Here is a 144179-nt window from a genome sequence, read left to right as displayed (position 1 = left end):
AAACGTATTACCCACGCACTAAAACTAATGCAATGACGTGGCTTCGTGGACATGCAGTGCATTATTTGTTTCAAGACGGCACTAAGGACACTTTAGACTTTTGGAACTATTTGCAGGAACGGCATTGCAAGATCCTCCGTAACCCAAAGTATCGACAATATTTTTCCAATTTTTTGTGGAGTGCGTTCCACGACCCTCCACGTAGCTGGAACATCACCGGTAAGAGAAGCTAAAATTACAATACGATAATAGAACACTACACGGTACAACGTGGGATCTACTTTCATCATTACGAGAAGTCATACCTGGATGATACAGCAGATGGAGAGTTTCGTTGTGAACCCTCACACTCTGTAGCAGTATTTGTCCCATTTCCTCTTTTTGTCCCCAGTGCGAAAAGGTCTTCGCAGTTTTAGTTTTCCCATACGGTGCAAGATGTAGCACTGGTTAATGGTGGTATGGATTCCACCCTTCAGTTTTGTTTCATGGTTTCCTTCGCCCCGCACTTTGCTCTCTTTCTTTACGCCCTTTTCTACAACTATTAGTATGGTTTTAATTACGTGCGTCCCCAACTCGACGCAACGAGTGCACTTACTAGTTTTCTGTTCCTTACTGTTAAAAGAAATAAAAATAAGAAAAAATTAAAATAAATTAAAAATAAATAAATGAATAAATTAAAAAAGTCACAATAATACATCAACTGTATCCTTTGTACCACATCACATCCCCAGGATGTGAGGGAGGAGACACCGTGGACAGGCCTCGGGTCGCGACCCCTGCCCACCTTGCCTCCGCCAGCCCCCTACCTCATCCATTATAAATAAAAAATTTAAAAAAAGGCGCGCAGTCCGGAACCGTGCGACTGCTACGGTCGTTAAAAAAAAAAAAAGGGTAGAGTCTTTGATTCATAATCAAAACGTCTTCGGTCCCGGGTTCGATCCCCGCCACCGCCTAAATTTTTATAAATAATCAGCATTGCGGCCGAAGACTTCCGGCATAAGAAGTCAGCGTCATTCTGCCAAAGGCCTTGTCAAAGAGGGCGGAGGAGCGGATAGAGTTTCAGGGCACTCTCTTGTCCTAGGGGTGGGAAATTGCCCCTAAAGACGGAAGAATCAGCAATGATCAACGACATGAGGATGCAGAAGGCAATGGAAACCACTGCATTAATGACACGTAACGTGTATCCACAGGACATGTGATCTGTAGTTGAAGAAGTGTCATGATGATCTCTCCATTGGCAAAAGATTCCGGAATAGTCCCCCATTCGGATCTCCGGGAGGGGACTGCAAAGGGGGAGGTTACCATGAAAAACAGATTGAATAATCAACGAAAGGATAATGTTCTACGAGTCGGGGCGTGGAATGTCAGAAGCTTGAACGTGGTAGGGAAACTATAAAATCTGAAAAATGAACAGCTAGAGAAAGTGTATGAGGACCTTGAAAGGGTAATGCAGTATGTAAAGGGGGACGAAAATCTAATAGTCATGGGCGACTGGAATGCAGTTGGAGGGGAAGGAGTAGAAGAAAAGGTTACAGGAGAATATGGGCTTGGGACAAGGAATGAAAGAGGAGAAAGACTAATTGAGTTCTGTAACAAGTTTCAGCTAGTAATAGCGAATACTCAGTTCAAGAATCACAAGAGGATGAGGTATACTTGGAAAAGGCCGGGAGATACGGGAAGATTCAATTACATTACATCATGGTCAGACAGAGATTCCGAAATCAGATACTGGATTGTAAGGCGTACCCAGGAGCAGATATAGACTCAGATCACAATATAGTAGTGATGAAGAGTAGGCTGAAGTTCAAGACATTAGTCAGGAAGAATCAATACGCAAAGAAGTGGGATACGGAAGTTATAAGGAATGACGAGATACGTTTGAATTTCTCTAGCGCTATAGATACAGCAATAAGGAATAGTGCAGTAGGCAATTCTGACGTTACGGCTAATAATGGAAGCAAGGCTAAAGCAGAATCAAGACACGTTCATAGGATTTGTCGACCTGGAAAAAGTGTTAGACAAATTAAATGGTGCAAGCTGTTCAAGATTCTGAAAAAAGTATGGGTAAGCTGTAGGGAGAGACGGGTCATATACAATATGTACAACAACCAAGAGGGAATAATAAGAGTGGACGATCAAGAACGAAGTGCTCGTATTAAGAAGGGAGTAAGAAAAGGCTGTAACCTTTTGCCCCTACTCTTCAATCTGTACATCGAGGAAGCAATGATGGAAATAAAAGAAAGGTTCAGGAGTGGAATTAAAATACAAGCTGAAAGGATATCAATGATACGAATCGCTGATGGCATTGCTATCCTGAGTGAAAGTGAAGAAGAATTAAATGATCTGCTGAACGGAATGAACAGTCTAATGAGCACACAGTATGGTTTGAGAGTAAATCGGAGAAAGACGAAGGTAATGAGAAGTAGTAGAAATGAGAACAGCGAGAAACTTAACATCAGAATCGATGGTCACGAAGTCAATGAAGTTAAGGAATTCTGCTACCTAGGCAGTAAAATAACCAATGACGGACGGAGCAAGGAGGACATCAAAAGCAGACTCGCTATGGCAAAAAAGGTATTTCTGGGCAAGAGAAGTCTACTCATATCAAATACCGGCCTTAATTTGAGGAAGAAATTTCTGAGGATGTACGTCTGGAGTACAGCATTGTATGGTAGTGAAACATGGACTGTGGGAAAACCGGAACGGAAGAGAATCGAAGCATTTGAGATGTGGTGCCATAGACGAATGTTGAAAATTAGGTGGACTGATAAGGTAGGGAATGAGGAGGTTCTACACAGAATCGGAGAGAAAAGGAATATGTCGAAAACACTGATAAGGAGAAGGGATAGGGTGATAGGACATCTGCTAAGACATGAGGGAATGACTTCCATGGTACTAGAGGGAGCTGTAGAGGGCAAAAACTGTAGAGGAAAACAGAGATTGGAATACGTCAAGCAAATAATTGAGGACGTAGGTTGCAAGTGCTACTCCGTGATGAAGAGGTTAGCACAGGGGAGGAAAAAAAAAAAGACAGCATCATCCACAAGCAATCTAACAGGTATGTTATGATTATCTCCTAATTTGATAATATAGTTTAGGAACAGCACACGTCCTAAATCACATTCTTGGATAGCCTCAGACCTCCCTTCTGTTTTACTCAATGACTTTCCATCGACTACCAATAACTACTATCTTTCTCACAGGAAGAAGCATATGTTATCCAAAGTCTCCACTAGACCTCCCCTGTTTGCCTATTCTATCTTCAGCAGCTTTCCCCATTTATTCTCTTCTACCCTTTAATCATCTGTGGTATTTTCATCATCTGTTGTATTCCCATTCCCTAATACTCCCTTTGAAACACTCAAAAGTTACTGATGGTTTTAGTTTATCCAAGTCTCATCTCTTTAACGTCCTACCTTTTTCGTACTTCTTGTCTTAACCTACAGTTCATAACAAATAAATTGAACTTTTAAATTTGGTTTAGAAATCGCTATCTTAGTACTACATAACCTACATGAACCCATCCAGTGACTGCAAGTCCCTTCCACGCATGCAGCGTTCTTACACGATTCCTTATCCAAGTATTAGCAATGACGAATCTATACTCCAAGGGGCAGTTGACTCTTCAGTCTCTTCTTGGTGTGCGGAGCTAGTTGGCACTTAAGCTTGTACTATTGTGGTGAGTGTTGGCTTCATGTCTATTCTGGTTACTGTAATGAGTTCAAGATTAGCTCATAGTAGCTTACCCCCAATCATATTTTCTTGCCTATTGTTAGATCTACATCTACATCTACATGTACATCTACATGACTACTCTGCAATTCACATTTAAGTGCTTGGCAGAGGGTTCATCGAACCACAATCATACTATCTCTCTACTATTCCACTCCCGAACAGCGTGCGGGAAAAACGAACACCTAAACCTTTCTGTTCGAGCTCTGATTTCTCTTATTTTATTTTGATGATCATTCCTACCTATGTAGGTTGGGCTCAACAAAATATTTTCGCATTCGGAAGAGAAAGTTGGTGACTGAAATTTCGTAAAAAGGTCTCGCCGCGACGAAAAACGTCTATGCTGTAATGACTTCCATCCCAACTCGTGTACCATATCTGCCACACTCTCTCCCCTATAACGCGATAATACAAAACGAGCTGCCCTATTTTGCACCCTTTCGATGTCCTCCGTCAATCCCACCTGGTAAGGATCCCACACCGCGCAGCAATATTCTAACAGAGGACGAACGATTGCAGTGTAAGCTGTCTCTTTAGTGGACTTGTTGCATCTTCTAAGTGTCCTGCCAATGAAACGCAACCTTTGGCTCGCCTTCCCGACAATATTATCTATGTGGTCCTTCCAACTGAAGTTGTTCGTAATTTTAACACCCAGGTACTTAGTTGAATTGACAGCCTTGAGAATTGTACTATTTATCGAGTAATCGAATTCCAACGGATTTCTTTTGGAACTCATGTGGATCATCTCACACTTTTCGTTATTTAGCGTCAACTGCCACTTGACACACCATACAGTAATCTTTTCTAAATCGCTTTGCAGCTGATACTGGTCTTCGGATGACCTTACTAGACGGTAAATTACAGCATCTTCTGCGAACAGTCTAAGAGAACTGCTCAGATTGTCACCCAGGTCATTTATATAGATCAGGAACAGTAGAGGTCACAGGACGCTTCCCTGAGGAACACCTGATATCACTTCAGTTTTACTCGATGATTTACCGTCTATTACTACGAACTGCGACCTTCCTGACAGGAAATCACGAATCCAGTCGCACAACTGAGACGATACCCCATAGCTCCGCAGCTTGATTAGAAGTCGCTTGTGAGGAACGGTGTCAAAAGCTTTCCGGAAATCTAGAAATACGGAATCAACTTGAGATCCCCTGTCGATAGCGGCAATTACTTCGTGCGAATAAAGAGCTAGCTACGTTGCACAAGAGCGATGTTTTCTGAAACCATGCTGATTACGTGTCAATAGATCGTTCCCTTCGAGGTGATTCATAATGTTTGAATACAGTATATGCTCCAAGACCCTACTGCAAACCGACGTCAATGATATAGGCCTGTAGTTAAATGGATTACTCCTACTACCCTTCTTGAACACTGGTGCGACCTGCGCAATTTTCCAATCTGTAGGTACAGATCTATCGGTGAGCGAGCGGTTGTATATGAGTGCTAAGTAGGGAGCTATAGTATCAGCGTAATCTGAAAGGAACCTAATCGGTATACAATCTGGACCTGAAGACTTGCCCGTATCAAGCGATTTGAGTTGCTTCGCAACCCCTAAGGTATCTACTTCTAAGAAACTCATGCTAGCAGATGTTCGTGTTTCAAATTCTGGAATATTCCATTCGTCTTCCCCGGTGAAGGAATTTCCGAAAACTGCGTTCAATAACTCCGCTTTAGCGGCACAGTCGTCGATAACAGTACTATCGGCACTGCGCAGCGAAGGTATTGACTGCGTCTTGCCGCTTGTGTACTTTATATACGACCAGAATTTCTTCGGATTTTCTACCAAATTTCGAGACAAGGTTTCGTTGTGGAACCTATTAAAGGCATCTCGCATCGAAGTACGTGCCAAATTTCGCGCGTCTGTAAATTTTAGCCCATCTTCGGGATTTCGCGTTCTTCTGAACTTCGCATGCTTTTTACGTTGCCTCTGCAACAGCGTTCGGACTTTTTTGTGTACCACGGGGGTCCGTTCCATCTCTTACCAATTTATGAGGTATGAATATCTCAATTGCTGTTGCTACTATATCTTTGAATTTGAGCCACATCTCGTCTACATTCGCATAGTCAGTTCGGAAGGAATGGAAATTGTCTTTTAGGAAGGCTTCTAGTGGCACTTTATCCGCTTTTTTAAATAAAATTATTTTGCGTTTGTTTCTGATGGATTTGGAAGAAATGGTATTGAGCCTAGCTACAATGACCTTGTGATCACTAATCCCTGTATCAGTCATGATGCTCTCTATCAGCTCTGGATTGTTTGTGGCCAAGAGGTCAAGTGTGTTTTCGCAACCATTTACAATTCGCGTGGGTTCGTGGACTAACTGCTCGAAATAATTTTCGGAGAATGCATTTAGGACAATCTCGGAAGACGTTTTCTGCCTACCACCGGTTTTGAACAAGTATTTTTGCCAACATACCGAGGGTAGGTTGAAGGAACAGTCGGAATTTTAGTTGTAAATTGTTGTAGTTGCGCTGGAAAAGTCCCTGAGCTTCAAGCGCTAATAGAAAGCACAGAAGCTGATATCGTTATAGGTACAGAAAGCTGGCTAAAGCCTGAAATAAGTTCTGCAGAAATTTTTACGAAGTCTCAGACGGTGTTCAGGAAAGATAGATTAGGTAGAATTGGTGGTGGAGTGTTTGTGTCTGTCAGTAGTGGTTTATCTTGTAGTGAAGTCGAAGTAGATACTCCGTGCGAATTGGTGTGGGTGGAGGTTATACTTAACAGCCGAATTTAGTTAATAATCGGCTCCTTCTAGCGACCCCCAGACTCCGATGATACAGTTGCGGAACAGTTCAGAGAAAGTTTGAGTCTCGTAACAAATAAATACCCCACTCATACGGTTATAGTTGGTGGGGACTTCAACCTACCCTCGGTATGTTGGCAAAAATACTTGTTCAAAACCGGTGGTAGGCAGAAAATATCTTCAGAGATTGTCCTAAATGCTTTCTCCGAAAATTATTTCGAGCAGTTAGTCCACGAACCCACGCGAATTGTAAATGGTTGCGAAAACACACTTGACCGCTTGGCCACAAACAATCCAGAGCTGATAGAGAGCATCATGACTGATACAGGGATTAGTAATCACAAGGTCATTGTAGCTAGGCTCAATACCATTTCTTCCAAATCCATCAGAAACAAACGCAAAATAATTTTATTTAAAAAAGCGGATAAAGTGCCACTAGAAGCCTTCCTAAAAGACAATCTCCATTCCTTCCGAACTGACTATGCGAATGTAGACGAGAAGTGGCTCAAATTCAAAGATATAGTAGCAACAGCAATTGAGATATTCATACCTCATAAATTGGTAAGAGATGGAACGGATCCCCCGTGGTACACAAAAAAGTCCGAACGCTGTTGCAGAGGCAACGGAAAAAGCATGCGAAGTTCAGAAGAACGCGAAATCCTGAAGATGGGCTAAAATTTACAGACGCGCGAAATTTGGCACGTACTTCGATGCGAGATGCCTTTAATAGGTTCCACAACGAAACCTTGTCTCGAAATTTGGTAGAAAATCCGAAGAAATTCTGGTCGTATGTAAAGTACACAAGCGGCAAGACGCAGTCAATACCTTCGCTGCGCAGTGCCGATAGTACTGTTATCGACGACTGTGCCGCTAAAGCGGAGTTATTGAACGCAGTTTTCCGAAATTCCTTCACCAGGGAAGACGAACGGAATATTCCAGAATTTGAAACACGAACATCTGCTGGCATGAGTTTCTTAGAAGTAGATACCTTAGGGGTTGCGAAGCAACTCAAATCGCTTGATACGGGCAAGTCTTCAGGTCCAGATTGTATACCGATTAGGTTCCTTTCAGATTACGCTGATACTATAGCTCCCTACTTAGCACTCATATACAACCGCTCGCTCACCGATAGATCTGTACCTACAGATTGGAAAATTGCGCAGGTCGCACCAGTGTTCAAGAAGGGTAGTAGGAGTAATCCATTTAACTACAGGCCTATATCATTGACGTCGGTTTGCAGTAGGGTTTTGGAGCATATACTGTATTCAAACATTATGAATTACCTCGAAGGGAACGATCTATTGACACGTAATCAGCATGGTTTCAGAAAACATCGCTCTTGTGCAATGCAGCTAGCACTATATTCGCACGAAGTAATGGCCGCTATCGACAGGGGGTCTCAAGTTGATTCCGTATTTCTAGATTTCCGGAAAGCTTTTGACACCGTTCCTCACAAGCGACTTCTAATCAAGCTGCGGAGCTATGGGGTATCGTCTCAGTTGTGCGACTGGATTCGTGATTTCCTGTCAGGAAGGTCGCAGTTCGTAGTAATAGACGGTAAATCATCGAGTAAAACTGAAGTGATATCAGGTGTTCCCCAGGGAAGCGTCCTGGGACCTCTACTGTTCCTGATCTATATAAATGACCTGGGTGACAATCTGAGCAGTTCTCTTAGACTGTTCGCAGAAGATGCTGTAATTTACCGTCTAGTAAGGTCATCCGAAGACCAGTATCAGCTGCAAAGCGATTTAGAAAAGATTGCTGTATGGTGTGTCAGGTGGCAGTTGACGCTAAATAACGAAAAGTGTGAGATGATCCACATGAGTTCCAAAAGAAATCCGTTGGAATTCGATTACTCGATAAATAGTACAATTCTCAAGGCTGTCAATTCAACTAAGTACCTGGGTGTTAAAATTACTAACAACTTCAGTTGGAAGGACCACATAGATAATATTGTCGGGAAGGCGAGCCAAAGGTTGCGTTTCATTGGCAGGACACTTAGAAGATGCAACAAGTCCACTAAAGAGACAGCTTACACTACACTCGTTCGTCCTCTGTTAGAATATTGCTGCGCGGTGTGGGATCCTTACTAGGTGGGATTGACGGAGGACATCGAGAGGGTGCAAAGAAGGGCAGCTCGTTTTGTATTATCGCGTTATAGGGGAGAGAGTGTGGCAGATATGATACTCGAGTTGGGATGGAAGTCATTACAGCATAGACGTTTTTCGTCGCGGCGAGACCTTTTTACGAAATTTCAGTCACCAACTTTCTCTTCCGAATGCGAAAATATTTTGTTGAGCCCAACCTACATAGGTAGGAATGATCATCAAAATAAAATAAGAGAAATCAGAGCTCGAACAGAAAGGTTTAGGTGTTCGTTTTTCCCGCTCGCTGTTCGGGAGTGGAATAGTAGAGAGATAGTATGATTGTCGTTCGATGAACCCTCTGCCAAGCACTTAAATGTGAATTGCAGAGTAGTCATGTAGATGTAGATGTAGAAGTCCCCACCAACTATAACCGTATGAGTGGGGTATTTATTTGTTACGAGACTCAAACTTTCTCTGAACTGTTCCGCAACTGTATCATCGGAGTCTGGGGGTCGGTAGAAGGGCCAATCATTAACTTAATTCGGCTGTTAAGTATAACCTTCACCCACACCAATTCGCACGGAGTATCTACTTCGACTTCACTACAAGATAAACCACTGCTGACAGACACAAACACTCCACCACCAATTCTGCCTAATCTATCTTTCCTGAACACCGTCTGAGACTCAGTAAAAATTTCTGCAGAACTTATTTCAGGCTTTAGCCAGCTTTCTGTACCTATAACGATATCAGCTTCTGTGCTTTCTATTAGCGCTTGAAGCTCAGGGACTTTCCCAGCGCAACTACAACAATTTACAACTATAATTCCGACTGTTCCTTGATCCAAGCACGTCCTGTAATTGCCAAGCACCCTTTGACATTGCAGCCCATCCCGCACTTTCCCGAGGCCTTCTAACCTAAAAAACCGCCCAGTCCACGCCACACAGCCTCCGCTACCCGGGTAGCCGCCAGCTGAGTGTAGTGAACTCCTGACCTATTCAGCGGAACCCGAAACCCCATCACCCTATGGCGCAAGTCAAGGAATCTGCAGCCAATACGGTCGCAAAACCGTCTGAGCCTCTGATTCAGACACTCCACCCGGCTCTGCACCAAAGGTCCGCAGTCGGTTCTGTCAACGATGCTGCAGATGGTGAGCTCTGCCTTCATCTCGTAAGCAAGACCGGCAGCCTTCACCAAATCAGATAGCCGCTGGAATCCAGAGAGAATTTCCTCAGATCCAAAGCGACACACGTCATTAGTGCCGACATGTGCCACCACCTGCAGCTGGCTGCACCCTGTGCTCTTCATGGCATCCGGAAGGACCCTTTCCACATCAGGAATGACTCCTCCCGGAATGCACACGGAGTGCACACTGGATTTCTTCCCCTCCTTAGCCGCCGTATCCCTAAGGGGCCCCATTACGCGCCTAACATTGGAGCTCCCAACTACCAGTAAGCCCACCCTCTGCGATTGCCCGGACCTTGAAGGCTGAGAATGATCCTCTGAAACAGGGCAGGCAGCTGCATCTGGCTCAGCCAGAGACAGTGCCTGAAACCGGTTTGTCAGACGCACCGGGGAGGCTTTCTGATCAGCCTCCGGGGACGCCTTTCATTGCCTGCCACGCCTTGGAACGACCTCCCAATCAACCACAGGCGAGGGCTCAGCGCCACTGCGGGCAGCAACCGGGGCAACCACAGCGGCAGATCGATCTGGGGACAGACGGGACGAGGTTGACATCCCCGTGATACCCGAGTCCGGCTCCCCACAGTGGTGCCCATTGGCAACAGCCTCAAGCTGCGCGACCGAAGTCAGCGCCGATTGCAGCTGTGAGTGAAGGGATGCCAAGTCAGCCCTCATCCGAACACAGCAATCACAGTCCCTGTCCATTCTAATCGATGTTTAACAACAGTTACCGAAACACGAGTCCGTGCCTAGATAACGCAAGCGGAACACGCAAAGAATGTATCAACTAACCTGTACAAATGCCTAACGACTGCGCTACAATCTGCTGAATTTACGATTACAGTAACTAAAACTCGAAATTGCACCTCCTATACGAAACTCACACGCAATTTAAATAAGAATCTACGAAGTAAACACTAAAGCGCGATGCTACAACTGTCAAATACTATAATACGCCCGAAATATATGAATTAAACAATGCAAATACCCAAAAACACGCAAAGAAATTAATTAAACTATCTAACAAATAAGTAAGCTAGGGTTATACGACTTGCTGCTGCAGCTGCTTATCCAACGGCGGCAGGGAGCACAATGACTGTGACCAACCGACACTGGCTGTTCAAAACAAAAACAGAAGACAGACGACTACGCGAATTTACACTATTCAGGTACTAAGGCGCGATGCTACAACCCTCAAATTCTATAATACGCCCGAAATATATGAATTAAACAATGCAAGTACCCAAAAACACGCAAAGAAATTAATTAAACTATCTAACAAATAAGTAAGCTAGGGTTATAAGACTTGCTGCTGCAGCTGCTTATCCTACGGCGGCAGGGAGCACAATGACTGTGACCAACCGACAATGGCTGTAAAAAAAAAAAAAAAAAAAAAAAAAAAAAAAAAAAAAAAAAAAAAAAAAAAAAGTAATTTTCGATATTTTTAGTCTCAACACATCCATTGGCCTCTTTTTGGATGTTGTCTGCAGTACCGCAGAGCACGGTCATGTGTGTCGAGTTACAAAATCGGGCCATTCATTCATTCAGATGTCCCTGCAACTGATGAAAGGGCCCGTCCAGACGTACCAAAGAGATATACTGATTATTATTTCTTCGAGTCCGTAATTGTTACAAATTGTCAAATTATCCCTCATATAATTTGATGACTGGTAAGGACAAATAGCAGAATGAATAAGCTCTTCAGCAGACAGAGAGTGACAATTTTAAGAATGGTAACAGAAATAAACTACAAAATGGTGTCTTGATGATGGAAAGGAGTTGAGCACTAGGAAATAACAATCTCTTCTGATCGTGTAAAAGAAGTTGCTGACAGCTTGTCTTGCTCAATATGTAATTCAAGGGGAGAAAGTTTAAGTCTGAAGGACCTCAGAGTTAAATAGTCTCCAGACACACGCATAATTATGAGCCGAGATACCAGCGTTCGGGAGAACCACAGCGTCTATAAGAAAACTCTCTGTGTAGCCAGGACTACTGGCAGCTCTACGTCGCTCAGGAAGGCATCGATCCAAGGTAGGCTAGCTAGCTGCTATGTCCAAGGTCAGCGTTTGAACTGCAGAAAGACAGGGTCACTCTCAATGAAGACCAGCTGCTGCGATTAGCGTATATAAGCCCCAACGTGGAAACCTTGAGCTTATCATGCTAGAAAACTTCAGAAGCCAAAAGACACAGTTTACGTAGGTGGCTTCGATTGTCATAGAACAAACTGGGTTACAACTAAACTGATGGAAGTGGCCAGTTGCTAGAAGAATTGGTGGAACTAAGTAATATATGACATCTACTGCAATATGAGCAAAACTGGAGAACGAGACTACATGACTGACGACAGATTTGTCAGAAGCAACATCCAATATAGCTGTGCTAAAAATGTATATCATGCTCATGCAGAAACTCAATGTAGGACCACAGCAGTTCAGGTCTTTACGATAGTAAAAACCGTTAACCTATGCTATCCAAGAAGATTCAGCTTTAAAAAAGGCCAGAATGGCCGATTTCGTCATGTAATTAGACAAGACAGTTAATGGAACAAAAACCGTACATGAAAGCTACACACCTTTACTAGAAATTCTCCATAAAGTGTCAAAAAAGTACATTCCAAGAGGCTACATACATAACTTCGTATCAGGATTACCTGATGGTACCAAAAACATATTAGTAAAGTATGAAGAATTCTTGTCAAATGACGAGACAACAGGTTGTGGCGAAATTGTTATGACTACACTAAGTGAAACAGTGGAAAATAAAGGTTCGAAACCTTGGAGAAAATGGACATGACATAAGTGCGAAATAGCATAGAATGTGATCAGGAAGCTCATTGTCGACAGAAAATAAAATAAAGAAGTAGGCTGAAAACATCTAATCAAACTTCGCACCAACTACTGCTGAATGGCACGTCGAACAAAAATGTGAGAAAATGGAATTGCAATCTGATATCCACACAGACATCCACTTCACCTCTTCTTCCACATGAGAGTACATTGTCAATTAAGAATATCTACATCTACATGGATACTCTGCAAATCACATTTAAGTGCCTGGCAGAGATTTCACCGAACCACCTTCACAATTCTCCATTATTCCAACTTCGTAAAGTGCGCGGAAGGAACGAAGACTTATATATTTCCCTACGAACTCTGATTCCCCATGTTTTATCATGATGATCGTTTCTCCCTATGTAGGTTGGTGTCAACAAAATAGTTTCGCATTCGGAGGAGAAAGTTGCTGAGAGGAATTTCTTGAGAAGATTCCGCCGCAACGAAAAACTCCTTTGTCTTAATGATGTCCACCCCAAGTCCTTATAATTTCAATGACACCCTCTCCACTATTTCGTGATAATAGAAAACGTGCTGTCCTTTGAACTTTTTCGATGTACTCCTTCAATCCTATCTGGTAAGAATTCCACACCGCACAGCAGAATTCTAAAAGCGGACGGACAAGCGTAGTGTAGGCAGTCTCCTTAGTAGATCTGCTACATTTTTTAAGTGTCCTGCCAATTCATTTGGGCTATGTGACAGTAGACAGTTCCTTCGTGGTAATTCATAATGTATGAACACAACATACGTTCAAAACTGCTGCAGGACATCAACCTTAATAATACGGGCCGGCAAATTAGTGAGATACTTCTAATACCATTCTTGAATACTGATGCACGCTGTGCAACTTTCCAGTCTTTGGGCTCGGATATTTCGTCGAGGAAGCAGTTGTATATGATGGTTAAGTATGGAGCATCAGTATATTCTGAAACGAACCTAATTGGTATAAATTTAGGACAAGAAGACTTGCTTTTATTAAGTGATTTAAGTTGCTTCACTACTCCGAGGATATTTACATCTACGTTATTCATGTTATCAGTTGTTATTGATTCGAATTCTGGAATATTTACTTCGTGATCTTTTACGAAGGCATTTAGGAAGGCAGTGTTTAGTAACTCTGCTTTGGCAGCACTGTCTTCAATAGAATCTCCATTTCTATCGTGCAGAGTATGCATTGATTGTGTCTTGCCGCTAGCATACTTTACACATGCCCTGAATTTCTTTGATTTTCTGTCAGGTTTCGAGACAAAGTTACGTTGTGGAAGCTATTATAAGCATGTCGCATTGTCGTCCCATCTAAATTTCGAGTTTCTGTAAAAGGTCGCCAATCAGGGGGATTATGCGTCTTTTTAAATTGGGATGTTTGTTTCGTTGTTTCTACAAAGCGTTTTGACCTGTTATATGTACCAAGTAGGGTCTGCTCTGTCGTTTGTTAATTTATTTGGCACAGATCTCTCAATTGCTGCAAATACTATTTCTCTGAAGTCCAACCACATGTGATATACACCTATATTGTTAATTTGGTAGAATTGTGTCGCAGGAAGGCGCCAAGAGAATTTTTATCTGCTTTTTGAATAGATACATTTATCGTTTAGTTTTGGAGGATTTTGGGGTTACATTATTCAGTCCCGCTACGATAACCATGTGTTCACTAAATGCTGTGTCCGTTTTGATGCTCCTTATTAACTTAGGAATATTTGTTTCTAAGAGTTCCAGTGTGTTTTCACAACATTTTACTATTCGTCTGGGCTCATGAACTAACTGCTCGAAATAATTTTCAGAGAATTCGTTTAGAACAATTTCGGATGGTGTTTTATGCGTACCTCCGTAATTAAACAAGCATTTTCAGCCACACACCGAAGGTAAATTAAAGTCACCACAAACGATAATCGTGTGAGTCGGGTTCGTGTTTGAAATGAAAGTCATGTTTTCTTTTATCCTTTCATTAATTGTGTCATCTGAAATGGGAGGTCAGTAAATGGATACAATTATTATTTTACTCCGATTGGTTACAATGACCTCTGCGCTTTCAAGGTTTTGATTACGTGTGTGTGGCACAGAAGAAGCATCACTGAGCGAATGTCCAACACTGGGTGTTAAGCCTATTTAACAACTGCCAACAAACCCCTAAAATCTTTAAATTGCGAAGGAAGTCCAACGTAATAACAGAGAAAACCACTAAAAGTAGCAGCCTCACCAAGGAACTATCGGGCCATATCCCTTTTCTATCACCTTTTCAAACTGTATAAAAGGCTGATTCTTAATGTAATCAGTAACGTCATTGATTCAAAGTTAACCTCGCTACAAGATGGCTTCGGCCCAGCTAAATCTTGTACTGGCCAGGTCTCGGCACTCACAGAGCTGTTAGAGGAGGAATATTTAATCGCAGGCTTAGCTCTGGTCGATCTAAGTTCCACCTACGCCACCTACGGTGCAGTAAACCAACGAAAACTATTACTCAAAATCTATGATATTACTACGGACTGTCTACTAATAAATGTTACACAATTGTTGCTGTAGAACCGACAGTTCTACATCACTCTCGAAGGGAAAAATAGTCGCTGGAGGACACATAAAAACGGCCTTCTTCAAGATTCCATCCTGTTCAATACGTTGACGAACGGTTGGCCAGTACTCAAAAATAGGAAACCTTATACCTTTGCTGATGGTCTGAGTATTACGTCGCAAGTATGAACCTTTGAGGGAGTAGAGGTGAAGTTGGAGAATTTCTTAGAAGCTATGTTAACACAGTACGAAGGCCACTTTCTTAAAAGAAATTCCAGAAATCTGAAAGCTTTTAACCAGCACACACGCCTATCAAATAGAATGGTGAGCGTCAAATGGAATAGGTCTATCCTTGTGCACACAAACCAGACGGCATACTTCGGACTGACGCTTGGCAGGTCATGTGAAAAAAAAAATGTAACTGCAAGGAACCATATCTTTATAGACCTAGCTGGTTGTAAGTTGGCGCCAAATCTGCTGCGCTTAGAACAACCACTTTAGCACCTTGCTTTTCCGTGGCCGAGTATGCGTTCTCTGTCTGTTCTATGTCGGCGCACAGAATAAAGATCGACGTAACGCTTAACGAAACCTGTGAGCTGTCCACGGGATGCATGACGCCCACGCTGCGGGAAAAGCTCTACTAAACGTCTGGTTTCAGCAGTCTCATGGCCCGCACGGGAGCTAATAAAGATAACGAGCAATTCAAAAAGAGTTTTGATGATCGTCATGCACTATATGGTAGCCTTTATGGTTTAAAAATATTAAAATCAAGATGTCGGTTCCTTAATTGCACTATGGATAAACCTCCTTTCGGATAATCTGCTTCAGAATATCCACCAAACAGTGATGAGCTAAACCAAAAGTCATGAAAAATGATAAACCATATCAGAACTGGTGTAGCCCATGTAAAATTTAATCTGAAAATTGGTGACCTATGAGAATGCCCAAATGGCCAAATGACAATAACTGCGACTATGGTGAAACGCAAAACATAGAACATCTCCGAAATTATTGTCCTCCAAGTTGCTCACTAGAAAACCACTGGCTTAGCAAACGTGAAGTTTTTACTTATTTGGATCGAAAACGTGACAGCTCAGGTTACGAAAAAGTAAAATTAAGTCATGAAAGAAATGTGAAGAGTTCCAATAATTTTTATCCAGGACACCATCTGCAGCTATTTGTTAGACACCAATAGGTGTCAGCCAAGATGAAACTAGGCTAATATCAGCTAAAATAGAAGACCGTGAGAAATTATTCTGTCTATGTGTAGCTGAAAGGTGAAGAAATCTATCTGTTGGCAGAAAAGAAAGTACCATTCGTCCTGGGTGTTGTGTGCTGACCTTAGGTTAGTTAGGTTTAAGTAATTCTAAGTTCTACGGGACTGATTACCGTAGATGTTAAGTCCCATAGTGCGCTGAGCCATTTGAACCATTTGGACCATTCGTCCTGGTATTTACAGTTATGTGCCGAACTGTGTGTAGACAATTTGATGAAATCCGGGAGCTCTTTGTTGAGAATGTAGACGACCGCCATTACTTCTCCGGAAGTTTGTAAAATGTTTTCTTGAGATCAAATCAACATTCGAGTCATGAAATATTCTACGGATTAGTAAAAAAATTGTTGGAGGCTCATGCTGTTTCCGTTTGTAGCACTGGTTTCGTCAGTATGTGTTCAGGGTTTTTCGTACTTTGTCTGTAAAGAGGTAAACTTACGCGTTCTGGACCTAGATGGGCCAATCGAGGCCGATCGGCGGTGTGGTCGCCCTCTGTTAATGGCGTCATCGGATGCGGTGTGGAGGATCGTGTCGCCTGCAGGCCGTTCTCCATGACGTTGCTACGTTTCCTGGCCTTGGAATTACTCCAAATCGGTCGAACATCTCCTCAGTTAGGCTCGTTAGGCTCGGTCTACCCATACCAGCACCCCATCACTTGCGTCGTGTCTTATAGCCGTCAACTGCGCCGACGACGCAGCTAAGGAGACACACACTTTGTTAATAGGGCGGTGTTACCACCTACAACGGTATTTAAGAGCACAGTGGTAATCAAACCAACACCATTATAGAAGAGCACAGTGGTGATGAAACGAATTCCCTTATAGGAGGAAAAGCTTTAAACACATTTCCATTAACTTTTCTTATGGAGGAGATCCACCGTTTCCAGATTTAATTCACATCCAGTGAATTATTTAGTGACTTGTGAAATGAGTCTAATTGACAGCTTCCAATTGCATGGTGAGCTTCAAATAGGGTTAGTTAATTACTTTATCTTCTGTTAGTTGTGACAAATCCGTTAAATCTACATTTATAATTTACGGCTGTCGTTACACAAACCTTGACGAAAATTAATCGCAAGAAACTTGTTCTATTTACAGGACGCTTCCATGTTTCTAAGCTCTTTTTTGGCTAATTACAGTTAATTAAAAGCTTGAGAAGCACCCTCATCTCTTCGTGGCCTCTTTTTTCATCAGAGACTGGAACAATGTTTACAAAGGCGTAATCTCTAGCTGGCGAAAACATAAAATCCTCGTTTGCCTTTTAATTAAGGACGAGTCGTTTCAAGCTAAATATGTATTATGGCGGCGGCCTCGGTGTGTGTGGACAACGCCGAGAAAGCCGTGCATCGTTTTGCTTTGCTTGTCTTCTAATCAGTGCAGAAGCTATTATTGCATTGATGGATAGGATGCCACAAAGCGCTTTTAAATAAATAGTGTCACTACGATCAATCACATTTTCTCAAAGAAAAACGTGACCTTGCAGCAAACGGTATAATGGACATACATGGAGGTGCTCGAAAATGATTTTCTTTGAATTTTCAAATGTGTGCGAATTGCTAAGGGACCAAATTGCTGAGGTCAGTGGTCCCTAGACTTACACACTACTCAACCTAACTTACGCTAAGAACGATACACACGCCCATGCCCGAGGGAGGACTCGAGCCTCCGACGAGAGGGGCCGTGCAGTCCGTGGCATGATGCCTCAAACCACGCTGTCAGTTCTTCTTTGCACATAATATTTTCGTCTTCTTTAACGAGAGTTACAAAAATGAGGCCTTCATTTTTTTCAGATTTTTTATTCTATTCAGTATTCAGGACATGCACTCATCTAACCGGTTAGTTTGTACATTGCGTACAAACTGCACAATATACCACTTGCTACACTGGATTCTACAACAAATGCTTACCAGACATCGACTATAACCCGAAGCCACCAAAGCCGATGTAACACCGAAATGCTTAATCCGTGTAACTTACCATTCCGTAGCAACGTTGAAAGAAGTAAAGAGGTGTTTCCCTTCAATCCAGAAAATGAATGGAAAAGATCATGGAGTAGAAGCACAATGAAGAACAGAAAACTGGTCACTGACCCAAGCATACCAACACAGGGCTTTAAGCTTCCCAGAAGACTGTGAACTACGCTGAACCGTGCGAGCACGGGTGTTGGAAGATGTAGGAAGATTATGGCGACATGGAGCCAAGCGATCGACCCTCAGTACGACTGTGGACTCAACCAATCAATGGCCCACATGATCCAGTGTGCTGTGCATGGTTTTAATAGTGAACTGGAGGATATACATATAACTGGGGGATATGCATAAAACTGGATGATATACATAACCTCACGGACAATTCCATTAAATGGCTTAAAAATATAGCATATTGTATAAAATTTTGTATTTTGTATTACGTAATTAAGTAATGCTGAATGTCTCATCTTAATGCATTAATTTCCCAATTTAACACTTCACCTTGTAAATGCTGATTTAGTAAATAAATAAATAAACGTTGAAAATAAGAGAGACCTACATGAATGCGCATTTTTTCTATTTTTTTACCTGTAAGAGCAAAATGAACTTGTAAGAACAAGCGATGATATATTGAATAAATCCCAACTTTTCGCATGGCAACATCACGAGACCCGTAAAAGGGGCACTAACCTTCAAGATAATTATTAGTATCCTGCTGCTCAACACAAGGACGAAAGTAATTGTAACGTTATTTGTCACTGGCAAATAAATAGCCTCGATGAAATTTGGACTATGCAGTGTGGCGTTGAACAAAAGTGTTAAAAATATGCTGTGACACGAAGAGATGTGACACCTTCTTTCAAAGACAACAACTATACTGAAGTCACCGCGATGCACGATGGTCTCCCAAGCATTAAAGTTCGTAATATGGCTTTTATTAGGATGTATGATCACCACCGTGGACAGTACAAGGCAGGACACTATATTTAGTCAGGTGCCTGATCGTGACGAACCGCAGTGCATGCTATGCAACGGGCTGCCAAGCTGGCTGCAACGTCGGTAAGGAACTCTTGTACTAGGGCGTTCCATACCCGCATAAGGGAGGCTGACAACTGTTGGATGCCTGCTTCTGCATGTGGAGGTTCTGCAATGCCTCTTCCCGGAAACGCAGACCACATGTGCAAATCATCAGGTTAAAATGAAGTGATATCAAGTGTTCCCCAGGGCAGCGTCCTGGGACCTCTGCTGTTCCTGATCTATATAAATGACCTGGGTGACAATCTGAGCAGTTCTCTTAGGTTGTTCGCAGATGATGCTGTATGGTGTGGCAGGTGGTAGTTGACGCTAAATAACGAAAAGTGTGAGGTTATCCACATGAGTTCCAAAAGAAATCCGTTGGAATTCGATTACTCGATAAATAGTAAAATTCTCAAGGCTGTCAATTCAACTAAGTACCTGGGTGTTACAATTACGAACGACTTCAGTTGGTAAGACCACATAGATAATACTGTGAGGAAGGCGAGCCAAAAGTTGCGTTTCATTGGCAGGACACTTAGAAGATGCAACAAGTCCACTAAAGACACAGCTTACACTACAATCGTTCGTCTTCTGTTAGAATATTGCTGCGCGGTGTGGGATCCTTACCAGGTGGGATTGACGGAGGACATCGAAAGGGAGCAAGAAAGGGCAACTCGTTTTGTATTATCACGTAATAGGGGAGAGAGTGTGGCAGATATGATACGCGAATTGGGATGGAAGTAATTACAGCAAAGACGTTTTTCGTCGTGGCGAGATCTTTTTACGAAATTTCAGTCACCAACTTTCTCTTCCGAATGCGAAAATATTTTGTTGAGCCCAACCTACATAGGTAGGAATGATCATCAAAATAAAATAATAGAAATCAGCTCTCGAACAGAAAGGTTTATGTGTTCGTTTTTCCCGCGTGCTGTTAGGGAGTGGAATAGTAGAGAGATAGTATGATTGTGGTTCGATGAACCCTCTGCCAAGCACTTAAATGTGAATTGCAGAGTAGGCATGTATATATCGATGTGGATGTAGAAGTGCTAGATGGGATTTAAACTGGGGTTGGGGCACCTCAGTCCATGCGCCGGATATCCTCTCGTTCCAATAGCTTGTCCGCCTACAATGTTGGATAATGTCGCGCACCGTCATTTCATAAAACTAAGCCAGGCCCGAATGCACCTCTGAAAAGTCGCACATGGCGAATCAGTAGACTGTCACAATATCGCTGATCATTGAGTGTACCTTGTTCAAGTATTAGATGGTGAGTATGCCGATGAAGAATTATGACTCCCCACACCACGACACTTGGACCCCAAAACGATCGTTTCCGACAGTGCTCCTTTGTGGTGTACGTGTTCTCACATCTCGCCACGTGATTGCATACTCAGCATTGTCGATCGTGGCGAGTTTGGTGAGCCTGGTGCTCCGGCAGGGGGAGCTGGCCAACGTCCCCGTGACACTACAGTCCTCTTCCATGTGTATCTTGTCAGGGATGCATTAGACTCTAACTTCATTTATACGGATGACAATGTAAGACCGAATGACAAGAAGCAGATGGAGCAGGTCTTGGGACGGTACGACATTCGGCGAACTGACTGACTTGCCCGTACTGTCAACTTAAATCCCATCGAGTTCCATCCTGAAGCGTTGGGAGCGTGTATTGTAGCACGTCAGAGTGCACCAATACCGATTCAGCACTTTTGAGTGGCCCTTGTGAGGGTATGGAACGCCCTTCCACGTGAATTCCTTACCAGGCTTGTGGAGAGCATAAAAGCATGTTCACGAGGATGCTTTGTCGTCTGTGGTTGTAGAATATCCTAAAATTATCTATATGAAACCTCGTAGAGGGGCCAGCAGGCGCTTAGCTGTAGTTGTTCTTTTGGACTTGTGTCCGAAGAGTGGTGTGATACAACACTTCACGATAGTCTATTTTGTGCTAGTCTCCTCTTGTTTGCGCAGCGAGTGCTGCGTATACACATATGAACCCATTCACTGTGTTGAAATCAACGAGCGAGATGGTGCAGTGCTAGTAGACTCGACACGCATCTGGGAGGACGACGGCTCAAATCTCCATCCGCCGATCCAAATATACTTCATGTGTGAACACCCTAAACTGCTCCAGGCAAACACCAGAATGGTTCCTTTGCAAAGGGCACGACAGATTTCCTTAGTCTTATTCTCGTAATACAAGCTTCTTCTTCGTATACATTCACCAAAATTTTGAAGGGAAATTAGAACCTAATGTTCTTTCCTTGTGTTCAGGTCTTGGTTTCCCATTACTAAATTGGCGATTCCTTGATGCCTCAGATGGAACTTCTCTTTCAGTCAAGTAGTGCCACAAATTCTTTTTCATCCGTTTGTATTCAATACGTGCTCATTAGTTAGTCGATCTACCCACTGAAGATCCTGCACCTGTAACAAGTATATTTATGGTCAGAGTTTGTAAATTTATCTTTTTCATACAAACGTTTCTTGCTTGTACCTGACGAAATTGTTCATCCGGCCTGATTCGGCCTTACTCATTTACTTGTTCTGCAAAAACGGAGTTATTACTTTTTGTGTCTCACGTACTAATCAAGTTTCACGATTATCACGCGATGTAATTCTGCTACAGCTCATTACTCTTGTTTTGTTGCTGCTTAAATTATAATCTCATTTCAAAACTCTTTCCATTTAGATTAACTGCCCTGGCAAGTTCTTCGCCATCTCTCACAAAGTTAGAATGTCATGTGTGCTAATATACAGAAAAACGCGATTCAGTATGGATACAGATTTGTAATTCGCTAAAGAGAGAACTTTTGTAGTGGCTGTAAACTTAAGAATCCTTACTTTTCCGGTGTTTCTTTACTCCTTAACCCTGCTCTTCTCCTCACACCTACATGACAAATAGAATGTTAAATTTCGATTCTCATTGTGAAATGTCCCCTTCGAAAAATTATACAACACTGTGCTTAAACTGACACACAATATATTTAGAGCAACGCAATCTGACTTTCAGTAATCGCTACAAAGAATAGCCCTGACTAACATTAACCTATACATTTCACAAATCACTTACCTCACAAAAATCTTGGTTACTCGAACTACTCCAATAAAGCGAGCGCCACTACTGCCAGCTAAATAAAAGATTCAAACTACGGAAGGCACTAACTACTGATAGGCATAGTTAGCAAATGAAAGATTTTAATAGAGAACAAACAATGTATTTACCTTCATTTCATCAAAAGTCATAATACATATAGCAGTTCATGACATCCAGTCTTACAAATTTCAAAACTCCGCCATCTCTCTCCCCTCATCCACCACTCTTGGCGGCTCACCTGCAACTGTGCAACTCTAGGCGCTGTTAACATCTAGCTGCCCCACACTACAATGGCAGACAACAATGCCAACTAGCCACAGACTGCACACAGCACAGCCAGTGATTTTCATACAGAGCGCTACGTGGAGATACCAATATAAAAAACCTAAACAGCCTACTTAGAATTCTTCAGATGGCAAGGTAGCTTCATGGAATTAGGTGAATTGGTTTGAAAATGCATGGTAAATACGGATACCATACCGTTGTACAATAGTTTCAGTAGTTCCTTTACATCTATATGTACATCTACATTTACACTCCGAAAGCCACCCAATGGTATGTGGCGGAGGGCACTTTACGTGCCACTGTCATTACCTCCCATTCCTGTTCCAGTCGCGTACGGTCTGCGGGAAGAACGACAGCCGGGAAGCCTCCGCGTGCGCTCGAATCTCTCTCATTTTACGTTCGTGATCTCCTCGGGAGGTATAAGCAGGGGGAGCAATATAGTCTATACCTCATTGAGAAACGCACCCTCTCGGTAACTGGACAGCAAGCTACATCGCGTTGCAGAGCGCCTATCTTGCAGAGTCTGCCACTTGAGTTTGCTAAACATCTCCGTAACGCTATCACGCTTACCAAATAACCCTCTGACGAGACACATGGTTCTTCGGATCTTCTCTATGTCCTCTGTCAACCCGACTTGGTACGGATCCCACACTGATAAGCAATACTCAAGTATAGGGAGAACTAGCGTTTTGTAAGCTACCTCCTTAGTTGATGGACTAAATTTTCTAAAGAGTCTCCCAATGAATCTCAACCTGGCACCTGCATTACCGACAATTAATTTTATATGATCATTCCACTTCAAATCGTTCCGTACGCATACTCCCAAATATTTTACAGAAGTAACTGCTACCTGTGTTTATTCTGTTTCATATAATCATACAGTAAATGAACCTTCTTTCTAAGTATTCGCAATACATTACATTTGTCTATGTTAAGGATCAGTTGCCACTTCCTGCACCAAGTGCCAATCCACTGCAGATCTTCCTGCATTCGCTGCAATTTTCTAATGCTGCAACTTCTCTGGATACTACAGCATCATCAACGAAAAGCCTCATGGAACTCTCGACACTATCTGCTGTGTCACTTATATATATTGTGAAAAGCAATGGTTCCATAACACTCCCCTGTGGCACTCCAGAGGTTACTTTAACGCCTGTAGTCATCTCTCCAGTTTGGTCATAAACGCAAAATAGAAATGTACGTGTAGTGTTCGTGTCATAATGACGTGAAATAAATATGACTACTCTAAAATAAAATATTTCTTCGTTTTGTGTTATACATTATCGCAATTGTGGTGCATGACATCGTGTCCAACGGTGAAAAGAGGTGGGCGAAAGAGTGGTACGGCCAGTGTCATCGTAGGAAAGTTGCACAGGAGCAGATATGGTTAACGAACAATATAACACGTCGATCAGAAGATTTACTTAAACCGTCATTCTCCAGATGCATGAAGACTCAATGCAAGTGATGCAGCAACCAACAGATTCCAGATATCGATGTCACGAGGAAGATACACTAGGTTCCATCTCGAGTACGCTGAGCGGCCGCTGCGGGCAGTCCTAAACTGAGGAGGCAGAGGGCGCTGATGGTGTGGCTTATTGGGCACGGACCATTGGGTCTGCCGGATCTTACGTGACCACTATCGGCACTGCACGGAAAGGAGCAATTCCTTTGCCAACCGTGATACGTCAGTATGGTGATATCAATAGACGGTATCAAGTCATTAATGGGGTTTTTGTTCCAAATTACTCCAAACAACCATTAAAACCTCTGATTTCCCAACATTTGCTTTCTTCGTGTTATTTCCAAGCACTTACTTAACACTTCTCCAGTATCTAAATCGATATCGTTTCTATTCCTGTTCAACTGTAACACTATGCTCATTACATAACTGTACTGAATTGGAAGAATTAATACATTATTCAGACTTCTTAGGTTTTGAATATCAAGGCAGAAATGCATCTGAAACCAACTTTTATGACGACAGTTATGATAGTGCACAGCCTATACAAAATTATGTTCCTTTTATTTTTCCAAAAGTGGAAATACTGAATGGCAGTTACAGGGTGTTTAAAAAATGACCGGTATGTTTTAAACGGCAATACAAACAAAACGAGCAGCGATAGAAATACACCGTTTGTTGCAATATGCTTGGGATTACAGTACATTTTCAGGCAGACAAACTTTCGAACTTACAGTAGTTACAATTGTCAACAACAGATGGCGCTGCGGTCTGGGAAACTCTATAGTACGATATTTTCCACATATCCACCGTGCGTAGCAATAATATGGCGAAGTCTCTGAATGAAATTACCCGAAACCTTTGACAACGTGTCTGGCGGAATGGCTTCACATGCAGATGAGATGTACTGCTTCAGCTGTTCAATTGTTTCTGGATTCTGGCGGTACACCTGGTCTTTCAAGTGTCCCCACAGATAAAAGTCAAAAGGGTTCATGTCTGGCGAATAGGGAGGCCAATCCAAGCCGCCTCCTGTATGTTTCGGATAGCCCAAAGCAATCACACGATCATCGAAATATTCATTCAGGAAGTTAAAGACGTCGGCCGTGCGATGTGGCCGGGCACCATCTTGCATAAACCACGAGGTGTTCGCAGTGTCGTCTAGGGCAGTTTGTACCGCCACAAATTCACGAAGAATGTCCAGACAGCGTGATGCAGTAATCGTTTCGGATCTGAAAAATTGGCCAATGATTCCTTTGGAAGAAATGGCGGCCCAGACCAGTACTTTTTGAGGCTGCAGGGACGATGGGACTGCAACATGGGGCTTTTCGGTTGCCCATATGCGCCAGTTCTGTTTATTGACGAAGCCGTCCAGGTAACAATAAGCTTCGTCAGTAAACCAAACGCTGCCCACATGCATATCGCCGTCATCAAATCTGTGCACTATATCATTAGCGAATGTCTCTCGTGCAGCAATGGTAGCGGCGCTGAGGGGTTGCCGCGTTTGAATTTTGTATAGATAGAGGTGTAAACTCTGGCGGATGAGACGATACGTGGACGTTGGCGTCATTTGGACCGCAGCTGCAACACGGCGAACGGAAACCCGAGGCCGCTGTTGGATCACCTGCTGCACTAGCTGCGCGTTGCCCTCTGTGGTTGCCGTACACGGTCGCCCTACCTTTGCAGCACGTTTATCTGTCACGTTCCCAGTCCGGGGAAAATTTTCAAACAGATCCTTTATTGTATGGCTTTTCGGTCCTTTGGTTACATTAAACCTCCGTTGAAAACTTCGTCTTGTTGCAACAACACTGTGTTCTAGGCGGTGGAATTCCAGCACCAGAAAAATCCTCTGTTCTAAGGAATAAACCATGTTGTCCACAACACACTTGCACGTTGTGAACAGCACACGCTTACAGCAGAAAGACGACGTACAGAATGGCGCACCCGCAGACTGCATTGTCTTATATATCTTTCACATCACTTGCAGCGCCACTGTTGTTGAAAATTGTAACTACTGTAATTTCAAAAGTTTGTCCGCCTGAAACTGTACTGTTGTCCCAAAGCATATTGCAACAAACGGTGTATTTCTATCGCTGCTTGTTTAGCTTTTATTGCCGTTTCAAATATACCGGTCATTTTTGAAACATCCTGTACATCCACCAGCACAACATGGCTTCCTATGACCTTTGAAAATCATGAACGTTGACACAGGAGCTGCCACGCGTGCAACCAGCAGAATAAGTGACGTAAAAAGCTCATCTGAAGTAATATTTTCTACAGAGCTTCAATATGAATTATTACAGATTTCACATATTGAATGGCAGTGACATTATAGTCAACTGTGGACAAACACATCATTTTGTTCTAGAGACATTACCTCCCTGTTGGTGTATGTCAGTCACATTGAGAATCTACGAAAGGTTCGTAGAACACGAGTACTGGCGAAATGTATTGCGAGAAATCATGCCAGATGGTTATTTCTGTAAGAAGAAGATTTGATAAGAAATTATCTAGAGTGGAAAGACGACGTAGTGACAAATTTGCATGTTATGTAATACACCAGAAATGGTTATTGTCATTTGTTATTGTCACTATTCATAAAAGAGCCTAATCCAAGTAAACTAACTAACTATGGGATCGATGTATGGACAGTGTGACAATAAATCTTCATACCTACAGAAAAACGAAATGTATACAGGAAAGGATGGCTGACAAATATCATAAAAATTAAGGGATTGAGGGTAGATGCTTGGCAAAAGAAGCCAGAGATTCCACAAAATGCAACCTATCACTTCATAGTTTTTTCGTTTACTTCCAAAACGACACTACTGTGGTCCGTCGTATGCCTTAGATGAATCAGAACCTTTTATTAATAAGTCGGCTGCATCATAATGTAAAAAATCAGTGACAGTGCTGATAAGAGGTCCAAAATTATTTTCGATTATAATTCGACGAATATTCCTGTATATACTGTTGGTTATCTAATAAATACATGGAAACTGAAGTCAAAAAGTAACATATGATAGTTTTTCACAAATTTTCTTGGTGTTTGTGCTTGTAACGCACCTATCTTGCGTAGTTCGACTGGCCTTCATTGGGATGCAATAAAACGGTCTAGAAGGACGATATTCCTGTAGGAACTTACGAAGTCACCGTGGTCGGAGCACATCGCTTCAAGGACGCTTTACCTAAAAAAGGAACAAATCTCTGAGACTCGTTAGGAACATATAACTGCCTGACAGTATGGGAAGTGTGTTAGAATTAGTAACTAAAGGAAAACCTATTGTATTTGCATGCTGTATGTTCTGTCCAACAAGCAGTGACAATGAAACAAACATATTGTGTGCAAAATATAATGGATAAAAAATGGTTCAAATGGCTCTCAGCACTATGGGACTTAACATATGAAGCCATCAGTCCCCTAGAACTTAGAACTACTTAAACCTAATTAACCTAAGGATATCACACATCTCCATGTCCGAGGCACGATTCAAACCTGCGACCGTAGTGGTCGTGCGGTTCAAGACTGAAGCGCCTAGAACCGCATGGCCACACAGGCCGGCTATAATGAATATATTTGCACAACACGTGTCACCTGCTTGTGTCCAAACTGCAATCAGTAAGAGAGTAAGAATCAATGAATCAATGTTAGGAAATAAATGTTAATGGTTTCAGAAGTAATTGTCTGTATCGAAAATTTTCTGTTCATTTTGATGGTCTTGTACAAATTTATGTTACATGTGTGCAAACTGCAATCACTAAAGTAAGAGACGAAGATCAATGAAACGATTTCTACGAAAAATACCTTATATCATTGTTAGTGCTATTATTCCTACTTATGATTTTTTAAAAATTACGTTCTGGCTATTACTATTGTAATTAGTATTGTAGTTTTCCACAACATACCAGAGACTAGTAACAAATGCTCAATGCAAAATGTATGTAAGTAGAGTGTAGTATTTTAATGTTTGGTAATACCTGACACAAACGCGTAATTTTCACTGTAAAAGTGAACAGACGAGCGGCGTTAGTACAAGTGAAAATAGAAATTGTCGTTTTCCGTAAGAAGGTTTCTTGGTAATAGATATTACTTAAATAATTCACTGAATTTAATCAGAAATAACGTGAATCCTGTTACGCGAGCGCGCCTCCTCGTACATCGGCACACAGCAGGGCGTTTAGCGTTAGCCGGCTGCTCCACTGCCGGGATAACCTAATATCCCTTGCTAATAAGCCCTCTGTTGTTTCCTAATATTATTGTCGGTCTCCATTGTTGATTGCGAGGAGTCGCTTGGCCTGTTTGCCGTTAATAGCTCCACCCGCTGCAAAGACAATATCTGCGATTTAGGCGGCCGTTTCCGCGCGCCCGAACTGAGAAGTAAGTGCTAACATTTAACGCCTCGCTAAAGTGAATACGAGGGATCAGAGGAATAGAAGACAGTTTTTGAAACAGTCTGACGCAACCGAATATTTGTGTTACAAGTCTGTCTTTAAGTTACTATTAAGACTATACTCAAATACATAACTTCTTAGACTACAAGTTAGTGATTTTTGTTCTGTTTTTGTCAATCAGTATAGTTCCTGACTCTAAACAAGAGTCAGTAATTGCGGTGAATGTTAGTACATGTCCCATTAACATCGACTCCTTCTGACACAATAGCCTTCCCCATCTGCGGATTCTTTCCATCAGGCTATAGCGCCGTTAATTCTTCTACATTTCTCTTCACTACTATTTGCCAATCAATTCGTTGCTATACACCTACTTTTCACCGAACTCCTCACTGTCACGGTGTGAACTGGTTACATAAAATTGTAAAAAGCTCACAATATTTGCCTCCGTTTCAGACCTCTGAATGACAAATGCTTCTTTGTGATGCTGCTAACAAGTTTTTCTTGAACACCTTCTCCTGTTTCATTATACACATTGGAATGATAATCTAATGGCCTGAAAATACACTCCTGGAAATGGAAAACAGAACACATTGACACCGGTGTGTCAGACCCACCATACTTGCTCCGGACACTGCGGGAGGGCTGTACAAGCAATGATCACACGCACGGCACAGTGGACACACCAGGAACCGCGGTGTTGGCTGTCGAATGGCGCTAGCTGCGCAGCATTTGTGAACCGCCGCCGTCAGTGTCAGCCAGTTTGCCGTGGCATACGGAGCTCCATCGCAGTCTTTAACACTGGTAGCATGCCGCGACAGCGTGGACATGAACCGTATGTGGAGTTGACGGACTTTGAGCCAGGGCGTATAGTGGGCATGCGGGAGGCCGGGTGGACGTACCGCCGAATTGCTCAACACGTGGGGCGTGAGGTCTCCACAGTACATCGATGTTGTCGCCAGTGATCGACGGAAGGTGCACGTGCCCGTCGACCTGGGACCAGACCACAGCGACGCACGGATGCACGCCAGGACCGTAGGATCCTACGCAGTGCCGTAGGGGACCGCACCGCCACTTCCCACCAAATTAGGGACACTGTTGCTCCTGGGGTATCGGCGAGGACCATTCGCAACCGTCTCCATGAAGCTGGGCTACGGTCCCGCACACCGTTAGGCCGTCTTCCGCTCACGCCCCAACATCGTGCAGCCCGCCTCCAGTGGTGTCGCGACAGGCGTGAATGGAGGGACGAATGGAGACGTGTCGTCTTCAGCGATGAGAGTCGCTTCTGGCTTGGTGCCAATGATGGTCGTATGCGTGTTTGGCGCCGTGCAGATGAGCGCCACAATCAGGACTGCATACGACCGAGGCACACAGGGCCAACACCCGGCATCATGGTGTGGGGAGCGATCTCCTACACTGGCCGTACACCTCTGGTGATCGTCGAGGGGACACTGAATAGTGCACGGTACATCCAAACCATCATCGAACCCATCGTTCTACCATTCCTAGACCGGCAAGGGAACTTCCTGTTCCAACAGGACAATGCACGTCCGCATGTATCCCGTGCCACCCAACGTGCTCTAGAAGGTGTAAGTAAACTACCCAGGCCAGCAAGATCTCCGGATCTGTCCCCCATTGAGCATGTTTGGGACTGAATGAAGCGTTGTCTCACGCGGTCTGCATGTCCAGCACGAACGCTGGTCCAACTGAGGCGCCAGGTGGAAATGGCATGGCAAGCCCTTCCACAGGACTACATCCAGCATCTCTACGATCGTCTCCATGGGAGAATAGCAGCCTGCATTGCTGCGAAAGGTGGATATACACTGTACTAGTGCCGACATTGTGCATGCTCTGTTGCCTGTGTCTATGTGGCTGTGGTTCTGTCAGTGTGATCATGTGATGTATCTGACCCCAGGAATGTGTCAATAAAGTTTCCCCTTCCTGGGACAATGAATTCACGGTGTTCTTATTTCAATTTCCAGGAGTGTATATCATCTGTCGAATTCTGTTTTTAGTCCCCATTGCCACTTTCGAACTTGCAGCAATGCCAAGTTTGTGTGGTGGAATCGCAGGTTGGTTTGCCAGATCCAAAAATAGAAAAGCCGGACTAGGCGTTGTATTTAACCGGTCATTTTGCCCTGAAAGCTGTACTATCTAACAGAGTCAGTTGGATATTTTCAGTTCTTTATATGTAACACTGGGGAGCAGTGATTAAGGTGCCTAACAAGTTTCAGCTATTTCTGGTTATAATTCAGTCACTGATTCCATAAACGCTATAAGTTTTGCCCCATCAGTTCCGTTTTTCTTCTCTTAGATATAGCTTCTTCACATCATATGCCAGTCTAACCATACTGATCTACACATATAACTACATCACACAGACCTAATTAAATGCTGAAGACATTTTGATTGATCAAACGTTTTCTTTTTTCTTAAATTCTTATATCAATGTAACCACTATTATTTATTTATCTGCAAGTAGCAATTGGTTCATTAATTTAATTCCATTATGTCAGTGAATACTCGTAGTGATTTTCTCCTTTTCATTGTACTTGGAGATTCACGGTGGACGCTCCGGCAATAGTCCGCCATCATACGCATATCCAACTTATCTCTATACTGTTCTTCCCCTGAACTTATTTCGTGGTGAAAGCGTTCACTCCTCTTCCCTCGCTCACATCACTAAGACAATCTAGAAATCCGTGCATGTACTTTAATTTTGCGCTCTTGTAACGACCGACTGCATAAAATGTACCGAACATATTCTCGTAGTTTCCAAGGAAATTCCTACTACTACATAGAAGAACGATCAGACAGCTGCCTCACTTTCATTCAATGGGTCTTGAAATTTCTGATTAATGAGTTGGCAACGTTTACCCGTCAAGTATACCACCTGCTGTTTTCGCCATATTGAATGCAGGAAATTTCGTACTTATGTTGCCAAAGTATTCTCCATCTCTTTGCAAAGCCCTGATTAACTGCTTCGTTAGTCAATGTTTGATACGCCGTTGTGGCAATATGATACTCTTTCTATCAATCAGGGATTCTGTAATGATGCTTCTGTCTCCAAGGATCATCTTGTCTTCCCGCCCAGTGTTCATCTTTAGCTGCTGATTCCCATAGACATATTAAGCATATGTATTTTGTGAACACTCTTGTTTTAAGAAGAAAATTCACCATCTTGAGATCGACAGAGATGATTGTAGGTTCTCCAGGACAGTGACTGTTGTGTCTTTAATTTCGAGCATAAAAATTGCGAAACCAATTGGCACTGACTTGCATTTTCTCCCATTATGAAAAAGAGCAGATTTTAGGTTGCGCCCTGACCTTGGCGTACGAAGGGGCGTCCGAGGTTTATATCAGCTCCGTAGGGCTGACAAATCTTGCCAACTTTTGTGGCACGAGTATTGGAAATACTAATTTTTTTGTTCGTGTCATTCCTGTTACTTAAGAGTGATGGCGGGCAACTGGAGAGCTTATGGACTCGGCCGGATCCTTTCGCATGTATACACACATTTTACCAACAGAACAGAGTGCAAACATAGTACTTAACATAGTGATGCCAATTATCATAGTTTGATTTCTTCCTCTTTAAACACGTGGACGTTGTTAACACAGTATTTAAGTCAGTGAAATATTTCTGTGATTTCCTTGTGATTTGGAGACTTTCGTGCTGCTGTTATTTTGTGGTAAGTGTTGATTACAGATTCTAAAGTGAATAAAACCAATACCTTGTTAGCGAACGTAATGTGATCGTAAAGAAGCTCACGTTGTGGCCGCAAAGCTACTCCATTTAGTGTCACCTGCATTCAAAAATGTGTTTTTCCCCACAACTTGTAACCCTCTATATATAAAGATGTATTTAAATTAAATTATCAATTCCTTTTACATTAGGTACTCTAGTCGATCGTATGTGGCTGTTGTATCATGTAACTGCGATAACACCTTCTTAGACGCAGCGCTCTTTTCAGAATTCTTTTAGATTTTTCAATTACATACTGCAAAAAGCGTCTGAGTTACACGACTTCTCTTTTTCATGTTTACAGAATACCCCATTACATGCAACAGCACAAAAGCATTTACAAATTCTTGGAGTCAGCTTCAGAATGTTGATTGCGGAGGTGATAAGTCTAAAGCTCTCTTTAAAAGCGAACAGGAATTATCTTGTTCAGGAAACACTTCAATTTTCGAAGCACGCGTTTGACGAGATATGCGTTCCTGTGGAAAAAGTAGAACTAAGAGGAAGAAGAAAATTATGTCAGGAGGGAAGGGTCAATTGAGACGCTGACTTTGCATCAGGATGTAAGAAAGTGAATGTTACAGTTGATCGAGAGGTGTTTGCAAGGAATCAAGACTGTCAATCAGATCGTTCTGCTGATGTTGAGCCCAGCAGTCGGATGAAAACGAGAGGAAAGGAAATTCATACTATTATAAAGAGTTTGGTTGACATCTACGATGGGATTTCTCAGGATGGTATCCTAGCACTTCAGCCAAAGTTCTAAAGGAAGTACCTCTTGGTTGGGCACCATTAAGATTCTTTATGCCTGAATATTAATTTTTCAGCTACGTTCCAAACCTCTTCTGGCGTTAAGATCTTTCCTAACTTTGTATGTTGCGGTAGCGTTATGTGAAAGGAGTTCATCAAAATATAAACTAATAAAGAATTATCTTCGGTCCAGTATGAGTCTCGCACGTCTCTCTAATCTTAGAATTTTATCGGTCTAAAATAGTGTTGATAATGGTGTTGCATTGATGAAACATCTTCAAATTTTTTAGCATGAAAAGTTGGAAGGAAGATAGTATAAGCTACTAATTGACTTACGCCTAAGAAGAAGTTGTTAGTCCTATTGCTTCGTTAATATTAGATTAATTTATTACAATTATTTATAAAAGTGTTTTATGTTTATTACTTCCGACCCATGAAAACAGTTTAGGAAAAAGTTAACATTACACTGTGCTTATTTATGCACTTGCATTAATGACTGCCCCCCAAATAATTATTTGATGTCTCTGTGGGGTTGGTGGGGTTGTGAGGTGGTGGGGGCTACAAGTTGAATCTCCGCACCGAGTGCCAAACTATCTAGTTAAGCCATTGCGTCTAAAGCTATCTATAAATAACCGCCATTCATTTGTGCGTATTTATATAACCAATTTCATCAACAGTCCTTCAACACTGGTGCAAAATGTAAATTGCCTTTGTATTGTGAAGAATTGAAGAAATTTGTTTCTCTTTATAGGCAAAATGTGACTTTGTTCCCTATAACCGTGTTTCTGTACCACCATGGAAGCTAAGACGGCTCTGTTGGAAGATTTACATGTTTAATGAGGTCCTTCAATTGCGCTTGATTAAAGTCATTTGCAACTGACGAAGGTCCTGTCATTCTGCTCAGCGCAGCCCTTACCTGATAGCCTTATTCTGTTGTCGACTCTGGAAGGCTGGGAAATATAGGAAGAGGTGTCGTCTCTGAATATGGAACGTGGTGTTTTGTGGAGGGTTGATCGGGATATATCCACCTTTTCCGTTAGTTGTAATTGATGCCATTCACATTCACTGAACAAAAGTAACAGTTATCACTGTGGCTTATTTGTTTTATTTCAGGCACTTCCGTTTCCTATTTGGGAACTGTCGCAGATGCGCTGTACACGTTTTATATACAGTGTGAGTTGCCCAAGATTTATCCTGCTCTCTTTTATTTTGAAATAGGCCAAATGACCGCATTTTAATACGTCCGTTATGTAAAATGAGGTAATCAAATCATAAACTAACAAAGAACTGTTGCGGTCTAGTATTTGCTGAATGATTGTGTAAGCACCATATGTGAAACACATCACATCAGGATTATTCATCAGATTTCTTCTTGATGAATCTATGTTAGTATCTATAACGAACATTCATAAGTTCAGAATAGTTAAAGTACATATGCAACAACAGATATAGGCCTTCGATAAAATCAATTAACATTATGCAAACTATCAATTTACAAATGTTGGGGCAAGAACGAAGTAATTCTCATAGTCGTAGGAGCAATTTGTACTGATAACATCAATATCTAATAAACTACATCTGCTAAAACAAAATGGATGGCATTTTCGGAGTAAGCAGCACCAAAACACTCAGAAAGTGTTCAAAATTTTCAGGCACCGCTAAAATAGTTAAATTATTTGTTTCCCAGTATAATTAATTACCGTCAGTCATAAATCTTATTATACTAAAAAGCCAGCAATCATCCCTTAGATTTACTAGTTTCGACAATAACTATGTGTGCAGTTCTAAAGCATGGACTGCACACCGACCAGTGTAACTCAACGAAATGAGATCAAAAAGGCGCTGACTTGCACGCCACTGGAAAGACAATCAGCAACATAAGGCTACCTCATAACGAGAAGTTATGTATCATTACTTGCCTAAAAATAAAGTGTTTTATTAATTTGATGGGGGGGGGGGGGGGGAGTAAACATCATTTTGGATTCGTTCCGCCGGCTCACGCAACTTCCCACCTTCCTAGATTTTGTCGGTACAGACTCCCAGTAGAACCCGTTAGAACACTAAGAACTCAGTTTTCTTAGTTTTTCATTCCTCTTCCTAAGTTAATATTTGTCAAACGGACTAAAATTTCTTCGTTAAATAAAATAATTCTCTTTCCCTCTGAACTACATTCAGTGACACTGATTAGTTCAACTAGACTTTTAAAGACCCGCCTGGACAACTTTGCGTGTTAAAGTGTGCTTTCTGGGCAGGGAAGTGCGTTAGCATAGGAAACAATCAGTCCAGAAGGTTGACGACGAGGGTCAATTGGCCGACCAGGCTGGATGATGTTATGAAGAAGCTTTCCGCATCCCACCAGGTGAATACTAGGGTGGTACCGAAGTCCCACCTCAGTTGCACGAATTTCAAACATTTCGAAAAATTTGGCTCAATTTCGCATGGAAATCATTACACGGTTGTGGTGCACGTTTTCTATTCCGAGGTAGAGGGGTGGTAACAGGAAGGGAGTCCGGTCACCCATTAAACTAAGCAATTCGTAAACAACAATAATGATCCTGCGCGAATGCGAGATAAAGCCGCAAGGAAAGAAAAGGAGATCAGTTAGACTTATAGAGAAAAAAACAGAACACTAACGGCGCACCAGGGACTGGCTCTTGTCTACACTTGCGTCTCTCAAGATGAGTAGGCGCAACACGCGATCGAAGCGAGAGCAGGGCAGGTTAACAACATCTGATCGATACATTATGTAACACATTGCATCCCTCCCTTTTCGAGTAACGTACTTGTGATATTTTGTGTTAGTAAGTCTATACAGGGGCAACAATCTCAATGATTGACTGATATGGCCTTGTAACACAAACGAAAATGACCTTGCTGTGCTGGTACTGTGAATGGCTGAAAGCAATGGGAAACTATAGCCGTTATTTTTTCCGAGGGCATGCAGCTTTACTGCATGGTTAAATGAAGATGCTGTCCTCTTGGGTAAAATATTCCAGGGGTACAATAGCCCCCATTCGGATCCCCGGGCCGGGACTACTCAGGAGGACGTCGTTATCGGGACAAAGAAAACTAGTGTTCTATGGATCGGAGTATGGAATGTCAGATCCCTTAATCGGACAGGTAGGTTAGAAAATTTAAAAAGGGAAATAGATGGGTTAAAGTTAGATATAGTGGGACTTAGTGAAGTTTGGTGGCAGGAGGAACAAGACTTCTGGTCAGGTAAATGAATGGTTATAAATACAAAATCAAATAGGGGTAATGCTGGAGTAGGTTTAATAACGAATAAAAAAAGGGGAGAGCGTGTAAGCTACTGAAAACAACGTAGTGAACGCATTATTGTGGCCAAACCAGACACGAAGCACACGCCTACCACAATAGTACAAGTTTATGTGCGAACTAGCTCTGCAGATGACGAAGAGATTTGTGAGATGTGTGATGGGATGAAAGAAATTGTTCAGATACTGAAGGGAGACGACAATTTACAGTCATGGGTGACTGGGATTCGATAGTAGGGAAAGGAAGAGAAGGAAACGTAGTAGGTGAATATGGAATAAGGGAAAGAAATGAAAGAGGAAGTCGCCTTGTAGAATTTTGCACAGAGCATTACCCAATCATAGCTAACACTTGGTTCAAGAATCATGGCGAAGGCTGTATACATGGAAGAGGCCTGAAGATACTGCAAGGTTTCAGATAGATTATACAGGATGATCGTGACCGGGCCGAATATCTCACAAAATAAGCGTCAAACGAAAAACCTACCATGAACGAAACTTGTCTAGCTTGAAGGGGGAACCTAATGGCGCTATGGTTGGCCCGCTATATGGCGCTGCCATAGGTCAAATGGATATCAATAGCGTTTTTTTTTAAAATAGGAATCCCAATTTTTTAATTAATATTTGTGTACTACGAAAAGAAATATGAATGTTTTAGTTGGACCACTTTTTTCACTTTGTGACAGATGGCGCTGTAATAGTAACAAACGTATGGCTCACAATTTTAGATGAACAGTTGGTAACAGGTAGGTATTTTAAATGAAAATACAGAACGTAATTACGTTTGAACATTTTATTTCGGTTTCTCCAATGTGATACATGTACCTTTGTGAACTTATCATTTCTGAGAACGCATGCTGTTACAGCGTGATTACCTGAAAATACCACATTAATGCAATAAGTGCTCAAAATGATGTCCATCAACCTCAATGCATTTGGCCATATGTGTAACGACATTCCTCTTAACAACGAGTAATTCGCCTTCCGTAATGTTCGCACATGGATTGAAAATGTGGTGACGCATGTTGTAAGGCTTTGTCGGTGGATAAAGGTAGCATAGATCCTTTCAGCTTTCCCCACAGATAGGAATCCGGGCACGTCAGATCCGGTGAACGTAAGTGCTACGATGACCAATCCAACTGTCATGAAATATGCTATTCAATACCGCTTCAACCGCACGCGAGCTATGTGCCGAACATCCATCATGTTGAAAGTTGATCGCCATTTTGTCATTAAGTGAATCATCTTATAGTAACATCGTAGGAAATAGCTTACATTGCATCATTTAGATATCCATAGATAAATTAGAGGCCAATTATCCTTCCTCACATAACGCCGCACCATACGTTAGCCCGCCAAGGTCCTTACGTTCCACTTGTCGCAGCCATCGTGGATTTTCCGTTGCCCAATAGGGCATTTTATGCCGGTTTACGTTGCCGCTGTTAGACAATGACGCTTCGTCACTAAATAGAACGCGAGCACAAAATCTGTTATCGTCACGTAATTTCTCTTGTGGCCAGTGGCAGAACTGTACACGACGTTCAAAGTCGTCGCCGTGCAATTCCCGGTGCATTGAGATATGGTAGGTGTGCAATCGATGTTTTTGTAGTATTATCAACACCGACGTTTTTGAGATTCCCGATTCTCGCGCAATTCGTCTGCTACTGATGAGCTGATTAGCCGCAACAGCAGCTAAAACACATACTTGGGCATCATCATTTGTTGCAGGTCGTTGTTGACGTTTCACATGTGGCTGGAAACTTCATGTCTCCTTAAATAACGTAACTATCCGGCGAACGCTTCGATGAAGTCGTCCAGGATACTGAGCAGCATACGTAGCACAAACCCATAGGCATTTTGATCAAAATAGCCATTCATCAACACAATATCTACCTTTTCCGCAATTGTTAACCTGTCCATTTTAACACGGGTAACGAAGCAAATACCGTCTGCACTGGCGGAATGTTACGCGATACCACGTACTTATACGTTTGTGACTATTACAGCGCCATCTATCACAAACCGAAAAAAGTGGTCCAACTAAAACATTCATATTTCTTTACGTACTACACGAATATGTAATAAAAATGGATGTTACTATTTTTAAAAAACGCAGTTGATATCCTTTTGACTTACGGCAGCGCCATCTAGGGGACCAACCTTTGCGCCATCTGGTTTCCCCCTCCAAGTCAGACGAGTTTCGTTATTTGTAGTTTTTTCGTTTGATGCTTATTTCGTGAGGTATTTGTCCCGGTCACTGTCAATGGACCACCCTGTATAATGGTATGTCAAAGATTTTAGAACCAAATTTAAATTGTAAGACATTTTCAGGGGCAGATGTGGACCCTGGCCACAATCTATTGGCTATTAACTGTAGATTGAAACTGAAGAAACTGCAAGAAGGTGGCAATTTAAAGAGATAGGACGTTGATAAACTGACAGAACGAGAGGTTGTAGAGTGTTTCAGGGAAAACATAAGGGAACGATTGACAGGAATGGGGAAAGAAATACAGTAGAAGAAGAATGGGTAGCTTTGAGGACTGAAATAGTGAAGGCAGCAGAGTATCGAGTAGGTAAAAGATGAGGGCTAGCAGAAATCCTTGGGTAACAAAAGAAATACTGATTTTAATTGATGAAAAGAGAATATATAGACATGTAGCTACTGAAACAGGCAAAAACGAATACAAACTTCTATAAAATGATCTCGACAGGGAGTGCAAAATGGCTAAGCAGGAATGACTAGAGGACAAATGTAAAGATGTAGAGGAATGTCTCACTAGGGGGTAGGATAGATACTGCCTACAGGAAAATTAATGAGATCTTTGGAGAAAAGAGAACCACTTGCATGAATATCAAGAGCTCAGATGGAAACACAGTTCCAAGCAAGGGAAATCAGAAAGGTGGAAGCAGTACACAGAGGTTCTATACAACGACGATATACTTGAGGACATTATTATGGAAATGGAAGAGGATGTAGATGAAGATGAAATGGGAGATATGACACTGCGTGAAGATACGCTGAAAGACCTAAGTTGAAACAAGGCCTTTGGAGTAGACAACATTCCATTAGAACTACTAACATACTTGGGAGAGCCAGCCCCGACACTACTGTGCCATCTGGTGAGCTAGTTGTGTGAGACATGCGAAATAACCTCAGACATCAAGAAGAGTATAATAATTTCAATCCCAAAGAAAGCAGGTGTTGGCAGATGTGAAATTACCGAACAATCAGTTAAATGAGTCACTGCTGCAGAATACTAACGCCAATTCTTTACAGACGAATGGATAACTGGTAGAAGCTGACTTCAGGAAAGATGAGTTTCGATCCCACAGAAATGTTGGAAAACTTGAGTCAATATTTACCCTACGACTTACCTTAGAAGATAGATAAAGAAAATATAAACATTCGTTTCTGGCATTTGTACACTTAGGGAAAGATTTGGCAATGTTGACAGGAATACTCTCTTTATGAAGATGGGAGCGGTAAAATACAGGCAGCGAAAGGCTATTTACAGTCTGTACAGAATCCAGATGTCAGTTATAAGAGTCGAGGGGCATGAAAGGGATGCATTGGTTGGGAAGGGAGTGAGGCATAATTATAGCCTAGCCACAACGTTATTCAATCAGTATATTGAGCGAGCAGTAAAGGAAACAAAAGTAACATTCGGAGTAGGAATTAAAATCAATGGAGAAGAAATAAAATCTTTTAGGTTCGCCAATAACATTGTCATTCTGTCAGAGACAGCAATGAACTTGGAAGAGCAGTTGAACGGAATGGACAGTGTCTTAAAAGAAGGATAAAAGATGAACATCAACAAAACCGAAATGAGTATAATGGATTAAAGTTGAATTTAGTTTGGTGATGCTGAGGGTATTACATTAGGAAATGAGACACTGAAAGTAATAAAGGAATTTTTCTATTTGGGGAGCAAAATAAACGACGATGGCCGAAGCAGAGAGGATATAAAATGTAGGGTGGCAAAGGCAAGGAAAGCGTTTTTGAAGAAGAAAAATTTGATAACCGCAAGTATAGACTTAAGTGTCAGAAAGTAGTTTCTGAAGGTATTTGAATGGAGTGTAGCCATGTATGGAAGTGAAACATGGACGATAGGTAGTTTAGACAAGAAGAGTAGAAGCTTTCGAAATGTGGTGCTACAGATGAATGCTGAAGATTAGATGGGTAGACCACATAACTTATGAGGAGTTACTGAAAAGGATTGAGGAAAAGAGAAATTTGTGGCACAACTTGACTAGAAGAAGGGATCGGTAAGCAGGACATGTTCTGAGGTATAGAGGGATCACCAATTGGGTACTGGAAGGCAGCTTGGAGGGTAAAAATCGTACAGAGAGACCAAGAGACGAATGCACTAAGCAATTTGAGAAAGTTATAGGTTGCAGTAGGTACTGGGAGATGAAGAAGCTTGCACAGATTAGAGTAGTATGGAGAGCTGCATCAAAACAATCGCTGGACTGAAGTCCATAACAAAAACATGTCAATACAGAATGGGTCTAGTGGATAGTTACATGATTTGAGGAGTGACAGATTGGTTATTCTGATGCTTAACCTTCATTTGAACATATGCTCTTTACTTACCCGTATCCGACGCACATCCTTCTTCACCATCAATCACATGCAAATACAACCAAAGTGACATTACGCTAAGGAGTGTTGTCTTTACTGAGTACTTCAATGTGCACTTATCTTTCGCCTCGTAAGGTGACGAGTACTGCTAGTGTAGGCGTAGTTTACTCCATGTTCTCGATGTTTACCTAACGCCTGGATAACCCCTCAGCCTTTAGAGCTTCACGGAGTTGCATATACACAAGGCGTTATATCCCCGGTCTGCGTCGATGACAAGGCCGACGAAGGCAGAACAAGCGCTGCCAGAGGTCCTTCGTTCTAGGAACCTATTTCCTCCACCGTATCAAATGTCCAGAACTGGATCAGTACGAATTCCTCCCCGCCCAGGCTATATAGGGTGGTGCAAGCCAACTCGTCGGCAGTTCACTTCACCAAAGCTCTGAGTCATCCATGCCTGGGGTCTTAGCAGCCTATAAGTCAGAACCCGGTCGTAATCCACAGCAGTAAAAGCTACGACTTTCCTACGATATTCCGAGATGAGCCTGTCGTTCAATTACGTCGATCGCTCAACCTCCGTCGTTAGGGATTATCAGTGGCGTCCCCCTGCGTATATTCACTGCGTGTTCCCGTGGTGTGCCTGTTAGTATCTGAGAAGATGTTTCGTTTTTATTCGGAGAGTTTTTTATTTGTTATTAAATTTCTCTGATGCAGTCATAGTAAGCCTTAGTTTTAGTTTATCTGTGTCTTTCGATCATTTATCGACATATTCCCATGTGTGGTATATCTGTTTGCCTCACTTCTGACTACAACAGTGTTTGCACCAGTGTACTACAATGTTGTTACGTTTAGAGTCAAAACAGAAATGGCCAGTGTAGTGATAATGCCACAGGGCTGACACATATGGAATACTGTCACTGGATCTTTGTCTACAGATTTTGCAATGGGAATTGAAAAGCCGCTGTATGCGAGTACAAATTATATTCTAAATTCATAGTTCTGGTTAACAAGGTATTTAGCAGGGTATCTGACAGATCGCGTGGGCGTTGGTACGCTTCCCAGCGTAAATTTTGCATCCCAATGTTATGTCCAATAAGATCTTAGTGATGCTGAGGACATTCTTATAACTAACAGTTCTAGAAAATTTGCTGCACAGATTGATGTTCCACAAACTCTAATGAAGTCCGCAGTACATCAGCAGGGTTTGCATCCGTCTCATTGGCAGAGTGTGCAACATCTGCATGTGGGAGATGTTGATGCCTAACGAAGAAAGTATGTCAGTGTTCATTGCCAATGCACACTATATTCCGTGTACTCAGTTCACTGATGAGTCAACATCTAGCAGCAACAGTATCAATAACACTCACAAATCTCGCGTCTGGACATATGAAAACCTGCACGCTGCTGTGGAAACAAATTTTCAGCGACGTTCGGCTGTAAACGTGTGGTATGGTATCAATGATGGCCAACTCATCAGTACAGGTATTTCAGATAACGGTATTCATCAAGTGCGGTATCTTGATTTCCTTAAAAATGTGTTACCAAGAACTTTGGAGGTTACTCGTTTGGCAATACGACGTCGTATGTACTTTCAGGTCGATGGAGCTAGTGCAAATTTCGGTCGACCAGTGGCGCACTCAGTGAGAACACACTGAAATGTATCCTGGGCGTTAGCTCGGTCACTACGGAGTAATTTCTTGACCACTAAGGACACCCTGTCTTACTCCATTTGATTACTGTTCGTGCGTTTTGATAAAGGGGGCAGGATGTCAAACGGCCCGACTTGGAGCAGGAGAACCATCACAGGACATTTCAATTTCCACTGTCTATACTTTTACAAATAAATTCATAAAACTTTCTCAGCATCACCAGGAATGATTCAGAATTCACACTCACAGCAGTGGAGGTTTGAAAACATAACAAAATAAATGTTTGTACATGTGAAATTTCATAATTTTTTTCACTTACTAATGGCAGCATATGTTGCTATACGTACACTTTTCTTTATAAGTAAGAGAGATTCTTTTATGAATTTTTCACAGTATACACACCGTACGGAAAGGTGTATGAAACCCTTCAATTTTACAAATTTATTAAAAACTGTGGTAAAATTTGAGGTAATTAACTAGAAAATTAGTGTTTCTTCTGAACATGAAGTTTAAAACATAACAGCTCATTCGTTTTTTCATAAATTAAATAAATTCTAGAGTTTCAGACACCTGTAAGTATGGTTTGTATGCTGTGCAAAATTCATATAAGAATCTCTCTAACTTATGAAGTAAAGTGTACCTATAGCAACAAATGCCACCATTAGTAAGTGAAAGAATGATAAAATTTCACAATTAAAACAAATATTTCGTTATGTTTTCGATATTCCACTGCAATGAATGTGAATTCTTCCGGGTGGTGCTGACTAAGTTTTATGAATTTATTTGTAAAAGTATAGACATTGGAAATTAAAATGTCCGGTGATGCCTCTCCTGCTCCAAGTCTATCCGTTTGACGTCGTACCCTCTTAAGAGCGAAGTCTACAAGCGCATAGTGGACACAAGAGAGGAACTTCTCACTCGTATTTCACTTGCTTGTGATCAAGTAAAGGACAGTATGAATGAGCTCAGATCGGCTACACAGAAGCTGGAAAATGGCTTGCAGCTCACGGTGGACTTGGTGAACGCGTCCTCTGTGGAGATGTTCACAATTAAACAAAACGTCTGATAACAATGTTTCATTTACTATCATCTGCAATGGATCTGTTCCCCACTGTAGTCGTTAGCTTCCTCGTAAAACATTAACGTTGAGTTATTTGTTCATTATCTCTATTACTATCACCGCTCACACATGTACCATTCCTCATAATTCATCCTGTTTATGTTTATGATATGTCTCAATCTCAGCTTTATTGTTCACTTCTCCAGAGAATCATCCAGGCTGATATCTTAACTGAGACTAAATCAGATATTGAATATTCAGCATCATGGGACTAGTTTACACGATATGTCCTAGGAGCCTATCGTGGCCGCAAAACTGGAAAAAAATCTTCTCGATTTTAATGCCGCTGTGCCCGAGCGGTTCTAGGCGCTTCAGACCGAAACCGCACTGCTGCTGCTGTCACAGGTTCGAATCCTGCCTTGGGCATGAATATGTGTGATGTCCTTAGGTCAGTTACGTTTAAGTAGTACTTAATCTAGGGGACTGATAACCTCAAATGCTATGTCCGATAGTACTTGGAGCCATTTGAATCAATTTTAATGCCACGTCAATTCCAGAACACTTCTTGAGCTTTCGATGGATAGCTCCGCAATCGTCGTCAGAAGTAAAGTTACTGGCTGCCTAGGCTGTTATTTTTTTCTTTTATTGTAATTTCATATCCCTGCCCCATTTGGCATGGGAGGCCTGGCAGCGGCACAATTCGCCGTTCTGGACGAGAGTGGCTTTACAAAATATATAAAAATGGGAAAGGGCAGCAAAGAGGGATGAAAATCACAGTAAAGAGAGACAATGCAAGTTAAAACATTCACTAACAAGGGGACGTTCGTTGGAGGACTGGGGCTGGTACTATTTTCTTGTTATACCTACGATTACGGCCGCTGGCACCAATCAGAGAGGACCGAAACAACGCATGAGTGAAAGAGGAGTTCGGCAGCTCGTAACACCTCAGGCCTGCGGCAATACTAAGTGAATAAATTATGAAATTTCACAAGTATAAGAAATTTATTTTGTTACGTATTTGAGCTTCACCTACTATGAGTGTGAATTCTGAATAGTGCCGGTTCTTGCTGACAAAGTTTTATGAATTTATTTGTAAAAGTATAGACAGTGCAAATTAAAACGTCCTGTAGTGCCTACTCTGCTCCACGTTGGCCCGTTTGTCTTCTTACCCCCCTTACGTGTATTCTAAGACCCTCACAGTTTCTTGTAACTCCATCCATCAGACTTACATCAGGTGCTATGCACGTGAAACGAGACACATACCAGGGGGCATCATGTTTGCCGACATTCGGACATACAATTTGTTAATCTCAGGTTTGGCACCATGTATGACACAATTTTCAACAATTTTATACTGACTGATTTCATTGTCTTCGGCAGGGTAGGTTACAAGGCTCTTACACGCTTATATAGTTTATAGAGAACCGTAAGTGGGACGACCGGCGAAAAAATTACTACAATTTTTAATATTAGGAATGACAGGCATCCCCCGTCGTCCACTAATAGGGAACGCAATGATAACACAACAGAAATATAAATAGTACTAAAATATTAAACATAGATGTATAGGAACAATTCAGTCTTCCATTCGCGAAGCATCGTAATTGGATATAGTACACTAATATTATTGCAAAGAGAGACTGAATACTTACCAACACAAGTTTGTCGTTCCACTTTTGTGGCCTTCTGGTAGTGTTTCGTATTCCTTGCTTACTGTAGCTGTGAAATTTTTCACTGATTGGAGGAACTCACGAAGCTGTTTGCCTATTGCCGTCACCAGTATTTCATTTAATAACTGTTACTTTCATTGGCTAGCGCTCGGACGTGATAAAAACCTATATAAGGGCTGAAATTCATTTGGTGTTTCGCCACGGAAGATAAAACACCATGTAACGAATGTGCATGGTGTTCACTCAGTCTGTCTTCCAAGTCTTGCCAAACATCACTCCCGCTGTTTGGACGTGGCCAAGCACGACCGTTGTAGGTCGGAAAATTTTCGGTACCGGAACTCCGGAAAGACTGTGGTGAAGACGCATCTTCAGAGAACATGCGAGGGCTAGGCAAAGACATAACATTTGTAGAAAGGAAGGACGAAAACGAAATGAGATCTAAAAGACAAACGTAACGTCAATAAAGATGAGCGTTATAGGCTTTCAATGTCCTGGCTTCTTTGCTTGTCGGTACTGTGATCAACCACGACAGTTCTTACCGTATCAGCTCACATAGCTTTCGGCAGCCTTCAATACAATGTTGTGCTCCGAACGTGCATTTGCTGAAATTTCTTCCTCGTTGGTAACTTTTGATACCAGTAAACTTCTTTAGTCTTGGAAAAGATGAGAAAATCTGCCAACCAGTTTTGTGACACACATTCATAGAATATCTGACATAGACTTCGATAATTATAAAATTATCTTCATCAGAAAAAGATGTGACGCCTACAGTTTACACATAGCTATCAAAACGTTCAAGAAAACCGAAATAACTAGCCTGGATAAAATACTACAAGCCAAGAGTACACAGTTACTTGTTACATCTTGTGCTCTAAGGATGTCTTAAAATATATTTGGCTCTTGTTAAGTTAAAAAACTCATCGCAAAAACAATAAAAGAGCAAGTCATGGCCAACACATAACTACAGTGTGAACTTCACCGATAAGACTTGTCAGCTAACTTACTAGGTTGTTGTACAACACTCACCAAATGTGCAAATAAGCGTGTTATGAGGCTTGTGTAGAATCTGTTGACAAATAAGAATTGCGCATGATTAGGCTCAGATAATCACGCTGAATAGTTCATATTTAATCGTTAACAAATAAAGTAGTGCTTGATTACCGAATATTGCAAGCCCAGATTAAGCACTACAATATAGTACGTATGATATTTTACAATGTAAATAAGGTTTATAAAAATTTATTTACAAGCTTCGTCTTAAATCTCATTGTAACAGTAAATATTCCATAAATATATGACCTAGTTAAAATAATTACAGGCACAGTGGATATGTCTTCCTTCTACCACAACATAACCTGTTGTGTTTAATAGATGAAATGTAGAGCTAATAAATCTAATTGTAGTTAAAAATTTTACGATGTAAAATAAACCATGATATGTTAAACTAGTTGTCAACATGGAATTCATTGGTCGATATACGAAAACTAGATTGTAATCTAAACTATCTAGTTCTATGCAAGATACGTAAGGAAGTGGGCATGACGTAAATGACACCATCAACACAGCATGCGCAGCCGGTAAATAGCCGTTGAGTGAGCGTGGCTTAGGCATTAAAGTCGTCGAGGAAATTCTTATCATGAAGCAGAAGCTATTCATTCAAGATAAGACCATCTCTATTCGCTAACTATTTAAAAATCTAATCTTCTCCCAATAAACCTAACTCTTAACCTTTTTTCTTCTTTAGGCAAAATTAGCGTTTCATCTAGCTGTATCGAAGATTCTTTATAATTTAACAAATACTTTGTGTTTTTGGAATTACATACAGTGTTACGGTATTACCTCCCGTGCCTAGAAGTATTTTCATACCTATTTTTTAACACCCTTCCATTTTATCCTATACAATATCTCGGGAAATGGCTGCCACACACGATAATGTAAAGATCTAAGTTATAAGAAGGTCTTCTTTTACCCCAATCTTGTGAACTACATTTTTAATCTTTAGTAGTAATCAAAAACTTTATTGAAAGAAACTTTCCGTTTTTCCTTTTCTTCTTCCTTTTCTTGCTTTTATTATTGCTAAGCGTGGATTTTTTTCCTGCCGTTTCATTACTTAGGATCGCGTTGAGTACAAATGGGTCATAGCCGTTATTACTCGCGCTCGTTTTAATCAAGTTAATTCCTTCCTGCAGAGTGTAGACAGTTAAGGAATTGTGGCGTAATCAAATCACGAATTATTGCTAAGTGGGACGAAGCTACTTTATGGATTTGTGGATCGAAAGCGTTTGTTAGAATAACATTGAAAATGTCGAAGTAAAGTTTGTTACTCTATACGGAAAATTTCAGATTCAGAAAAATACATTCACCTTTCTGATTTTACACTTGTTTTTCAAACTTAATTCATTCACGGCACTTGTTGAAAATCTGAAGCAAACTGTTCTACTTCGTGTTCAGTGCCATGGAACACGCACATAACGGGCGTCGAACTTTAACTTATTCCTCAGCTCGGAATTAATTTTCAGAAACGATTCTTCAGGGGAAATGATCAAAATATCCTCTAGAATACTAGCTACAGAATTTCCCATGCCTAATCCGAACGGTTGTTCGTACAATTTACCGCTAAAACATAAATTGGTTTTACTTCAGCAACATTCTCAATGAACCCATAAGTTCAGAGATGTTTTATTCTGTTTTTTTTTTTGTGTTATACCAGGTTATTTTCCATTATTTCCAGTGTCGAATTAAGGGAACGCCCGTCTAAAGCCTTGTAAGTAGCAAACTGTCAAAAAAATATTCAATTTCGTCATTAAAGAAAAGGAAAGTTTTATTTCACTACCTCTTTTGGGTAACATTTCATATAAATAAAAATATCATATAAATACAAATATGGCTGAAAGGTGACATTCTCTAACAGTATAAAACAAATATAGTGGGGCAAAAGAACATCCTTTTACAAACATAACTGTGCGACAGTTGTCTGAGATCCTGAAGATCGTTCAGTGTTAGGTATACAGGATTCTTTCTGGGCAAATGAGTTATTTACAAGTGCTTGTATAGTTCCACACACGCAACACTCTTCGATACAACCAGAAAAAACGTGAAAATTGCAGAAAGGAGAAAAGCTATGAGCTATATTTAATGCAGCAAGGCCAGATTTTTAAACATTTAACTGATAGAGACGGTTTTATTTTTAACGAAGAGCTGCAGGTTCATGAGAAGAATTTCATCGGCTGCTTTAAGCCCTACTCACCGGGCTTAAAGGCTGAGTCAGTTTTGTGTAATGTGTCGAGAGAGAAAGTTTCATGAAACACCTTTTCTGATGACCCGCATTTGATAGTTTACATTAAGGTCTAGTCATATAGCAACAAATCAATCCCATACAGCTGTCACGCTATTCCGAACTAATTGGGACCGTACACTGTATGGTTTAGCAGGAACTCCAAATAGGCTGATTTCATGAATAATGTCACCGTATTGACCTGCTAAGGCATAAATTACGTGCGGGGACATCTACTGCCGTCCGTTGTGGCCGAGCGGATCTAAGGGCGTCAGTCCGGAACCGAGCTGCTTCTACGATCACAGGTTCGAATCCTGCCTCTGGCATGGATGTGTGTGATGTCCTTGGGTTACTTGGGATAAAGTAGTTCTACGTTCTAGGGGACGGGTGACCTCAGGTGTTAAGTCCCATAGTGCTCAGAGCCATTTGAACCATTTGGTCATATACTAGTGAGCTTTGACGACTCATAGCACAGGCGCCCTCTCGCTTTCCCAACATATTATTGCAAATTTATTGTTCCGTTAGTATGGACTTACTTTACGGAGTTACTGTGTCTTTTTGAAATATGTTCGAAACCCCTGATGTCAACTTTTAAACATTAAACATGTCAAGTAAACGAAGACGTTCTCCTTGTACTTCAAAACAAAAACCTGAAGAGTTAAAAAGTCTGGTTAAGGGAGAAAGCATAACTAAATTATCGCAGGAATATGGTGTCGGAAAAGCAACGATTAATCACTCCCAATAAAAGTTCGTTAGAATTGTGCAGTTTTGTTCTGCTTTAAGTGAAATAAATCTTTAACAGCGACAAAAAATAACGTGTATTCATATGAAAAACTTGACAACGCTTAGTTCTTGTGGCTCGCGAAAGAAGTGCATAAAGGAATCGACATTTATGGTAAACGAAAAGGAAATTGAACTGAACAAGCTTATGGATAGTGACCTATCAATTTCTCAATGTTCTGAGAGTTTGTATAGTTGGAAGAAGATACACAGAATCAGTCAGCATCCGATTGCTTCTTAGACACTGTCAGATCAGATCTAACAGCTGTCACTTACCTAAAAGAATTTAAAGATCTTGTTTCTTCTGAAAAATGCTCACCGCAACAAGTTTTTAAAGCGAATAAAATCGGACTGAATTTGAAGACCGTCCCTATCAAATGGCTTGCTTCACAAGAATAGCAATCCGCCCGGGGTTAAAAATGGACAAACAACGTCTAACTATCTCGGAAATAAACAAACTTCCGGTGGTTGAAATTGGCAAATCGGAGAATCTACGAGCGTTCAAACACAATAACATCTACTCACTTCCCGTGTATCATAACAATCAAAAAAATGCTTGCTAGGAGCGCGACTTGTTCAAGGAAAGCTATCACCAATTTGTACCCAAAGTGACTGCGTCCAGCTGAGAAACTGGATTGCCTAACTATGGTCTGATGCTTTTAGTCAATGCTCCGTGCCACCCAGAAGAAACTAAACTAATTTGTGGAGACATCAGAGCAGTTTTTCTGCCACCGAATTCAATTCTTCAACGAATCCATCAGGATGAGTTTCAGGTCATTAAACAAAAATAGAGGGAAATGCTGCTTCGCACCTCACTTAAAGAGCATGTAAATGAAATCACAGTCCTGGAAAAACATAAGAGGATCACAATGAAAGCTGTGATATAATAGTTGTCTGAAGCGTGGGATGACACTACTAAAAGCGCATTACGAACACCATGGAAAATCTCTCGGCTGTATTGGCATTTGTTGAAACAACTTTTACACCAGTGAAAGACTGTAACCATCCTCCATTAGTCAAGAAAATCGCTGGCTGTGAAGCCACAAAAGAAAGTTGTGTTGAGGATTGGACTGCTACTGACGACAGTGGCCACAGGAAGTACAGAGACGAAGACATGGCAGCAGGGGTGCCGGGATTACTGTTACGAAATAAAGCCATGCGCCGGAACGCCAATCGGGAACGAAACAGGGAAGAGAAGGCGGTGAGAAGAAGTCAGCCAATCACAGGCTTGTTGGACCTCCCTCCAGGACGACAACGCGACAGCAGCGGCCGCTATGTTAAGAGGACGTAAGCGCCGCGACCGTCTGGTTAGGGCCCAGTTCAATAGCAGCTTCAAGAATAGTGACCTGTATACCAGCGTCAGCTCTATTCATTTCGCCTGTACTCTCTGTATGTAGCACAGGCTTGGATTTCTTTATACCGAAGTCGAATGATTATTTAGTATGTCGTCCTTCGCTTGCGACACACATGTGTAATTGTAAAAAATAGGTATTGTAGCTTTCTTCTTGTAATATAAGTTATCAATACGATTTGTCTGAATGTTTGTCTAGTGAACCGAGTAAGCAAGATTCCTAGACAACACACTTACCAGCTCAGGTCGACTCGGAAGAAAGCGGAGGTCAACGCTCAAACTTAACTCGTATCACACACAAACGCGGCAAATGCTCTTGGTGTCACCTTACGCTACGTCGAACACGCTACGTCATCAACACCAAATGTAATTCTCATGCGACGATGGAGGAACAAATGCGCCCCCAAGTCTATTCAGTGCTCTTCGTCAGGAAAAAAAAAAACAAATGTGTAGAGAATTGCATAAATAGAGCCGACATGTACAGTATGTACTGTACTGTAAGTAAGCAGCTTTCATCTCAATAAGTCTACCTAAGTATATATTTAACTTCCTTGCATAATAGTAAATGTACATTTTTCGCTAACGTCTCTTTAATTTCCCATGTTTTAAAGCTAAGAAAACGGTATTTTTTGTAAACTCTGTTCGCAATAGCGTGGTTCGGAATAGCGGCATTCTACTGTGTTCACAACTGTATTAACATATCATGTTTTATTTTACGTTGTCAGATACTTAATTATACTCTAAAATTTATGAGCTCTACTATTCAGCACTCTAATATGCTAGAGAAGTAAGATATATACATTGCCTCTGTAATTTTTTTAGCGACGTTATGTATTTGTAGAATATTTTCTGTTATAATTGTTTAATACACGGTATATAAATATTTTTTTCACTAACGTCATTTACTAATTGTAAATTTGTGGTAAGGACTATGGGAACAAACTGCTTATGTCATCGGTGTCTAGGCCTACGCACTATTTAATTTAACTTACGCTAAGGACGAGACACATCCATGCCCGAGGGAAGACTCGAACCTCCGACGAGGGAGCCGAGCGAACCCTAGACCGAACGGCTACCCTGCGCTGCTAACGTCATTTAGTTTGTGAAATATATTATGTATTATATAGCACTGCTTAAGGTAGGTTTATGATTTTCGATAATCACGCACTATATCTCACCTATTACAGATAAGCTGTTCAGCATGATTATTTGAGCCCACCGACGAGAAATTTTTATTTCTCAAGTGTTTCATACAAGTCATTTCGCATTTCTTGCGCGTTGCACACGTAGTACCGTCTGTATGGAAATTACTTTAACTTACGAACGTAGTACGTTAGACAGTTGACAGCTTTTGACTACGAAGTTCACCTTGATATTATGAAATATCCATGATTTGGTTCTTTATTGTTGTTGACATGAATTTTTATTTGACAATAACGAATCGGTTTTATCTTAACGCAAGATAAAATATGTAGGTGAATACTCTTGGCTTCTAGGATCTTATCCGCATTTCTTTATTTTTTTTTAAATTTCCCCCTTTTTAAGCAATATTTTACATCCAGGCGTTGCATCTCCTTATCAAGTATTGAATATTATAACTGTCTAAATCTGTGTCATGGGTTACAATAAATCTCTGTCATACAACTGGTTCGGTAATTTTTTAATCCTTTCGAACAGTTACACTTTGCTCATGCCCTTTAGTGCTATGTTCAAGATTTTAAAACTTCGTTTATCTAGGAGTATCCTCTTGCCTGAGTCAATCTCGTGATCGGTAGAGTGTTACGTTGCCTCAAAGGTAGCACTTCATCTATATCGCTGTTAGAAAGCGTGATATTACGTTCGTCGCAAATGACTTTGGTACTACATCTTATCACATTCCTTTTCCTTGGGTTTACCCCCCCCCCCCCCCTCCAGTTAGTATTCTGTACTAAGTAGGCTGTTCATTCAACACAAAGAGGTGCTCCTCTAATTTTACACATTTACTAGGGACGGCAGTGGCATCAGCAGATCATTTCATTGATACCTTTCACCGTGAATTTCCATCTCACTCCAACATTTATTTTCTCTTTCTGTCACCGTTTTTTGATTTACCGTCGGAACAGTGACGATAGAGGAGTGCATCGCCTTTTTGTAACCATTTTAATTTTCCGAAATCATAAGACCAGAAGAGAATATTTCTTCCAAGACAACGAGAACAGCAGTGCCACATTTGTAGTCAATTGCAGGCCTTACTTGCACTTTAGTAAGCTGAGAGATCGGTACACCCCCATAAAATGTCTCGAGCATTATTGCAGCAGTATTCGCTGCGAGCGCGTCGCAAGGCGCCTGCTCGCCTCATTGTGATTCACGCGGGATAAATATCGCCGCGCTAATAGCGGCGGCCCGGCAGCAGGCGACTCCACTACACTCGCGACGTGGCGGGGCGGGCGCCATCGCGATATCGCTGAATTATGCAGGCCAAAGCGCGCACTTAGGCCCCCCTTATCTGCGTCCGGCGGCCGGGCCCCGTTCAGTCCGTCCTCTGGCGGCAGCAGGCGCGGGCGCGAGCAAAGGCCGTTTATCGATACTGTTATGGAGTCGAGCAACAGAGTGACCTCTGGTCCGTCCGTACGAGATCAAAACTAAAGGAAAAACGGGGATTAATATACATTTTTATTCTAATCGTCAGAAAAATTTCCAAAAAAAGCAACCACCACATTTTGATGACAAATACACTAAAAATCACAAAGTATTTCATATTCCCGACAGTTGGAGCTGTTGAAAGGCATGATGTTGGTAAGAATTCAGCTTGCAGCTGGTAAAATTGTTGTTTATTGAGTCATAATCGGTTTCGCCGCTTAAAGTATCATCATGGAAGTTATAAGAGTCTTGAGGCATGCAAGCGAAGCAGTGGTACAGAAGGGAGTGAGACACGGTTGTAACCAATACTTAATGTTATTAAATCTGTATATTGAGCAAACAGTAAAGGAAACAAAAGAAAAATTGGGAGTAGGAATAAAAATTCATGCAGAACAAATAAAAACTTTGAGGTTTGCCGACGACATTGTATTCCTGACGGAGACATCAAACGACTTTGACGAGAAACTGAACGGAAAAGACAGTGTCTTGAAAGGAGAATATAAGATCAACATCAACAAGAGGAAATCATGGATACTGGAATGTAGTCGAATTAAATGAGGGGATGATGAGGAATTTGATTAGGAATTGCGACTCTCAAAGTAGTAAATGAGTTTTGCTAATTAGGGAGTAAAATAACAGATGATAGTAGAAGTAGAGAGGAGATAAAATGTAGACAACCCATGACAAGGAAAGCGTTTCTGAAGAAGAGAAATTTGTTAACATCGAGTGTAGATCTAAGAGTCAGGAAGTCTTTTGAAAGTATTTCAATGGAGTGTAGCCATGTATGAAAGTGAAACATGGACGATAAACAGTGTAGACAATAAGGGAATAGACGATTTCGAAATGTTGTGCTACGGAAGAATGCTGAAGAGTAGATGGGTAGATCACGTAACTAATGAGGCTGTATTGAATAGAATTGGGGAAAAGAGGAATTTGTAGCACGACTAGGAGGAGGGATCGATTGGTAGCACAAGTTCTGAGTCATCATAGGATCACCAGTTTCTTGCTGGAGGGAAGTGTGGAAGGTAAAAATCGTAGAGGGAGATCGAGAGATGAATACGCTAAGCATATTCAGAACGATGTAGGTTGCAGTTGTTATTTGGAGATGTAGAGGCTTGCACTGGATAGAGTAACATGGAGAGCTGCATCCAACCAGTCTGTGGACTGAAAACTACAACAACATATGTATTCAAAAAAACACTCAAAAATTCACTTGAATCCTTCCTAGGAGAAAATCTCCATTCCTTCCAAATTAACAATTTAACTGTAGACCATATTGAGCTTGAATTCATAGAAATAATATTGACAGCAGTTGAAATATTTATAGCAAATAATGTAATAAACGATGGAGCTGTTCCCCTTTGGTACCCAAAACTAGTCCGAACATTGTTGCTGAAAGAGCGAAAAAAACACGCAAAATTTAAACTGACACAAAATCCCCAGGACTGGTAACTTTTTACAGAATATCGAAATTCAGCGCCGACGTCAATGCGACATGCTAATAACAGTTTCAACAATGAAACTTTTCCTCGAAACTTGGCAGAACATCCATAAAGGTTCTCGTTGTATGTAATGTATGCCAGCGGTAAGACACAATCAATGCCTTATTTGGGGGATAGCAATGGAAATATTATCCACGACTTCGGTATTTCCTTCACAAAAGAAGACCAAATAAAGATTCCGGAATTCGAACCAAGAACAGCTGCCAACCTGAGTAACTTATAAGTAGATATCCTGGGAATAGTGAAACAAGACTGTATACCGAATAGGTTCGCTTCAGAGTATGCTGATTCAATAGTTCCAAATGTAATAATCGTACACAGCCGATCGGGCTGGCAGTGGTGGTCGACCCGTTCTAGTCGCTTCAGTCCGGAACCGAGCTGCTGTTACCGTCGCAGGTTCGAATCCTGCCTTGAGCATGGTTGTGTGTCCTGTCCTTAGCATACTTAGGTTTAATCAGTTCTAAATCTAAGGGAGTGATGACCTCAGTTGTCAAGTCTCATAGTGCTTAGAACCATTTCAACAGCCGATCGGTCGTCAAAATATCTGTACCCAAAGACCGGAAAGTTGCACAGGTCACACAAGTAATCCAGAAAGGCTACTGGAGCAATCCACTAAATTACAGGCCCATATGAATAAAGTTGATACCCACCAGGATTTTGGAATAGATGTTGGGTTAGAACATTGTAAATTACCCCGAAGAGAACGGTCTGTTGACACACAGTCAACAGTAGTCTAGGAAACCTCGTAGTGTTGAGCACTCCTGACAAGGGATATCGAACTGGCGCCACATTTCTAGATTTCAAAAATGCTTTTGACTTTGTACTTCATAAGCACCTTGTAATGGAATGGCTTGTTTATGGAATATCGTATCAGTTATGCGACTGGATTCGTGATATCCTGTCAGAGAGGTCACACTTCGTAGCAATCGAAAGCAAGTCATCGAGTGAAACATAAGTGGTTTCTGCAGTTCTCCACTGTAGTGGTATTGGCTCTCTGTTGTCCTTATCTATGTAAACGATGTAGGAGATGAACTGAGCAGCCATCTTAGGTTGTTTGCAGACGATTGTGTCATATATCGTCTAGTAAAGTCATGTGAAGATTAAAACAAACTGGTAAACAGTTTAGGAAAGATGACTGTATTGTGCGGAAATTCGCAATTGACACCAAATAATGAAAACTGTGAGATCTTCCACATGTTTGCCAAAAGGAACTTCGATTACTTGATAAATCAATCAATTCTAAAGACAGTAAATTTGCCTAAATACCTACGATTTACTATTACTAAGAACTTATATCAGACACAACACATGGAAAATGTTGTAAGGAAGGCAAATCAAAAACTGCATTATACAGGCAGAAAAGACAGATGATGTAACAGATCTACTAAAAAGGCTGCCTTCACCATGCTTCCCCGTCTTCTTTTGGAGTACTGGAGTGTGGTGTAGGATCCCTACCAGATAGATTTAACGAAGTACAGCGAGAAAGTTCAAAGAAGAGTAGAAAGTTTTGTAGTACCGAGAAATAGAGAATGGACTATCACGGATATAATACAGGATTTGGGGTGGACAATAATAAAACAATAGCGTTTCTCGTTTCGGAGGGACGTTATCACAAGCCTCTGGCAGCACTCAAACTAATTTCCCACAAGTTCCCAATCCAAATCATGACGTACAGAATTCCCGCTGAATACCCAATATCGTCAGGTAATTTCCCCTGTTAACGGGCTTGTGTCAGCGCTTACGTAACTTAAAGTGAGAGAGACCGAAACTTCTAAGTCTACGACATAGTAATAATGATTTCCATTTACCTGTTGAAGTTTCAGAAGTTGCTTCATTTACAACATCTGTTCGGAATTTGGTCCCGCGTGGCATTCTCGCACAAAGTTTTGTCACCACTCTACGTGTAAAAACAGACTATGGTGTACACTAACACAAAGCTTGCTCATGTCAGTACACCGTACGTCACACACTGAGATAAGAAAAGTCATTAAAAACCACCTAATGTGGCGTCGGACACCGTGTACCTGGTATAGTGTAAAAATGGACGTGGCATGGACTCTACAAGTGTTTGAAAGCCCCATGCACAAATACTGAGCCATGCTATCTCTATAGCCACCAACAACTGTGAGAGTATTGGCGGTGCTGAATTTTGTGCCCCATTGTGTGCCATACCCGTTAAACAGGCGAACAGGGAAATTTTAAAATTTGTGGTAGGGTCTTATGGGACGCAACTGCTGAGGTCTTAGGACATTAAGCTTACACACTACTTAATCTAACTTAAACTAATGTACGCTAATTACACACACCTATGCCCGACGGAGGATTCGCACCCTCGACGGCGGGAAAGGGTGGAGGGGGGGCGCGGACAGTGGCAAGTTGGCGCAGACCACTCGGGTACCCCTTGCGGCGGCGATCAGGGTGGAAAAATATTCGCTAGAGCTGTCCAGAATGTTCTTAAAACCAAATGCGAACAATTGTGCCCCAGTGACATGATGCATTGTCATCCATAAAAATTCCACCGTTTTTTGGGAACATGGAGTCCACGAATGGCTACAAATGGTTTTCAGTCACTGATCGGTGTAGTTGTATCAGAGCACCCAGTCCATCCCATGCAAAAACAGCCCACATCATTATCGAGCCACCTAGTGCCTTGTTGCTAACTTGGATCCACGGCACCATACTCGAACCCTACAATCAGCTCATACCATCTGAAATAGGAGTCATCTCACCATTCCACGATTTACAGTTGTTTTGGGTCAACCGGTATTTTCACAAATCCAGGAAAGGCGCTGTAGTCGATTTCCTGATGTTAACGAAGGCACCCACGTCGGACGTCTGCTGCCATAATCCATTCTGTAATAATGGGTACGTTCCTCGTAATTCCGACTGTTATTTCACGCAGTACTGCTTGTCTCTTAACACTGACAACTCTAAGCAAACGCTGCTGCTCTCGGTCGTTAGGCGAAGGCCGTCGACCAATATGTTGAAGAGAGGTAATGCTTAAATTTTGTGTTCTCAGCACAGTTTGACACTGTGAATCTTCGAACACTGAATTCCCTATCGATTTTCAAAATGGAATGTCCCATGCATCTAGCTCCAACTACCATTCCGCATTCAAAGTCTGATTTCCGTTGTGGGGTCATAATTTCATCGTCAACATTTTCATATGAACCACCTGAAAACAAATGACCACTACGCCATTGCACTGCCCTTTTATACCTTGTGAACTCCGGACTACTTCTATCTGTAAATGTGCATATCGCTATCAGAATGAGATTTTCACTCTGCAGCGGAGTGTGCGCTGATATGAAACTTCCTGGCATATTAAAACTGTGTGCCCGACCGAGACGCGAAGTCGGGACCTTCGCCATTCGTGGGCAAGTCGTCTACCAACTGGCCTACGAAAGCACGACTCACGCCAGTCCTCACAACTTTACTTCTGCCAGTACCTCATCTTCCACCTTCCAAACTTTACATCAGCTCTCCTGTGCACACCTCTACACCTAAGTGCTCCTTGGATTGGCCTACCCTGTAATATTAACAAGAACAGTACCTATAAAAGTAGCTCACTGCCAGAGGTACCACAGTCACTTTGCCTTTTAACTTTCGGCTCGTTCGTTTGTGGACCAGGCTCCCTGATCTCAAGCAAACACCTCTATCCTTACCCATCAGTCATAAAACTTTTTAACATTATGACGGAATCACCACCACTGCTATTAAGAAATGTTGGTTCAAGGTAAATGTGCTGCTGCTTCCTTCCAGGTACAATTTCCGGGTTCGTGTGCTTGGACTAGTATTGGAGGGCAGGGTATACACAAATTGCAGTACGTTGGATAGTGGCGACACTACACTCAACATGGCAGGTAATTATAATACGGCACTGTAGTGTGAGGACAGCGTATCTGTATTTGTGATGGGCCATGACAGCTGTAGGTTTGAAGTGTGGTGTAGCTATATGATTGATAATACTGTTTAAAATTACAATATGAGCCCAACAGGAAGCAAAAGTGACCATGGTACTGTTAGGCTAGGCAACACAGACCTAGGTGGTTTTACAAATCATAGGGCCATTGCGTTGGTTAGATATTCAACCCGGAAAAAAACAGCACGTAGCTATAGCGACAGCATTCGAAGTTACAGGTACACTAGTGAAGTGCCAGAAGCTCTAATTTAAGACTGGTGGCAGAGGCACACGTCTCCGAATCAATACCTTTACAACGATTATATACGAAGCACCACAGCACTGGTTCTGAGCATTTTGTTGCTTACGTAATTTGTTGTTAAAACTACCTCCTGTATTGTCACTTAGTACTTCACATAAGGAAGTTCACGCTGTGGAAATCAAGTGTGCATGGGAATCACTAACATATGGTAATACTGTCAAAACCGTTATATTCACTGAAAAAAAAATCAGTATAAGGGAGAGGAGTATATCGAAAATATCAAAAGTTCAGCATTAAAGGGGTAAACACCACTCCCATTTCCTCTGCATATTGTAATGATAAATAGAGGATATGTCCTGTCACTTTTAAATTCCTTGTTAGTGGTCGGATCTTCCTGTAATGGTGGATACAACCTAACCTAGATTACTACCGTAATTTACAATGTCAGGTGCTGGAAATAGTGTGAGCTATATTTTATCACTACGCAAAGTGTGTCCTTTCTTCTCAATACAGATTATCATTAAAATCTCGCACGACCTATCTTGTAACAGCACATCTCAAGCAACAGTGTGGTCAGTGATTTCAATCCTCAAGAGGAATATATTATTAGTATATGATAAATATATCTTGGTGTTTCTCCTTTACTGCATAGACTAGTGACTGTTAGAGCAACACTTACAGTCATGACGCTTACAACTAGTCCATCATCACTATCTGAGGAATCAGCTAATCCCTCATAACTGGTATGATAACAAGAAAATAATCAATGTATGAATAAAAATCATTGCTTGTGAATCATTTCCTTCAACAAATATTAACTAGTCTATTAATGTTATGCAGTTAAATTATGCAACTGCATAATTTCGATTAACTGAGCCACAGAAAATATGCAGATTTATTTCTTAAAAGTGACGCATCAACACCACTATCATTTCCTACGTAAATCTCCATATCCATTATTTATCAATGCTCATCAGTCCGTATAACGAATACATAAAACAGTAGTAAGAAATTAAATATTTTAAAATAAATAAGAATCCTGCATATGTTGCACGTATTGTGTATTAAGATTGTACCTCAGGCTCTCAATATATGCTGGGCAGTATAACCCCTTTTTTAAAAACATTGAAAAATATTGTCTCTAACTTACGATTGCAGACCAAGCGCTACTTAAGGCTCAAAGCTATCAGTTTGCATACATATTCCAGTTTCCGCAAAACTGTATAGATTTACTCTGTCTTTTGTTTCTAAACATTTTCAACAAGCAAGCAAAGATATACATATTACCTCAGAGTTACTGATATAATATTTATGTTTCTTTCTATATTTTACGCAAGTTAATTGTGCAGTAATACTTCTTTCGATAGTCTTTATCTGATTAGTATCTAAATCTCAAATATACTTACTGATGGGTTGGCATTCGTCTTACACCGCCCTATTTCTCTCTATCTGTTAATGTATCTGTTATTATTGTTATGTTAACCATCTTCTATCCGTTAAATTGGAATCTTTCTATTAATACCGTTTTCATACTTATTTTGAACCTACTTTCACTTTGCAGATTACAGATTTTTGTTTCCTAATCACAGCAGACTGTTGGACTTTAATTTATTTCTCTGTGTTTTTCCTTTATAATCACATTTCACTGCTTTCCCGGATATTCAGATATTGATTTGTGCTTTTGATATTTTACAGGGTAAGTAACGAGTTCGAGAATACGGGATATTACTTTTTACAAGTAGCCAGCCATTTATATCTTACAAGGTCAGTAGAATCATTGAATAACGTTCAGTAGTGGTTGTGGGCCCAAAAGAACTAACAAAACTCCTCAATAACCACAATAGAATCGCCATAGCCTCTTTGACTGAAATTTTGTGATCAAATATCAGCCTCTCCATGCGTTGACTCCTGAACTGTTCAACGCATTAAACACTCGCCACAGATCTACCTTTTTTTAGGAACTCAATAGCACTGTTCATGGCTCATCATAATGGCTGTTTTACTACTCCAAACAATATAATAAAGACAGGAGAAATTCCTTACAAAATGTTGGGCCTGTTGCTGTACAATGCATTTGTAGTTCTGCCACCATAATGAACAGTGCAGGCCTTTACTGTAATATGCAAAAGCTTTGTCACTGCACAGTCACTGCAGTTTCCATACAACCAGTGTCCACAGGTCGATCAGATATTACTCTTCACTATGAGATGGTCCAGGTACATCGGAACACTACATTGGTCTCCACAAACATCAATAATTGCACCAATCTAAATCAACTAACTACAATTAATTATTTAACATACAGGCAGTTCTCGACGATATCCCAGAGGTTACAATAATTAATCTTCGCCCTCCAGTCACGAATGAGCTTATTAAGCTGTCACCTACGGTTTAATACACACAGACACCGTCTAAAGAGAGGGGTGCGCTTCCAGCATTTCTCAGTTTTCGTGATCGTCGCAACTACTTCCCAGTGAAGTAGCCCCTCAAGTGGTCTCACAGGGTCTGAGTGCACCCAGCATGCCAACAGCACTTGCCAGACCAGATAGTGACCCATCCAAGTGCTAGGCAAGTTTCCAACGGTCATATGATGGGAACGCGGGTTACAACTATGGAAAGGCTGTTGCCACCTATGGTTTAATATTAATTTAAAATTCGAAACTGTACAACCCAAACTTATATCCAGAACCTAGGTTAAACTTTCTAAAATTAGCAAACAATACGTCTACTGCTATGACTTTCAAGAACCTTCTCCATCCTTACTGACTTACCTCCATGTACCTCAAATACAAACATGGTCAGATTTCTCTCTTACATGATAGGAGTCGTCCAATATTCAAAACAGTACTCATTATTAAAACCATTGAGTAACCATTAACAATCAAGATCAAACACATAACTAGCGCCTTTAACAATTTCACTATTTTGTGAAGTGCTATCGTGACTTTTAAACAGTGGCAAGCTGCAACTTTAAATACTGTCACTACCTCTCATGATGCTGTTTGGATGGGGCATTCGGCATAGCAGAACCAGCAGCGTCCTTCCCACTTCTCACATTTTCTTCAACAGTACATTAACAATAAATTATAAAAATTATAATATATTTTACAATGTCAGAATGTCTTTACCTATAGATAGTTCTGCTAATTATTTCCTTAACGCGTTGATGTGATAAATCTGCCCTTAACCATTACCACATAATTCTTGCTCGTCAAAAAATGCGACACCCACATAGACTATGGGATCAAAAGCGTCCGGACACCTGGCTGAAAATGACTTCCAAATTCATGGCGCACTTCATCGGCAATCCTGGAATCTAAAATGGTGTTGGTCCACCCTTAGCCTTGATGACAGCTGCTATTCTCGCAGGCATACGTTCAATCAGGTGCCAAAAGGTTTCTTGGGGAATAGCAGCCCATTTTTTAAAGAGTGCTGCACTGATGAGACGCATCGATGTCGGTCGGTGAGGCCCGGTACGAAGTCGACGTTCCGAGGCATCCCAAAGGTGTTCTATAGGATTCAGATCAGGACTCTGTGCAGGCCAGCCCATTACAGGGATGTGCCGCAGGGCGTGGATTATGAACATGTGCTCGATCGTGTTTAAAGATGCAATCGCCATCCACGAATTGCTCTTCAACAGTGGGAAACAAGAAGGTGCTTAAAACATCAATGTAGGCCAGTGCTGTGATAGTGCCAAGCAAAACAACAAGGGCTGCTAGCCCCTTACTTAAACAGCACGACAACATCCATAACACCACCGCTTCCGATTTTTACTGTTGGCGCTACACTCGCTGGCAGATGAATTTCACGGGGCATTCGTCATACTCACACCCTGTCTTCGGATCGCCACTGTGTGTACAGTGATTCGTCATTTCATACAACGTGTTTCCACTGTTCAATCGGCCAATGTTTTGCTCCTTGCACCAAGCGAGCTGTCGTTTGCCATTTACCGGCGCGATGTGTGAGTTATGAGCAGCCATTCGGCCATGAAATCCAAATTTTCTCACTTCCTGGCTAACTGTCATAGTACATGCAGTGGATTCTGACGCAGTTAGGAATTTCTGTGTGATGGTAAGGATACATGTCTGCCTATTGCACATTACCCTCGTCCACTACCGGCGGTCTCTGTCAGTCAACAGACGAGGTCGTCCTGTACGCTTTATGTGTCCCTTCACGTTTCCACTTCACTATCAAATCGGGAAACAGTGGAGCTAGGGAAGCTTAGGTGTGTGGAAATCTCGCGTACAGAAGTATGACATAAGTGACACCCATCACATTACCACGTTTGAAATCCGTGAGTTATGCGGAGCACCTCATTCGCTCTCTCACGATGTCTAAAGACTACTGAGGTCACTAATATGGAGTAAGTGGCTGTAGGTGGCAGCACAATTCACCTAATATGAAAAAAATATGTTTTGATCCCATAGTGTGGAATTACTTAATGCTGGAACTAGAAGTACACTCATGTGCAGCAAGTGCGCGGCACAGTGCAACACAGACATCTGACGGAGTCATACAGCCGCAGTTTCGAGAGCCGAATTGCTGGAAACTGATTCAAGATGCCATAGATTTAGCAGCATAACACAGACCTGTTTGTAGTTGGCGACACTTCACTTGGACGCAGAAACCACTCTACAGGAAAAAGCAAAATCGCTTTCAATAAGGCAGTTAAGAGAGCTACCCAGCTGTCAATAATATAAACATGTATGTTGAGCTGAGACGACTGCTGCCATTAAGAAATAGGCGGGTGGAAGTGAGCTGGTTTCATTCACACTCCAACAAAATTGAAGTGGTGTCCCCTGAACGGAGACATGTGTTGAAACTACGCCAAGGGTGATATGACAAAAAGCAGTATAGACCACGACAAAAAAGGAAAGAAAGACATCTTATAACTGGCTGAAAGAGCTTCTTAGACGCCATCTACATGTCGAGAGTTCTGAGGTCCTGTTGAATATTAATTAGGTATGCCGTTCATTGAAAGAGTTCGACACTCCCTGTCGAGTTACCGTAGTGTATAAGAATGTCTTGAATGAAGAGCACGTATAGCACAAAGGCGGTAGTATTTTCTTCAATTACATTCTAACAGCATGTGGCTTGTCGTAGGGCAGCTCTTGCGATCGTAGATTCCCTTCATCACTGCTGCCAGCAGTGAGGTACAGTGCTACATTTCTGCAACGTCTATCTGCAGTATCGCAGAAGGAACGTTCAGCTTCTCGTAGTCCTATTACACGACCTGTTAAAACTCAGTGAGATGTTGATAACTGCGTTTTTGTCGCCTTCAAGGCATTCTTCACTAACATCAATTCATGGAGTCCGATCACAACGCTCACGATCGTTACAACATGTATTTCAAGCCAATATAATTTGCACCTGTTACTGATCCTACAAGAGTCACTATTAGGCAAGTGGCACTAAATTTGAACAGAAATCACCTTTCAGCTTTAGAAAAATGCCTACGTACTTTCGTTTGCCACAATTTCTTCTCCGTGCTGCCGAGTATTTATTTATTTATTTTTCGTCAGTGCAGATTAGGTGTAGGGGTTGTATCTATCCCAATCAGAGTGTGTTACGCTCGCAAAATAGAATGAGAACATACGAGATATAGTTATGTGGACTCCCTCGATGTGGCCATTAGCGTCCAGATGAAAAGGGGATAGTCCTTCAACTTTTACTTCTGGATAGTTTACAAATTTCAATAAACAATTAGGACATATATTGGTTCCCTGATCAATTAATATAGCATCAGGATTGCCAGTTGGTTGTCCGAAGCGATTTATGAATGCTTTTGCCACAATGTCTGTCATATCATCATTCAGCGCTAGTATTACGTTCAACACTAGTACTAGGTACCAGGAAAACTGCTCACCTATCGACAATATACGCTTAGTTTCCTTCTTAGTTCGGTAGATGGATCCCATTTTACTTAACGCCACAATTTAAAAAATCTCGTAGCTTCTGGTAAGTTCTCCAAAGGGATTCGAAACCACATTGCCTGGGACAAGCAAAGGACGCAGCTATATCTACGTCATCAGCCAGCCATGCCACCAATAGCTGGTGTCTGTGGCCCATATGTCGCTAGGGCAACCTTGGAAGCTGTCCATCAGAGGCTGAAGCAAGTTCGGTAATATTAACGGGTTTTGATTAGGGGTCTTGTGGTGCTATATATCATCTTTACAATACTCAAGCAGTGTGGAATACTGTAGGTAGTCAGTGTCTTCTCCATGGGCATCATTTAATTCTGTTATTAGCATTTATCTGATTGAAACACTCGGACTTTCCAAGTGTTGACATCAAAATTCTGACCTAGTTTGACTGGTTTATGGTGCACTTCATAATCGCATTTCAAAGCCCAATGTCTCAGTTGGCTACTGGGGTCTTTTACATTCATCAGCCATAACTGGGCAGCATATTCAGTTCATACAGTAAATTCCCTGCCATATAACATTTGAAATACCTTTTACCAAACATCAAAGCCACCAACGTTTTTTTTCCAAAGTACTGTAATCAATTTCGGCCTCGTTGACCAAGTGGCACTCATAACCAATAGATATTTCAATGTGATTGTGATCTTTGCCCAGAAAAGAACCTATGGAAAAATTTGAGTGATCGTATGAAACTATACATGGCTTTTCAAAGTCAGATACGTCCCTGAGGACCAGCTTGTCAAAACATCTATGACTTGGCACTTTTACATTTCGTATCCCAAGGTACATTCAAAATCTATTCCTTTTTAACAGTCTTATTAAGGTTTCAGTCAGTGTTTCACAGTCCTTTAGGAAATAACATTAATACTTTTTCTAATATGAGAAAGCCTTCTTTTTATTTTACGTTAGGAGGAGCCAGGAAACTATCCTACTCCTGCAAGCTAAAGACCTGTATTAACACCAGTGGAGTTAACAGTGTGTCCCAAGTACTGAAATTGTGACTTCGTAAAGGAAAAGTTTCTCCAACTTTGGACATGAATGAGGATTTTGTGGTGTCATCGCCAGACACCACAGTTGCTAGGTGGTAGCCTTTAAATCGGCCGCGGTCCGGTAGTAGCTACTACCTAGCAAGGCGCCATTATCAGTTATTATTGATATTGTGAACCATGTACCGTCAAGACCTACGTTAATCATTAATGGATTAAAGTTAAGTATTCCACCAGCTACGTCCGTTTTTCTGAAGTATAATTTCCTTGTCCTGTTCCAGACCTCTCACCACCCTGTGTGAGGTAAAACACGTGCCTTTCGGCCTCCTCTAGTAACACGGTGTTGGCTCTCCTGCCAACCACCACAGATTTGTCAACATTACTTTCTATCTAAAGCAGGAATGAATTCCACAGAAGAGACTATCTGGGGTCCCAGTACAGTTCATGTTTTATTGCTCCCCCATTTTAGACTGAAAGCTTCGCTGCCTTTTCCAATAGTGGCTCTCACAACATTTCTCACAGCTTCAATCCTATGTAAGGTGCTTTATATCGTCTTCATTTACACTGAACTCTGTCAGGCGGCGACCCCCAGCATTTCGTTGCTCAGGTCTAGTATTGGAGGTTTCAAGTCCTCTTAAAAGTCACGAAGAGTGACCTGAACACAGGTGTTTGCGCTTGACAACCCTGCCAACATTTGCATCGTGCTAAGCGGCTCCTTTAGCTTCATATTTTTATTTAATTAATTATACATTTGCCCTTAATATGCCCAAGGGGGTCAGTGCCACCACCAAATGTGAAATTTTCTGTCTACGAGCACGTTTCGTGAGGCATGATTGTACCAACGTAGGACCCAAGTGTTAACAGTTAACGAATAAGTCGTTCAAAAGATGTGACCAAAAGGAAAACATGCCGTACACCTTCTGGCTGCTACAAAGGTGCATACATTCACTATCAGATTGAACATAGGAAGCAAAAGCTGTGGCTAGCGACACTCACATTGGTAGTGCCAAGCAGAGATGGCATCACTATTGCTCCATTGCGACGACGCGTGGTGCCCAAGCATTGATGTTCCATTGAGATTTTGCATGGTGCCCATGACTCTGTATTAGGCAGCTGCGTGGTTTGCAGTGGTGAGCTGGCCGCTGTGACCGAGCGATTCCAAGCGCATCAGTCCAGAACCGCGCTGCTGCTACGGCCGCTGGTTCGAATCCTGCCCGTGGCAATGTTACTTAGGTTTATGTAGTTCTAAGTCTAGGGGACTGATCACCTCAGATGTCAAGTCCCATAGTGCTCAGAACCATTTTAACCATTTATTTTGCAATCGTGAGAGGATGACACTGTAGCTGACACCCACACTCTTGCTGCAATGGCGGTAACAGGAGACAGCAACTACTAGAACAGCACACTTCAAGGCAGAAAGATGGTGGAAAAAGGTGGACAGCTGGGGATAACTGTCAGGCAGGAACTTGGTGCGGTCAGAGGCTGCAGGGGAGAGTAAAGTCGGCTTATGCAGAGTGCGTATACCAGTGCTGGGTGTCCGACAAAATCTGGAAAGCTTCGGAGGAATTAATACAACAGCATCCACAACCATCTGTGTCTTTACTACTTAACAGAACCGTGATCGGTATCATCCGGCGTATGGCTTGCAGACAACATGAATTATAGTTCCTTGTTGCATTTCTCTCTACGATTATTACTGGTTTCGTTCTAACTCTCAACATCTTCACATACACTATAGCTGAAGAGCAACGAGTCATTGTTTTGTACTAAATGGGGTCTCCATAAGCCAATAAGCGACAGAATGCTCGGACACGACAATGAATATGAAGCTGTTCAGAATATGACCAAAACTAAAAATCATAGAGGAAACAAAAGTGACAGCACTAAAAAAACATTAAAATCATAATTCAGATGTTTTGGATTTATCTATGTTTGAAATCATGGTAGCCTTCCTTAAAGGGAGTATCAATATAACCAATATCCGACACATTTCCTGTTAACAGATGTGACTTTACAAAAATTATTTGGTACGTGGGACACAATGAACACATGTAGAAAAGCTAATACTGCCAAGGTACATTATACGTAATCAGTTAAAATCACAGTATTCTTTCCACACTGAGAGTATTTATTTCTGTTATTTATTTTAATGTTTGTACTGTTTCCAGTGTTAAAATGAAAAATACCATGGCGCATTACTCAGTCGTAGACACTAACCACTCAAGTTGCTGTTTATATAAAGCAGCATTATGAGTGCTATACTGAATGAACTGCAGGTGTACATTATAGCAAACCGTGCTTGGTTCTTTGTTTGATAATTAGGTGAATCATCTCGTATAACGCTGTGTAGATGCTAGAACTGAATTTCTTCTCGATAAGCCATATCTCTAAAGAAGTGATTTAAGATAGCTGGTTGCGGAAAGTCTTCTGGGATACTTGTACAGCGAAACTGCAATACATGGGAAGCCACCGCATCTAAAAATTCATCCAAAATTCGGAAAACGAGTCATCATAATTGGCTCTCTATGGTAGTCAGTATGAACTCATCAACCACATTAACGCTGTCAAGGAATTTAATTGCAACACTCAGAAGTAATGCAAAATATGTGTTGCCATGTTTCTTCTGTCCACATCGTCATACAATTCTGGCCAAAAGATTATTTCCTTAAGTGATATTAAGCACTTGTGGTCTGTTGTTGTTGTTGTTGTTGTTGTTGTGGTCTTCAGTCCTGAGACTGGTTTGTTGCAGCTCCCCATGTTATTCTATCCTGTGCAAGATTCATCTCCCAGTACCCACTGCAACCCACATCCTTCTGAATCAGCACAGTGTAGTCATCTCTTGGTCTCCCTCAACGATTTTTATCGTCTACGCTGCCCTCCAATACTAAATTCGTGTTCCCTTGATGCCTCAGAACATGTACTACCAACCGATCCCTTCTTCTGGTCAAGTTGTGTCACAAACCTCTCTTCTCCCCAATCCTATTCAATACTTCCTCATTAGTTATGTGATCTACCCATCTAATCTTCAGCATTCTTCTGTAGCACCACATTTCGAAGGTTTCTATTCTCTTCTTGTCCAAACTATTTATCGTCCATGTTTCACTTCCATACAATGCTACACTCCATACAAATACTTTCCTGACACTTAAATCTATACTCGATGTTAACAAATTACTCTACTTCAGAAACGCTTCTTCAGAAACGCTGTCTCTAACAGAATTACGATGTCATCGGCGAACCTCAAAATTTTTATTTCTTCATCATGGATTTTAATACCTACTCCCAATTTGTCTTTTGTTTCCTTTACTGCTTGCTAAGATTGAATAACATCGAGGAGAGACTACAACCCTCTCTCACTCCCTTCCCAACTACTGCTTCCCTTTCATGTCCCTCGACTCTTTTAACTGCCATCTGGTTCCTTTACAAATTGTAAATAGCCTTTCGCTCCTTCTATTTTATCCCTGCCACCTTCAGAATTTGAAAGAATGTATTCCAGTCAACATTGAAAAAAGCTTTCTCTAAGTCTACAAATGCTAGAAACGTAGGTTTGCCCTTCCTTAATCTAGCTTCTAAGATAAGTCGTAGGGTCAGTATTGCTCACGTGTTCCAACATTTCTACGGAATCCAAACTGATCTTCCCCGAGGTCGGCTTCTACTAGTCTTTCCATTCGTCTGTAAAGAATTCGCGTTAGTATTTTGCAGCTGTGACTTATTAAACTGATAGTTAGGTAATTTTCACATCTGTCAACACCTGCTTTCTTTGACATTGGAATTATTATATTCTTCTTGATTTATGATGGTATTTCGGCTGTCTCATACATCTTGCTCACCAGATGGTAGAGTTTTGTCAGGTCTGGCTCTCCCAAGGCCGTCAGTACGTCCGTAGTACGTCCAAAATATAGAGGGCAATCCTAGATTGGACACAAAAGTCTCCCGAGGCACAGCCTAACTTTAACGCTAGTAACAGTAACGCCTTTTCCATAACTTGAAATACGAGGGTGTTTGAGGGCACACCTAAAAAGTGTGAAAAGACCCGAATTCTTTAAGTGTTCTTTATTTACATTAACTACATAATATATGAAGGAGCACTGATCTGTTAATAGGGTCCAGCTCCCAAAAATATTTTTTACCACCCTCTTTGTAATATCAAGTTACTTTTAGTAACATGTATTTATAGTTCTACTATCAAAACCACAAAAAATTTAAAATATAGGTTTCGTTAATTGTTGTTGACTTAACACTCAAAATTCATTTTAAATGAATATGATGTGTACATAATGTCCTGAATCTGAAAGTAATGAATATGGTATTCACTCGAAAAGTGACACCTCTATTAAGACCAAAATTTTTGGGTAACATTAATTTAGAAAATATGAAATGATTTTGGAACACGGTAGAAGAATTCACCAAAATCAATAACTACCTTTTCAAAAATGTAAAATCCTTAAGAGCCTAAATTGCAATACTTTCGAAAGCTGGCTTGAAATTATGTCGCATTTGTATTGCAAGGGTTAACCCACAAGTAATTAAACTAAATTATCAACCTTTATGCCCACGTGTTGCCTGTATGAAGGCAAACAGCTCGACAGAAGTGGACCTACGGATTCTCGAATGAGTTTAAGTCCGGCGAATTTTGTGGCCAGTGAAGTACGGTAAGACAATGATTGCACAATGATAATTATTTCCCGCATGCCTCAGCAGGGCATACTTTCGTGACTGGTGGGTTAAGTGTGCAAATCATTTAAATACTGTCAGTTAATACGATGTGATACAAAGCGGGGCGATAAATCAGTCAAAGGATTCCCTGCTATCTGTTGTTGGTTAAGGAGAACTCAACCCATTCTCATCGCTTTACCAAACAATAGTTCTGTATCCACTGCCTAGTAATGTTAAAGTAACCACCTGTCAACAACCTGATTAACCAACTCCTACGGCACAGATTTCTGCGAGATGGGCAGGATCTGGAAGGTACTGAGAAGGATGTACAGCCATACCGACTCCAGTACTACGATCACATGTTCTAGGTTTCTCAGCTGAGGATCCACGCTGAAAACAGCTCGACAGAAGTGGACCTACGGATTCTCGAATGAGTTTAAGTCCCGCGAATTTTGTGGCCAGTGAAGTACGGTAAGACAAGCCTGGTAACCTTCGAACCGCAACATACAACATGCTCGATGTGACACATTGCATTGTTATGCTATTAGATGCCATGTTCTCATGGAAAAACGAAGCGCATTTAGGGGTGAACAAGGTCCCCAAGGATAGATCCATATACCTGTTTATCCATTGTGCCTCCCAGAATGACATATCACCAACGAAATGCCAGAAAAACATTCCCCAGGCCATAACGACTCTATTCCAGCCTTGATCCTTCCGACGATGCTTGCAGGTAGCTTACTTTCAGACATTTCACGTCGATGGAATAGGAGACTTGATTCATTTAGAAACGTCACCTGCTGCCGCTCAGTGGATCTCCAATTGGTGTACTGGCGGGATAATTACAGCCTTCTTCGCCAATCTACATCTAAATCTACATACATACTCCGCAATCCACCATACGGTTCGTTGCGGAGGACATCTCGTACCACAACTAGCATCTTCTCTCCCTGTTCCACTCCCAAAGCGAACGAGCGAAAAATGATTGCCTATATGCCTCTGTACGAGCCCTAATTTCTCTTACCTTTGTGGTCTTTCCGCGAAATATAAGTTGGCGGCAGTAACATTTTACTGCAGTCAGCCCCAAATGCTGGTTCTCTAAATTTCCTCAGTAGCGAGCTATTCACGAAAAGAACGTCTCCTTTCCTCTAGAGACTCCCACCCGAGTCCCTGAAGCATTTCCGTAACACTCGCGTGATGATAAAACCTACCAGTAACAAATCTAGCAGACCGCCTCTGAATTGCTTCTATGTCCTCAGTCAGACCTGGTAGGGAGCCCAAACGCTCGAGCAGTATTCAAGAATAGGTCATATTAGTGTTTCCTAAGCGGTCTCCTTTACAGATGAACCACATCTTCCCAAAATTATACCAATGAACCGAAGACGACTATCCGCCTTCCCCAAAACTGCCATTCCGTTATTGTCCCACTTCATATCGCTCTGTAATGTTACGCCCCAATATTTAATCGACGTGACTGTGTGAAGCGCTACATTACTAATGGAGTATTCAAACATTACGCGATTCTTTTTCCTATTCATCTGCGCTAATTTACATTTATCTATATTTAGAGTTAACTGTCATTCTTTATTACAATCACAAATACTGTCCAAGTCACCTTCTATCCTCCTACAGTCACTCAACGTCGACACCTTCCCGTACACCACAGCATTACCAGCAAACAGCCGCACGTTGCTATCTACCCTATTCAAAAGATCATTTATGTAGATACAATACAGCAGTGGACCCACCACACATTCCTGGGGCACTCCAGATGATACCCTCACCTCCTATGAACACTCACCATCGAGGATAACGTACTGGGTTCTATTACTTAAGAAGTCTTAGAGCCACTCACACATTTGGGACCCAATGCCATACGCTCGTACCTTAGCTAGAAGTCTGCAGCGGGGCACCGAGTCAAACGCTTTCCGTAAGTCAAGGAATATGGCATGCGTCTGATACCTTACCTCCATGGTTCACATGATATCATGTGAAAAAAATGCGCGTGGCGTTTCGCAGAAGCGATGCTCTCTAAAGCCTTGCTGACGCTTGGACAGCAACTTCTCTGCCTCAAGAGAATTCATTATATTGGAACTAAGAATATGTCCGAGAATCCTTCAAGAAACCGATGTTAAGGATATTTGTGTGTAATTTTGAGGATCCGTCCTTCTACCCTTCATACACACAGGCGTCACTAGAACTTTTTCCAGCCGCTCGGGAATTTAGGTTGAGAAAGAGGTCCACCGTAAAAGCAAGCGAAGTGAGGAGCCAATGCAGAAGAGTACTCTCTGTAAAACCGGATTGGGGTCCCATCAGGAGGTGGCGATTTATTTATTTTCAACCCATTCAGCTGCTTCACAACCCCAGGAATGTCTATCACTACGTCCTCCATAAGGGAATCGGTACGAGACTGAAATGGCGGTATGTTTGTACGATCCTCCTGCGTGAAAGATTTATCAAATGCTAAATTTCCAATTTCAGTTTTCGCGTTGTTGTCTTCCGTTGCTAGGCCAGACTGATCAGTGAGTGACTGGATGGAAGCTTTCGACCCGCTTACCGATTTTACGTAAGACCAGAATTTCCTTGGGTTTTCAGCAAGATTATTTGCTAAGGTATGAAAGTGGTAGCGGTTGTATGCTTCGCGCATCGCTCTTTTTACAGAAGCACGAATCTCTACTAAATTTTCCCTGTCCTCATTCTCCCGATCTTTCATGTAACTCGAGTGCTACTGTCTTTGCTTCCTGAGCATGCTCCGAGTAGCGCTGTTAAACCACGGTGGGTCTTTTCCGTCCGTAACCCACCTTTTCGGCCCATACTTGTCCAATGCGTAATTTACAATGTGTTTAAAATCTGCCCATAATTCTTCAACGTCCATCGTACCAGACGTAAATGAAGTCGATTCTATTTTTTAAGTGGGATGCTAACAACTGCTTATGTGCTCTTTATAGTAAGAATACTCTCCTAGACCTCTTGACCGACTTTTTCACTTTCGTAACCACAGTTGTAACGACAACATCGTGATCACTAATCCCTGTCTCAACACTGACACTGTCGATGAGGTCTGGTCTGTTCGTGGCTTCCTCATCTAAAATATTTCCATTACGAGTTGGCTGTCGATTTAGCTGCTCAAGACAGTTTTCGGATAATGTGTTCAAAAGTTCAATAAACTTCACTCAGCACGGCCACACGAAGGAGGCGCCTGCTGCAGAGCCCCTTCCATGGCGATGTTCGCTGAAAGGTCCTTAATTAAATGATGCATGTTACCGCTTAATTTATCTGGCGAACATCTCCGCAGCCGTCGTTCTTCCCTGTCATCCCTGGCCCGTGGTGCACAACAGTTGCACGAACCACTAGAGGTACTTCAAAAATACAAATGTCTCGAAGTTACTCTCCAAACAACAATGACGTCATTCAACACTCATGTAAAAGAAGCAGCAACAGCTATAGTTTCCAACATCGAGCAGCTTAAAACTTTTCAAAAAAGAAAACCCAAATTCATTATTTGAAGCGTCCATAGCAACAGCAACAACTTGCTTTATCCACGTAATCTAGGATGATTTAAAAGTCAGTGACCTAATAATATCAGAGAACGTCAGTTATCGCTACATGAAACGAATTCTTGGCTTCGGGAAGACAGGGCATTGATGACCAGCTTACGTCATAATGAAAGAAAAGCTCTCCACAGAAGATATTAAAACGCAGAAGCCCCTGCGTGACACCAAGGTCTACGAAACCACATGCCAAATAGTCACAGAAGAAACACAACTTTATCTCGAGCAACTGCCATAATGGCAGGAAACTGGAAACTGGCAGACTGCGAATTCCGGCATGTGGTAAAAGATACGGCACACATAGATTCCACTGCGAGTTTGGCTAAAACGTAACATTCCACCAGCCGGATGAAGATTGCATGTGTGAACTACGCAATGAACACAGTGAAAGATATCAAGCAAATGAAAATGCAAAAAAATAACAGTCTTAGTAATAAAACTAGTACTAGAGTAATGTGACTCCGGTTTATATCTGTATTGGTATTTGCGTTTGTATTTGTCTGCATTTCCAAACTCTATGCATTTTCATTAATGACCTTTAGTTGTAACATGGTTTTGCTAGTCATAACTGAAATATGTACATCGACATAAGAAGAGAGAAAAAAACAGTAACGAAGAGATAATGTTGCCAGAATTCAGCATAAATTTTTATACGTTTCTTTATGCATATTTTTAAATGAAATACTCTTAACGGTGAGGCATCAAATACACGAAGCAGGTGTGTAGCATTGTCAGTGCCGACAAGAATAAAGCTAAATTCACTGAAAAATTTTATGCAGCTAAACATTATTTTTCGCAGCCATTGTCTCTCATACGCCTGTCATAGACCGGTGGTACTGGTTGCTAATATTAACAGAGGAACGCACGAAAATTGGATGATATACACCCTTTGTCTCGTATCATATTAAACAACACAATTGTGATTCGAAGGTCTGAAGTTGATGCTACGACATTTTCCTATGCTTTTATTTAGGATGCCAAAATGGTGGGCCATGAGTTATTTTGATGCATGAAATTAACTCTTACACGTCCCTTAAAATTCCCTCCGCTATTAACAAATACACACAGACCCTAAGAAATACATTTAGAAACACTGTCTCCCTCGGTGACAGAATTTTGCATCGGTTGTCAACACGTAATCTCTACCGAAAGCGGTGGGTTGGAAGCCATACAACTAAGTATTCAAAATTCATTTACTATTTTCAGGTAAAGCATAAGATGATGGTCGTCTTTGTGGGTTACGAAAACATGTAGCTGCTTAGTCTATTGCGATGGATGTTGCAGGCATGTTAATTTTGTTGATTAGTTATTGCTTTGCCACAAGGTGCCGGAAGAGCGCGGCATTCTTTCAGAAAAATCACATACCAGATAGGTACTTTGACGTCAACATAAGTAGGGACTGACGTATCTACTTCAGGTGTCTAACACACTATCCTCATCTGACATAACATTAATCGTCTCCTAGAGAAATCATTACAAGCGCCATTTAGCACCGTCTAATTCAGACCCTAAACTTGTTAACCCCCGATATTTGTTTAGGAATTGAGTCTGCAAGGTCATGCGGTTGCTTCGAATCTAGGTTATGGCACTGTCTGAGGATTCTGACCACGCACTTGCAGCAACCTGAGGGGATGCTGGTGTCGGCGTTTTCCCGCTGTTCCAGCTTATCCCCAATATTTTCTATGGGGTACTGTTAAAGGTAATTTTGCTGACCAGTTCAGATTTCAGAGGCTGGGGGAGTGTTCAGAAAACCAATCACACTTTCTTCCAGCCCGATGAACTTTTCTGCTGGTGTCTTTAAGCGGCTGTGTGGGCAACGGCCTCTCAAGAGCTGACCCACTCCACAGTTCATTGCATGCAGTCCTAGTGGCAACGTTCTCTTGCTGAAAGGGTAGGATGGACTTTTATTCATTGCCTGTAGTAATTACTGTCAGGTTTTGAAACGATTTTGATTCAAAATTCGTGAATCTCATGTCTGGTCCCTCTCAGTAAGGATCATTTCCCGACCACAACTCTGACGTCGTGCATCGTGTTCATGTGTGTTGCACAACTGCTTGTAGACACGTGGAACAGTCCACCGTGAAACACCAACAATTCCGGCACGTTTACGCACTGTGTAAACATGGCGACTGCCTAACAGGATTGCCCCTTTTTGACACTCTGTCACTCTTTCATTTATCCATGTGTGTATACAATTACCCCTTGAAACAAAATGTATCGCCGATAGCCACTGTCACTTCACGCAGTGGCAGCGCGCGTGCACTTGAGCACGTGGCTCCACCACTGTGCCATGCATTTGTAAAGATGCAGCGATTCATATGTGCCTGAGCTCTGGGTTGATTGATATTATGACCGCTGAACTTACTTCCATTGCCCTTACCACGAGAGAATTTATGAAACCGGTAACTTCTCACGTTATTATAGTGTCGTTCGATCTAATGGGAGGTTGTTTCTCGTGGTAGCAGAAGATTCCATAGACAGAATTTGTCTGAGAAATGGAGAATGGGTTAAAGCATCCAGTTGTTATATCAACGTTGTAAATCTCGCAGACAGATTAAAAACATAGAGTAAGATTACGGCAGACGAGGATACTAACGCAGGCATCGAGAATGTGCTCAACTGGTGAGACTACTAAAGTTTATACGAGCTGTCTACCCCATGAAGAAGTTATACTAGCGTATATTATCTGATAACCTACCTGTGAGGGAACATCACCACAGGAAGAAAGGGTGCTGGTGTATATCTTCTGATAACCCTTCTGTGAGGGTACGATACCCTGTGCAGATAAAAATAGTGTACCGGACAAAAACTCGGTCACGAGACCTTGTCGTACACAGACAATGTGCTCTAATCAGTCACGATATTCTCACATGTCCAGTTTTTCCAGAAGGTCTCTTCTAGTTTGCAAAATTCTCACAACCCTCACTCCTAGTGTATCCATTTTTCCAGTGTGTACTCTTTGGAAACTTCCTTCCAGATTATACTGCAGCCAGACTTCGACTGGAATCAAAAACCCTGGGTTCCCAGGTAGTATTAAGCAATTATTTCTATGATTACTTGTCCGTTATCTCTGACACCTTTCGCAAACCATAGTTTAGCTTTGGTCTTCCAAGTCTCCTAGTTCTTTTAGGTGCTGCGTTAAATATCTTCTTCATCGTTTTGTTGTCTGCCGCCTACGCCAGCCTTTTAGCACTGTCTGGTTAATTATTTAAATTGTAGTTGAGTATCCTCATCGAGTCACCACATTCTTCTACAGGTGCAACAATTTGTCTCGAGACCTTTCTTTCGTATATTTCAAGTTGCCTTTCGTCGGATTCCGTTAACGCTCATGTTTCAGCACCTGATGTTAGCATTGGTCTCACTAAAACTTGGTATATCGTAACTAAATCATGACTGTAGTTTTTGTAAATAGCAGCTCAGATTCCAAGCGCTGTCTGATGAATGATACCTCTCGTTGCACGACAATATTTGTTTTAGGATGTCAGGGTGACATCGTTGTTAAAGTTCACGTCCGAAAAAAGGGTAGATTAGAGTTAACGTCCCGTCGACAACGAATGAAATTACACATGAGACTACACAAATTTAACGAGTTTCTATGTATGGGAATTGATTTTAATAACATTTCATAGTTGCAGGCACATACTCTGTTTTAACTTCTTCTCTGTAGTAGGTCTTTCGAGACTTGTAAAGGCCTCCTTCATTGCTCTTGGCGTTGTGCAATATCAATATCACCTTCATATGCCTTCATCGAACTGATCTGTATGGTATGGTCCTCCTTCTATTGATATCCACACCATTTCTAACCTTTTCCGAGGCTATAGTAAATGACAGACACCATAATGAATCTTCCCATCTTAATCTATGTCTCAGTGGTCGCAACACCTGATTACATACTCCTCGTTTCTTTTTATAATAGCTTCCATTAAGTTTAGCAGTTTATTAGAAATCTCTAACTATTCCACAAATTTGTACAAGACTCTATGCCTACACGATCGCAAAGTGATTATTCTCAATCTGAACTTATTTACATTTTTCTAGTATTTGCCGTGTCCTGGAGATCTATTGAACAGTAAATATTTCTTAACGAAATCCGCATTAATGATCACCTAGAGTAATTAGGTCATAGTGTGCAAGACTATTTAAGACGATTTTGGGGGATATTTTCCAGAAATTTATTAATCCAAGAAGCAACTTTAAGGATATCTGGAATCTGTAGTACTAGTAAATGGGTGATACTGCAGAGAGACGGTCTATGTATCAGCCAAAGTATGAAGATGTTCTGGGAAGATAAGAAGAAAAAGATTATACCTATGTTTTAGGTTCAAAGCTGTCTATAATTCGCAAATTCTGTAATACCAAAATGTATTGGCAATTATATTTGTCATAATACCAGGTACAAAAATACATCTAAAATGCATTATTGTATAATCGTAACTGATCGTCTATTCGTTAGGGTTGTTGAAGTCAGAGGAATGAAACTTATCACAGAAACAGGAAAAACGTAAATATATCTTGGACTTTGTGCGACACACTGAAGAAATTTCAAAGTTTTCCGGAGGATTGTTCATGCAAAACACATCTGATTCACATTGGTAAAAGCAGATATTCAGATGTCAGGTATCAAGCGCATAAAAATATATTTTGAAAGGCAGTCGTGAACAACTGGTTTTATACGTACACTTGAATTTTGATAGCTGTGAGCTATCTCGAAATTCTCAGCACTGCTGCGCTTTGATGTCGCGTGATTTTCAAGCCGTGCTACAAAAATTCTTTATCTCTTGGAAGAAGTAGAGGTCACGGTTAACAAAGAGTCGTACATTGCGTGGGCATCCCTTTCTCTTTCGTGGTGCAAGTTCTTTATTTGCGAAATCATTGCCGCCAACCAACCCAATTTTTCGGTATCGTTGATTAATGAATATTTTTCTACGTAATGTCTCATATTTTTCATTCTATTCGTATCTGTTTGCATTTTTATATGTAGGTAATTCGATATTTTGACATGTTGAAATCGATGTAACATCAAGTGTGAATATCTTTGAACTCATTGTTATCTTTGAGGCTGGCTTGTGACTTTTGGCGCGGAAATTTTTGTGTTGAATATGAACATTTTTGACTTTGTGTTGGAAATGAAAAGAAGAGTGAGTTCTGGGCAATCAAACATGTTGTGAATTTTATTAAGGGCAGTAACAGCCGTGAAATTGTATGATGAAGTAATATTTTGAACATGCGAAAGCATAAAAAGTTTCATAAATGTTAATTTCTGTGAAAAGCGACTGTGAAGAATCATTTTCAAGTTACCACTGTTTCAAAATGTAATAAGCACATTGCTATGAGAAACATAAATCATCAAATTAATACTGAAAGATTGTCTTCGTAAGTTCTTCAAGTGGGCGTAATAAACATCCGAGTGCATTTCGCACGAACAGCTATAGTCATGCTACCTAGACAACAGTTTTAATTATGACCTAAAGGTAGAGCGAGATCGACGTTGGATCGCAAATACAAGATAAGTGATATTATTATTTATTTTTTTCAGTGACTGTAATCACTTGATGTTGCAATGCCCGCCACATTAAAGACCTTTTAGTTGCGCAATAAAAAGATCATACTTCGAGTGCGCGACGTGATAATTTTTTAACTAATTAACTGTTAGTGGAGTTATAATTATAAGGTCAGTTTAGCATCGTCATCTACGAAAGTCCTACCGAAGCCTGTCAATTACGAAGATTGAAATATATAAATATATTTACTTGATTATTAATCACACATCCCAATGTTTTAGTTAACATACATCTAAGAAGACAGAGAATGAAACAAGGCTACGTCCATGAATCAAACAGGGAGCCGAAATTTGGTGTCTAGTGTGGTGTCACCGCCAGACACCACACTTGCTAGGTGGTAGCCTTTAAATCGGCCGCGGTCCGTTAGTATACGTCGGACGCGCTTGTCGCCACTATCAGTGATTGCAGACTGAGTGCCGCCACACGGCAGGTCTAGAGAGACTTCCTAGCACTCGCCCAAGTTTTACAGCCGACTTTGCTAGCGATGGTTCACTGACTACATACGCTCTCATTTGCAGAGACGACAGTTTAGCGTAGCCTTCAGCTACGTCATTTACTACGACCTAGGAAGGTGCCATATTCTTCAAGATCGTATTCTGAACATATAATACTGTGACTCATGTACTGTCAAGAGCGACGTTCATCATTTATGGATTAAAGTTAAGTATCAAACTAATTACGTCCGCTTACTGACTTCTAATTCCTTGTCACGTTTCAGACCTCACGTCAGTATAGTCCTTCCCTCCTCGCTGTGCATGGGAAGTAGAATGACAGATACACAAGTTACTGTATGAAAATACAAAACGTAAATAACACGAACATTATTAACTATGGAGTAAGCATTATATTATTTAAAAACGATTTTTTGTTGCTATTTTTGACCTCGATATTTTTCAATAACCAGAGAGGGTCAAGCAAAACGCCGATACACGTGTCTCTTTAGAGTCAATACCGAACGTCCTCGCAAAACCTGATCGCATTCGGTGACCCACATGTCGGGCTATCCCCTTGTTAGAGCCATACCGGCTCTCTGGCGAGTTTTTAACGGCAGCGGGAAAGCGGCGTACATCGCTGCGAAAGAAATACGACCGCTCCCGTGACGCTAAGGCGACGCGACACGGGGCAGCTCTTTTTTATGATCGTACCATGATTTTCCACGGCTTCGGCGTACGTTGCGCGCCTACCGCACGAGCTCCCCGTCATCTTCTCCTTTATTCAGGCCAGCTTTCAATATGAGACCAGCGGTGCTCTCCCGCACCACTCTCCACCCCCACCTCTCTCTCTCTCCTGCTCTTCTCGCTCTCTCTTCTCTTCTCCCTGTCTCCCTCTGCGTCCTCCTGTCTACTGCAAAATGCATTACCCGACACGCTCCGTCCCCAGTGGGTCGTCGTCGACTGTTCGTCGGGCTGGATTCCGCACGCGCCATCACGAACAGGACGCAGCTCAAAGGGTCGCTGACGTGTTGCACCGGAGTCTGTTCTCGTTCGCTCTTTTAATAGGCTTATAAATCTCTGCAGTGTTTTTTGATTATTAATCCAATACGCTGCACCGTACAGGCTCTCCCGCTTCCAGTTCCTCATCACTCACGGCTTAAAAAAGCTTTTGGGAGATATTCCCGCACTGCACTCCTCTGTGTTCCGAGCTTACCAGTGGCCTCGATTTCACGTTTAAAACTCTCGCGTTAAGTCCATTTCACGGGGCAGCCTCTCATATGGAAGCGTTCGACAAAACTTTCTTTTCATATTGTGGTAACACGTGATACACCGTCGAATATTTTACCAGGTTACACGTATTACTACACGCAATGGCCTGATTTACTGAGTTTTCAGCAGTGTCAACATAAATAACGTATGAAGACTACATTCCGAACCTCTTCCAAACTACGGAAATTTGACGTCAAGCGTAAGCGCATTACGCTAAGCATATTTCCAGTTCGAAATAAAAATAATTCTCACAGAAAGGACATCAACATATTTTCAGACATTAGGAACGTATCAAAAAATATGAGAGCAATATACAAATAAGAAAGAACTGATATGAAATTGTGAGGAATGAACAGCTACAAGACGTACAAAACAGTATGTTTTGACTGATAACTACGAAAATGCACAGATCGAATCGGTACTCATTATGCGACTGCTGGAGGGCCAAAATCTGACAGCAATGCAGCAAAAACAAATATTTTATTTCGACAAAACTGTCTACGAATGACACAATTACTCTTTAGTGCTGTGTGCCTTCTATATAACTCCTGTCTTCGCGCACACAAGGACCTATTTATTTTTAAATTCACACACGTAAATATATTTACATTAAACACACAAAGAAAATAGATTTGACTGCCTCGTATTTTCTCGTTTCCTGGTGTGGCATTAATTCTCCTTTTCACTCTGTGCTTAATTTCTTCTGCACAGGGTTTAATGTAATTGCATGGGTACTGATGGTGGTATTAAGCAGGAACCTTAACTGTTCTGCCATGGATGAACTTACAAACTGACTGTTCACCATTTATTATTACATTATATGTAGTAATTGTGTAGGTACTGTATTATGTTCCTTAGATGTCAAAAATATAATACAAAAATGAAAACTTAAGGAAAATAGTATGGATTTAAGAAGTGCTACAAGAGAGGATGGATAAAAGAGAGATTCTACAAGCGGCACTTACGAAGCTGATAAACTTTAGTTGCTAGATACATGTCTTGTGCTCAGTAACGCTATATGTATTTCGTCCCTAGAAGCGAATTCGAAAACAGGTATGCTCAAAATGTTGAAATGTGTATAAAATCTTATGGGACTTAACTGATAAGGTCATCAGTCCCTACCGTTACACACTACTTAACCCAAATTATCCTAAGGACAAACACACACACCCCCATGCCGGAGGGAGGACTCGACCCTCCGCCGGGATCAGCCGCACAGTCCATGAACGCAGCACCTAAGCCTGCTTGGCTAATCCCGCGCGGTAAAACAGATATGAATTACAAAATTATGAACAAGTGCAATCCGGCAAAACGACAGTACTGTTGTCTTCAATTATACTATCCGAGGATACTTAGCTATTCGGTACAGCATACCTGATATGGCATTCTTCTAGTAAGCACGCGACAGTGTGCATTATCAATACATTCCAAAACTCCACCATTTAAAACGGGATTTCTCCGTGGCTCATGTTTCTCTTCTGTTGGTGATAGAAAGTTAGGGTCAAATGTTTTGGATTGTCCTTGGGCTATGGATCATATGTATATACAACAGATGAAGCGTCTTAGCGTAACTATGCTGCAGGACAGGGTCAGTTTTTGGACGTTACACACTTCCTACAGCTTAGGCCAATGGAGCTAATCGGTTGGTTCCTTTTGCATTAGACGTGGTCAACGGTGCACCTTCAGGAATCATTTACTCGTAGGTCATGGTTGGTACATGAGAAAAGGTGTTTTCCATCATTTTTTTCGCCAGCAGCAACGTATATTTAAATAACTAAGTGCCAAATATTTCTCAAATTTTAACGATATAATCTCGAGGCATTTATTTGAATTGCCATCTTTCCTCTTTCAAAAACATCTGTACATTATGTAGAAACAAGCAGTTCGAGCACTGCCACCTTACTATGGCCGGAAGGTTTGTACGATCGGCTTTGACCCACACAGCTATGATGGTAGTAGTGCCGGCTCCTGGCAGGGCCAGCCTAACCAGGTAGGTGTTTTGGGCAGAAGTCAGACCAAGAGCTGTCCACAACGCAGAGCGGCAAGTGAAGGGAACGGGGGCTCTGAGGGAGAGGGTTGCAGACGCACACGGAAGAGATAACCTTGATTAAGAATAAAACGAGTGGGAACATGTTGAATAAAGCCACACGGAATGTTAGACGAATGAGCACAAGACAAGAACAACTCACAAGGGGCGTTAAAAACGGAAAAAAATGCTGTAGCTGTGATGTTCAGAAAGAACGAAAAAATTACGTGGTTATGTTATGATGTACTGTTCAATACATATAACCTCACAGGCAAGAGCTGGAGTTGCAGTTATGATTAAAAGTACCCCCAGAAAATGGTTGCTGTCATATACGTTCACAAAATAATGATTGGTACATTTAAGATTAAGGATACAGAGGGTGCTGGTGAATATAACTGGTGTATAAACACCAGAGAAGGGGAAGAGAGACTAAGTGTATGCAACCTACGAATCCATGCATATGACGATTAATGGAATATATGAAGCACAATATTTAATAACTGCAGGAGCTTTCAATGGGAGGGCAGGTAAACATACCATTAAAGGAAGAGTGGGACCACATAGAGACCATACTAAAATTTACAAAGGAAATAAGTTAACAGATTTTTCTGCATTCAAACACTTTACGATAACAAATATTCATAATTTTACATTGAATAATAGGGGTACTAGGTCCATAATAGACTGCGATCTTATAAATCAGCAATTCATCCCATTAAAAGAAAACTACAGAGTCTGCAGGGAGTGTAATATTGGTAGTGACCATTTTGAAGTAAAATCAAAGCTAAGAATACCACCATATAACAATGAAAGCACAATCAAAAAACAAATACGAATAGAAAACTATAGAACACATTTGATTAAAGATCAAAGTAATAGATGGATATACATACAACATTTAGATAAACTACTAAATCATGTGCAAGAGAAACAGAACGCAAATGGAGAGTGGAAAGAAATAGAAAGGATAATACACATAGCTGCTGGTGTAGCTTCAGGGCCAAAGATGACACATAAGAGCAAAAGAAGACTCCAAGTCTGGATCCAAGATTTAGTAGGTACCATGAAATGTGAGAAACAGAACTATCTGAAATACCTCCAATCAAAGGACAAAGAAGCAAGATTATATCGAGTAGAGATCCAAAAAGAGAAAGGAAAAACGAGACAACGAAATGGGGAAAATTTTCTGAGTGAAATGGAGCAAGTTTGACATGGAGAACAAACTAAATCATACAAGGTGATGAAATTACTGAATGAAGGTGAAAGGAAAATCAGTGGTTGGATTATTTCCCAAATCTATGGACATGTAATACGGAAAATGTGACATTCGTGTTACTCTTATATCAATGAAAGGACAAAACGTTGTGTTAAAAACATGTAGAAACCGATATCCCCTAGGAACGATAATTTATAAGTGTAATTATTTAAATACACTTCTGAATCATTAATCATAAAACTACTGAATTTAGTACATTCTTGTTGGCAGCACGGCAACGAATCGTAGGATTGGCCGATAGCAGTTGGTATCTCATTATTTTAAATGGGGATCGCAGAAAATATGATAATCTGTATAATACTCTTATGAATTCTGGATACAAAATACATGGGAAATTAATAACGAAGACACCAAAAGTACTTTCGCGAACGTTTCTTGCTGTAAACAGAATTTGTTTTGGAGTGTTTCTCCAGTCTGCCGAATTACTGAAAAACCCAGAGAGTACCATTCTCCCAGACACATCCTTTATTGACTGAAATGAAGTTGAATTATGGGAAATTTTAGAAAAGAACGGTATACCTCAGCATCTAGTGAGTGTAATTCAAATCATGTCTGCACACATAAAAATTAAGGTAAAAAAGGATGTCGGTATTCGACAAACATAGGTCAGCGAGCGAGAAAAGTGTATCTTTATCACCCACAGTATTTAATATATACATAGCCAAAGTCATAAAGAAACGGAAGAGTGAAGTAATGTTCCATTACAAGCTTAATAATAAACTTATAAATCAACTCATGTTTGCAGATGATCAAGCAATCTTAACGAACACAAAAGACAAATTACAGAGGACAGTTTGGCCCCTGCGCAAGGTAGCAAATGATTACAATACAACAACTAAACGTAAAATGAAGATAATAGCGTTCCATAGCAAGTAGCATCTAAGAGCAAAAATAGTAATTGACGATAAACCACTGGACCTAATAAATACTTATATATACCTGGGATGTGCGGTCTCACATATCATACGGAATTAACAAGAACACACATGTAGTCTCATCAAAAACGTAGAAAAGACAGCTCTAAAATTTTCTAGTGTATGGCTCAGAGACTTGCATGTTAACCACCAGTCTAAGGAGGAGGACTAAGGCCGCTAGCAGGTTACCAACTCATAGGCGCAAAATAATTAAAAAGGAATGATTGGTTGTCAAAATAATACTTCAGAAAAAGAAGAACCACTGCATTAAAGAAACGTAACGTGTATCCACAGGACATGTGGCCTGTAGTTGAAGAAGTGTCATCATGATATCTCCATTGGCAAAAGATTCCGGAACAGTCCCCCATTCGGATCGCCGGGAGGGGACTGCCAAGGGGGAGGTTACCATGAGAAAAAGATTGAATAATCAACGAAAGGATAAAGTTCTACGAGTCGGGGCGTGGAATGTCAGAAGCTTGAACGTGGTAAGGAAACTAGAAAATCTGAAAAGGGAAATGCTAAGGCTTAATCTAGATATAGTAGGGGTCAGGGAAGTGAAGTGGAAGGAAGACAAGGATTTCTGATAAGATGAGTATCGGGCAATATCAACAGCAGCAGAATATGGTATAACAGGTGTAGGATTCGTAATGAATAGGAAGGTTGGGTAGAGGGTGTGTTACTGTGAACAGTTGAGTGACCGGGTTGTTCTAATCAGAATCGACAGCAGACCACCACCGACAACGATAGTTCAGGTATACATGCCAACGTCGCAAGCTGAAGATGAAAAGATAGAGAAAGTGTATGAGGATATTGATAGGGTAATGCAGTATGTAAAGGGGGACGAAAATCTAATAGTCATGGGCGACTGGAATGCTGTTGTAGGGGAAGAAGTAGAAGAAAAGGGTACAGGAGAACATGGGCTTGGGACAAGGAATGAAAGAGGAGAAAGACTAATTAAGATCTGTAACAAGTCTCAGCTAGTAATAGCGAATACCCTGTTCAAGAATCACAAGAGGAGGAGGTATTCTTGGAAAAGACCGGGAGATATGGGAAGATTTCAATTAGATTACATCATGGTCAGACAGAGATTCCGAAATCAGATACTGGATTGTAAGGCGTACCCAGGAGCAGATATAGACTCAGATCACAATATAGTAGTGATGAAGAGTAGGCTGAAGTTCAAGACATTAGTCAGGAAGAATCAATACGCAAAGAAGTGGGATACGGAAGTTCTAAGGAATGACGAGATACGTTTGAATTTCTCTAGCGCTATAGATACAGCAATAAGGAGTAGCGCAGTAGGCATTACAGTTGAAGAGGAATGGACATCTCTAAAAAGGGCCATCACAGAAGTTGGGAAGGAAAACATAGGTACAAAGAAGGTAGCTGCGAAGAGACCATGGGTAACAGAAGAAATACTTCAGTTGATTGATGAAAGGAGGAAGTACAAACATGTTCCGGGAAAATCAGGAATACAGAAAAACAAGTCGATGACGATTGAAATAAATAGGAAGTGCAGGGAAGCTAAGACGAAATGGCAGAAGGATAAATGTGAAGACATCGAAAAAGATATGATTGTCGGAAGGACAGACACAGCATACAGGTAAGTCAAAACAACCTCTGGTGACATTAAAAGCAACGGTAGTAACATTAAGAGTGCAACGGGAATTCCACTGTTAAATGCAGAGGAGAGAGCAGATAGGTGGAAAGAATACATTGAAAGCCTCTATGAGGGTGAAGATTTGTCTGATGTGGTAGAAGAAGGAACAGGAGTCGATTTAGAAGAGGTAGGGGATCCAGTATTAGAATCGGAATTAAAAAGAGCTTTGGAGGACTTACGGTCAAAAAAGGCGGAAGGGATAGATAACATTCCATCAGAATTTCTAAAATCATTAGGGGAAGTGGCAACAAAACGACTATTCACGTTGGTGTGTAGAATATATGAGTCTGGCGACATACCGTCTGACTTTCGGAAAAGCATCATCCACACAATTCCGAAGACGGCAAGATCTGACACGTGCGAGAATTATCGCACAATCAGCTAAACAGCTCATGAATCGAAGCTGCTTACAAAAATAATGTACAAAAGAATGGAAAAGAAAACTGACAATGTGCTAGATGACGATCAGTTTGGCTTTAGGAAAAGTAAAGGCACAAGAGAGGCAACTCTGACGTTACGGATAATAATGGAAGCAAGGCTAAAGAAAAATCAAGACACGTTCATAGGATTTGTCGACCTGGAAAAAGCATTTGACAATATAAAAAGGTTCAAGCTGTTCGAGATACTGAAAAAAGTAGGGGTAAGCTATAGGGAGAGACGGGTCATATACAATTATGTACAACAACCAAGAGGGAATAATAAGAGTGGACCATCAAGAACGAAGTGCTCGTATTAAGAAGGGTGTAAGACAAGGCCTTAGACTTTCGCCCCTACTCTTCAATCTGTACATAGAGAAAGCAATGATGGAAATAAAAGAAAGGTTTAGGAGTGGAATTAAAATAGTAGCTGAAAGGATATCAATAATACGAATCGCTGATGACATTGCTATCCTGAGCGAAAGTGAAGAAGAATTAAATGATCTGCTGAACGGAACGAACAGTCTAATCAGTACACAGTATGGTTTGAGAGTAAATCGGAGAAAGACGAAGGTAATGAGAAGTAGTAGAAATGAGAACAGCGAGAAACTTAACATCAGGATTGATGGTCACGAAGTCAATGAAGTTAAGGAATTCTGCCACCTAGGCAGTAAAATAACGAATGACGGACGGAGCAAGGAAGACATCAAAAGAAGACTCGCTATGGCAAAAAAGGCATTTCTGGCCAAGAGAAGTCTACTAATATCAAATACCGGCCTTAATTTGAGGAAGAAATTTCTGAGGATGTACGTCTGGAGTACAGCATTGTATGCTAGTGAAACATGGACTGTGGGAAAACCGGAACAGAAGAGAATCGAAGCATTTGAGATGTGGTGCTATAGACGAATGTTGAAAATTTGTTGGACTGATAAGGTAAGGAATGAGGAGGTTCTACGCAGAATCGGAGAGGAAAGTAATACGTGGAAAACACTGATGAGGAGAAGGGACAGGATGATAGGACATCTGCTAAGACATGAGGGAATGACTTCCATGGTACTAGAGGGAGCTGTAGAGGGCAAAAACTGTAGAGGAAGACAGAGATTGGAATACGTCAAGCAAATAATTGAGGACGTAGGTTGCAAGTGCTACTCTGAGATGAAGAGGTTGTCACAGGAAAGTAATTCGTGGCGGGCCGCATCAAACTAGTCGGTAAACTGATGAAAAAAAAAGGGGAAAGAAGTGGCGTGAACTCATTCAAATGTCGTCAGAAGCACCAATAATTAAATTAGTATAGGAATATGCATCTCACTGGGAAATCGAGCTCGGGCAGTCTAAGAAAGGGTGATCAGCTGCATTGCACTTGGAATTGGAACAGGCTCGAATGTCTGGACTAAAACTGTATATGATGATAATGATGAACGAGAAACACTACGAAAACATGTCTTTGGAATTGAGTCGTCGATTCCAAGACGGCTATAGGGCTACTACACAGAAAATAAATGCGATGTTTCCAAAACATTGAGAACTGTTTTGAGATCTTCATCTATTTCCTAGACACAGAAGTGCAAATTTGCCCTACTTGTACACTTAACACAGGCATGTAAAATCCGGTGTCAGATGTAAAAACAGTGTATAAAGTGATACATCACGGGTAATTATGGTATAAAGCTTTTCCATTATCATCAGAAAGGTTCTGAGAACCCAACACTGTAATAATGAAGCAAATGAAAAATATTTATGCACCTAAAACCTGGTATGAGATGTAAAATTATCCAGAGCTCTGAATGCTAGACCCATTAGTAGAGTGGTACGTTGCAAAATGTAGAAAAGGAAGTAGATAAGCTGAGGTTGAAAATTGTGGGATTTAGTGAAGTGCGTCGGCAAGAAAAAGAAGACTACTGAAAAAAAAGAGAAAAATTCAAATGGCTCTAAGCAATATGGGACTTAACATCTGGCGTCATCAGTCTCAGAGACTTAGAACTATTTAAACTTCACTTACCTAACGACATCACCCACATCCATGCCCGAGGCATGATTCGAACTTGCGACCGTAGGAACAGAGCGGTTCCGCACTAAAGCGTCTAAAACCGCTCTGCCACAACGACCGGCTACTTCTCGTCAAATCAGAATATGGTCATGAACACTAAATGAAGTAGGGGTAATCCACTAGTAGGTCTAATATAAGAAAACAAGAATGTGGGTATGATATTATGGAGAGGTTAGTTCACACATTATCGTAGGGTAGACAGGGGCAAAGCCAACACCCGCAGTACAGATGCCGACTAGTTTTAAGACATTAAAAAACGTATAACGAGATAAACTATAAATATTTTAATAAGGTAGAAGCAAATTGCATTTGATTTAGGACTGAGACTCGACAGTAGGTTACGAACGGGAATAAAAGTAGTAGGAGTACATGAACTGGGAGAAATGAATGAAATGAACGGCTTCCAGGTGGAATTTTGCACCGGGGAAAATTGAATAACTCTGAAATTAATGAACAAATATATGTGGGAGTGTCTTCGTGACACTGGAATATTGAAGATAGATTAAATATGGCATCAGAAATGACTGAGAATCCAGAATTTACACTACAAATTATTTCTGTCGGCCGATGTGGACTATGTCCGTAATTAATTGTTTATGAACTGCAGATAGAAACAGAAGAAGCTGCTTGATAGATTGCCATTAAAGAAATGGTAACAGCTTAAGTTTACAGAACAAGAGACTGTTGAGAGGTTTCAGGGATAGTTAACTAACGGAATGAAATAACATACAAAGACAGGAGGAAACAGATGAAGATCCGATGGGAGTAACTAACGGAGCACTGAAATACGTAAGCCAGAATAAGGGCCCAGAAGTAGAATGGTTGCCCATGCATTTATTGAGATGCTTAACAGAGTCTGCCTGCATTAAAGAATTACATATGGCATGTAGGATGTAAGAGAAGGGCAAAATACTGTCAGAATCCTAGAAAAATGTAATGGTACCGCTTCGGAAGAAGACAGTTGCAGACAAGTGTTCAAATCGTTCAAATGGTTCTGAGCACTATGGGACATAACATCTGAGGTGATCAGTCCCCTAGAACTTGGAACTACTTCAACCTAACTATCCTAAGGACATCACACACATATATGCCCGAGGCAGGATTCGAACCTGCGACCGTAGCGGTCGCGCGAACCTAGACTGACGCGCCTAGAACTGCTCGTCCACACCGGCCCGCGCTGACAAGTGTAAATACTAACAATACACCTGTTCGCTCATAAACATTTATAGAAAATTTTTCAGGGGCAGTAAATAACAACGTGCTGGACGCCCACACCACATCACAGAATTCCTAAATTCCTATCCCTCTCAGAGATAGATTTTGTTGTTGTCCTATGTCAAAGTATGTAAATGAGAGCGAAATTCGAGAATGACAGAGGATTTCACCTACATCTTAATGTCTGTTGCATATTTTTCACGAACAGAACCACATTCGTCTCCCATCAGCCAAGTAAAGATGCTGATAACCTTGCTCGTGAGTGTTCTATACCTACCGCCACCATATACAGCAAAACAAACAGTGACCTGTGGCAGATCTTACATAGAGTAGCGTTCAGCGTGCATTGTTGAAAATTAAGGTCGAAAGCAGATGTCCTCAATTAGCTCCCAACAATAACGGTTGAAGTCAACAATGTATCATCTAGATTAGACAGTGGATAGATGGAAAGTGAGGCCTTGTTGGATGAATGACATGTTTCGTTGATCCAAATCCAAGCTTGTACACTTCGGTATCAACAGACGACTATATGCCACTTTAAAACAGCCACATCTTCTGGAATATGCTTTCCTTCTTACATGAGGCCCAACACTGTCATCTCACACACAACGCTAAATTGGAATTTCAATTCCTAGTTTTTTCTTATATACTGATTTGGTGCAGGTGCACTGCTACGCCCATTTCTGAAATGCTTGTCATTTGCATAACAAATCGCATAGAATGCTTTATGCCAGTTTATGTTTCGTAGCACACTGTGTTTATAATGGTACAATTTATACAGACAGCATGAATTATATGTATATGTGTACGACTTGAGCGTTTACTGTGTGTATGATTATTTGCTTATATTCAAGACATTCTCTGTTATTACAAGAAACACGTTTTTTCTTCTGCATTTGTAGCTGCTTCTTGGGAATTTTAGTTATTCCTACATGTATAGAGGAAACTAATCCCCAGACTGTTACTCACAGAAAATCATTCTCTGTTGGTATACCTATGAAAACAGTTACTGAAGCTTCCACTGCGGCATCTTAACTGGATGGACACCCGTCATTAAAAATTCCAAAAAATAATAGAATATCAGACTCTGACTTTATTGTCAATGTTTTTATCTCAATAACAATTATGACGAGACACAATGTTGTGTCAGACGAAACACGTTCGCTTCGGCACTGCATTGGCCCTGGCAAGATTGAGTTCTGGAAGATGTAGAGCTTGTACTACAACACTTAGCAAAATATTAAATCATTTTATTAAATCTTGAACAATTCAAAATACTTAACTTGGCTGCAATCCATATCCACTGGGATGATATATGTATTTGTTACTGTCGCTTAACAATACAACGTATCACATGATACGATACAGAATCGTAGTCGACGCTCAATGTACAACTGAGTATAAGCTTTGATATACATTTCTGGGCAGTAGTACAATTCGCGTTGCTCGTTGTGATTAAGACGATGCTGTCTTCCCAAGCGACGATTCCACTGCGGGCTGAATGGTACTGCGCTTCCGTCAGTGGTAGCTTATGGAAACTCTTGAGCATTTGCCTTCACCGACGCTTCTCACTCATCGCTGCGTCTGGGAGCGTCTGCCCTTATTTGTGGTTCCATCATGAGGTACTTGCTCTGTAATGGAACCTCGTTTATGGGACAACATTATTTTCCTGAGACGGGCCCCCTCCACCGGCCTCCGCTCAATTTCCGATCCATCGGCGTGTGGCGCTGTGTCAAGTAATGACAGCGTGAAGGGGGAAGGAGAGGTGAAGTCCCGAATGTGGAAGTAGGTGAGAAGACAGGGTGTGTAAGGATGACCCATGTCAGCTCCCCGCCTGCACCCTGGTATACACGTTGCGAATTGCGATAGTACGTAACGGTTTCTGCTGAGTAGTTGCTCCACCGAACAGCATCCCATACGAGCAAACCCATTGCGCCTTTAGGATATAGGGTACCTTTCCTACTCATTATTACGAAAAATCAACACCTATTTCTTGCAGGTACTGTTTATAATATATATCATTTACATATTTTTTGTTGATATCAGATACTGCAGCACACTTTCTATACAGATTAGAAGTATTTTGAATAGTACTGAACCTGCTTAGGGCTATTTAAAGAATTACAAAGAAATTTTTCCCAAAATTCATCCTCAATTTTAGGTAAAATTTAATCCAATGTTATACAGTTGAAGGAGCCAGGTGTTTACCAGATGTGGATGACCTGATGGCTGAGGTACTATCATCATCATCAGCAGCAGACGCATTTAACACTGATTACGCCTTTCAGCGTTCAGTCTGAAGCATACTCCCCCTTCGAAAATTACTCCATGAACCCCTATTCAGTACTAACATTGGTGCCTCTTCAAATCTTACACTTATCACCTCAAAGTCATTCTTAACCGAATCCAGGTACCTTTTTTTTTTGTCTAGCCCGACTCCTCCCACCCTCTACTGCTGAACTCATGAGTCTCTTGGGTAACCTTGCTCCTCCCATGCATTTACCATGACCCCATCAACTAAGCCTGTTCGCCCTGAGCCGGCCGCGGTGGTCTCGCGGTTCTAGGCGCGCAGTCTGGAACCGTGCGTCTGCTACAGTCGCAGGTTCGAACCCTGCCTTGGGCATGGATGTGGGTGATGTCCTTAGGTTAGTTAGGTTTAAGTAGTTCTAAGTTCTAGGGGACTGATGACCACAGCTGTTAAGTCCCATAGTGCTCAGAGCCATTTGAACCATTTTTGTGTTCGCCCTGACTGCTACATCTATAGAGTTCATACCCACTTTTTGTTTGATTTCCTCATTGTGGATACCCTCTTGCCATTGTTGCCATCTCCTAGTACCCGCAATCATCCTAGCTACATTCATATCTGTAACCTCAACCTTATTGATAAGGTAACCTGAATCTACCCAGCTTTTGCTCCCATACAACAAAATTGGTCGAAAGATTGAACGGTGCACAGATAACTTAGTCTTGGTACTGATCTTGGTACTGACTACCTTCTTGCAGAAGAGAGTAGATCGTAGCTGAACGCTCACTGTATTAGCTTTGCTACATCTCGCTTCCAGTTCATTCACTAGGTTGCCATCCTGTGAGAATATGCATCCTAAGTACTTGAAATCGTCCACCTGTTCTAACTTTGTTCCTCCTATTTGGCACTCAATCCGTTTATATCTCTCTCCCACTGATATTACTTTCGTTTTGTAGTTGCTAATCTTCATACCATGGTCCTTACATTTCTGATTTAGCTCTGAAATATTACTTTGCAAACTTTCAATAGAATCTGGCAACACAACTAGGTCTTTCGCATATGCGAGACTGCTTGTTATGTGCTCACATATCTTAATCTCACCAAGCCAGTCTATTGTTTTCAAGATATGATCCATAAATAATATGAAGAACAGTGGAGACAGGTTTCAGCCTTGTCTTACCCCTGAAACTACTCTGAACCACGAACCCAATTTACCGTTAACTCTAACTGCTGCCTGACTATTTATGTAAAAACCATTAATTGCTTGCAACCGTTTGCCTCCTATTCCATCGTCTATGGGGACTAGACGTATTTAATTCTACCTATTATATATAACAAGGATAAAGAAATTTTGCTATAATTTAGATGATTCTGCAATAAAGATAAGGTCAGCAACATAAGTATGGACTAGTGCAAGATACAGAAAATATGTGAACAATATTTTATCAAATACAACTTGCAGTAAATTATGAATGAAAATATGAGTCCAAATAAACTGTGCCTCAGAATATTCCTGAAGCATAGTCTGCATCCTACAGCACTTCTTCATCTTCAAGTTTCCTCTTGGCATTCGTTTTAGGAATTCTTGCTTCTTTGGTAAGTTAAGGAGTGAATCTTTCAGCTTCATGCACCAGTTCTCTGTCACACGCAACCATATTAGAGCAACAATTTTTGCCTAAATTTCTCAGTATTTTCAACCGTCCTATCTCTCCATTATTGAAACATATCACTGCTACTACAACACCAACTTTTAATGAGTTTAGTCCTACAGAAACATACTTGGGTAATATTTCCTATACGCAATTCTTGAAACTTTCATGTGTATTCTGAATGCTCCCATGAAGACATTTACTAATGAAAACAGGGTCACTCAGGTCTATAAAAATTGGTTTTATTTCATTCGTAATACGCTTAGAAACTAAATGCTTATTATGTTATATTTGACCACTTTCTGTTGCTTTTTAGAAACCACAACCAGGATCTGCTCCTTTAGGGCAAAGTCTGTGAACAGGCTGGTCATTTGTGGACTACTTATGGAAGTAGGTGGCCTTTACAGCTTCTCTCGTTGCTGTAACTTCATTCAGAGGTGCAGTTCGTCTAAAGGCCAGTCCATAATAACGCTGAAAAAGGTCTTTTTCAGTTTCTGTCAATGTGCCTCGGCCAGACAGAGATTTTCCATCTGATGGCAACTTTCCTTTCATTTCATTTCGTAGCGTCCTCAATCTACCACCCGTCCACTTTTGCACATTTCCGCAGCACTCCAGTCTTTTTTTTACCAAGGTATCACCATAAACATTGAACTCATTAATTTTATTGAAAGCTTTAGAGTCCCCATCGCCTAGGGACTTAGCGCTATAAACGGGCACTGAAATATTTTTAGAACTTCATCATACTCCAATACCTCCACTGTAACCATCATAATTCTTAGAGCGCTAATGTTCAATACGTCCTTCAGTGTTACCACAGCAGGTGTTGGAGTACTTTGATAAGCACTCAACATCAACAACTTTTCCATTCTCAAGGGAAGTAGCACATACAACACAATTAAAGAGTAACGATGTCCTCGACGTTGCTATGTCCCATCAAGTTCAACAGCAATGTCCCTGGTTGCACCAATATTTATAGTTTTTCCTACTGCACTTTTATAGATGCTTCAGACACAACCGTCAAGGCACCTAAAGGTATTTTTATGTACTTGTTGAACCTACTGGGAGGAGAAGAAAAGTCCATCAAACAACAAAACGTCTGAGCAGCCTTTTTTTCCTTTTTCCTATTGCACACATTCCATACACTAAATTTCAATTCGCATCTTATGAATTATGCACAATGTTCGAAGTAATTGTCGAGGAAGATTTATTACAGGATCTATACAGAACAACTAATTATGACGCTACACCCTTCCTGCTACTTTCTTGTTCAGTTATTTACAGACAGCCTACACCATCACATTGCTTTCATTTCGCCACGTCCTTTATCAAAGAAGTTAAGATGCCCACATCAACAACAACAAATCCACAACAAATAGTGTCACTGTTAACACAAAAATTTGTATCAGCAGGAGGCGTGCCTTGTGGGAATTTCTTTCCTGAACAACTAATACATAGATTACTTTCTACAATGTGGCTCGCTTTGTTTGCGAACTGGTAACCACGGAATTTCCCTTTACTGAATTTATTGATGCGTGGCATAGTTCGTATTTATTGCACACTAAAATATATGTAATTCCACAAATATATTATATGCAGTACTTGGGCAACAAACATTCAGGAACACGTGATAAAACTGGTTCAGCGAAACAAAAATAAATAGAAGCAAACGTAATAATTTACAGACGCTAGAAACCAGCATTGTTATCAATATATACAATGTATCATACGTATAATCGCTGGAAACGGAAGGATTACAGTTCTTTTCTAAATAATACTGGTTTTTGTAACAGAAATAAAGGGGGCATGCCGGCACACACGACCATAACCTTATATATATATATATATATATATATATATATATATATATATATATATATATATATATATATATATATATATATATTTGGAACCCTATAATTTATATCTCAATGCAGTGAGGGAAGACTATAGAATTTAATAAAGCCAAACTCGATGTAGTAATAGGGCAGAGCCATGCATGTCTGTTTTCATGGCCCACAGCTAAATCGCTGCAAACAATAACCTGTAGCTCAGATTGTCTAGTAAAATAGTCATTGAATTAGCTAGAATTATGAGTTAATAAAATACACATATGTATAAATAAAAGATAACCGAAGAGTTTAATAAAAAGTGTTCTATTCAAACGTCTGCAATCCATGAAGACGACAGTGAATTACGCGAAGTAGTACTACGACATTCAGTTAAATACAGACAGAAAATGCACTCACCAAATGCGGTAAAGTTGCATTGAAAACATTGCAATAATGGTAGCAAAATCTCCAAACTAAATAATCATTAAAGACTCGCGAATACTACATCAATTTATTGATCACAGTACATTAAACATTCGTCAGTTCAAAATAGTTCAGAGTTCAATGCGATAATTTTAGGGAGGACAAGTTATTCTCTCACCTATTTTTTAGTAAACAGAAAATTAGTAAAGATTTTATTACAACCAGACGCACCTTTAGTGACACTCTAGAAAGTTAACGTCCTGGGCCGACATTAATGAAGCCGGGTAGGGCGCTAAAAGCCTGACGTACATTTATTGTTCTTAGCTCGTAGTAATGGCATGCTGGGAGTTGAAAGCAATTGGCAGCAAGCTGATCTCTTAGTAAATCTTGACGGGCCGGCCCACAGCCATACAGACTGGACAGGGCAGTCCCTCATCAGACAGGAGAACAATGCCCTGTTACCTGCAGTGGCGCCAGCAGAAGGCGTGGGCTGGGGCGATGATATAAATTAATGCATCTACTCAGTGGAGTCGTAAACTATGCAGTGTGTGTAGAGCCACACGTAATAAAAATTCACAAGTTTGCGTGCTCGCTGATACTGCAAAAGAGACCAGTGACCCACTTCTCATGTCTATAAGAATATATATTTATAAGAAAAATCAGGCGTCCGGGAAATATTTGGAGGTAGAATCTTTATTACACATCATACCTAACATTAACAAGCTCTAAGGCACAGGAGATTTGTATAAATATCTTTGAGAATGTATCTGCTTGTTTGTTGTTGAGGAAAGTGACACAAGTTTAGAGAAAAGCATCTTCCCCCTCTGTGAAAGTTTTAAAAAGCCAGAAATTGGTGGTTTCCTTTTATTCCAGAGGCTCAAATTCGATAACTCTTCCCCTGGATCGACATGAGTTTGTGCTGTCATGTGGATGGACAGATATAGCGCCTTTAGAGCCTTGTGATTGGTTCAAGATAGGGTGAAGGTGGTGTCACTGGTGCTCTTTATAGGAAAAGGGACTTTTTTTCTGGAGAGTACGAAGCACTCGGATGGTCGACTTTGGTCAGAGTGGACATCTGGTTGGAACTCTGGTATGTGTGGCTTGTACTTGGGACTTGAACTGAGACTGAGTTCAGTTATAAGTAGCCTAGACTAAGGAGCCTCTGGTGAGGTCTTACTGTACCGGCAGTTATTTCAAATGTCTGGGACTGCTCATTTGCTGAGGGCATACTTATCGGTTTTTGGTGTACCGGTAATGACCTTTGGTATCCTTGTGAGTTCTGTGATGTAAGTCAGCCCAATGGGTCTTTGGTACGATCAGCGAACGGGTGTGTCGCACACGAAAATCTACCGCGATTCCAGAACTCTGGTAGGAAGTAGCGATCTATCTGCCTCGTCGCTACATCGTGAGATTTTTGCATTTCTTTCATGGCCGTCATCCATCCACAGGTGCCGGCCAGTGTGGTCGAGCGGTTCTAAGCACTTCAGTCTGGAACCGCGCGACGCTACGGTCAAAGGCTCAAATCCTGCCATGGGCATGAATGTGTAGTTCTAAGTTCTAGGGGACCGAAGACCTCAGATGTTATGTCCCATAGTGCTCAGAGCCATTTCAACCATCGACAGGTGCCACCTCCGCGTCTCACCTCCACCGCACAAATCTCGCCAGCTTCTATTTACTTGGCCGCATGAAGCAAACAATTTACCTCCACTCTGGCACTGTCAGGGCATACAGATTTCAATCGCCACATGCTCTCAGCTGCACATATATAGAGAAACTTCAGAATATTTGATCAATCAAAGTCTGCTCATCGTAAGATCAATTCAGATTTTGGTATCCACTTTTTAGGGACAGAGTTAAATGGTCTTTGCCACCCAGAACCCTTGCCGATTGTAGTCTTGAATCACCTGTTACTTGTGTATGGCCGGCCGTTGTGGCCGAGCGGTTATAGGGGCTTCAGTCTGGAACCGTGCGACCGCTACGGTCGCAGGTTTGAATCCTGCCTCGGGCACGGATGTGTGTGATGTACTTAGGTTAGTTAGGTTTAAGTAGTTCTAAGTTTTTGGGGACTGATGACCTAAGATGTTAAGTCCCATAGCGCCATAGCGCCATTTGAACCATTTCAAGTTGTGTATGGTATTCAATCAATTTCTTGTATAGCATAATTTATATCTGTTTTTTGTAAAAAAAATTAATGTTGTTTGTACACTAAAATTATGTCAACACAATCAATTATTTAAACAGTCCCAACCAGGTTACCTTTCACATTTAAGAATTATCATAGACGGTACAAAGAACAGCAAAACATAATTGTTGTGTCCTCATTTCCGTAATTCATGAGGAAAAAGTTAGAGTTCGGCTCTGGAACGCATTCAGACCTCTCAAAATACTAAGTTATCTCAGAAGTTTTGTAGCGGCCGTTCACCACCCAGAATAACTCACCTATACGACTGAGTGACACACGCTATCATAGGCAGGTGTATCTTCTTCCGGCACGTGACACAAAAACCCGAATCGCTGCCAGGAGCTCGCCACTCAAAAAGTCCCCACTTGGCTCCAGCAGTGTTCGCCCACTGTCGAACTCTCATTGGCTGAAGGCCGTCCCCTCCAAAATTAGCTATACAGGCATGATTTTGAGTCAACATGACCAATTCCCGGACTAAAGTAATATGTTATAACAGTATTTGAATAAAGAAACTTTATAAACATTCCTTTACATTCAGATCATTTACAGATATTGAGCCATGGTAAAAACTACTGTTTTGAAGAGCGCGAGGCAGCACGTAGTGTGAAGCAGTCTCCCTCCCATTCTGGCGGTGGCGCCGCTGTGACAATCGCAGCTTTGGTGTCTCCCTCTGGTGGGAAAGGGGAAAGGTTGCCAGTTCACGTCCACATTTAAGGGGCGCTATGAGTAAGGCCAGTCGGTCGGTCGGAGTCAGTCTGGGTCAGTCTCTCGTCCCGAGCTTGCTAGTTTGTCTCTCGTCTACATTTGTTACGCAGTTAGTGTCTGTCTGTCGTTCGGAGTGTGAGTATATCTGTCGTTCGGATCAACCTTTAAAGACTTCAAAATGAGAGACTTTTCACTCCCTCAGTGATTAGCACGGGTAATAATATTTAGATAAAGTTACCGGAAATATAGCAAACTGTTGATTAAATAACTACACAAGTATAACAGTTTGTAACGTATTAATGCTGTATGCATTAGCTGTGCGAATGTAGAGAACACGATATTCTGACAAACATTTCCGCAATACAAAAGGTAGAATAGACGTAATAAATGAAGAAATGAAATAGATACAGATACGTAGCTTTCAGTAATGATCGTTAGAGTGCAGTGCTATGATCCGAATTATCGTTTGCTGAAATTGCATGAATAAAAGTTGTAAATTCAGAGGTTCAGTGTGTAAATCTATATCCACTGTGAAATATTAATTTTTGTATTCTGAAAGATATTTAAATTTTACCGTGTCTTTGAACGTGCCTCGTTTTGCGGAGATCGCAGATGTATTCAAGTTTGGGTAAAGTTCTGACTGAGTTATTGTCGAATCTTAAAAATCTGTAATTTAGCCGTCTTTAAGACATTGTAACACCCCTCCCCGATTTTCTGGAACAACTACTGCAAAAAGTACATGCGAGATAACAGCTGTCCTAATTTCCGTCTTCGGAGTTTCCCCGCATCCGGTTCCTTGCTAACGCACGTGGCTCTCCAGGAGCGGCAGTGGCGGTCCACCCGGCCGAGTCGTATTATCGGCCCTGGGGCCGCACAGCTTCGCCAACAAATTCATCTTACCTTACACCAGTTCTAGGCAGCCGACTATATCGCCTACATAGGCGTAACGTTACAGAGTGATCGGGAACGCATGCAGAAAAACCGGCCGCAGCGTGCGGGCCTGCATACAGCGACGCAGACTCTGTGGTCGGGTTGACTGCAAGCCGAACTTGATGGCCATTCTGAAGGCTGTTCAGCACCTCTACGAGCATGATTTTACTTTCAAGACCCTGGACGACAGCGTCGGTGGCAACTCTGGCAGTTTGTCGCCGATCTGCACTGACTGTAACAGGCGAATTGGCAGATGACTGCTGTAGCGGACCCCAGAGGTGTCCTGGGTTTGTGAGTAAGAATTCTGCGGCCGTGTCACTTACATAAGTGAGCCACAGCTGGTGCTGGTTACGCCAGTGCAGCACAGAGGAACCATGAATGAAGTAAAACATACGACGCAATTTCAGTTGGACGATACCGTGCTCTAAACTCCGTATCTTGCCACAGTCATTAAAGAACAGTTTATACAGCAGTTAAAACTTTGTCTGACAGAGCAGAACGAATTATTTCCATAGTGGCTGTAGAAATTGCAACAGCATAGGGTGGTGACGAGCACTTAATAATTCTGGTGGCTACTTACACTCATGTCGCAGGTAGGAGGAGTGAAAAATCTTTAAGGGTTTCTCCCGTGTGTTGGAGGAACGTAGTTTCTCCATGTGACTTTTGAATGTTTAACCGAATTGTTCAGCTTCAATTATAGACCGAGCGTTAGATAGTGTTTGTAGTTAGAGACACCATAACTGTCGAACGACATCTGAAGCGTATTGTGGTACCTTGTCCGAGACAACGACCTCAGCAGGACCTTCGATCGTTGATGATTTGTGATCAGGTAGAACTTTCGACTGTACAGATATTGGTGGAAATTGGTCAGTCCATAGATATTGGCGAGCACTTCCTTTTAAAATTGACAGTAACTGCACTGAACTTTGTTGAGTGTTTTCGAGGCAAAAACACTGGGTCTATTAGATGAATCACTTCTGTGGGAGAGCACAGACGGAAGCAAGTAAGAAGACAAAGCCAATACAGTCCTGGCAGCAGCGATTGATATCATGGGTACTGCAAAAGGAAATATACTCCACGCAGTGACCATCATAGGGCGTGTTCTGAACCCACGAAATTATTGTTTGTTACCAAGGTCCTGATGGAAACGGCGCAATATATATATATATATATGAGTGGGTGGGTGGGTGTGGGTGTGCTGATGTGGCAAAGATTGAAGCTCTGCCTACACGTAGCAACGAGAGGTAATTTTTTGTGAAAACATGCCCTGCCAAGTACAGTGACATCGGGCGAGTTGCTTTGGGGGAATTACACCCCAACGACAATGGTGCAAGGGTAACAAAACTTTTCGCTCGAGGGAATGAACAACCACAAACTGTGCATTGTGACACCCTTAGTGCATCATCTGAACGCCCGACCACACAGTGTGTGCGATGCGTAAAGTAGCACGCAGCACTGCGAAGGGACTTCCTTTCATAGTACGTGGCCATCTAACCCACACGTGTTGCCAAAATACCCACAGAACTGGGTCAGAATCATTTGTTCCAACAATATGCGGAAAGTGAAGAGAAAGATTTCAAAGAATTTCTAAATCTCGGGTATCAGTATGATAATGTAATGCCTCAGACGAATCAAATGAAGTGCCAGCACCAATTGGTAAACGAGACAATAACTCAGCATTCGAATGTTGTGTACCGAGCCTGTACAACAACTCGTAACGAAAATTAGACAATATCAGAGTACAACACTGCAATTTTTGTTTTATCTGGTGGGCCAGGCCTGGAATGATTGAGAAAGGTCTTTTAATGCTGATGATTTGTGATCAAATAGATACTCCCAACTGATGGAAATTGGTGAGACCATAGATACTGGAGAGCACTTCTTTTTCAAGATGACTGAAATTACACTGCATTTTGTTGAGTGTTTTGGAGGCCAATTAGATGAACAAATTTTATGGGAGAGCACAGATCGAAACAAGTAAGAAAACGCATCCTCAGATAACACAACGGGTTTAGCTGAACCAAAATGAACCTCACAGCTATGGCAGCACGCCAGAGGACCACCTTTTGTCACAGGAGTTCTGCAGAGGAGAACTTTTTGCCGCATTTGCAATAAATTTAATCGTAATATATGAGCTTGCTCATGGCGACCTGTAGCTCCTTGATGTCACATAGCGCCAGCAGATCTTTAATTACAGACTATTGCGAATAACTAGGATGAATACTTCGTGGGAGAAGGAGTACTTTTTTTGGCTACGCATTAAGTCAGTCGGTATAGCACTTTAAGCAAACTTTCTAAATTTTCTGAATGTTCTGCAGGAATACAACCCGTGACAACAATATTGTCCAGATAGTTTGTGCATAAAGGTACTTTTCCTGTTAATATCTTCAACCACCGAAAAATACTTTCGGATAGTGTTCTTTGAAGCTTGAACAAACCCAAGAGTGTGTTGGATACAAAGTATTGTTTGAACTTCTCGTCCAGTGGTGACTGTACGTATGCCGAATGTAAATCAGTCTTGGAGAAGAATGTGCTCTGTTCCAATCTACCGGGTAATTCCACTGGTCGTGGGAGCGGAAATGAATGTACAACAGGTTGCGAATTTACTGTGGCTTAGAAATCAACGCACAGATGTAAGCCTCCAGATGGCTTTTTTAATATGACTTAGTGGCATGTCTAATGACTTACATAAACTAGTTGCAGCACCCCACGGACTCTATGTTACAGTTCTAAAGCAGCTTTCTCAAGTATTGTATGGGGGACAGGCCGACTACGACAAAACTGTTTTATACATCGTCTTTAACTGTAACGTCCATTTCGAAATCTTAAACATTTCGTAAACTAGGTTCTAAAATTTTACTGCACTTATCACAAAAGTCAGACACGATGGCATGAGACACTGAAATACTTGTTAGTAACACATCCTCTGTATGCACAGGACGAAAATTTGAGCAATTTTAAACCAAGACTTTCTCTAGAACATGGGACATGAAATGACATACTCCTTGCGAAATCACAAAAAACTGCTGGCAAACTGCACACGTCAAATAGTGGTATCTATTAAATGTGGGAAGGAGCGCCTGGTCCCCGGCACGAATACGCCCGTCGGATTTGTGTCAATTCCGTTTAACCGGCCAGTCTGTGGATGGCTTCTAGGCGGTCTTCCATCTGCCTCGGCAAATGCAGGCTGGTTCCCCTTCTTACACAATGTCGGCGATTGCTTCGCAAACAAGTTCTCCAACATTACTCTACCACCCAAACATAGGGGTTACACTCGTCTGGTGTGAGACGTTCCCTGGCGGAGTGTGGACCACAGCGGTTGCGGAGGGGACGGAGCCTCTCCGTCGTTTCTGTGTCCCAGGTTAACATTCTATACAATACATACAATCTATTACGTGCAAATGCAACAGCCTTGCCGCAGTGGATACACCGGTTCCCTTGAGATCACAGAAGTTAAGCGCTGTCGGGCGTGGCCGGCACTTTGATGGGTGACCATCCAGTCGTCATGCGCTGTGGCCATTTTTCGGGGTGCACTCTGCCTCGTTATGCCAATTGAGGAGCTACTCGACCGAATAGTAGCGGCTCAGGTCGAAGACAACCATCATAACGAACGGGAGAGCGATGAGCTGACAACACGCCCCTCCTATCCGCATCCTAAACTCAGGATGACACGGCGGTCGGATGGTCCCGATGGGCCACTTGTGGCCTAAATACGGAGTGCAATCATAATTTTGACAAACACTGATGATCAAGTTCATCTGTATCAGTGAAGCTTTGAGATTCCACAACTGACAACAATGATTTGAGATCCTGATCTCGCAGTTTTGTGATAGCAGCACGACAGCGTGCATTTGACACAATTTTTTTGATTGTGCCGAACAACATGACAGCACTAATACTAAGTCCAAAAGAACACTTGACCCTGCCGTGCATTATTAGACCATTAAGTTAAGAAATCCACTGTATTCATGACTGTTCAGGATGCTTCTTAAAAGGAAAAAATTTATATCTCTCCACAGCGAACGAGTTTCTAATGAGCCATATCATTCGGTGATAGTCAAGGCACAATTTAAGACACAGACTCTACTCGCCCTCCCGATCGTTGACAATACGAAAGCCAGGAACACCATATGTTTGATGTGCTGTGAAAGTGCTTACTGTTGTGCGCAACTTTCGGACCAGTCCTGCTCGTTGCTGTGCCTGTGAAACTGACGAAATTTGGGAGCAGCCACCGGTTGCGGAGCTACCGGTTAGGACAACACGCTTCTTATCTGTTGGACACTGCGCATCAGTTGTTCAGTGTGCTGCACCTGAAGCCGAACTTAGTTTAGAGACATTTCTCCTGAGGACTCAGATGTGGTTAAGCACTTTATAGGGTACACAAAGGCGTAGCAATATCATGTTGACTGCAGTGACTAGCCGGATCCTAAACACAGCCACAAGGTGGAACAGGGAGGAATTCATAGCATGAGGAAGAACAATGCGCACGTCAAAGTGGCCATTATGAAGCATTTGGGGACGGAACACTCAGGTACACCAGTAATCATCGTTGGCGCCACAGTGCTTCCGGAGTAAAACACACTTCGGAAATTCGTATCTGCACAATAGAATAGCAAGCCTACATCTACATCTCGGGCAGGTCCAGCGGCGACTACAAAACACAGAAAAATTAGATCCTTTTTGTACGTAAAAGTTCAAGAATCTGAATTTCTTCATTTGGACACAATTAATGTCCACAGGGATGACATACGCATATTTCGCTGCGACTGTACCCAACAGTTTATCACTTGGAACAATACAGAATGATAAACATCTCTTAGTATATAGTTAACTGTCGACTTTTATAAACAGTTGTGGCTTCTAGCACTGCTCGTGCCAAATATCTGAAGTAGAACGATGCTGTCCTCGTAACCGATGATTACAGAGTGGGCTGAGCAGCGCTGTGCTCTGACGTAGGTAATCTTCCGGCAGCAGTGGTGCATGGAACCTCTTGAGAGTGTCTCTTTTCCGTCTCTCATTCGTCGCTAAGTCTGGCGGTGACTGTCGTGAGGTGACAACTACACCATGGGATCTCGTTTTTTGAACGAAACTACCGTAATGAAGAGGAATAATTTTTCATAGTTACTAACTCTGCATTTAACTTTAGAATATAGATGCGCGCTTCAGTAGAATTTTGTGAACTACCCATCTGCAAAGCTCCTAGAGTCTTTTCTTCGAGTTTCAAGACCAAACCAGTAACAAATCAGTGCACACTGTAGCACACCATTCAGCCCTGGATTGTAACTTCGTGAAATCATGAACGACATTTTTGATGAGTTGTGTTTATCATAGGCTAATCTTACGATAGAATTAATTTGAAAATGTAACTGTGGAAAGAAATAGTTACAAATGAAGATATCACAAGTAACGTAGGCCTACATCCTGTTCCTACAGGTGTAAGTATTAGACTGTTATTACCCAAGGAATAATTCGTCATGTAAAATAAAACAGCGTTAACGTTTCACGTATGTTCCTGTGTTTAATTGTGTTTCACTCTCTCTCTGTCTCTCTCTCTCTCTCTCTCTCTCTCTCTCTCTCTCTCTCTATCTCTCTCTCTCTCTGTCTCGTGGGTGTTTTCGTGTGCGTGCGTGTGAGTGTGTGTGTGTGTGTGTGTGTGTGTGTGTGTGTGTGTGTGTGTGTGTGTGTGAGAGAGAGAGAGAGAGAGAGAGAGAGAGAGAGAGAGAGAGAGAGTACGTTTGTTGCTATCTCTGGCCCTATCATTCTCTTTACAGAATAGATAAGAACCCGTTTTATTTGCTCAAAGGTATGATAAATACACCTCTAGATGTAGATTGGTTACTTCCCGGGGTTTGTTTGGACAGCAGATCTCAACAGAGGACACATTTTGCTATGTCTGTGACAACACTATTAGTGCATAGTTGGAGTACCTAGAAGGTACCCACGAGGCGGTTGTTTATATGCGTTCAGTATATCCAATCTCTGATTGTTCAAGTCTAGTTAACAGTCATTGCACCACAATGAAAGTTTGTTATATTGTAATGTGATATTTTTGGAACTGTAAGGTGTCAGGCCAATCCAACACCTTCCATGAGAACACTGACATGATAAGCAAATCCAGTAGTATGTCACATAGTTCAGAATAAATCGTGACATTAAATTAACCAAAGTAATACGAATAACGAGTGATAACGAGTGAGCAAATGGAATACTACAGACTAACACAAGAATGCCTAAATGCAGGTCCTACCCTCTCACCGTGAGACAGACGCAGTTCTGAGGGGAGAAACGAGAACAGAAGCCGAGAGCAGAACCATGTTAAGCTAGAACCCCCTACGATAAGGGACAGACTGGACACCCATGTCGCCAGCTAAGACCAATTCACCCTCAAGTTTTAGCGTGACACTTCTTCGCATCTCTGTTACGGCAAGGACCACCCCCCTTCCCCCCTTCCCATGTTAAAAGCTGGAGCCCACCAGAAAAACAGTAGAGATCTAACGATAACACAACAAGGACCACACCACCTGCTAGGTTTAGCGTGAGACTTTTTCGCGTCTCTGTTACGTTAGGACCACCCGCCAGCCCATGTTAAAAGATAGAGCCCTCCCGAAGAACAGTATAGATCTTACAATAACGCTAAAAGGACCACACCAGCTGCAGGTTTTAGCGTGAGACTTTTTCGCATCTCTGTTACGTTGCAAACTTTATAAACATTGCCCTACCACTAAAAGTATAACGTTTCTCATTGGATAGACAGAATTTTTGTAGGCGGAGCTTCAGGTTAATATTGAGAATCTGACTGGTCCGATGAAAACACAGCCAGATAGTTTTTTTAAAAAAACCAACTTCGGTAAATTGTAGTAAGGAGAAGTTAGAGTTAGTTAGTTCCACGACGGCGAGCCGGATAGCTGCAGCGCCGGCCGCTGCCCCCCCCCCCCCCCCCCTCTTGTAGCTCCCTAACCAACGGCTAGGTAATGAACGCACGCGATGCCGCTTAACAGCCCATAATGCTTCACTCAGAATTGTTACACCCCATTTTTACGTAATACTAGTGTCGATCGTAAATTAAAGCTCATGGTGCTCACATTTGCCACTTGAAGTAAAAATCTGAAATGCGATGATTTCTTTGCTATATAATTATTTAGAAGCCACATCAGCCACTGTAATTTACGAGAATTTTGATAAGTAATTAAAGATAATTGAGGGTCACTGAAGACCATTTTGATAGTTTGCTCTTTTGTGAAACTAAATTTAAACCTAGATTATAGATGTGATATGGCATAGGTCATCCTGAGATCTATTGTAGAACTTGGAAAACCATTCAGGCAATATTCGTTCACATTTTTCTTGAATGCAGCTGGTTTTTACCATCCTGTATTAAAACACTTCCTTTTATCAAGAGTGCAATTTATAAACAATGTTTTGTGAGTAGAATAAAATTTCCAATGGTAAATTTATTTGCATTTTCGACGTTATATTACCAGCTAACTAGGAATAGGAAAGCCTTGAACCTCTTCCACTAAATTTAGTTAGTATAAAGATTCTTTTACAGGGAGTGCAGTGGAGCTGACCCTGAAAACATTAAGTATTTGGTTATATCATCACTGAACTCCTCTGAATTCTACATGTCATGTATGGTCTGGCGTCTCCTTACCAGCAACAGGTCCCAGGTTCAAACTATTCAATTCCCTAAAAAACACGCTCAGAGAGAGGTTGTGTGAAAGTGGTAGGGAGACGTGATATAGTACAAACAGACACCACCATCAATGTTTAAAAATAGCGACCCTGCCAGGATGGTAAAACACCATGATTGAAGGTCGATCACATGCCTAACTAGGTCAGTAAAATATCCTGCTGACAAAAAAATTCATAGTAAAGAAATTTATTTTCTACGTTTGTACATAGTCGAAAACAGTAGCTGCAGTGATAGATAGTAAAGGTATTCAATAGAAATGAGTCTGGCAGAGACAATAGCAGAATTAAGTTATGAATTTTAATATTGTGAGAATTAAGTTTTGTCTCCAATGCAAGCGCACAGGTGGCGGATACGTTGTTGACAAGTTGGTCCTCACCCAACAAGTAAGTGAAAGGTTTGTCAAGTCGTGTGTGAAGAAAGTTTATGAAGCGCGTGACATCGTATGAGCGCATGTTGACGAGAAGTAGGGCGCGTGAATTGCTTTTAAAACAGAAAATAAGGGATTCGGAAAGATTAGGAATGGCAGATCGAGACCTTGACCGAATTGAGGTAGACACTGTGGTGACTCCTCCAGACACCACGCTTGCTAGGTGGTAGCCTTTAAATCGGCCGCGGTCCGGTAGTATACATCGGACCCGCGTGTCGCCACTATCAGTGATTGCAGACCGAACGCCGCCAGACGGCAGGTCTAGAGAGACTTCCTAGCACTCGCCCCAGTTGTACAGCCGACTTTGCTAGCAATGGTTCATTGACTTCTACGCTCTCATTTGCCGAGGCGATAGTTAGCATAGCCTTCAGCTAAGTTATTTGCTACGACCTAGCAAGGCGCTATCATCAGTTATTATACATATTGTGAATCATGTATAGGCAAGACCGACGTTCGTCATTAGTGGATTAAAGTTAAGTAGTCCAACAGCTACGTCCGTTTTTCTCAACTCTAATTCCCTTGTCATGTTCCAGACCTCACGCCAGCCTGCGTGAGCTGAGACGCGTTTCTTTAGGCCTCCTTTAACCACACGGTTGGCTCTGCTGCCAACCAGAACATTGGCGACGAGAGTCAAGGTGTTCTTATCTAAATTGCCCTGATTTACATGTGTAATGGCTTCGCCACAATCTCCAGATATACTGTCCGAATTTTATCGCTTACAGAATCAGCAGACGCAGGCCTTACTGGATGCTCTTGGACAGCTCATCCAGGGTCAATGTGCGATGCAAAACGATGCGGCAGCAGCCGCTTCACCGCTAACGAAGCCACAACACGCTGTTACACTAACTTTTAGACCTTTTGATGCTGCACTGGAAAGCTGAAAGGAGTGGTCACGCCAATTTGGATTCCATCTCGCCGCCTAAAGAATTCAAGGAAACGAACGGAAGCCTTTCCTCCTTTCATCCGTCGGCTTGAGTACTTACCGTGAGACAGTCAAATTATTTCCCCGACAGGACGTAGCAACTCTGTCCTACGAAGAAATTTTGTCTGCACTAGATGCATATTTCAAAGAATCAGTCAATGTAGTTGCCAAACGGTATACCTTCTTTCGTACAAAACGTACGGCAGGACAGACTAATCGTGAGTGGGTTGCAACCTTGCAAGGCCTTACTAGGGATTGTGCTTTTGAGTGTTAATGTGGACTCCCTTATTCAGTTACTATGGTACGTGATGCAATTGCACAGAACGTTTCTGATGTTCGTATAAGGGAACAAATTTTGAAACTAGTAAATCCCTCATTTCAACAAGTGATGAACATATTGGATCGGCAGGACACACTTGACCATGCTCAGGAATCATTTGAAACTTCGCCAGCAGTGTGCCAGGTTAACCGGCCCGCCGGGCGAGCTGCACGGAGCAGTAAACAGTCCTCGCGCCCGGCCGCGCCGCTGCCGCCAGGCTCTCAGCCACGTGTGCCGCGTTGGCAAGCAATTGCAGCGATCAAATAATGCCCGCGGTGTGTTACTAAACATTCGCGTGAGAATTGCCCGTCACGCCAAGCTATTTGCTTTTATTGTAATAAAAAAGGACATGTTCAGAGTGTTTGCCAGAAAAAGCTCAGATCAGAAGTTCAAAACCGTTCCAGGCCCTTTGCTTCGCGCCGGAATGTGATCGAACCAAGGATACTCAGGCTCGCGAAACTTCGCCCATGGAAATTCATGTAGTTCATTCCACTCCGCCCAGTGTCACTATCTCTAACAGTGACTGTGTTCGTCCCAAATATAGTGTGCGTCGACATCGCCGGAACTCCCTTCAAGTCGCAAGTGATTATGTACCAGTGTCAGTTCACGTTGCACGAGACAGTTGCTCTTGTCGTCAGTAGGACAATAAATTTTTTTGAAGACTTGGACATTAACGGCAAAGTGATACCATTCCAGCTCGATACCGGAGCTGCAGTTTCACTGATGGATCAAGACGCTCACAAACTGCTGGGCACACCTCCATTGCGTGCCGCAAATGTTCACGACAAAAGATCCCTGTGTTAGGACAGTGCAGTCTTCTTGCAACATACAAAGGGCAAACAAATCTTGTGTCATTTTACGTCCTTCGTTCTTCTTCTGCAGTGAACTTGTTTGGGTTCGATTTATTTCAGTTGTTTAAGTTGTCTATAGTAAATCAGGTCCTATCAGTGAACCAGACGGTGCCTTCAGACAGTGTTCCTCGTCTATGTGAAGAATTTGCAGACATTTTTGCATTGGGCCTCGGTTGCGCTAAGAACTATAATGCACATTTGGAACTGAAAGTGAACGCGCAACCGAAATTGTTCAGAGCGCGCAACGTTCCCCAAGCATTGCGTGATGAGGTCACAAAAACATTACACGATTTGGAATCACAAGGTGTGATCGAACGTGTGCAGGCTTCTCTCTAGGCATAATCCTTAGTAATTTTGCCGAAACCGTCCGGACAGTTGAGACTTTGTGTGGACTTCAAGGCAACAGTGAATCCACAACTAGTGATTGCAAATCTTCCCTTACCCCGCCCGGAAGATCTTTTTGACAAACTGTGCCCGGGTAAATATTTTTCGAAGTTGGACCTGGCAGATGCGTATTTGCAAATACCGGTGGACGAAGAATCCCAGCGCGTTTTGGTGGTTAACACGCATCTTGGTTTGTATCGATTCAAACAACTGCCATTCCGGTGTGCATCCGCTCCTGCATTGTTTCAGCAATATCTACAAACTGTTTGTGCGTCAGTCCCAACTGCAGCAAATTATCTGGACGATATTGTGATCTCCGGAAAGACGGAAGGAGAACATTTGGCCAATCTCCGAACATTATTTCAGGTCTTGCAACATAATGGTCTTCGCTTGCGGAAGGACATATGTGTGTTTTTTCCTCGGGGCTTAACATACTTGGGACATGTAATCAATGCCCAAGGCGTACATTCCAATCCCACGCACCTTCGTGCCATACAAGACTTGCCTTCGCCGCAGAATTTGAAGCAGCTACAGAGTGTGCTGAGAAAAATCAACTATTATCGTAAATGTATTCCACACGCCTCTTCTATATCTGCTCCGCTTCGTCGCTTACACCGCAAAGGTGTCCGTTCGTCTGGACGACGGAATGCGAACGGGCCTTTCGCCAGTTGAAATCGGCGTTGCTTTCAAATACTGCCTTACGCCATTCGATCCCCAGTAGCCCGTTTTGTTGATGGTGGATGCATCGGATTTCGGGATCGGTGCTGTGCTTGCGCACAGAGATGGATCGCTCGATCGCCCTATTGCCTTTGCGTCCAAATTGCTCTCGTCTGCGCAAAGAAATTATTCACAGATCGAGAAAGAAGAATGGCTCTCGTATTTGGCGTTACAAAGTTTCATGATTTCTTGTCTGGTCGTCACTTTACCATAATCACAGATCACAAACCTTTGACATCGCTTTTTCATCCGACCAAGTCTGTACCTCCACGTACAGTGCAGAAATTCATTCGCTGGTCTATTTTCCTCTCGCAGTATCGCTACGATATATTGTATCGGTCCACTGCTAAGCACGGAAACGCCGATGCGTTGTCCCGCTTGCCTGTTGCTGAGGATAGGGCATTCGATTCTTCCGAACTTGCTTGCATGTTCATAGATGCGGAAACCGATGACGTAGTCGAAACGTTTCCGATTGATTTTCGTCGTATAGCTACAGCCACAGCTGCCGACCCTGTCCTTGCTACCGTTCTGCGTTTTGTTGCTACGCAATGGCCCTTGTCCAAGTCACGGATCGGGGACCCGTTGGTTCGCCGATTTTTTGCTCACAAGATGAGACTTTTTGTACGACGTAGTGTTTTGCTGTTTCGATCTGGTACCACGTTAGTTACAGTCCTCTGTCTTACAGCTTCTCCACCAAGGACATTGGGGTATAGTGAGAACGAAACAACTTGCTCGTCAGCACTGTACTTGGTTCGGAATCGATGCCGAGATTACGAATATGTGCTCTTCTTGCGTGTGCCGAACAACAATCAGCACCACCGCGGAAATTCTTTGCATGGCCAAAAGCCACTTCCCCTTGGCAACGCTTACACATCGATTTTGCTGGTCCATTCTGGAATGCTCGATGATTGGTTGTGGTAGATTCATTCAGTAATTTTCCTTTTGTTGTCCGGATGTCTTCCAAGACGTCATCTGCCACCATCCAAGCATTATCCGCTATCTTTTACACTGACGGTCTTCCACAGACTATTGTTTCCGACAATGGCCCACAATTCATGTCGGCATAATTTCAGTCGATCTGCAAGGACAATGGTATTCTAAATCTGACGTCCGCGCCGTTTTCGCCACAGTCAAACGGTGCCGCTGAATCATTGGTCAGGACTTTCAAGTCACAGATGTTGAAGTTGAAAGAGTCGCATTCTCGGGAGGACGCGTTATTTCTCTTTTTGTCCTCGTATCGCTCTCAGCCCTGAGAAGGTCGCTCGCCGGCTGATTTGCTTCACGGTCGTCCTCATCGAACGTCTTTGCTGCATCCGCCGCATCAGGTTCCTGTGCAGCGGCAGACGTCTGCTTTTGCTCCAGGCTAGGTGGTCTACTATCGCTGCTATCGAGGTTGACGGCGTTGGCTCGAAGGGCGCATTCTTCGCAGCCTCGACCGCGCTATGTATCTGTTTTTGGGGGCCTTTGGTGAGGTGCGTCGGCATCTCAATCAGCTGCGCCTCTGTCGTCTCACGGGATCTGCCGCTCGCCGTCGGCTTTCAGCGACGGTGCCGTCCGGTCAGCGCCCTGAGGACCCATCAACTGGCTCGCCTCAGCTCCAGGTGTTACCGACGCTGCCTTCCATTTTACCCCATGGCGACGCGCCGCCGCAACCGCCGCCGTCGCCGCCGCCGCCAGTTTTCCCGCCGGCGACGTCTGCAGTGGACGCGTCGCTGTAACCGCCGGGCGCCTCCCTGGGTCACGCGCCGCCGATCGCTTCCCGTGACCGGTTGTCCTCCGACATGGAGCTCTTGCCCGCTCCGGACCATATGTCGTCTTCGCCCGTCGGGAGCCCGGGCCCGATGGAGGTCGACCCTTCGGCCCTTCCTGTCTCTCTAAGGGCGCATACACCGCATGTTGGCGTGCACTATGGAGCAGGTTTTCAGGCGTTTCCTAGCTCCCCGCGGTCCGAATGGCAGGGTTTTGGTGGCACAGACTCGCCTGCTGTTAGGCTCCCCACCTCGTCGCATACGTCACCGTGGTGTCCTCCCCACGGTGGGCGGAAGCCTTATGCCACAACCGTACCCCGATTTGCTAGGTGGTAGCCTTTAAATCGGCCACGGTTCGGTAGTATACGTCGGACCCGCGTGTCGCCACAATCAGTGATTGCAGACCGAACGCCGCCACACGGCAGGTCTAGAGAGACTTCCTAGCACTCGCCCCAGTTGTACAGCCGACTTTGCTAGCGATAGTTCACTGACTTCTAAGCTCTCATTTGCTGAGACGATAGTTAGCATAGCCTTCAGCTAAGTTATTTGCTACCATCTAGCAAGGCGCCAGTATCCGTACTATTGATATTGTGAATCATGTACCGTAAAGATCGACGTTGGTCATTAATGGATTCCTCTAGCTCCGTCCGTTTTTCTCAATTCTAAATCCCTTGTCATGTTCCAGACCTCACTCCGGCCTGCGTGAGTTGAGACGCGTGCATTCCGGCCTCCTTTAACCATACGGTTGGCTCTCCTGCCAACCACAACAGAGACCCAGCATGAAAATGGACAGAGAATAGAGTACAGTACAACAGACGATGCAGTATCGCGAGAAATAAGACATATAACGCACCATAACGATGATAATTTACGTCAAGGCACAGAAAACCTAGGTCAGTTTACGACAGAGGAACAGGAAAGTAGAGAGACAGTCGATGAGGATTGTAACTTGCGTCTTGAATACGTAGAACCCATAGTACAAGTAATCAGAGCTCTCTCACCACAGAGTACAAGGAATTCGAGCATAAACGTGTCATAGCAGAGGTCAATGCAATCGGTTGCTTACCAACACTTGGGCGAAAACACAGAGCGTAGGACGTCGGAAGAAAACGCAATAGGACCCACCAATCTGGCAGAATTATTACAACAAATTACGGAAACCATGACAAGGCAAAATAAAGACATAGCGAACCAAATTCAAAATCAGAATGCACAAACCACGAGACAAATGCGTGAGATTAAAGAACAAAACAAAAAAAAATTCAGTTACACCTAAGTCATATTGAAGACGAGGCAAGAGAATCTCGAGAACTGATAGGAAACTTAATAACAGGTCACAATCAATTGAGAACAGACATTGACAAGGTACAAGTAAACGTACAAACATTGCGTAATGACACTCAGGACGAGATCGAAACATTACGTAACAACACCCAGGGAGAAGTCAAGAAACTTAAGAAACAGATAAACGTAATTCCTAGACAAGCAGCAGGTACAGCGCGTGAAATAGTTGAAAACAGTGTGTCACACAAACTTATCACAAAAGCAGCGCTGAAAAGATATGATAACCGCATAGTCAAAATAGAAGCGTAAACGTTGCGACAATTTCAGAAATTGCGAACAGAGTTGTTGCAAACCATTGAAGAGCGTAGTGAACAGGATCGAACAACCACATCCGTATCGGTAACAGCAGCGGAAAAACAAGCAATTAACGAAGATATTATGCATTTGTCATTCCAATCACAGGCGGAAAGTAACATACGTGAAATCAGACAGCCTGCACCGTGGGTACGCGAAAGTTACAGTGGACAAGATCCAATGGGTCTACAACAACCGGAAAGAACGACGGGAGAAATGATCAGAAACAAAAGTGGCGAAGAATCGCAAATTTCATATGGAACTATGACGAAGTACGACAACTATCAGTTCCTCACGGTCAGAAATTTTCAACACTTTCGAGAAGGAAACTCATTAAATCCACGAACTTTTATTGATCAATTCCGAGTAGGATTACCAATACACTGGACGCTAGCACACAAATTTGACTTTATATGTGTACACATGTCAGGAACAGTCGCAGAAACCATGCAGAATGTTGCAGCGACATGCCGATCGTACGAAGATTTCAGAGAGAAGTTTCTCTCACGATATTGGTCCAACGAAGCACAGAACTGAGTGAAGTACGAATTATTACAGAACCCATATTTTGAAAATTCAGGAGAGAAGAGTCCCGTGAAAATTTTTTAATTAATGGCAAAGAAATATCAATGCTTAGATGTACCATACAGTGGCGGAGAGATGATTACATTATGCGCGATGAAACTACCATTGACATACCAGCAATCATTAGTAGGTCGCGGTGGCAAAGACGTCGAAGCATTTGAAGGTATTCTAAGGGAACTTGAGTTCATATTTTCGGAATATGACGCAAGAAAAGACGGAGCGCACGTGAAAACGAAAGCAAAAAACAGTGTAATCCACAAGACACAGTACGAAGAAACAATAATTACGAACCACGTGATAACTTCGCACAAAGAAACGACAGATTTAAGCAATGAACCGGTTATGGACTTAGAAGAGAATATGGCAATAGCTATAATTCACACAGGAACGGCAACAACTATGAAAGAGGGAATAACGACAACCGGAATGGGTACTGGAGAACCAATAGACCGACAAATTATCAACAAAGAAAGCACTATCAAGAAGCTGAACAAGAAAAGCGAATACAGATAGAAGAGGTGGAGGTAAGACCACCAAACCTCGATAAACTTTCGAATTGACAGCAAAGTACCCATCTCAAAGAAAATGACGGGCCGACCCAGGACAATTGCAGCACCTTGAACAGAGAAGTAAAACTCTTATCACGAGAAGAGAAGAAGGAAGAAACAAATCCGCAGGGACCAGATGAAAACGAAGACAAGAAAATAACAATATCGTGTTTGGACGAAATTAATTGGGAGAATACTGATGAGGAAGATGAATTACTAGAGGTATGCACAACGAATGTAGGAGGAAAGGACGAAGTAATGAGTATTGCAGAGCTATTTGAGATGCAAACCAGGGAAAGCGAATTCCATGAGGATAATGCGCAGTCGACAGAAGTTGAAAATAAGTTACGAGTGGGCACTCAACCCAACGTATATAATGAAGGATGTTATGAAGCGATAATTAGAGCATTTAGATGCGATTCTGTGGAAGTAGCGACGAAGAAGGAGAAGATTGACGGGGATGAGGGAAAAGTAGAGGATGTAGAAGAAAGTGTAAATGAAGGAAGAAACAGAGAAGAGGAAATAAAAGAGAGAGAAGCTTATCCTACAGAAAGTTCGAATTCACAAGGGGAATTCCTAAAAAGACTCATGTATGATTCAGTGGAGGATTGGTTGATGCAAGAGGAAGAAGAACAGAACCAACCCTTTCAAATTCCACCAATTGCGAAGGCCATGGTAAAGCATATCCCGGTCAATATTGTAATTGATAGCGGAAGTGAACTGACTGCGATCTCAGAAAATTTATTCATGCAGTGTAATGCCAATGAGGAATTGCCAGTTCTGAAAACACGTAAGATTAGATTAACAGGTCCTATTAGAAACAATGCTGCGGAAGTTTCGAGACAAACAACGTTAACTCTTTCGTGCCAAGGTCAAAAGATGGAAGCTAATTTCGTGATTATACCTAAACTAACTGTAGATTTGATTATAGTTGCAGATTTTTTAAATGAGAGACGAGCGATAGTAGATATGGCGAAAGGTAGCGTAACAGTCAGGAATGTCACACTTCTCTTTGAGCAAAAGCCACAATTAGAAGAAATACCAGTTATAAAAAAAACAATTAAGAATGACGCGAGATAAAGAGGTTGAAGAATTAGAATGGTATGTGTGGTGTCACCTCCAGACACCACACTTGCTAGGTGGTATAATTTAAAACGGCCGCGGTCCGGTAGTATACGTCGGACCCGCGTGTCGCCACTATCAGTGATTGCAGACCGAGCGCCGCCACACGGCAGGTCTAGAGAGACTTCCTAGCACTCGTCCCAGTTGTACAGCCGACTTTGCTAGCTACGGTTCACTGACTTCTACGCTCTCATTTGCCGAGACGATAGTTAGCATAGCCTTCAGCTACGTTGTTTGCTACGACCTAGCAAGGCGCCAGTATCCGTACTATTGATATTGTGAATCATGCACCATAAAGAGCGGCGTTCTCCATGAATGGATTAAAGTTAAGTATCCCACCACCTACGTCTAATTCCCTTGTCATGTACCAGACCTCACGCCAGCCCGCGTGAGCTAAGACGCGAGCATATCGGCCTCCTTTAACCATACGGTTGGGTCTCCTGCCAACCACACCAGTATGCACAAAAGAAGGAATCGCCTCAACTCATGTTAGAAGTCCATAAAGAAATCGACGAAAAACTGCAAGAAGTTCACGGTATTTCGGAACACAGTAAAAGATAATTAGAGGGTATTTTACGAGATAAAGCAGAGGTATTTTTACCTAAGACTGGCAGTAATAAACACTTTCAGTACAAGTTTGAAGTAAAACAGCACAAAGCATTTACAGTGCCACCCTATACTATCCCATTAAGCTACAGGAATAAAGTATTCCAGGAGATATCTAAAATGTTAAAAGACGATTTTATTCAACCAGCTACCTCCACATGTAACAGCCTGCTACATATTGTACAAAAACGAGATGGGAGCATCAGGTTAGTGCTTGATTCCAGACAGATCAACACAATCATAATCACTGAGACAGATCGCCCAGAAAAATTAGCGGAACTGATACAAAACTTCCACGGTGCAAAGATATTTTCATCAATTCATTTATGGAGTAGTTTGTGGCAAATAGAATTCGCCCCAGAATGTAGAAAATTTACAGCATTTATCGTATTCGGTAGATGTTACCAGTTTCAACGATTGCCATTTGGTTTAAACATATCAGCGTTTATAGGGGATTTAATACTATACTCAGTCTTGAAATTTTACACAAAATTACTTATTATGTTGATGATGTGATTATAGCAGAACGCTCTTGGGAACATCACAACGATACATTAAATCAGTTTTTACAGTTCATGAAAGAGCATGGGGTCACAGTAAATATAACAAAATCCAAATTTGGAAGGCGTGAGGTCAAATTTCTAGGACACATAATTTCCGAGAAAGGGTTATGCTGGACCCAGAAAAACTTACGGCAATTAAAGGATTTTGTACCCATATAATAAGAAAACTCTCAGAAGATTTCTAGGTCTCACCGGATTCTATAAAAGATTTATTTGGATCGACTCTCTCGCAATACCACGCCTATGTGCAATGACTGGAAAAAAAAGTCTATGGGTATGGGATCAACAAGCCAATGAAGAATTTTTAAAAGTGAAAAACGCACCAACAACAGCACCGATTTTAGCACATCCTGATATAACACAAAGTTTTTGTATGACCACTGATAGCGCGAAAACAGGTTTAGGAGTTGTTTTATTCCAAGAATACGAACAGGCAGGGCTAAGATCATATAGAACAATTGCCTTTGCCAGTCGGGTACTCACAAAAAGCGAGAAGAACTATTCAGTCACGGAGCTGGAAGCATCGGCCATTGTATGGAGCTTCCAAAGTTTTCGATACTTCCTAATCGGAAGAAAAACAAAAGCATATACTAACCACAAAGCATTAGAATTTCTGTTATCCGTCAAACTAAGTCATGGGAGGTTAGCCAGATGGATGTTAATACTACAAGAATTTGACTTCACTGTTACACACATACCAGGACCAGCGAATATATTAGCAGATGATTTATCACGATGTCCACAGGGTGCATCCAATAACATAGGTTTGGAATCAGCAGAAGACCAGTTTACAATGTACTATATGAAACAAGTTCCTTTCGAAAACTACATTATGACATCATTGAAAAACATAGGCAAAGAGCAGGACAAGGATCCTGAAATACTAGGAATCAAACACAAGTGGAGAAGTAGGGATTTTCCATACATTCGACAGCACTATCTTGTAAAAAACAATGTTTTATTTTTTAGACGAAATGTTGCAACGAATGAATGGATAATTTATATCCCAGAGGAACTAATCAATAAGTACATATGGTATAAACATTTAAGTAATGGCCACTTTGGACCAAAGAAATGCTTTTTGAAAATAAAACAAACAAGCCATTTGCCTAATATGGAAAGACGAATTAGAACAGTATTAGTCAAATGCAAAAAAATGTATAAGGGCTAAACACGTTACTTTCCAAACCAAACCACCAATGTTTGCAATAATCCCTTAAAGATTTAAACAAATAGCTGCAACAGATTTGATGGGGCCCCTCCCACGCACATAAAATTGATATATTTTCCTATTTGTCGTTTTGGAACTTACTTCTAAATATGTTACCTTGTCACCATGAAAATGGGCAACAGGTCTTACTATAAGTAAAGCATTTAGAAAAGATTTTCTCAGACAAGTAGGTCGAGTGGAACGAATAATTTCTGATAATGGCCCACAATACAAATCAGTGCAATGGCAGAACACGTTAAAACAACACAAAACAAAACCCATCTACATATCTATGTACAAACCTAGCGTAAATCCAGCAGAACGATCTATTAAGGACATAGGCACGTTATGCCGATTATACGCAGGCAGAAGACACAACACTTGGGATATGTACCTTAAAGATTTTCAAGGAGTAATAAATGAAATGCCACAAAGCACTACACTACTACCTTTAGTTACTGTACTTAACAATATTGAACCCCCATACATAACCAGAGGAAATGTTAGATTTCCTGTTATACCACGTAGACAGCACAAACAAGTCATAGCAACAGCACTCTCCAACATGAGATAGGCAGCCATTAAAAGAAAAGAAAGAGGAGATAGAACAGCAGTTAAAAGAACATTCTCAATAGGCCAGAAAGTATTTGTAAAAACACACCATCTCTCCAGTAAACAGAAACACAAAATACATAAGTTTTACGCTGCATACAAAGGACCTGTCATAATTAACCGAAGTGCTCATGATAATACTGTGGAACTAATGAACCCAAAACCAGGCAAAACATCAGGACTTCACCATGTCAGCCATATCAAAAAGTTTGAACATTAATTTTATTACTGGTAAATAATCCGCACAATATTTCAAGATTATGTTCCAGATAACATCGTCAGGAGAAAGAAGAATGAAGAGAGAGGAAAGTGGAAAAAAGAAAATAGTTTGAATAATAACACCAATAACGCCATAGATTAAGGTGAACGGATAAAGCGTAGATACTCTAAGAGCATGAAATACTAAAATGCTGTACACCACGACGCTACACAAAAATAAAAAACGAATTTGAGGATTCTTGAGTAGACGTTAAGACTCCAAATATCTTAGAATTGTAACATGGAAAGGGCGCAGAAATTTGTAAAGCTTTTTAAGAAGGCGCAAAACAATGTACCTACTAGACATATGTCAGATGATTATAAGTAAAACTTTTTGTAAGAACCATTGTAAAAACTCCAACAAGGACCAGATGCAATGACCGACAAGTTGCAACATAAGAATTATCCATAAAGAAAAGGACGTAATTAGCAAGACACAAGGACCGCGAGACCAAAAGAGTGACCTTCTTGTAGTGAAAGTGGTCAATAAATTTGCCTGCTAGGTGGAACACTGCTGGGATGGACAGTGCCAGAGCCCTGCAGAGACACGACGGGACGCCGAATGTCAGAAGGGACTGGTGCACGGACAGACAAGCAGACACACGACTTTCGCCGCTTATAAACCCTCGAGCACCCCCCACTCACCGGAGGGAGCAAAAAACGGCGCGACGAAAAGACCGCTTGGGCAAGCCACCGCTGGCAAAAGATATGTGTAAAAGTCACACTACCACTATTAAACACCACGCTGATGCACGAAACTGAAGAAGAACTTCCACAAATTAAAAATGACACACCCAAACAATTTATCAAACTGTTACTAGGAGGAGAACTTCAAAGCGACTAGTTATCAATAAATATTTCCATATCCTGTCCAGAGAAGAACCAAGAAGCAGAGAAAAAGTAGGAAGAACAGAAGTTGAAGATTCGCAAGATTTAGACCAAGAAAGAAGATGGGTGAAGAATAGACGACATACCTTCCCAAATACCTATCGTATTGTAAACTAGTCGTCTGCGAAGTATTACAACGAAAAACGACCGCTTTCAGCGACACATAACGATGACTTTCACGCATACAAAGCCAGTAAACCACGACATTGTGCACTCACAGCTCCATTCCATTATGGGAGCTCCACAACAGCAACACACACTTGCAAAGCCAAGAAGGAACGACGAACGAAGCTGTACATCAAATACTTGCCCACATCCATCTCGCTGAAGTCCATCACCTTCATGCAAAATCATTCGCCAACCTCATGCTTAAACATTCATGGGATTGTGAATGTGTGAAATCATATTATGTGATGTCGAAATTGTGCAAAAGAAATGTGTGAAAAACTAAATAAGTTAAGCACACCAGATAGCTAATAAACTACAAAATAACAGTCATGGACTATGGACTTAAGTCCAAAATAGACTATCGATAAAAACAAGTCATTAGTTCTGAAATGGACTGTATATAAAGAAACAATATGCCACTTATTTTCTCCTCATAAAAATAAAGGAATATCAATATTTTACTTACTTTCTCCGTATAAAATCAATGAATAAAAAATTATCTTGTTGGATGTTTTCCCTTTCTTTTTAACAAATGTACCTTTGTTAACATAATGTCTCAATACTTGTGTATGCATATTTCTTTCTCAAAGCAATTCTTGGAAATAATTCTTATTTCTTAGTGTAACAATGTTGAAATGAGGGTCTAAAATCAAAAACATTTAACTTGCACATGATATTTAGAAAATGTGTTAGGAATAGATTTTAATTAATTACTACATTTATAAAAATAATATTTCCAAGAAAGACTCCGCACTATCGATAACAAACTTCTTAAAACAACAAACTCCACACTTAAATAAAGAAAGAAATGAATTTAAAATTAATAATAGCAAAAAAATATTCTTCTCTTGTTATTTTTAATTATAATGTGGAAGAATATAAAAATATAAATTAGTAATACAAACTAGCATAGAACAGAATAACGTGGCTGAACAGTATGCAACTAAATTTTGATAAATTGGAAAACTTTTGACTGACTTAGACAACGATTCAATCATTGCCTACATTCAGTGCAAGTTCGAAGGGTGTTGATATGTAAAGCGTCAGGCAAATCGAACACCTTCCATGAAAACCCTGACATGATAAGCAAATCCAGTAGTATGTCACATGGCTCCGAATAAATCGTGACATTAAATTAACCAACGTAATAGGAGTAACGAGTGAGCAAATGAAATACTACAGACTAACACAAGAATGCCTAAATGCATGTAATACCTTCACACCGTGAGACAGACGCGGTTCTGAGGGGAGAAACGAGAACACAAGCCGAGAGCAGAACCGTGTTAAGCTAGAAGGCCCTACGATAAGGGATGGACTGGACACCCAGCCTACCGCTAAGACCATACCACTCCCACGTATTAGGGTAACACTTCTTCGCGTCTCTGTTACGACAAGGACAACTCTCATGTTAAAAGCTAGAGCCCTCCAGAAAAACAGTATAGATCTCACCATCTTACGATAACACAAAAAGGACCACACCACCCGCAAGGTTTAGCGTGAGACTTTTTCGCGTCTCTGTTACGTTAGGACCAGCAGCCAGCCCATGTTAAAAGCTAGAGCCCTCCAGAAGAACAGTAGAGATATTACGATAACACAAAAAGGACCACACCACCCGCAAGGTTTAGCGTGAGACTTTTTCGCATCTCTGTTACGTTACGACCCCCAGCCAGCCCATGTAAAAAACGCTAGAGCCCTCCAGAAGAACAGTATAGATCTTACGATAACGCTACAAGGACCACACCAGCTGCAGGTTTTAGCGTGAGACTTTTTCGCGTCTCTGTTAACGTTGCACACTTTAAAAACATTGCCCCTCCTCGAAAAGTATAACGTTTCTCATTGCATAGACAGAATTTTTGTGGGCGGAGCTTCAGGTTAACATTGAGACCCTGATTGGTCCGATGAAAACACAGCCAGGTAGGTTTTTTTTCAAGCCAACTTCGGTAAATTGTAGTAAGGAGAAGTTAGAGTTAGTTAGTTCCGAGACGGCGAGCTGGATGGCTGCAGCGCCAGCCGCTGCCCCCCTGAAGCTGCCTAACCAATGACAAGGTAATGAAAGCACGCGATGCCGCATAACAGCGCATAAAGCTTCCCTCAGAACTGCAGAAGTCTCATCTGTTACACCTCCTTTTTGCGTAATACTAGTGTCGATCGTAAATTAAAGCTCATGGTGTTCACATTTGCCACTTGAAGTAAAAATCTGAAACGCTATGATTTCTCTGTTATATAATAATTAAGAACCCACATCAGCCACTGTAATTTACGACAAGTTAGATCAGTAATTAAAGATAATTGAGGGTCACTGTAGACCATTTTGATAGTTTGATCTTTTGCGAAACTTAATTTAAACCTAGATTATAGATGTGATATGGCATAGGTCATTCTTCGATCCATTGTAGAACTTGGAAACCCATTCCGGCAATATTCGTTCACATTTTTCTTGAAGGCAGTAGGTTTTTACCATCCTGTATTAAGACACTTCCTTTCATCAATAGTGCAACTTATAAACGATGTTTTGTGAGTAGAATAAAATTTCCAATGGTAAACTTAATTGCTTTTATGACGTTATTTTACCAGCTAACTAAAAATAGGAAAGCCTTGAACCCCTTCCACTAAAGTTAGTTAGTATTAAGATTCTTTTACAGAGAGTACAGTGGAGCTGACGCTGAAATCATGAAGTATTTGGTTATATCGTCACTGAACTCTTCTGAATACTACATGTCATGTGTGGTCTGCCGTCTCCTTACCAGCAGCAGGTCCCATGTTCAAACTAGTCAATTCCCTAAAAAACACGCTCAGAGCGTCGTTGCCCGAAAGATGTAGGGAGACACGATATAGAACGAACAGACACCGACATGAATGTTTAGAGAACTTCAAAATGAAAATACCAGCATCGTCTACAGTAGGTTTTTCAGGTTATTTCTATTATATTATTATACTATAATACCTAGTCTATCGACCTGAAGTGACGTAATCAATAAATTCATCGATATCCGTAAAATTGCCCTCACTGGGCCTCAAAGCCAGGACCTCTAGTTTCGATGGTTGTGCAGTAAAGGACGTTGCCCTCCTAGTGAACCCTATTCGACTAACAGCAAAGAACTTACATTACAGTATGCAGATGTACGGATACACATGAACTTGAACGCAGTTTTATGGAATTGGAGCCAGATAACGATGAGATTGGCAATATGATACCGCGAGAAGAATGTAACAGAGCACTGAAAGAACTGGTCCAAAACAAAAAAAAAAAGCCTCTGGAGCAGTTGACATTACCTCAGAGCTGCTGATGTAATTGGGAATAAGATACATGTCTAAACTATTCCACCTGGTAGCCCAGATGTATGATCCAGAGGGAATATTATCAGATCGCTGGCAGAATGTATTAACCCTCAGTTCCAAGGAAGGCAGATGCTGGTTGGTGTAAATATTACTGAACTACCACTTTAATAAGTCACAGGTTCAAGGTACTGACACGAATTATTTACGAAAGTTTGGAAAAATTAGTAGAAGCCGACCGCGGAGATCAGCTTTGGTTACGGAAAAAAGTTGGAATACGCGAGGCAATACTAACCTCTCGACTTATCTTAGGAGACAGGTAAAGGAACCTCCAACGTACATTCAGTAGTTCGTAGATTTGGAGAAAACTTTTTATAGTTAGTTCTGGAAGATACTCCTTACATTCTTTAAGGTAGGAGGACTAAAAGTTTATTTGCAAATTATACAGAACCTGACGGAAATAATTATAGTCGGGGGGCGTGAAACGGAACCAGTGACTGACAAGTGAATGAGACACTTGTGTACCCCTTCCTCAGCGATCGCCTGTCTCCATGAATATTCCGTCCTTACAGCGAGCAAGCAGTAAGGAAAAGCAACGAGAATTTTGAAAGGGAATGGAGATTCTGGGAGAAGAGAGAAAAACACTAAGTGCGTTGATTGACTGTTCCGTCTCTTCTTTGTGGAAACTTTTTACACTGTGAATGAAAACACAAACTACACTTGCATAATATTCTGCAATATTTTGTTGTTAATTTTACAAGCCGGTTTTCGCGTTATAGGCCTTCTTCAGGTTCAAAGATAAAATGATTTTTTCGGATCGCTGACCCCAAATTGGTTCATCTTTAAAGTATATCGGTTTCCAAAGACACTGGAAAAGTGTGGAATAAATAATATGACTTGTAAATGTGGTCAATTCTACAGGGTGTTCGGACATTCCCGTTACAATCTTCTGGAACATGTTAAAAGGAGTGAGCACATAACATTTTTAATAGAAACCCAAGTCCGAAAACGTACTGTTTCCTTTCCACAAATGTTTCAGTATAGATGTTAAACTCATCCACCTCTGCTTGAGAAACTGAATTAGATGTGACCCAGTTCAATTACTTGGTAACGATTCGAAATGAAACAAATCGAAACATTCATTTACCACTTAATCACATTTCATTGTATTTCCATTTTAATTTTAGGTGTTTTTATTATTCCAAAACAAAAAAGAAACCTAGCATACTGGATATACGGAATATTACTAATGTATTATAACAGGGGCTCAAAGTCCTTAAGTGATAAGCGCATTTTTCGTTATGTTTCCCTTCGAAATGTTGACAAATAATAGTACTGCGTCACGATTAATTCAATTCCTCGAGCAGGAGTGGATGAGTTAAACATCTGATTTGAAACAGTCGTAGAACGTGAAGTGGAACAATCGATCATCGTGTGTAAGATACAGAGGCGAGTGAGTGTGCCGGGACTTAGCTCAGTTCAGTGCAAGTAGCGCCACGTAGCTTTAACGCGTCTGCGCGTAGCGCACGAGTATTTCACAACAATTAAGTATGAAATTAAAAAACAAAATTCATGTTCAAAACTTTGTTCAAATGTATTTTAGTGTTGTAATGTTCCAAATGGCAAGTCTTTATGTTCCTGACTTAATAGTTTACGTAAACCTGAGGTTTTGAGAGAAAAATATGTTGCAGTAAATAATGAAGCTAGAAAGCTAGAATTTGGTCAGCAGAAGAAGTCAGAGCCCATAAACAAGTGCTGCAGGTTTCCAAAACCATATACCAGAAAGTAACACAGGAATCCACGTTTGAGGTGCTAAATAATGGACTTAGAAACTGGTTCTTGTTGGGGGAAGCTGAAAGGAAATCAATGCGACTCAAGAGTGAAAGTGATTTGTAGGTAACAGCCAACTCGGTAGGCCCTAACAAGATGCGGAAGTGACATAGGCAGAAACCAGTGCAAGAACGGTGTCATAATTTAGCCTCGTGTGTGGTGCATAAGCAGTAGATGTTATCCACAGTATCTTGGATCGTGAAGGAAGAAGGAAAGAAGACGACGCTGCCTCGCGGCTGCCAACAGCATTGATGTCAGAAGAAGACGGTGCGTCATCTTGTGGGTCTGCAAGACACCTGCCAGCTGCAGAGAGCGCTCACCGGTACTTAGCCATCTTCCCCCCCCCCCCCCCCTCATGGAGCTACTGCAGTAGGCGATACACGCGGTCATCTTCACCGCTGCCGCTGCTACTGCTGCCTGAATTACGTCGCGACGCGTCGCATAACGGCTGCTGGAGCAACGAGGCGACACCATTCGTCGAAGTGAAGCAATTAAGATAAGCCAATAACATTTAAAGTATTTGTTAATTCCTGTTGACAGGTTATTAGAAATGGATACTTATGTAAGTTTAAAAAAGGAGCCGGTCCCTGACTATGAATCCCCAGAATCAGAAATTGAATTAAATGAGGGTTGTTGCGTTGAGCAGATAAATAATATATCAGAGGGTGAGTTGTCACAAATAGAATCTGATTTTAATTTAAATGATACTGCTAGGTTGGAACCAGCTTCTGCTGAAGAAGTAATTGAAAATACATGTCAAAAAGGAGCCGATAAAGTTAATAACTTACGAGATAATGAAATGGAGCTCAATAGGTCTCAAATTCAGCCAGTTCAGGGAATTCCAAGTGGAAAGGTAGAGGCTCCAAATTGGATGCAATTATTGTTTGCTAAATTTGAGTCGCATCATAAAGAGCGCAAGGTTGATGATAAAGAGTTCAATAAGAAAATGGAATTTAGTGGTAAAGAATTGCAAAAGAAGATTGAGGCTAGTAATAAGGAACTGAAACATGAAATGAAATCAAAAATAAACAGTTTAAGTTACAAGAAGGATGCTATCCATCATGATATTGAAGGAATAGTAGTAACATGTACAGTACTTTTAAATGCGAAATTCACAAGGTTCGCAATGATTTCCAAGCTGCAGATAAACTTTCGGAAGGAAGGTTGTCAGAAAGAATAGGCGAAGAATCCAAGCTTTGCTCTAAAAGGATAGATGAGGTAAAAATTAAGGTAGGTGAATGTCAGGAAAATATTGAAGAGGTGGAAAAAAGATGTTCTGACGGGGTAGAAGCAATATAGTTACAACTAGAAGAAGTAGATACTAACGTTGCTAACCGAGAAAATGAGTAACCTGTATATAGAGCAGTCTGGCAGGGCAATGGGGACCCAAAAATGGTTGAAAGGGCTCTGAGCACTATGGGACTTAACATCTGTGGTCATCAGTCCCCTAGAACTTAGAACTACTTAAACCTAACTAACCTAAAGACATCACACACATACATGCCCGAGGCAGGATTCCAACCTGCGACCGCAGCAGTCGCGCGGTTCCGGACTGAGCGCCTGGAACCACTAGACCCGGCCGGCAATGGGAACCCGCTTGAAGTATCACCACGGAAGCTTGAGGTTTAGATGAAGAGACTCTATTTTTGCAGACAACATGCCTGAGAAAGTCACAGTTACAAGGTGCAATATGAAGTCTTACTTTACATCCGTAAAGGGAGAAAGATGGATTACCGTGAAATAACGGAAATTAATATATATCTCCGTTTCCCTAAACTTATTAACGGTGTGACTGGACACAGTTCCCTTACTCGCCGTTTCTAACTACAAAGACGTCTTATAATCTCATTCAGGCAATCGTGTAAATTACCTCTGTTACTCAGATGTCACTGTTTCTCCTTTTATTTATGCGCTTACTCGATTAAGAAAGTTTACTTTGTGTGATCACAGCCGCTTCATTTAGCTGCTTAATCTCACTGGTGTACCTTGTCCGTTTGTGACTGAGGATTTGTTAAAAACAAGATTAATTTGTTCAGCCACTCACTCGCGACATGCCACGAAGTTTATTTTTCAATTTATTTTCTTCTCTTAGCAATTGTCGTAATTTGTTAAACAGTTCGCTGGTTACTGAATTACACATTTCATCATGGAAATGAGTTTTCTAGTTTTATTCATAAATCAGATATTAACTATCATCGGTTCTGGAAACCGAGAACCTCTGGAGACTGTTGCGATACGAGCAGGAACAGAGCCTGTGAGGTTCTGAAAAGTAGCGACAGGAATGCAGAGCGGTACTGAGAACAGCGCTGTGACCGGCTGGCCTAAGGTTCTCGGTTTACGGTCCGTGGCACGATAAACCTGATGCAGGTGGTCCTACAACTTCTCCACAAGGTTTAAAACTAGCAGGTTGAGTGGCCAGGGGAGTACAGTAAACTTATCTTGGTGCTCTTCGAACAACGAACACACGCTGTCAGGTGTAAGACACATAGAATTGTCCTGTTGGTAGATGCCATCGTACCGAGGAACAACAAAATCCTTATAGGGGTGGACATGATCATCAAAGATAAAGGGAAACTTGTGTTGATCCATTGTGAATTACAGAATGACTCGATCACCCGCGGAATGCAATTTGGCCTGAACCCTTAAGACGTTTATTATTGGGTGTTACCTTTCAGACCTTTCACGCTTTACACACCAACGACAGAGCATACTAAGTGATTCATCTTAAAAGGCTTCCCTTAGCCAATCAGTGGATGTTCAGTTGCGGTAATGGTGTGCAAATTCCTGCCTCCGCCGCGGATGTATAGCAGCCACCGTGACTACATGAGCCAAACGTCTCCTGTGGAGACCAGTAAGCAGCAACGTTCGTTTAACATCGTTGAGGAAACACTGCTGGTACCAGTTGGCTCATCTGGTAGGTCAGTTGCTCAACATTTGCATGCTTGTTCACACGTGCACAACTCCGCTACCGTCGCTCACTCCTGGGATCCATGGCCTGTGGTGCACCGCAGTTATCTCCGTGCCACTTTCGTGTAGCGTCATTTTGCCACCCACGGTATACTTCAACCTCAGCGGCACGCAGACAGTTCATAAACATTGCAATTTCGGAAATGCTTCCATCCTTGACCTGAAATCCAGTAACTGTGCCCTTTTAGGCCTCATATAAATGCCTCCATTTGCACATTACGACGACGTCTTTTTCCGCGTTCCCCAGAAGCTTTATATACCGTCCAATGCCGGTGCTGCCAACTGCTGTCTCTAACTGGTTACTACCAGTTGAAGCCAAACATAGGCGGCGGTCACTTTAATGTGACTGGAGCGTCTGAAAGATTTTTTAAATGTGGTGTTACAGGAAAATACTGAAGATCAATTAGTTTTAATGGTTCCAAAGGCTCTAAGCAGTATGGGACTGCGCGCATCGGTCCCCTAGACTTACAACTACCGAAATCTAACTAAGGACAATACTCACGCAGGATTGGAACGTGCGACCGTAGAAACCGCGTGGTTCCGCCTACAATGGCTCGCCCGGCGAAGATGATTTGGATAGATCGGATAACTCATGAGGATATCTGGGCATGTGACTTGACTAGAAACAAGACACTTCTTGAGGAAGTACTTGAATTGGTTATGGAAGTAGAGATGTCCTAATGTGTGAGAATTCCTAAGTGACCAAACTGCTGTCATCGGTCCCTAGACTTATACACCACTTAAACTAACTTATGCTAAGAACAACACACACACACACCCATGCCCGAGGGACGACTCGAACCTCGGCGGAAGGGGCCGTGCAATGCGTGACATGGCGCCTCAAAGGACTCGGCCACACAGCGAGGATTATGGACGTAAACGGGGTGGTAAAATTTATAGACCGGGCCTCAAGCTTGGCTACAGTAAACGGGCTAAAATGGAAGTAATTTACAGTTGTTGTGAAGTGATGTACTTGCACAAAACGTATAGACAACAGCTATCACTGGGTCAATCGGACTTCGGTGATACGTATTTTTTTTTTTTTTCCAACACGAGTTTAACGCGACTTTTAAAATCGGTCAAAATAACCGGCATCTGAAATAACAGATTTTACAGTTTTTGTTCCCATTATTTCCTATGACAAATGTAAAAATTCTGTCACAGACTAAAAAGTGGGACTACCTCAGATTCAAGAAACAAAAGATTAAAATATTATATTAAATAGGCAAATGAAACGAAATTTCCTCCGTGTGCCATACGCTGCTTTTCTCAATATGTGATAAGTGATCGAATACTACAAAAAACACCGGTATTCTCCTATGGCTTCTAATTTTTTGGAACTCTGCTAAAAAGTCATGTGTAGTCGGGTATTTACGTTTCGAGTAGTGCCAATAGCTGAAATTGAGACTGAAGAGATTTGGAGTTAATTTGTCAGTTTTCAAGGCAGATAAAGGCAAGTTATGTTGACACAGGCAGCAGTTCACAAACTTGCTGTTTTCATTGTACACTACGAATGAACTGTTACATTTTTAGCTTTCTTCTTGTGTTATTTCGCTAGTTTTTTGTGACGCGTCTCGTTTTAAATCTTTTCAAGCAAAAGGGGCATTGTACTTAAATAGTACCAAACATTTCAAAACAGTTTCAGGCTAGGAATGGTGCCACTCTGTAATAAAACTAATGTTTGACACCATAGCGAGAAAGTAGCATTTAGCCGAAATGGTACAACTGTTGCACACTAAACGTACAAGTGTAACATCTAATAGGCCATGCCACATGGTATGAGGTAATTTATTGTCTCAGCAATGGTTCAAATGTCTCTGAGCACTATGGGACTTAACATCTGAGGTTATCAGTCCCCTAGAACTTAGACCTACTTAAACCTAACTAACCTAAGTACATCACACACGTCCATGCCCAAGGCAGGATTCCAACCTGCGACCGTAGTAGTGGCGCGGTTCCAGACTGAAGCGCCTAGATCCGCTCTCTGCAATGTCGTGTGACGAGGGCCTCCCGTCGGGTAGACCGTTCGCCTGGTGCAAGTCTTTCGATTTGACGCCACTTCGGCGACTTGCGTGTCGATGGGGATGAAATGATGATGATTAGGACGACACAACACCCAGCGCCTGAGCCGAGAAAATCTCTGACCCAGCCGGGAATCGAACCCGGGCCCTGAAGATTGACATTCTGTCGTGCTGACCACTCAGCTACCGGGGGCGGACGTCTTTGCAATGCTGTACCAATTCTTACACCATGTGTTGCTCGTTTCGGCCGGCATTTTTATTAAAATAGCGCTGACAGCTTTCGCATTCTCTATAATAACGCACTATTTCGACGCAATGCTTATTAAGTGAGTAACAATCGCTCGTTCTTTAAAAAATATATATTTAAGAACGAAACATTTTAGCACTGATTCTGTGCCTAACAATGATTTCGTTTCCTGGGTATTACTAAAACATAAAAATGCCTGGTATAACTGAGACCAAACGAATACCGATTAAGCAGAACTAAAATGCCGGTATTGGTTTTAACCGGACGGTTTCTCCCGCCCCAGACAGAATAGATTAGCATTAACAGCCACATCAAACCTGTTTATGTCGATGAGGATCTTAAGACCGCATCTTCAATTCCGCCTTTCGTTCATGTTGCCGTACACACATTAGCGCCACTGGTGGCATTTCCCTGGCGCACTCTGCTTAGCAGCATGAACTGCAATTCATTATCTCTGCTAAATCTGGTGCGGACGGAAGGCACTCGCAGTTATGAGGCTGGGAATCGCGCACCTTGCCAGTGAGCGGCCAGCGAGCTGCCGCGGATCTCGGCAGTTTGTGCGCAGGTGGTCTGCTTAACGGCGGCACGAATTTATACGCGGCCGTCCGTCAGCGAACGCAATTTCACGGTCGCCAGCCGCACAGGCAATTAGTCTGGCCGCCCGCTAAACGTGCCCCGCTATCTGACAGGGTTTCACTTACCGGGGGCAATCGTGCCCGCATCAATTCCATCCTGCTACACGGAAACCAGAGGGCAATAACGAAATTTCCTTTATTTTCCTCCAGTACGACAAACAATGAAGTAACTACAAAAGAAATGTTTTCCGTATTCGTTCTTCCACTCCCACCCCTCCTTAACCCCATATCTCTCTTTCTCTCTCCATCGTACTTCAATCGTATTTCATTGTTCATGTTGAGGACCTTGATGCAGGCTCGTGTCGTTGAGGAAGCAATCAGTTGTTCAGGAATTCCGACTCATTTTTCTTCTTTTCTACGGAAACCATATAAATTCAAAATCTGATTCACTGTGGAGGTATTTGAAACATTTCTCTCGAATGACTTATTCACGTTCGCTTCTGCACCAAACAGTAACCTCATTCATTTCAGGAATTATTAAGCGTCGGAAAAACATTAGTTGAAGGTACACACTTCATGGATTACTGATTTTATGTTAAATAACCCACAACTTACGCCGAACGGGGGAACCAACGCCCTCACACATACACAAAGAAAGAAGATACGTGAGTCCCACCTAGAGCAGCAGCAAGTGAAAACAGAATGCCAATTTCAATTGAACTGCCCTGTTACACATGGTACTGTCTAAAGCGATATTACTTTGCTTGTCGTCACGAGGCCACGAGGATCTGACCCTCAGATTGTGAATCACATATTCGCTACCTGCACTACTAGCGCCATGTGCTTATCAGTACCATTATAAATTTATCTCACCTATAAGTCGTTCGTTGTTGCACCATTGTCAGTTTACGGAAAAATCTGTGAGGATGTAGCTGCTACAGTTAAGTAAATACAGTTTCTTCGTATTTTCACTGAATAAGGGTTGGTAACTACACAAGTTTGTATTATTGTGACTTATTTAATTCTTTAAGTATGTTTTTATGTTTTTGATTACATAATTGCACATTCCAGTGCCTTATTTTTAAATTATTTTACATTACAGTGACCAGTCTGAAGAATATTGACAAAATGTCTGTGACTGACCCTCGTTACCCTCACTCTGTAGCTTACACTTCACGGGAAGTGCTGCTTCATTTTCCTATCGAACACAGAAACAACTCACAATATTGAAATAAATGTAAAACAACTGTTTGTAGTAAGTGTCGGCAAACGATTTAGAAAAATTGTGTAGAATGGGAGAAAAAGGTTGCCAGTAGTTACTATTTTATATGTAAATTACTATACTTTGAAGATAACAGTGTTATGATTGTTGTTGTTGTGCTCTTCAGTCCTGAAACTGGTTTGATGCAGCTTTCCATGCTATCCTGTGAAGCTTCTTCATCTCCCAGTACCTGCTGCAACCTACATCCTTCTGAATCTGCTTGGTGTATTCATCTCTTGGTCTCCCTCTACGATTTTTACCCCCCACGCTGCCCTCTAATGCTAAACTGGTGATCCATTGATACCTCAGAACATGTCCTACCAACCGATTTCTTCGTCTGGTCAAGTTGTGCCACAAATTTCTCTTCTCCCCAATTAAATTCAATACTTCCTCATTAGTTATGCGATCTACGCATCTAATCTTCAGCATTCTTCTGTAGCACCACATTTCGAAAGCTTCTATTCTCTTCTTGTCCAAACTATTTTCAATGATTCACTTCCATACATGTCTACACTCCATACAAATACTTTCAGTTAAGACTTCCTGACACTTAAATCTACACTGAATGTTAACAAATTTCTCTTCTTCAGAAACGCTTTCCTTGCCATTGCCAGTCTGCATTTTATATCCTCTCTCCTTCGACCATCATAAGTTATTTTGCTCCCCAAATAGCAAAACTCCGTTACTACTTCAAGTGTCTCATTTCCTAATCTAATTCCCTCAGCACCACCCGACTTAATTCGAAAACATTCCATTACCCTCGTTTTGCTTTTGTTGATGTTCATCTTATATACACCTTTCAAGATACTGTCCATTCCATTCAACTGCTCTTCCAAGTCCTTTGCTGTCTCTGACAGAATTACAATGTCATCGACGAACCTCAAAGTTTTTATTTCTTCCCTATGAATTTTAATACCTACTCCGAATTTTTCTTTTGTTTCCTTTACTGCTTGCTCAATTTACAGATTGAATAACATCGGTGAGAGGCTATAACCCTGTCTCACTCCCTTCCCAACCACTGAATCCCTTTCATGTCCCTCGACTCTTATAACTGCCATCTGGTTTCTGTACAAATTGTAAATTGCCTTTCGCTCCCTGTATTTTACCCCTGCCATTTTCAGAATTTGAAAGAGAGTATTCCAATCAACATTGTCAAAAGCTTTTTCTAAGTCTACAAATGCTAGAAACGTAGGTATGCCTTTCCTTAATCTTTCTTCTAAGGTAAGTCGTAAAGTCAGTATTGCCTCATGAGTTCCAGTATTTCTACGGAATCCAAACTAATCTTCCCCGAGGTCGGCTTCTACTAGTTTTTCCATTCGTGTGTACAGAATCCGTGTTAGTGTTTTGCAGCTGTGGTTTATTAAACTGATAGTTCGGTAATTTTCACATCTGTCAACACCTGGTTTCTTTGGGATTGGAATTATTATATTCTTCTTGAAGTCTGAGGGTATTTCGCCTGTTTCATATATCTTGCTCACCAGATGGTAGAGTATTCTCAGGACTGGTTGTCCCAAGGCCGTCAGTTGTTCCAATGGAATGTTGTCTACTCCGAGGGCCTTGTTTCGACTCGGGTCTTTCAGTGTTCTGTCAAACTCTTCACGCAATATAGTATCTCCCATTTCAACTTCATCTACATCCTCTTCCATTTCCATAATATTGTCCTCAAGTACATCGCCCTTGTATAGACCCTCAATATACTCCTTCCACCTTCCTGCTTTCCCTTCTTTGCTTAGAACTGGTTTCCATCTGAACTCTTGATGTTCATACAAGTAGTTCTCTTATCTCCAAAGGTCTCTTTAATTTTCCTGTAAGCATTATCTATCGTACCCCCAATGAGATAAGCCTCTACATCCTTAAATTTGTCCTCTAGCTATCCCTGCTTAGCCATTTTGCACTTTCTATCGATCTCATTTTTGAGACGTTTGTATTTCTTTTTGCATGCTTCATTTATTGCATTTTTATATTTTCTCCTTTCATCAGTTAAATTCAATATTTCTTCTGTTACCCAAGGATTTCTACTAGCCTTTGTCTTTTTACCTACTTGATCCTCTGCTGCCTTCACTACTTCATTCCTCAAAGCTACCAATTTTTCATCTACTCTATTTCTTTCCCCCATTCCGGTCAATTGTTCCCTTATGCTGTCCCTGAAACTCTGTACAACCTCTGGTTCTTTCAGTTTATCCAGGTCCCATCTCCTTAAATTCCCACATTTTTGCAGTTTCTTCAGTTTTAATCTACAAGTCATAACAAATAGATTGTGGTCGGAGTCCACATCTGCCCCTGGAAATCTCTTACAATTTAATACCTGGTTCCTAAGTCTATGTCTTACCATTATATAATCTATCTGACACCTTTTAGTATCTCCAGGGTTCTTCCATGTATACAACCTTCTTTCATGATTCTTAAACAAAGTGTTAGCTATGATTAAGTTGTGCTCTGTGAAAAATTCTACCAAGCGGCTTCCTCTCTCATTTCTTAGCCCCAATCCATATCCACCTACTACGTTTCCTTCTCTCCCATTTCCTATTACCGAATTCCAGTCACCCATGACTATTAAATTTTCGTCTGCCTTCACTATCTGAAAAATTTCTTTTATTTGATCATACATTTCTTCAATTTCTTCGTCATCTGCAGAGCTAGTTGCCATATAATCTTTTACTACTGTAGTAGGTGTGGGCTTCGTATCTATCTTGGCCACAATAATGCGTTCACTATGCTGTTTGCAGTAGCTTACCCACATTCCTTTTTTCCTATTCATTATTAAACCTTCTCCGGCATTACACCTATTTGATTTTGTGTTTATAAGCCTGTATTCACCTGACCAGAAGTCTTGTTCCTCCTGCAACCTACCTTCACTAATTCCCACTATATATAATTTTAAACTATCCATTTCCCTTTTTAAATTTTCTAACCTACCTGCCCGATTAAGGGATCTGACATTCCTCGCTCCGATCTGTAGAACACCAGTTTTCTTTCTCCTAATAACGACATCCTCTTGAGTAGTCCCCGCCCAGAGAGCCGAATGGGGGACTATTTTATCTCCGGAATATTCTACCCAAGAGGACACCATCATCCTTTAATCATACAGTAAAGCTGCATGTCCTCGGGAAAAATTACGGCCGTAGTCTCCCCTTGCTTTCAGCCGTTCGCAGTACCAGCACAGAAAGGCCGTATTGGTTATTGTTACAAGACCAGATCAGTCAATCATCGAGACTGTTGCCCTTGCAGCTACTGAAAAGGCTGCTGCCCCTCTTCAGGAACCACACGTTTGTCTGACCTCTCAACAGATACCCTCTGTATCACAGAGACACACAAGCCTCCCCACCAACAGCAAGGTCCATGGTTCATGGAGAGGGGGGGGTATTATTATTATTATTATTATTATTATTATTATCGTTAACATCAAATCTACTTTTCAGTATGAAAGGAAACATATGAAAGAATTCAGTAGAAATGTTACCTACTTTCAGAATGTACGTGTTTGTTTCTTTGAGAGTTTACATTCAGTCTAATAAAACGTCACCCACTTTACAATAAATTATTTTAAGTATATTCTGTGAATCTGTCTAAGGAAAAAATTTAATGGGGGAGTCACTGGTATCAACCTGTTCTAGTTACATATGAGCGTTTGACGACTCCTGTTACTGGCTAATTTTTTAAGTGGACGTACCTTGCCTCTTATGGGGGACTTTAAGTTTCATGTGGATCCAAAGCTGCCATAGGACATCACAAATTGCAAACATATAAAAGTTGAAAGGGCCCATTGTTGACTAGAAAATAAAATTGAGTGTTTTGGGGCTGAACTACTATACTTTGAATCTGATGTGTGACGCACAGAAATAGATCTATAATGGACACTAATTGTCAACAGCATTAAACGTGATACGGAGGAAAACAGATATATTTCTTGCATTTCACAGCATACAGAAAATGATGTATTGTTTAATCAGTGCAACCACAAATTTTAGTGCCATTTGTGGCTCCGAGTCGCAGTTTAGAAGAACTATCTCTCAATTTTTCACTTTTCCATAAAGATTTAGATGTTTACCACACAAAGATTTTTCTTCCTCCTAAGAAAATTCAGTTCTTAAAGGATTAATGAATATGACAAACTGAAACACCATTCCCGAGACACCTTTTCCGAATATGTAAGAAAAAATGGTTCAAATGGCTCTGAGCACTATGTGACTTAACATCTGAGGTCATCAGTCCCCTAGAACTTAGAACTACTTAAACCTTAACTAACTTAAGGACATCACACACATCCATGCCCGAGGCAGGATTCGAACCTGCGGCCGTAGAATATGTAAGACTTGATGAATATACTCACAATCTGTAACATGCCTCCTTTGTCAAACTTACGTGAAAAATGTACGATGAGGGAACTGAATTTTTCAGTTTTGGCACTAACGAATCCACCAACTTTTGAAGAATTACTCATTGTTTTACACACAGCTAAACGACATCAAAACTGTTGATCTGCGCAACTATCGGGTAGTGAATCCTGGTAATTACTAACAACAAATTCATTCTGCGCCACTGTTAATGACTCCTCGTCGAAATTAATGTGGGATTACCGCTACCGCACTAGAGACCCTATTCATCTACTTATTGAATGTTACTTACTTCTCTCATAAGTTCCCAAAGAATTGCTGCATACAACTTATAATTACACGGGTTGACCCATATAAGGAAGATATCAGAGGTTGATTAACACAGGAGATGTATGTTTGTGTAAGAAATTGTATATACTAATGTCAGAGACTGAAATAAATGATACATAAGTTCCCAAAATATACTTGTGCAACACAGCATTTCGTGGAAGTGAAAAGTGTGGCATCGGCAAACAAGAGTGGTACTAAGAAAGAATTTTAAATTCTAAGTAGTCAGATAAATAACAAAATGAGTAAATTCTTAAAGGAATAGGTTGAAATAGAAGACACCTACTAGAATAGAACACAGCTTAATGTGAGATCTGCAACATCATCAAAAAACGATTAATTCACCATTGGAAGGAGCAGCAGAGCGCGAAAGCAGCAGAGGCAAAACAAGAGTTTACTATGGATAACAGGTTATGGAATCGGCGGGTGTATTTTCTTAGTTTCTTCGAGTCATCAGTAATTTGACTGGTTTGATGCGGCCCGTCACGAATTATCTTCCTGAGCCAAACTCATCATCTCAGAGTACAACTTGCAACCTAAGGCTTCAATTATTTGCGAGATGTCTCCCAGTCTTTTCTTCCTCTACAGTTTTTACCCTCTGCAGTTGACTATACGACTGTTAAATGTTGCGGTTCCTGACTCATCTCTGTCAGTAATTATGAATTTCATTTTAAATATGAGTTAAGAATTTTGAATTTTCTTTTATCCTGTGACAGAACGACATATATAACGTTTATAACGTAGATGTGAACTCCATCCACAAGTCCTGGCGAGTTCATCGGTACCGATAAACCGTTGTGTCATTCACTGCCATAATGGATACGTTACTCATGGGCGTGCGGTCGGGACAACAGTCTCTTGACCCCTCTCAGTTTGGTCTGGAGATATCACTACTCGGTCAAAAAGCTTCTGAACTGACATCACGAGCCTCAGTGGACCCCCTTCCAGTCTTCACTCCATGGGAAAATCTCTGACTTTATCAGAAATCGAAGCCGGGTCCTTTGCATAGCAGTTGGTCATCTGGACCACTGAGCTATGGATGTGGACAATATACCGTTGGTTCTTTTATATAATCCTCGTATGTATGCTATATTTTTTCCTTGCGTATCTTTTCCTTGCAGGATGAGCCAAGTACAAAGTGCTCTTTCTTTATCTCACAGTTTTCTATGTTATAACAAGCGAAGTGCTACTGGTATCAGTGAACTAAAAGTTAATGTTTATGTCTGTAAATATTATTCAATATTACTACGTTTATGAATGGAATCTTACTGTGAAGAATGTTATTTGCAGATTGTTTACAACATCCTATTTTAAACAGGCAAACTCTGGCACTGACAAGTTGTCTTAAAGGTGTCTTCTGAGTGGGTAGCTACGTTACGTCAAATGTGATAATTTTCTCATATTGCAAAAATATATCTTCGTATGAGTTAACTGTGAATTCAATCCTTTTCAGAAATTGAGCTTCCCGGATATAAATTTCTTTCTAATCAGACAGGTACAAACATCCCTTAAGTACATCAAAAGAAATATTCTTAGCTTCTAAGCATAACATAATACAGAAAAGAACAGGAAATTAAAAAAACTTGACAGAAAGTGGCACAAATAAAAAGACAGCATTTTTGATTGTTTTTGTTTGATAATTCAGCAAAATCGCAAAATGTGTTTTGAAAACTCTGTAAATATATGTGAATTTGTGTTGTCTGTTCTTGAAGACATGTCTGCAACCGATTCGCCTAACTGCACAATGAATCCACCACCTTCAATATGGATGCACAGATACGTTCGATCTCTTGTGGGAACATCAAAGCACTAAGCATGGAGAACATGGACGGGACCTATACTACTATAACTTATTCTAATCAGTTCCAACTGTAGTATAACAAACCAATGCCTTAATAATTATAGACATATAAATTGCACGTGGAGAAGGAGAAAGAAAAGGAAAGGGAAGGATGTGATGATGTCAGGTATTTCGGGACTTTATGTGGAATCAGGGGCGACGAGTGAAAATGTGTCCCACACCGAAATCTCCTGCTTCCTAGGAAATTGCGTTAATCAGTCACTGTTTACGCGGGCTGTCTCGGCACGCTCCCTGGCCAACCCACATTCCCACATACAGCTACGTATCCGCAGCCCCGTCCATGTCCTCCTTGCTCGCTAGGCGAGGCGATGAATGCAGGACATCTGTTCTTTCGGACATATAATTATAGAATTACCAAAACACATTCTTGGGAATTGGGTGGATTTTCGAAGAAAGCCCATTAAATATGCCGTCTTATAAAGTCATTAACATCTATCTATTTATCTTCAAATTGGTGTTGGCTGTTCATGTGTTGTTATTTCTTAGGTTGCTCAACTTGAAGATGTTGTTAAATTTTCCCCTCATTCCTTTTCATTCCTCCACATTTGTCATATAATTCTTTGTATTAGGTGCAGCCTGTTCATGTAAATTACAGTGGTTATAGCTGGTTTACACCATACGACCGAAATTTGAACCTAAGCCTCATTATGCTCAGTATGCTCAGTGCTTTCGATTTTTGTAGGTGATTACGAGCAACACAGTCAATGACAGTCAGTAACTACAATAACGGCGGTTTGCAGTGCAGTGTGAAGCACCGAGCTGCCAACGCTAGACTTTACTGTCACAGCTGCAGCTTTCTGCCTGAGCTAAAGTCTGTGTTCAGTCAACTCGGCGACTTTACACTGGTGGGTCACGTCCTGCTGACAGCCTCGTCCGTGATGGGTCTTGGGTTCAGGCCTAGGCCAGCTGACATCTCAACTGCAGCACCGCTGCCCTCAGCCAGTGTCGGCCCTGATTGTTATTGCCCAATATCCAGATGGCTCACGGCATTATCTCCATTCGTACCGGAAGCAGCAGTTTGATGTTGATTGTGTTATTTGATGTAGTCTGCTGCTACGCAGCATACAGCAGACTGGCAAACAGCTATTGCTGCTTCTGTCATTTGTCACACATAATGTGCCATCTTGTGTCACATTTCCATGGATGTGTTGACTCCAGCACACACTGGACGAGCACATGCTGGAGGACAACCACTGATGGTTCATTACCTTGGAGACTGTGGCCAACTATGTTACAGAGACCACTTACATCATGTCCATGATTCCATCTCTGGCGCTTTAGCTCTCACGAATATAAGATTTTCTTCACCTGGAATATTATACGGATGGTGCGCCTTCGGCTCCTCCGATAACCATCACTGCCCCCACATCCAGGAAGGAGGAAAGCACTCCATCTTCACTTATCGGCCGCCCAATTCAAATTCATCTGCCACCAAAGAGATCACTTTCTGACCCCTCCTAACAATAATAAACATATTTTATTCTACTTTATATTGTTTGAAGCTCTGTATTAGGCAAACTCATTTCTTTGAATCATATCACCTCTAGCTATCTGTCACCTTTAGACGTTCTTCTTCCATTACTCATCAGTTCATAACATAAATCATAGATGTCCATGCCTCCAAATCACCATGAAATAATTACAACACTATTCTGCAATTAATCATTTAACCTTTTCTATCCATTCCTTTCAGTGCTTCTAATGATTTCCATATTTCTCTAGCAGGACACCAACACATCACGCCTTTTGGCTCTACAATGATCTGCACTGGGAGGACAGACCAAGGGACAGATGGATACCCACAAACTCAAATAAATACATAACGCTGTTTCCCAACTGGTTCAATGAGATGAATGGAATGCCCATCTTAAATGAGTCCAGAAAATCATTGGATTCGTAACCCACTATAGGATCACTCCTTTTAGGAAACCAATTTCAGTTAAAAATATCTGTAATAGGATGTGAAGAAAATTATCTGGACCAAGGTCTCACACAATGTACTATTTAAAAGGTTGTACATAGAAAGTTTGATTGGTTTAAAATTTAGGTATGTTATCATATGACAACAAACCGAAAATATTGATTAATAATTGTTAATAGTTCAATAAGAGATACATGGAAACGTAAACTGTGCTATCTTTAAGCACCATTTTGCATAACTTAAAGATCTAACTGTATGTGAAATGGCAGGAACAACTGACTCATTCAACTACTTTCGCTTATATTTACATACACTCGACCTTCAGCAACGTTTATCGATTTTAAACTGTTTCTGCCAAAATAACAACGCTATACACAGTGTAGGTCGATGTAGCTAGTTGTGTGCGTTAACAGACGAGAACATCCTTCATATACGAGTGGTTTCATCAACAGTACATGTAAATTTACGGCTTGTTGCCAATTAGCAAAACAGCGCAACAGAAGGTTCATAGTAAACTATGTGTTTCATTTAACTACTGAATTAAAAGATTTAACCCAACTAAACTCCATTTCATTACAATCATTGTTTATAAGCAAATATACCATCAACAAAGCAACACTTACACATTTATGTATGCAGCAATTAACGAAGTGAGAGGAATTACGTATTATGAGCACTGGAAGCCACTTTTATCATAGGTACACTTGCTACGCAATGTCCACAGGGAACAAGGGGCAGGAGGGACCATATTCCCAAAATCTCATTCACGAAAATAAATGATTGTAGTCTAGTGTGCAGGGTTTACGCCGATCGTACCAGAATCATATATGATATCCACATGCTAATGACAAGGTCTATTCGGTCATTGATGAGCCATCGAATCGTTGGCCATCTATTAAACCGCAGAAGCTAAATAAGTTTAGAAGCTGCAGACTGAAAGACGCCTAACTGTGTCCCATCCAAAACGCTCTGAGCTGCCAAATTCTCTCACCACAGTGGATGAGTCGGAGCGCCGAATGGTAAGGGCCGAGAAATGATTGTGCAGTAGAAGTCCCGCCTGCTGCTAGCCATGTGCTGTAGGGTGATCAACTGACCCTCTGAAATACAAGTGCGGCTTCCGTCGAGCCTCCAAACTTAGAATGTCCACTTCTCCATGTTTTCAAGCCCTGAGCATCAGCTCCTGCGTCTTCATCCACAGTGCTGAATAATTTCTCTCTTTCCTCTCTGCTCTGCACAAAGTCCGCTCAAAAGAAGTCGACATCGATTTGAAGTCTTCGATATTGAATGAATTATCTTAAATACCAAACTGATGCTCCAACTAGTAGTTGTTTCATATGTTATCCAGTGTATGGTGTCACCGCCAGACACCACACTTGCTAGGTGGTAGCCTTTAAATCGGCCGCGGTCCATTAGTATACGTCGGACCC

Source organism: Schistocerca gregaria, chromosome 4, assembly GCF_023897955.1.
Source record: "Schistocerca gregaria isolate iqSchGreg1 chromosome 4, iqSchGreg1.2, whole genome shotgun sequence".
In the NCBI taxonomy this organism is placed as follows: domain Eukaryota; kingdom Metazoa; phylum Arthropoda; class Insecta; order Orthoptera; family Acrididae; genus Schistocerca; species Schistocerca gregaria.
This window is presented reverse-complemented; position numbering follows the sequence as displayed.